Source organism: Camelus bactrianus, chromosome 8 (genome assembly GCF_048773025.1).
Source record: "Camelus bactrianus isolate YW-2024 breed Bactrian camel chromosome 8, ASM4877302v1, whole genome shotgun sequence".
NCBI lineage: Eukaryota > Metazoa > Chordata > Mammalia > Artiodactyla > Camelidae > Camelus > Camelus bactrianus.
The window spans coordinates 66,838,301-66,982,479 of record NC_133546.1 but is presented as its reverse complement, the minus strand read 5'-3'; the positions used below and the strand labels follow the sequence as shown (position 1 = coordinate 66,982,479).

The following is a 144,179-nucleotide window of genomic DNA, read 5'->3' as shown; positions in this document are numbered from 1 at the left end:
GAAATGAATTGAAGAGCTTAGAACTGAGTGTGTATGCATAAGAGGATTGTCACAAAATTTGGTTTTCTCAGTGTAGGGGATTATATATAATTTTTACTCTCTTCTTTAATATCAGATTGAATTTTTAGAAGTAAACATACATCATTACTAAAATCAGAAAAAAGTGAGAAAGCTATGTTTTGTGGAAAAAGGGTATTTCATATTAAGAGAGCTGGGTAGAGTATTGATTTACATACATTTTCTTTTTATCATTTCATTTCCATCTTTGTCCTGGCAGCAAGTCTTTTTTAAAAATGTAATTTTCCTTTTAAAATGGTCCCCCCAAACATTATGTGTATGAGAAAACATTTTTCTCCAACAATTTGCAATGAGTTTAATTATGTTTGTTAAACATTAGCAGTTCAATTAACATTCACTTCTCGTGAAACTTCTCTGCTTAGTTGAAGCAATGGTCCTGTTGACAGGCTTGAATTGTATTTTTAACCTCAATGATTACACTTGTTTTATTGTATTATGCCCTTGAAACAATGATAAGTTATGCCATTCTCATCTGAGAAGAGGAAATATGCCAGTTCTTTTTGATCTGATCCGTCCAAGAGCGACTATGAACCAATTCTCGCAGAAGTCTGAGCATCCCAGCAGTGGGTGCAGGGAAAGGTAGAGGGTGTCCCCAGACTCGCTTCAGAATTTGGTCATCTCGTCTCACCAGTTGTTTTCACTTGGACTCTCACCACCCAGGAAATGCCACCAGGGCCACCATGCAGAGTGAGCTATTTTTAGCCCTGGGCCTGCCTGCGGAAACTGGAGAACTTGAACACTCACTGACAAGGAAGTTGGAGAGAGCAAAGGCTTAAGAGAGAAAGATGAGATGCTTTATCTTTTCCTCCTGTGATTTTATTTGGCAGCCAGTCATCCACTTAGCAAGGTCTAGGAGGTAACAAAGAGACAAAGCGCTGAATAGTGAGAGATGGGCGGGAGAAGGGACGATAGCGGCTATCGGCTATCGGGAGGAGTGCGGACAGGGTATTTTATGTGGAGAGGAGGAAAAGCTATGGAGCTGAGTTACTTAAGCCCAGGGGGAAAGTTACAGGCACAGAGGCTGTTTTTCGAGAAGTCAGTCAAAGTCTGAAGGGAAAAATCTTTAAAAGTTTTGAAAGAGTGGCTAAAAAAATCAGGTACGATTCATGATAACTTTCCAGCCATGTGAATTTATGAAAATTAGTTAAACCTCTTTTGAGGACTCAGGTTTTTGTATTTCTAAAATGTGGATATTAAATACCTACCTCATAGGGTTATGAGGCTTAAGTGGGGTAAATGTATGTAAAACACTCAGCATGGTGCCTGGAATATAGGAAGCACTATGAAAACTGTCATTATTACTTTGCTTTAATTTCCATGTTCTGAGTAAAATTGCTCTAGGTTCATAAAGAAGCCAAAAAAAAAAAAATCCCATATGGCAAAGGGGACATTCTAGCTCTTGTTCCTCATACACATGCACACATGCACAGGGGAACAAATTACAGATATATTCCTGGGAGCATAATCTATCTATAATGAGGCAATGCTCAAGACAGCTATTATACTATATTACTTGGACTCTGTCCACCACTGTTTTGTTGGTTTTTTCAGCAAAGAGGGAAAACCTCCTGAACGATCACGAACATGGGTTAGGTGGAGAATGAGCCTAAGGGTAAACCAAAGTAAATCAATGTGTCTCCCTTACACTCTGTGCTAACTAAATGTAATAGATCCCGGGGCAAAATTAAACAAAAGATAGGTAAACGCATCAATATTAACTCAACCAAGGAACAAGAAAAAGCAATGTGGTGCATATAGCTTCAAGTTAATATTTAGCAAAGATTATTAATTAAACTTTAAAACAAGAAAATATAAAATTAATATTATATTTGTATGTTCTAAGCAAAAGTAAAATAACTTACAGAAAAAAATATTCCTGCACTGGCCAGGACTTTAGACCATGACTTCTAAGATCCTTCCAACTCTCAGGAAAAGATAATATTATTCCTTTGCATTAAAAATACACAATGAAAGTTGTCTCTTTTATCTTACCTTTCCTTCAACCTGATTTTCTTCAATTTTCCAGTGAGAAGCAATTGACACTCAAAGTCCTGGCATATAGTATTTCCCAATCTGCATATATACATCAGCTCTACTGTTCAAGATTACTTAAGTTAATTTGGTTTTTAGAGAATTTTGTAAGATTTTATAACTTGTATTTACAAATTGTCAGCAGCTTTCATTTACACGTCTTTCTTATTTTTAATTCTACAAATTCTCCATATATACACATATACACACACATAACACAAAATCCTTCTCAATGCAATCTAGAAAGAAAGAAATCTGTGAATTTTTGTCTCCCCTATCTTTTCTCTCTCTTTGCAACAATATTTCATTGACTGGATCCCAAATCTAAAATTAACAGAAATAAGCTATAATTCTTTTCCCATGTGACTCGTTTGACAGAAGACTCTAAGCAACCTAAAATTCCCCACCATTTTTAGATGTCTCAAATTGGGAGATAGACGGATGAAAAAAATACATGTATAATCACAGACAGAAGGAGTGTAAAGGTGTGTGTTGCAGAGTAAGTCCCCAGGAAGTAGATTCTGAGGTAGAGATTTGTGTGCAGAAAATTTACTGGGGACTGCTCTTGGGATGGACATTAATGGGGGTAGAGAAGGAGAGGACTAAGGTGGGCTGTAATGTAGACACAAGACTCAGTCAATTCCTAGGATTAGGTTAGGAGAAGGGGTCACCCTTTATCATAGATATGAGATGTCTAAGGGAAGAGGTTTGAACCCAGACAAGGAGGCTCTCTACAGCTGAGGGCAATTCCCAGAGAAAGCTGAAAACTGATAGCTGTCAGTAGGCAAAATTCCTAGCTCCTGGGAGAATAAAACCTTTAGTCATGGAGGGGAATTGAACACAGTGCAGCGCAAGATCCAGAAGTCATGGAGAAAACGTGTCACTTTGGGGCAGGTGCTGCCTATGAATGTGAGGTGGAATGACAGTGGAGATGACATTTGATTGGTTCCCTCCCCCAAGTGCACATTCCTTTACCCCAGACTTCTCTGCCATTGTCTTGGCAGAGGGATGAAAGAGCAGAACACAGAGAACAAAGGGATCAATTCTTTGCTTTTGAGTTTCAAAAACTCTGGCCTCGGCGAAGATGACATATTTGGAAGAAAGCAGAAAGTGTTAGAGGAGAAGTTTTCTCAACCCCTCCCAGACTAGATAAAGTTTCCCTGGACTTTGGTGGGGAAAGTAAAGAGACTTAGAAGCCCACAGATAACGGGTAGAGCTTGGGGAACTGAGAGCACAGGAGTGAAGAAGAAAACAGTCCAATTTCACTTAAGAGTATAGATGCAAAATTATCAAAAAAACTGGCAAATGAAGTCCAGTAGTGTGTCAGTTGTGAACTAGAATAGTTTATTGTCCAGCATTACTCTGATACCAAAACCAGATAAAGACATTACAAAAAAATTATCGGCCAATATCGCTGATGAATATAGATGCAAAAATCTTCAACAAAATACTAGCAAACTGAATTCAACACTACATTTAAAGGATCATAAACCATGAACAAGTGGTAGTTATCTCAGGGATGCAGGATGATTCAACACCCACAAATCAATCAATGTAATGTGCCATATTAATAAAATGAAAGATAAAAATCATATGATCATCACAATAGATGCAGAAAAAGCATTTGACAAAATTCAGCATCAATTTATGATAAAAACTTTCAACAAAGTGGGTATAGAGGGAACATAATATCATAAAGACTATATATGATACACCCACAGGTAATATATTACTCAACAAAGAAAAGCTGAATGCTTTTCCTCTAAGATTGGAAATAAGACAAAGCTGTCCAGTTTTGCCACTTTTATTCAATATAGTATTGGAAGTCCTAGTCCAAGCAATCAGACACGAAAAATAAATAAAAGGCATTCAAATTGTAAAGGAAGAATTAAACTGTCAATATTTGCAGATGCCATGATACTATATATATAAAGTCCTAAAGACTCCATCAAAATACTATTTTAGAACTAATAAATAAATTCAGTAAAGATGCATGATACAGAATTGATATATAGAAAGCTATTGAATTTCTATACAATAATAACAAACTGTCAGAAAGAGAAATTAAGAAACAATTCCCTTTACAATTGCATCCAAAAGAATAAAATACTAGGAATAAATTTAACCAAGGAGATGAAAGACTTGTATGAGGAAAACCATAACACACTGATGAAAGAAACTGAAGATAACACAAAACAGAAAGATACTCCATGTATCTTCTCATGGACTGGAAGAATTTATATTGTTGAAGTGCACATAGTACCCAAAGCATCTACAGATTTAATGCAATCTGTGTCAAAATACCAAGTAGCATTTTTCACAGAATAAGAGAAAATAATCCCCAAATTTGTATAGAACAACAAAAGACCCTGAATAGCCAAAGCAATCTTAAGAAAGAAAGAAGTTGGAGGTATTATGCCCCCTGATTTCAAACTATACTACATAATTATTGCAATCAAAACTGTTTGGTACTGGTACAAAGTCAGACACAAATATCAATGAGAAAGAATAGAGAGCCCAGAAATAAATCCACACTTTTATGGTCAATTAATTTTTGATAAAGGAGCCAAGAATACACAATGGGGTAAAAAGAGCCTCTTCAATAAATGGTGTTGGGAAAACTTGTCAGCCACGTGCAAAAGAATTAAACTGAACCACTTTCTTATGCCATATACAGAAATAAACTCAAAATGTATTGAAGACTTAAAGGTAAAGCCTTGTAACCATAAAAATTATGGAAGAAAACATAAACAATAACCTTTTTGGTGTCATTCTTAGCAAAGTTTGGGGGGTCTATCTCCTCACATAAGGGCAACAAAAACAAAAATAAACAAATAAGACTACTTCAAACTAAAAAGCTTTTGAGAAGCAAAGGAAATCATCAACAAAATGAAAAGGCAACCATCTGAGAAAAAAATAATTACAAATGGTGGATCTGATAAAGGGTTAATAATCTAAAATATATAAAGAACTCATACATCTCAATATCAAAAAACAAACAAGCTGATTAAAAAACGGGGAGAGGATCTGATAGATATTTTTCCAAGGAAGACTTACAGATGGGCAACAGACATATGAAAAGATGTTCAACATCTTTAATCATCTGGGAAATGCAAATCGAAATAACAAGATATCACCACATACCTATCTGATGGCTGTTATCCAAAAGATAAGAAATAACAAAGGTTGGACAGAATGTGGAAAAAGGGAACCCTTGTGCACTGCTGGTGGGAATGTAACTTGTTACAGCTTCTATGGAAACACTATAAAGGTTCCTCAAAAAATTGCAAATAGAATTACCATACAATCCAGCCATTCCATTTCTGGGTATCTATCCAAAGAAAATAAAAATACCTATTCAAAAACATATATGCACCCTCATGTTTATTGCAGCATTATTCACAATCACCAAGATGTGGAAGCAACCTAAGTATCCACTGAGTTTACTGATAGATGAATGGATAGATAAGATGTGGTATGTACATACAATGGAATGTTACTCAGCCACAAAAAGGATGAATCTTGCCATTTGCAACAATATGCATGACTCTAGATGGTTTTACCCTAAGTAAAATTAGTCAGAGAAAGACAAATACTGTATATCTTCACTTGCATATGGAGTCTAAAAAAACAAAACAAATGAACAAACAAAACAAAACAGAAAAACTCATAGATACAAAGAACAAACTGGTGATCACCAGAGTTGTGAAGGATGGTGGAGATGGGCCAAATGTGTGAAGGGAATTACGGGGTACAAATTTCCAGTTATAAAATACCTAAGTAGGTAATGTACAGAAGAGGGAATATAGTTGTATGGTGACTGTTTTTGGACTATCGTGGTGATCAGTTCATAACGCATATCAATGCCAAATCACCACGTTGTAATATAATGCACCTGAAACAAATATAATATTGTATGTTAACTACACTGTAATTAAAAAAAGAAATAAAAGAAAAAAAGAAAAATTACTGAAAAACCAGAAAAAGAAAAAATCTTGAGTTAAAAAATAAAAATCTCCTTTTTCTCGCCTTCCTGACCATTGCTCTTTCCTCCCCTAAAACATTCTTCTCCCAGGGTAACCATGAATTCATAGTTTGGTATATATTTTTTCCAAACCGTAAAATGTACTTAACATTTAAAAGTAAAGATCTCTATCTCACCAATAACAGAAAAGTAATTTCTTGGTTTTTTTTTAAAGTTCTTTCTCAGCTAAAAACTGGCACAAAAAAGCAGCACCAAACAGGTAACTAAATGGAACACACAGACACACACATATTTCTAGTAGTTTCTACAAATCACAAAGCAGAGAATTTATGGAAATGAAGACTGTCTTCTTAAAGATTTCGTCAACTCACAAAAGACCATTTTACTAAGTGTTATCAGCTAATGTTTGCTAAACAACAATACACACATAACCTCAATGTCAATTCTTGCTGAAGACCAGTGTCTCAGCCTGTTCTACAGGTCAGGGTGCGAAAGGCGATGGAAAACAACCTTAAATCAGGGAAGACAGATGGTACCAGCCTCATGTCTCTAATCTTTCTGCTTAGTTGTAAATATTATCTAAGTAGTTCCTGCACTGAGGAAGAAATAAAAACTAGTGTTGCCTCATACGCATTTTTATAACCATTTTTTAAATTGAACTATAGTTAATCTACAATGTTGTGTTAGTTTCAGGTGTACAGCAAAGTGTTTCCATTTATATATATATATTCTGTTTCAGATTCTTTTCCATTATATTATTACAAGATATGAAACATAGTTCCCTGTGCTATGCAGTAGAAAATTGTTATTTATCTATTTCATATTTATTAATGTGTATAAATTAATTGCAAATATCTAATTTATTCCTTCCTCCCTCCCACTTTGCTTTCCCCTTTTGTAACCATAAGATTGCTTTCTATGTCTGAGTCTATTTCTGTTTTGTAAGTAAGTTCATTTGTCTCATTTTTTTAGATTCCACATATAAGTGATTATTATGTGTTATTTGTCTTTGCCTGACCTACTTCACTTAGTATGATAATCTCTAGGTCCATCCATGTTGCTTCAAATGGCATTATTTCATTCTTTTTTTATGGGAATATATGTGTACCACATCTTCTTTATCCATTCATCTGCTGATGGATGTTTGAGGTGCTTCCATGACTTGGCTATTGTAAATGGTGCTGCTATGAACATAGGGGGTGCATAGATATTTTCAAATTAGAATTTTCTCCAGATATATGCCCAGGAGTGGGATTGCAAGATCATATGGTAAGCCTATTTTTAGTTTTTTAAGGAATCTCCATACTCTTTTCCATAGTGGCTGCACCAATTTACATTCCCACCAACAGTGTAGGGGGGTCCTTTGTCTTCTTGGCAAATTTTTAGGTAATTTTTTGCTATCATTATAAATACTACCTCAGAATTATTTTCAGTGCTTGACATAACATTCTGCCTGCAAAATATACATTCACCCAAGAAAGAGTTAAATAGATTATACCTTTTAAAACTTCACAATCAAAAGGAGAGATGGTAAAAATTCCTGAGTGTTATTTATTGAAGACCTTTGTGTCACACTCTTCCAAAAAATAATTATTTTTCAGAGAGAACACAGATGATTATTCTTGTAGGTTAATTCTTGGAGACTTTTCATAAATGCTTTTTCATATGAACACCTTTTATGAACTTTCTAGTTTAAGTTATTAAGTGGAATTAAAAATTAAAGAACAGTTATAGTCCACAGCAGTAATTAACATAGGATTTACACAGAACTTTGCATGTACCTATGTGTTCATAAAGTGCAATGGACTTGTAGCTCAATGTAATAAATGTGAGTAAAGTTACAATTATATGTTATTTTCTCTAACTTATATGAATTTCATATGTTTCATTGTTTTACTATTATCTACATAAATAAAGCAGTTTGTTTAAAATAGTAAATTGTAAGAGAAATATATGTCAGTTAACAAAGAATCTAAATTTAAAATGTATTCTAGAGAGAAGCCTGTAATAGCACATAATACACTTTTATAAAAGAGTATGACAACTTTAAACATGCAAGGAAAGTTTTCATTTAAGTACTTAAAATTCAAGACCATCTTAAGACAGATTTCCATGGTAAAATCATAGTTGGCCTGTTTTCCCTCTGTATATATAGTAGCACAGAGTCTGTTTTCTCTTGTGCTGCTACATACATAGTAGATCACACACACACGCGTGCCCACGCACACACACACACACCTTTTCCACATTTATTTCTTTCTCTTCTCATTTGTGTACTAACCAACTTACAGTCCAAACACCAGTAGAGTTTGACTGCAAGCTCCAAATAAGTTGGAAGGACACAGGTTAGCTCACAGAATCAACTGCGGTAAGCAGCTGGACCCTAGAGCAGTTCCAGGGATCTAGGGAGGAGGAATCCGTAGACATTGTCCTTAGAAAGCTCATTAGAATGAATCTGCGCTCGCCGTTTTCTGTCTCAGTGTCACTACTCAGGGTTCAGGTTCCTGGGGAGAGAATCTGATCTGTCCAACCAGTTCACAAGGCCACACCTCGACTGGGGCGATCTGGACATCTTCCCTGAAATTACCACAAAGAAACCTGGCAGTTGGGAAGACACAGATCTCCAAAGGAAGGCTCAGGTGTGGTTATCAAAAAGGGGGCCAGATTCTGGGCAGGCAAAAGCAATACATGTTTTTAGATTCTAAAATGTAGGTTACCGTGACAGTTATTTGTAATTGTTCTATATGGTTTTGATCATTAATGTTAAAACAGTCATATAGGAGGATATTGTAAACAGCAAGGATTTTTATTAAGAACGATGAATAAGAAAAACAAGGACATTTCTTATTCATCCAATTTCCCTCTTCCATTCACTTGTTACTCCTAAGCTTTCAATGGGACATGAAAGCCATATATGGAAAATCTCTTTGTACTTGAATCTGTATAGAGTACAAGCCAGGAGACTGTATTTCCAGATGTTTCTCTAAAATGCTAGATCTTGGCTCACTGAACCTTTTCTCAGGTTTAATGTCTTCATTTATAAAACAAAAATATTAGGGTACAAAAGTTCTGGTGACCATATTATTCTGTGGTTGGATGGCAGCAGGCAGAGCTCTCTTTCCCAGGGTAGGACCACTCTACAGAGCAGCCATGGGCCTGTGCTTACAGTTCCTGGAGGTTGACAAGTGGTGGGGGACTATCCAGCCCCTGCCGAGGAGTTCTGATAAGTCCATTCATTCAGTCACTCACTCAATCAGTCAATCATCTGCCAACCATTAGGCGATTCAGGCGAGAGCCACTACTCTCAAGAAGCTCAGATTCTGGTTCAAGTAATTCCTAAGTCAGAAACAAGATCTAGTGAATTTGAAGAAACCCAAAGGAAAAAGGGAAGGAGTCATATACAGATCAACCCAACCTACAGTGCTCACTGTAGTGACTGGTGTTCCTAAGGGCTTATGGGAGCAAGAAGGAGGGCCCCTCCCCACTACAGGAGAGGGTCGGGGGCCAGGGATGGTTCTGAGGGGACTTACACAAGAAATAGGAGTTTGATTCATTCATTCATTCAACCTTTACTGAGCACCTTTGTGAAGACACTGGGTTAGGCACTGGAAATGGCCATAGTGATGAAAGACAGACAGTCTAGGAGATGGAGTGGGGGTGGCGGGAGGAGAGGAAAGAAAAGTTTTAGACAGAAAAGTAAAAAAACCACATACTGCAGTTATCACTGCAGAAAAACAGAAGAATACTAGAAGGGCAGTTGACACTTAGTGATTGCTCTTTGCTAGGTACACTTTTTTGGGGGGTTGGTAGTTAGATTTCCTTATTTATTTAATGGAGATACTGGGGATCAAACTAGGACCTCATGCGCGCTGAGCATGTGCTCTACCACTGAGCTATCCCCTCTCCCCTGCTAGGTACACTTGTAATTGCTTTTCATGTACCAATTTATTTTTGAGACAGGTACGGTTATTAGTCCTGTTTCACAGTTGAGAAAATGATAGAATTTAAGCAATCTGTCCAGGGTAATGTTGTAAGAATGCAGCAGGTTTGGAATTTGAACCTGGAGAAGTTGGGCTTTAAGGTCTGGGGTCTGAGCATTGAATCCCCATGCTATACCACCTCTCTGCACGAATGTGATAGCTGAGCAGTCATCCAGTACAAATGTAGGAGGGTTGGTCTGTTTTAGACCAATTCTAAATACTGAGATACTGAGGCAATTTAAAAGAATAAATTAATACTGATAGCTATAATATTCTTCTTAAAATTACACTATATTATTTCCTTTATATTGCTTTTTTATTTTTTTACCCTAGGGCTAAATCTCTCCCATATCCAGACTTTATGACAGAATCTTTGGCCAGAAATTAACACTCGACTAGAACTGGGGGAAAAAAATATTTGATCTATTTGGATTTTCTTGGGTTCAAAAGAGGAAACTTCTTTCGAAAATTGAAAAGTGTGATTATTTTGTTGGTATGAAAAATATTGATTCTGGCTCATACTAATTCCTAATTAAAAAAACAAGATCTTGTGAATTTGAAGAAAACCTGGGGGAAAATATATCAACATACAATTGTAGGTCAATTGGTCCCATTTCCCTTCTCCTCAGATTTAAGTTATAATATTATCATTAAGAGTTATAAAATTTCTTGTTCGATTACAGGGTCTTTTGTTAGTACCACTAGTTTTTATAACTATGAATTTATATAAATACATTATCTGGAGACATGTAGTCTGGTGATTAATTTTGTTTTGGTTTTTGTTGGTTTTTAATTGGTAACTGAAAGAATTTAGGGACTAAAATCATCAAAAATTAAACAGCACGACATATACAATATCACAATAGAGCCACACAACACAAAGAAGTTTGAGGGCTCATGTAAGAGGTAACTCTTTGTTCACTATACAGAATTACGTTCCATCAAATGATGAAAATCTTCACTCTAAAGCCTGAGCTTTTCTCTCTGAATTCTTTTTAGACTCTCACGACCTGCAGATATCTTTCCTTTTCGGAACTTCGAAGATCTTCACTCTCTCTTCAACCTTTTTGGCCCCTATCATACCCTGCCCGGATGATAAATGACGTTGTGTATGTACACAGTGTTATTACCTTGCTGGAATATAAAGTCTTCCAAGATAGAGACAGTCGTTCACATTTCTTGGTATCCTCTAGAACAATCTAGCACATGGTAGGCCCTCAGTAAATATGTATTAATGAGATATTTGATCAACCAGATGCCACACTGGATAAGTCGGGCTAAAAAATTTCATTCAACAACATTATTTAAACTGTCTGCCAGTCTACATTAAATTAAATGGGTGATTTCAAACTTCTATTTCACGTTAGCTGTCGACACACATACCTGATTAAATGCATCAGGAAAGTCAGATTTAAATCAAACGTTGTTTTAACTGTAGAAACAGTGTTGACACATGAGCTGTGCCTTTTATTTCCTTCGTGTATTTTTTCCTAGCATTCAGCCTACTTCCAGGAAAAGCCCAATGAGTGCTGTGTGAGTTTCAAATGTTTATCTATATGACTACAGCCCTGAAAATGTTCTATTTTATTATTTCCACAATGTCATCTGATAGATTTCTACATCTCCTTTTCATATTCTATTTTTCATAAATAATTTGAAGCCAGAAAAAAAATCAGTTATCCCCAGTTAATGTAAGAAAGTAAAACCAAAATGTCTTTTTTTGGAAAGTAAGCCACATTCTCAATAAGTCACTAAACTCCACCCCTTCTCTTTCTCTGGGGACTTTCTCCTGGTTTACAGAGAGTTGTATGAACATGGCTGGTGGATCTAGAAGGGTAACTTTTGCCAACTGTACAAAGCTTAACAATTTCAAAGTCTCTCTGGCATCCAGATTTAAAAATTGAAACTCCAACTAGTATTTCCATACCTCCTTCATAGCATTTCCATTTAACACCTGCCTAAACTCACCTTTCACAAGTGACAAACACACTGGCCTTCATATAGAATTTTCACCCTCTGGGACTTTGCCAAACGATGAATATGTATGGCAAACAGGAACTCTGCATGCATGATGTCTGGTAAACAGATTTCAAATGCTTAGTTTATGTCACAATTCCCTTGGAAGTTCTGTAACATTCTGATAAAACAGAAACTCATACATGGCAAGACAATTGTCTCCTTAAGGCATTTACATAAGGCAGCTCTCTGTCTAGCTCCAACTATTCCATTTGCATTGAATAAAAAATCCATAGTAAACACAGAGCATGTTGTGCAGGGTTTTAGTAAAGGCCTGACCTTGTAGATCCTGGGCTCACAGTCAAGCAGCACCAGCCTTGGGCAAAGGCAGCGGTTGTGGTCAGCAGGGCTCACGGCTTGGGGCCCCGAGCTTCAGCCCACCTGGTTCTGTTGAGAGAACAATGATTAGCATTTTAAAATCAAAGGCATTTCCAGTTGGCAGCTTGCTGGGCTCAAGCCACAAGTTACTACACAGCTATAAGTAAGGTTTCAGTCACACAATTCAAGGTGGTTCCATGCTAGTATTTTCCCAATTTATTGATGACGAAAGAATCAAAATTGTAGCGCTCATGTATGCCTGGATGAAGGTACACAGTAAAGAAATAACCTCACATACACCTTAAACTTACACAAGGTGATATGTCAATTATATCTCAATAAAAAAAAATGAAGTATTAAGACATTGAAGGAAAAGAAATGACCTCACAAATTAATTGAATTCTACAAGAAATGATTAAAACTTGATTCATGGTTTTAAAAATACTATACCCAGGCTCCAATAATATTAAGAAGAAATTAGGGAAATTAAAGCATTTTAATTGTAAGATTAACAAGAGCAACATGTAAGTTAAAGAAAACGTGCGTTTATAATTTTGTTACAAAACGAGCCATACAAAAAAGCTTCCCAACATGTTAAATCAGTAAACTTATTTCTTTCTTAATTACTAAGTACTTATTTAATATTAAGAATGATATTCCTAATTCATACTTCAAATATACTTTGAAAATTTGTGTTAATGGTTTGCAATATAAAAAAAAAAAACCCACAAAACTATTTGACACAGCTCTATTGAGGCAAAGAAAAGGATACGGTCACTATTTTTCAATAGGAACCTCGAATTGTGTTAATCACTTTCAAATTTGCATCTGTAGCCCAGATCTCATTAGAACCCCAGACCCAAACAGTCATTGCTTCTCCACGGCTCCATTTGGATTTCTCATCGGAATTTCAAACTCAGCAAGCACCACCTGAACTCCGTGTGCCTTCGCCCCGGGCACCGGCTCTCTTGTGTCTCCGGGTAAACGGCACCAGCAGCTGCTTAAGCCAGGAAGCTGGACTGGTTCTGAGCTCTTCTTCATCTGTCCTGCTGTCCGCTCAGTCCCCAGGCCCTGTCACTTGCACTTGCCGAATAGCTCTTGCCTCCATCCTCTTCGCCCTGCTCCCTCTGCCGCCTCATCCCCCACCGCCTCTTTCCCCTCAGACATGCGCGGTTCCCCGGTGTGCAATCCTTCTCTTCCAGGCCTCTGCCCATGCTGTTCCTTCGGCCTGGGGTACCATCCCCCACTAGCTCACCTAACTACTGTCCGCTCCTTCAGGTCTCAACTTAAATAGTACTGTTAACAGGAAGCCTTTCTGGCACTCCACACTCACTTCTATATTCTCCAGTCCAGACTCCCATGCTGCAGGTCCTTCGTGAATTTGTATTGAGATGTCTGATCAACTAGGCACCACACCGGCTGGTTCAGACTCAGATGTGCCCTTCCCCCTATTCTTATTTTGTCCTCCCTTCCCTCCCCCTTTATTGTGTGTTTGTTTTAAAGGTCCATTGCCTTGTCTGTGTTCCTCTGGATAGTTAGCAAGGACGCCTTTATTACCAAGGAAACTATTACCTACCAGGTGTCATAAATATGAATAAATTAACCCACTCATATTATGGTACCTGGTCCTTCAGAATTCCTGAAGTTTTTTTTTGTTGTTGTTCCTTTGTTTTTTGTTTTTGCCAGATTCTTGCAAAGTTTCTTTCTTCAATTTGAAACTTTGAGAAAGATTTCTCATGAATTAATGATTCCAATCTCACTTAGCTTACAATTTAACCGTTGCATATTTCTCTGTCCTGACAAGATTATTTTTTTCTAAATGGGGCCACTGAACCCAGGACTTCCTGCATGCTAAGCATGCAGCTCTACCACTAAAGCTGTTTCCCTCTTAATTTTAATTCTAGGCTCTCTCCATGTGACTAATAGCCACATTCAGTGCGTCCTTTCAGTGAACCTGCTTTTAGATATCCAGACTTTTGCTGAATATTTAATTAAGAACAACAATGGGTAGGGCTAGGCCAGGGGTCATTCCTGGAGAATGTACCTCCATCTCTTCTTGCGTAGGGAGGTTGTGCTCAGACCTGGTCCTCTGCTGCCACTTGGCTTCCCTTGAACAACTTCTCAGCTTAATCTGCTGCTCTTGACTCTTGATTTCTTCTACCTGACGCCTTGTGATAGGACCGAGATGCTTCTTGTCTGTGCCCGGGGCCTCCTGGCCCAGAGCTGAGCTGTGCTGGCTGCTTGTCTGGTCCCAGTCCCGGCGTGCTCTGGGCGGGCCCACAGCTGCCCTCCTCATCACCCGGAGTAAATGCCCTCACTCTTCAAAGTCACTTCCCACCCACTGTCCATTTGAACTCAGCAGCCGGCCAAGGGTAGGCATCCAAATCCTTTTCTATTTGTAGTGTGGTTGCAAATTCAATAGCTTTCCCCCTCCTGACTGATTTACTCTATCACACCTACTGGATAGTGAGTGTGTTTTATATCTACAGATTCACTCTGAGTTTTTGGTGGTTTACTCAGTTTTGTTGGGGAAAAATGCTAATTTACTTAAGATTTTTCTCTTCCTCTCACTCAGCTCCAAGACACAGTCATGATGTCCTGTAAGAGGAGCGAGGGTGTGTAGAGCAGTGATGCAAAGGGGCTTTGGATTCAGGTGGTGACGTCCATGGACTGTCACTGGTTTCTGCAGTTGAGTGCCTGGTCTGGTCTCTGGACTTGTGACTGCAGGTTGCTGATGGTCCCATTTGGCGTGTGAATCACTGTGTGGATACTCACCTGTGGACCATTTGCCTCTTTGCCTCATCCTTGTATCTTGTCAATCTACTGGATCTTTCTGGATACTTGCCTTCCCCACAGTACACACAGGCACTTCTAGATTCCCCTGCTCAACACACACAGGCCAGGGGAGCCGGGAGATCAGATCATTTGGTCTAGATAATTTCTCGCCACCAAGTGTTGTGGTGGGGCCACTTACCCCATCTCCTCCAAGGGTTCTGCAGAGGGAGCAAAGCAAAAGCCCTCTGCTTTCAGAATTCTCAAGCATTTTTTTTAACCCAGTATTTTTTTTAATCCAGCATTTTTAAGGCACCACACTTCTGGTAGGGCTTCTGCCTGCAAAGGGATGGTGGGGAATGGGTCTTCATTCCTATCTGTCTGTCTCCTCTTGCTGCAGATCTTCCCTGGGACGAATGAAATTGCTCAACCTCTCCTTCCTCTTCTCTGTGATCTTGCCACGCTACAAGTCTTCTCTCAGATCTTATCCTGAATTCTGTCTCTCCCTAGTATTTGGTAACTTCCACGGACACAGTCAACAGGGAGCTAAAACAATTTAGAAAATTGCAGAGTCTTTTGACAAAGCCTGGATTTTAGGATTATTTTCTTGCTGCAAACTCAAAACCCCTGCTTTGGATATTAAAGGCTGAATTTTGAAACCCTCTCTATTTTTGCATTCCAGCTATAACATAATCCTAACGCCTTGGGCAGAATGAGCAAAGGTCACATACTAAGAAATGCAAAACAGAAAAACTCATTAATGTATATAAAAACATTCCCATTACAGTATTGATTTGGAGAAAGCATGTTAACTACAGCAAAATTCCACTAATTTGGACTGAACAGTAAAGTCAGTCTGAATTAGCAAAATGTTTACGTTATTGACTAGTACTAAAGAAAAGTAATACAAAAGTATGTAGAAAGAAAAGAAAATATTATTAAAGCTAAGAGGAGAACGACTGTTATTGAAAATTTGGGTGGGCTGGGTTCTACACATTTTGTGTATATATATGTCAATCTATATAATACATATATGTAGCTACACATACATGTTACACATACATGTAGATGTAGATGTTAAGTACTTTACATATGTGAACCAGTTTATCTTAACAACCAATTTTACAAAGGAGAAAACAACATAGAGGGATTGATTTGCTCACTGTAGAATAGTTGGTAAGTTGTCTTGCTAGGTAAGCCTGACTTTGGAATCCCAATAGATAACTTTTATAAACCTATCCTTGGTGAGGAGAGTAGAGCTCAAGCAGTAGAGCACATGCTTGGCATGCAGCACGTCCTGGGTTCAATCCCCAGTACCTCCATTAAAAAACTAATTAAATAAAGAAATCTAATTACCTCCCCTCCAAAAAAAAGAAAAAAGAAAAAACTTAAAAAATAAATTATATGAAGAAATCTTTAACCAGTAAATGAAAAAAATATAATTAGTACATTTGGTATAGGAATGACACTCCTTAAAAATCTTTTCTTTTGTTCCTCTTATATTAGATACAAAAACTTCTGTTGTTTATTTTCTTAAAAATGTTTAACCAGTAAATGAAAAAAATGTAATTAGTATATTTGATATAGAAATGATATTCCTTGAAATTGTTTTCTTTTATTCCTCTTATATTAGATACAAAAATTTCCATTGTTTATTTTCTCAAGAAACATTTGATAAATTTTACAGTGAAAATTTTAGCTACTGATTTACCTAGCTATGCAGAAAGTTCACCTTAGAAAGGTTTGCCTTCATGAATTTTTACTGGATGATTTCCACAGGACTAAATATAATCTTTCCTTGTGATATTTGCTCTTTTATCTACTTTCTCTAGGTACTTTGTAATTATAAGATGTCAAAATATTTAGTCAATTCACTAAAAATTTTTTAAAAACCATCAAAGGTCACAGACACTTAGCATCACTTAACTAAATAGCCACTTGAACTGATTGAATTGGCACAATGTAGAAAATTTCAAGTTTTCAGATTCAGGGTTTAATAGTAAAATATATAGAAACAAAATTGTGCAAGTTACTTGCTTAAAATAAGACTTAATATTCAATATAGGCAAACACTTTAGGAAAAAAATGAGTTTTGAAAATTGGAACTATAAAACATCAAAAGTTTATTATAACAAACTACAACAAAAATAATTCAAGGTTTCCAAAACAGACAAAAGAGCAGTAAAAGAATGATTTAAAAAATATTTTAAATCCACAAACAATAAATGCTGGACAGGGTGTGATGAAAAGGGAACCCTCTGCCACTGTTGGTAGAAATGCAGTTTGGTGCAGCCGTTACGAAAAACAGTAAGGAGATTCCTTAAAAAAAAAACAAACCTAAAAATAGATTAGCGTATGATCCAGCAATCCCATTCCTGGGCATATATTCAGAGGGAGCTCTAATTTGAAAAGACACCTGCACCCCAATGTTCATAGCAGCACTATTTACAATAGCCAAGACATGGAAACAACCTAAATGTCCATCGACTAATGACTGGATAAAGAAGTTGTGGTATATGTATATGTATGTGTGTGTGTGTGTGTATATATATGTATATGTATACATACACATACATATAGGAATACTACTCATTTGTAAAAAAGAATAAAATAATGCCATTTGCAGCAACATCGATGGACCTGTAGATTATCATAGTAAGTGAAGTAAGCCAGAGAAAGAAAAATACCATATGGTATCACTTATATGTGGAATCTAAAAAAAAGATGCAAATGAACTTATTTGCAAAACAAAAACAGACTCACAGACATAGAGAACAAATTTATGGTTACTGGGGGTAAACGAGGTAGAAAGGGATAAATTGGGAATTCAAGATTTGCAGATACTATCTACTATATAAAATAGATAAACAACAAGTTTTTCTGTGTAGCACAGGGAACTATATTCAGTATCTTGTAGTAACCTATATTGAAAAAGAATATGAAAAGGAATATATGCATATATATGTATGACTGAAACATTATGCTGTACATCAGAAATTGATGCAACATTGTAAACTGACTATACTTCAATAAAAAAAGAAAAACACATATTTTATTAAACTTGGTGCCCAGATCTTTTATTTTCCAATAGAAGATACCAGGACTTCCTGAAGAAATAGCTGAATCTAGTATGGGGGCAGGAAATATACATAATAAGCCTGGGATATCTTGTATCCCAGAAAGCAAGGAAGTACTTAAGAGACAGACAGACACACACACACACACACACACACACAGCACACAGAGTGATGGGTGTCTGACCAAGAGACATAGGAGCCAAAGCTGTAACGATTTGAGCAACAAAATAAGTAACAGACTGCTGGATTATAACCCAAAGTATAAAATAAATAACCGTGAGTCCATACTGATACAAATACATGATTGAATAAACAAATAGAAAAACCTCCAATATAGAAGAATGTTAACTAATTTATGTAGCTATTCTACCTACAGGAGAACCACTGTGAATAGGGGCTTCGAATAGGGCCTTTCTTCCAAAGGGTACTGCAGGGAAAGGGGGGGAAAGCGTAACTTTATAATGAATGGAGAAACCTGACCAACACTATCCCAGTGAGGTGATCTAGGTTAACGTCAACAGTGATAAATCATGTGTAGACCATGCCCCTTTGATGAAAATGGCACATCTGTGGTCTTCCTCACCAAAGCCCTTAAACTCCAGTTTAACCATGAGAAAGACATCAGAAAATCCCAGCTGAGGGACATTCTACAGAATACCTCCATGATACTCAACACTGTGAAGCCATCAAATCCAAGGAAAGCCTGATAAACTGTCACAGCTAAAAGGAGTCTAACGAGTTATGACAACCAAATGCAGTAAAGTATCCTAACTGGGATCTTGGAACAGAAAAAGAATGTTAGGGAAGAACTAAGGACATTGGACTAAAGTATGGATATTAGATCACCATAGTATCAATATTTGTTTATTAATTATAACATATATACCATAGTAATTGCAGATGTTAATCATAGGAGAAACAGGGGTGAACTTTCTTTCTGTACTGTCTTCACATTTTTCCGTAAGGCAAACTATTCTAAAATAAAATGTCTATTTTAAAAAAGATGTTACGTGTGGCTATCATATTTTCAACTACTGATATTCAGGAAACACAATAAGACTAAAAAACATATTAAACTATACCACAGGATGCACTCAGTAAAAGCCAGGCGGTAGAAAAGACCACAGGACAAATGACCCAGTTTCTTCAACAAATAAATTGTAAGGGGGAATAAAGAGACAGGGTTGAAGATTAAAATAGAATTAAGAGGCTTTTCAACAAATCACAATGTGTGGGCTTCATTTGAATACTAAATGAAACAAACTGCAAAAAAATTATAATATAAAATAGTTGGAAATTTGAACACACACTGAATGTTTTTGATCATGTTAAAGATTTGCTGTTAAGTTTATTTTGGGGTATAGTAATGCTATTGTGGTGTTTGTTTGATTTTTTTCCCCCAAAATCCTTATCTTTTAGAGATACATATTGAAAAATGTTTAAGGATTAAATTATATGATCTCTGATGTCTGCTCCAAAATGATATGGATTAGGGGAGGGTTGAGTTGGGGTACGGATGAAACAAGACTGACCATGAATAGTTAACTGTTGAAACTGGGTTAGGTATATGGGGCTTTCTTACACCATTCCATATGCTTATGCACATGTTTAAAATTTTCCGTAATAAGAAGTTAAATGAAATAAAACCTACAATGTGAACACAACTGTCTAATAAGCCTTACTGCATAGTACTCTATTTCTAAATAGTAAAGTGTTTTCCACCTACACATCACCAATTCTTAAAATAGCAGCTTGAAGATAGAAAGTGACATTTAAGCTGTGTCTACAGGAAGCCAAAAACCCACTGGTTGATTTGATTAATTCAGACAGTAAGCTAGTCAGTTTAGAAGACGGAAAAAAAAATAAAACCGCTCATTTTGCCAGGTTTACTGACTAGTACCTTGTATAGAGCTGTGCACATAATAAGTGATTAATATTTGCTTGTCAATAAATCAGTGAATTTAACATTTGTTCTGGCACCTTTATGGATACATGATTTGGCTGTCAGCAAATACAAGGGAACTCAGAAATAAAGGTAAAAGGCTAGCTTGAGGCAAAACTAAGGAGAAGGCAAAGCTTATTTTCCAAATATTCATGTGTAATGGAAGTCACTGTAAACACACACAGCCTAGTTGATGACAAGAACCAGATCCTGTGGGGAGGGTAGAGCTCAGTGGTAGAGTGTGTGCTTAGCATGCACAAGGTCCTGAGTTCAATCCCCTGTACCTCCACTAAAATAAATAAATAAAAATCCCTAATTACCTCCCTCCCCCCACCAAAAATCCCCACAAAAAATTTAAAGAGAACCAGATCAGGAAGCCATCATTAGATTAAATTTTTGTAAAATTCTTCCAGGAGTCATAACAATATGTATTTGTGCCGAATTGGTCTTTCAATGATTTATATACTATTTTATAGATTTTAAGCCTAATGTAAGGACCCTGATGTGTAGGACCCTGTAAAATTCACAAAGCACCTTCATATTGCAGTATATCATGTTACCTCATTTTGTGAATCAGACAAAAATAGGTAACATTATCTCTGTTTTTCAGGGTGACAACAGGCTCTGGGAAGCCTCCTCACACTGTCGGTGCCAGAACCAGAGGGATGGGGACTGGAACCCAGGTGCTCTGGCCCCAGGTCCAGTGCTCTTTGTTCCACTGAGCTGTGTCTCAAGGGGAAATGCATCACACAGCCTTGTTGCTTCTACTCCCAGTGTAGTGGGAAGAAAGTTGGCATGAATAAATATCTCTAATTTAGGAACATGAATAACTGTCTCTTTGGCCAATCTCTAGTATTTAAATTGTATCAGTAAGTGGGTGCTTCTTTTTAATGACTGTATATTATAAATAGTCAATATTCTGGGCAAAGCAATGCTCCATTAATATTACATTCTGTTTGTTCAGTGATGCAGAGCTGAAATGCAGAAATTAAGCTCTGTAAGGATGCTGAACACTCTTCTTGGCATTATTAAATCCTTTGATGTTGAAAAAAATATGTATTAATGTCTATTAAAATTTTATATAATAACTTCATAATGTCCATGAATACAAAGCTCATCATTCTGGTCCATTATTTGGCAAATGGCTTTATTCTTTCACAGCGTCTTCCTGAGGAGGATTTCAGTTCCTCCTCAGCAGAGTTAGTCCACTTATTTAACGCATCTTCACTGCTGCTGGAATCCGTTTCCCAGTCTATTTTATGTGTGAAGAAAACCACTTATAAGAGCTTATGTGCGACTGTTTCTTACCTCCAGTCAATGACCATTTTCATTCAAACTATTTTAAACAATGCTTTAGAATCAGTCCCTCCCTTGCCTTTGTATATAGTCTATCGTTATTTCTTTCTAACTCTCTCAAATGACTCACTTTTGTCTTTTTGTGTTTAATTAGTTTCCTCTCTGGTTTCTTCCTGCATATCCCCTTTGGAGCTAGACAGATACTTGTTTTGCATAGCAGTCTGTCCAGCAGAAAGCAGAAATATAGACATGCATCACAGCCAGGTTTAAGTGGATATAATCAGAATTGCAGTTTAACAGTTCAAACATTTCAAGGATCACAGAGGAACTTCACATTATATACTCTGTGTCAGCAATACAAATAAACCAAATTGTCCAACACTGTACCAGTAGAAAATGAACATACTTCCCAAATTGCTTCCCTGATCCACTGCAAACAGCTCCAGCATGCTGGAGAACATGACCCACGGGGTTGCCAAAGTGTATTTTCCCACTTTAACTCACACAGAATTAATCAAACATAGAGGATCTGAAATGTCACTTCACAAACAAACCCAGGAAACTGGAAGAGATAAACTAGAAGAGACTTCTGAGTTGGAAAAAAATGCCTGGTGGGCCTTGGCTGAGGGGCAGTGTTCAGAGCTGGCAGAGTCCAGAAAGCTGGGTGCTGAGGTTTGGGGGATCTGATCTTCCTGGAGCATCACACCAGGTAATGAAGGGCACCGTCTGCACTTGTCATCATGTGACTAACTCCCTTCCCTGCTTCACCAAGGGTATTCATTTTTTTATTGCTGCAGGAATAAATTGCCACACATTTAGTGGCTTAGAGCAACACAAATGTTATCGTATAGTTCTGTAGGTTGAAAGTCCAGTGAGAATCTCCCTGGACTAAAATCAATGTGTCAGCAGAGCTGTGTTTGCTTTTGGAGGTCAGCCCGGCAGGTCGAGACTCCCTTACACGTCTCATGGACCCTTTGTCATCAGATCCCTTTCTGAGTTGGAAAAGGGTCCCTGCTTCTAAGGATTCATCCCATTAGATGGAGTCTATCTGGATATTCCAGGATAATTTCCTCCTTTCCTGGTCTGTATCGTTAACCATAGCTGCAGAGTACCTAACATACTCACAGGTTCTGAGAATTAGGACTTGGGTTTTGGGGGGTGGACATTATCTTGTGTACCACACCAAGTGAAGAGTAGGATGATGAAGACTTGGGGTGTAGTCTTTCTGCTCTCCACCTTGCAACTTATCTTTAAATCTTAACCTCCTGGCTGAATTTGGGACTACCACCATACACTCCAATATATTTCAAACTTACTGTCTTCTTTCTGTTTAGTTTTAACTCACCTGGCTTGATAACCATCTATAATTTCCCTCATTATTCTCAACAATATCTGGGAGTGTAGAAAATTTATAAGAAATAAATTACTTTTGGTGTTGAAAAAATACATTAATTCTTAGGAAAAAGTCTTGCATCTACAATCACCTATCTTTTTGGGGTTATTATAGGTCATAATATGTTTAACAATGGCAGCCAGTTTGGATTCTTTGAATAAATAAAAATGTCTCTTCAGATGAAGACCTCCAGGGAATTCCCACCTCCATTTAAGTCTGTGACCCACGTGGCCTCAGCAGGAAGACAGAGATTATCTTTAAAAAAAAAAATTATACTGTAGTTGATTTACTATGTTAGTTTCAGATGCACAGCAAAGTGATTCAGCTATACACATACATACATATTTTTTTTCTTTTCAGATTCTTTTCCATAAGTTATTATAAGAAACTGAATATAGTTCCCTGTGCTGTATAGTAGGTCCTTGTTCATCTATTTTATATACAGTAACATGTAAGACAGAGATTATTTCATTGTGTTCTTGAATTCAAATTAACAAATGATCATTTGCCAATTCAAAGTGACAGTATTTTAATTTTAAAAATCTGTGCTGATACAAGTTTTGGAGTGGAGGATATATGCTTTTTGCTACAATTTTATTGATGAATGGAATTAGAGTTTTTATAATATGCAAGCTGAAGGCAAAATCGAATTTACCTCGAAAATAATTAAGTTTAACCTTCAAAGGCTCCAATTTAGAAATAGTAGTATTTGATCACATTTTCCTAAAAAGGAGCACAAAGTCTGCATATGTTTAAGCCCCATAAAAATTTGAGTCCACCACTGACTGGAGGAGGTTTCTACTGGAATTACATAAGTGTTTAATAATCATAATGTTTTCTTTAAAATATATATAGTTGGTCATATTATTTTGCTGTTTTCTACACCTCAGGTGTGATAGACTATGTTATTTGTTCACAATTTTTCATTCCTCTCCACTTTAACCACACTTCCTTGTAGTGTAACATACTTCCTCACCCTCCTGACTTTGGACTTGCTTTGGCCAGTAGAAGGTGAGCGGAGGAGAAGTGTGCTGTGTCTCAGCAGAAAACTACAGTGCCCTAGTGTGGGTTGGCTCTGCCTCTCAACTTCTGCCCTCCACTAAGATTACTGCATGCCCCGGACAGAGACTGCTGCTTCTATCTGGGTCCCAGAATGAGGAGACATACAGAGCACAGCCACGTTCAGCACAAGTCCAGTTGACCTACAGCCCTCGTGTAATGTGAGCAAGAAATGTATGTCTGTAGTTGCAGTGATTTGGCCATTATTTGTTACTGTAGCAAAGCCAGAATGATTGTCATTCTGCTTACTTTCCATTTCATTTCATTTCATTTCATTTCATTTCATTTCATTTCATTTCATTTCATATCTATCTATCATCTATGTATCTATGTATCTATGTATCTATGTATCTATCTATCTATCTATCTATCCATCTATCTATCTATCTATCCATCTGTCCCTCCATCCATCCACAATAGTATTTTCCTGTAGGTATATTATACTCTTTGGTTGCTTTTAACTAGCATACTTATTGATGGTTGCCAAGGACTGAGTCATTAAACGCATACCTTGTCTTCCCTAGAGACAGTTCTTTGTAAATCTTTTTTCTTTTCCTTTTAAAAAAGTATATTCGCAGGTTTGCACAAGGAAGGAAGCTTGCGTCACTGGGGGCTTCAGATCCCAAGCTGATGCTTCGTGCTCACCACTTTCTGAAAATGCAAAATCCATCTCTGTCTGTTTTCTTGAAGTTATTTTATAAAATACGTGGAGTTTGTTTTCTAATTATTTTTAATTATGCCCCAATAGAATTAGTGCAAATTTCCCCTACTTGCTTATCTGCAAACCCATTATTGTGAAGTGAGGCTATGTCCCTTGATGGACACTATTTACATTTTAAAGCGTCTAAACACAAATCTCTTCTGCAGATCTTCTCCAATGTGGCCAAATTAATGTCATTTCAATTTTTGCATTTCCACTAAATTTCCCTAATCAGTGATAACAGATGTTATTTGTGTATGTGAGCTCATTAAATATGTTATTTCCTTAAACATACATGCTTCTCAAGAAATCGATCCCTTCCTTAAAAGGTGCTCTGATTCTAAACTATCAACTTTTTGAATATGTGAGCTGTTTCACTCCTGAGACATCGAAACATGTATCTGTTGAAAAACTCATCCTTGATAGAAGGACAAGCAATCATTGAAAACAGCATGATATTCTTGTTATTTTACAATTGCTTTGATGGACCTGGTTGAATGTGCATCCCGGACCTGTTTCAAACCACTCCTAAATCTAAATTGTAAAAAAAAGTTGTATTTAAAGAAGAATTTTTTTTAGAAGTAACCAGTTGCAGTTATGTAAAATCTTAATGCTATTTAAAACATCCTAAATTTAAGCAAAGCAAAAGAGTAAAACAAAAAGTTAATATTCCGTAAAGTAGATTTAAAAAATTATCCAGGAGGTAAAGAATGCCAGAATATCTGTATGACTTTTTTTTGTAAGATCAAATGTATTTTTACTCTAAAATAAAAATGTCCATAATAGGGGAAGAAGGATTTCAAGGGAGGTTAGACCATAAATTACAGTAGGTACTCAACAAATGTGGAAAGAATAAATTAGACTGAGCTGAAGAAATGTGTCTTTTTTCGGGGAAAAGAAAATGGAAAAAGGCATTTTTGGAACATTGCATGAATATCTAAATTTAGGTGAGTTTGATACCTACTTGGAATTGATTGTGATAGAATACATTTAACTGCTTGACTACGTATTTTCTCATATTAGGTGGAATGCTCTTTTAGCAAAGAGAACTTTTTCTTCTTTTAGGCCAAGCCCAGTGGAGTGTACAAGGTCACCTGTGAAGACTATTGTCTGAGGTTGCCTTTGCATTAGTGAGGACAGTGCTGTATAACCAACCAGTCATGGGCAGAGCTTATCAACACGGCATCCAGGCCTTAGGAGCTTCAGGGTGAATCTTAGCTCTGGAACATGCCAGGGCACTTTGGTCAAGTAATTATTCTTTTAAAATTTCAATTTATCCATTTATAAACAAGAGATAATGATGTCCCCATCACAAGATTGGTGGAAAAAATTTTTTAATATTTTTTAATTGATATTTGATTTACAATGTTGTGTTAGTTTCTGGTGTACAGAAAGTGATTCAGTTTTGTGTATATATATATATATATATACACACATATATATATATTCTTTTCCATTATAGTTTATTACAGGATATTGAATAGAATTCCCTGTGCTATACAGTAGGACCTTGTTATCTATTTTATATATAGTAGTTTGTATCTGAATAATCCCAAACTCTTAATTTATCCCTCCCCTACCACCTTTCCCCCTTGGTAATCGTAAGTTTGTTTTCTATGTCTGTGAGTCTCTTTCTGTTTCGTAAAAAAGTTCATTTGTATCCTTTTGCAGATTCCACATATAAGTGATATCACATGGTATTTGTCTTTCTCTATCTGACTTACTTCACTTAGTATGCTCATATCTAGGTCCATCTGTGTTGCTGCAAATGGCATTATTTCATTCTTTTTATGGCTGAGTAGTATTCCATTGTATATATACCAAATCTTCTTTATCCAATCATCTGTTGATGAACATTTAGGGTGTTTCCATGTCTTGGCTATTGTAAATAGTGCTGCTATGAACATTGGAGTGCATGTATCTTTTCGAATTAGAGTTTTCTCTGGACATATGCCCAGGAGTGGGATTGCTAGATTATATGGTAAGTCTATTTTTAGTTTTTTAAGGAACCTCTATACTGTTTTCCTTAGTGGCTGCACCAATTTACAATCCTACTGCTTAACACAATTCTAGAAGTAAAGTGTAGTGGCCTGAATGGTGCCATCCATGGCAAGATATCCATGTTCTGATCCCCAGTCTGTACATGTTACCCTATTCAGAGAAAGAATCTTTGATATTTAGTTAAGAATCTTGAGATGAGGAGATCATCCTGGTTTGGCCAGGAGGGCCCTAAATCCAATGACAAGTGTCCTTATAAAAGAGAGAGATGGCAGAAGAGGAGAAAGCCATTGGAGGCAGAGATAGGAGGAAAGTAGCCACAAGGGGAAGAATGCTGACAGCTACCAGAAGCTGGAAGAGGCAGGGGATGCATTCTCTCTCGGAACTTGTGGAAGGAATGCAGCCCCTCCAAAAGCTGGCACCTTGATTTCAGACATCTGGACTCCAGAACTGTGAGAGAATACATTTCTGTTGCTCTAAGCCACCCAGTCTGTGACAGTTTGTTAAAACAACCATAGCGAATACATGAAGTTTGTGGTACCTAATAGGTTTTTAATAAATATAAAATTTCTCCTTTTATTCTCAACTAATCATCACTGAAATGTACATTTTTAAAAGCTTACAACATTCAGCAGTCTACATTTAGGGACTTTGAAATTATTCACTCACTGAATGTCCACATTTCTATGGTCCTTAATGGTTAAAGGAACAGAATATGGGGTGACCCTTGATATGTCAACACAAAACCAGCCCAGTGTGTGTCAGTGGCAGAGATATTGACATTAGAGGCTGAAAAATTATTTTAAGAGAATAGTCTCAAGCCATGTAATGTCCCCAGCATCTCTTGCCCTTGCCTACTAAATGCCACTTGTACATTCCCAATCACTGGGACAACTCCAAACACTCCTCTTTCCAATTGTCCCCCAGCTGCTATACTAGATGAGACCACAGCTCTGCACTTTTAGTCCATCCAGTCTATCTCAAGCCCTTCAGACTCTTTCTATGTCTCCTCAGAAAAATCGCCCTCAGCCTTGCCCTCCATCCCCAAGATCTTTGTCTAAAACCAGTTTCATGGTTGCTTCCTACATGGTACGTCCTAGAGTATGTTACTCTACCCCAGCCTGGCCGCCTGGAACCCACCCTTCAGTTCTGACTGTCTGGCACCCCAGTGAGGAGGGGCAGGATTTGGAAAAACATTTAAAAGTCAACAAAAGAGTTCAACATTATTTAAAAATATAATTCATATATTCTTGTATTTTAAGCTACATAAATGGCGTATTTCATGCTATCTAAAAATGTGATATGTCATGTAACTTCTCAAATGACAGATGCAATGTATCCCAAATGTTATATCTTTAATTAATATTTTTAAAGTTATACTTTTACAAATTAGAAAAATGTGTCAAAAGCCTTAACAGTCATAATTTTTAACTCACTGTTGCCACTTCTAGGAATCTATCATAAGGAAAAATATTAAATATTACCAAAGAATCATGCATAAAAATATGCATTGTAATATTGTTCCTCATAAGATAAATTTAAAATAATCTAAATATCCAACAAAAGAAGAATGAGGAGGACTGTTCATGCCAATTACAGCAGATCTAGATGATGGACTCAGATGCAATTACAAATGTTACAAAATATTTCTACTATTTCCTGTGCAGAATAACTGAATAGATATTTTTCCAAAGAAGATATACAAATGACCAACAGGTACATGAAAAGGGAAAATAACTGGTCATCAGGGAAATGCAAATCAAAACCACAGTAAGATATCACCTCACATTGGTTAGAATGGTTATTATAAAAAGATAAGAGATAACAAGTTCTAGTGAGGAGGTGGAGAAAAGGGAACACTCTACACTTGCTGGTGGGAATGCAAATTGGTGCAGCTATGGAAAAGAGTATAAAGTTTCCCCCAAACTTAAAAATAGAACTACCATGTGATTTAGCATTTCACTTCTAGGTATATATCTGAAGGAAAAGAAATAACTAACTTGAAAAGATACTTGCCATTGTAAAATGACTATAACTCAATAAAGAAATGTAAAAAACTAGATACTTGCATCTACATGTTCATTGCAGTATTATTTACAGCAGCCATGACACAGAAACAAATTATATGTCCTTTGACAGATATATGGGTAAAGAAAATGTGGCATATATAAACAATGGAGCATATTAAAAAGCTATAGTAATAAAAACAGTGTGGTACTAGCATAAAGACAAACATATAGATCAGTGGAATAGAGAGCCCAAAAATAAACACTCATTTATATGGTCAAATAACCTTTGACAAGGATGCCTAGACCATTCAATGGGACAAAAACCTTCTCTTCAACAAATGGTGCTGGGAAAACTGGATATTCACATGCAAATAATGAAGTCAAAGTGTTGTCTTACACCATACGTGAAAATTAACTCAAAATGGATTAGAGACCTAATCATAAGACCCCAAACTCTAAAACTTGAAGAAAACATTGGAGAAAAGCTTCACAACAGTGGGTTTAGCAATGATTTTTTGGGTATGACACCAAAAGCACAGGCAACAAAAGCAAAAATAAAACATAAGACCCCAAACTCTAAAACTTGAAGAAAACATTGGAGAAAAGCTTCACAACAGTGGGTTTAGCAATGATTTTTTGGGTATGACACCAAAAGCACAGGCAACAAAAGCAAAAATAGACAAATGAGACTACATCAAACTTTAAAATTTCTGTGAATCAGAGGATATAACAGAGTGAAAAATCAATCTATGAAATGAGACAAATTATTTGCAAGTCAGAGATCTAATAGAGATTTAACATCCAGAATATATTCAGAACTACTATATCTCAACAACAAGAAAATAACCCAGTCAAAAGTAGGCAAAGGACTGGAACAGTCATTTTTTTCTAAAAATGATACATAAACAACCAAACAAGCATATGGAAGTGCTCAACATAACTAATTGTTAGAGAAATGCAAATCAAACCACAGCGAGATATTACCTCATTTTGATTGGGATGACTACTATGAAAAATACCAAAAAACAAAAAAATGAAATAAAAAATAATAAAATAATATGTTGGTGAGAATGTGGAGAAATCACAATACTTGTCCACTGCTGGTGGAATTGTAAAATGGTGCTATCATGAGGGAAAACAATATAGTAGTTCTCCAAAATTTAAAAAAAAGAAATACCATGGGACCCAGCAATCCCACTTCTGGCTACATATCCAAAAGAGTTGAAAGCTGAGTCTCAGAGATATTTGCACATCCATGTTCATAGTCACTTTATTCACAATAGCCAAGAAGTGGAAGCAACCCAATGTCTATCAACAATGAATGGACAAACAAAATGTGAAATATGCATGTAATGAACATTATTCAGCTTTAAAAAGGAAGTAAATTCTGCAATATGCTACAACATGGATGGACCTTGAGGATGTTATGTTAAATGAAATAAGCCAGTCACAAAGAGACAAATACTGTATAATTCCACTTACATGAGGGATCTGTGGTAGTCAAATTCATAGAAGCAGAAAGTAGAATGGTGATTACCAGGGAGCAAAGAGAGGGGGGAATTGGTGTTATTACTCAATGGGTCTAGAGTTTCAGTTTTGCAAGATCACAATGTGAATTTACTTAATATTACTGAACTGTACACTTAAAATGATTATGATGGAAAAACTATTTTGGAAAGGTTTTTGAGTGTTTTATAGAAGTATGTACGATAAAACAAGATTAAATATAGAAATAAGAGAACATGGAAAATAGGACAGAAGAAATCTGAATAGAAAAGCATAAAATTAAGCTTGGAGTGAGTTTTATCCACAACATGAATGTTGTAAGGCTTCGTGCTTTTGATGCTATGCTTTTTAGCAGTTACTGTCTATAAGGTGACTAGTTACATGATTCCTATAATCAGCAAAATGAATTGACAGTATGATGTCAACTGGGTAAAAATCTATTATATAACTTTAGAAAGAAATATGCCAAAATGTTAATGAAGGTTATCACTAGGTAATTGTTACATTTTCTTCTTTCTACTTTTATCTATTTTCTAAAATTTTTACAGTTGACTTTCGACTTACAATTAGGAGAATGCTGTTGTGCATCTTGATGACTTTGGTAGACATTTGTAAATGCCTCAAAGGGGAAAAGGAAAAAGTGTCATACGTGCAGATCTAGTACCAGGTAAAACTGACAGCAGAGAGAAAAGGGAAGTTGTCAAGGAGGAGGGTTGGCCTCCGTGTTTGAAGGGTCACAGACCTTACTCTCTGTGTAGAAGAGATGTGTGGAGCCCTGGGTTCTTTATGGGGACGGAGCACTAGGAGAAACAGCTTCTCCTGGACTACAGTCTTGTCTCACAGCCTCCTGCCATGAGTAAGGAACAGGGTGCAGGAGAAGACCCAGTGCAAGGTGGCAGACAGGGCTATGGTTCTAGCAATTTCTCCCTAAGGGAAGACATACAGTTATTGTTTGCTTTGGTTGTTCTTTCTCCAGAACCCAATTTACTCTCCAGCTGTAAGATTCCATTAATTCAGACAAATTTCGGGTAAATTCAAATGGAAAATTATAGAGTTCAATTCGTGATTCTGAAAAATGTTAACAGCTTTATTGAGATATAATTTATTTACCATAAAATTCACCCATTAAGTGCACAATTAAATGATTTTTAGTATATACATACAAAGTGGTGTAACAATCACCATAATCTTTTATCACTCCAAAAAGAAATCTCATATCTATTAACAGACACTCCCTATTATCCTCCATCCCAGCCCCAAGTAACCTTTAATCTACCTTGAAAGATTTGTGTCTGATGCACATTTCGTACAAACAGAATCATATAGTATATGGTCTTTTGTGACTGGCTTCTTTCACTAAGCATTTTTTTTTACATCATTCACATTGTAGTATGTATCAGTATTTCATTCTTTTTGTGGCTGAATAATATTCCATTGTCTAGCTATTCCACATTTTATTTATTTATGAACATTTGGGTTAATGGACATTTAGGTTATTTCCATTTTGGGGCTGGATTCTTAAACTGATAGTAATTTTTCCTACATGGAGCTTATTTCTTAAAAGTTGTTCTTTGTGGAAGTCTTACTGGGTAATTACCCATTTATATTAAAGACATTAAATGACTGTTATTCAGAGTTTCCAAATAGCATGATGAGATAATCAATTATCAATCAATCATCCTCTGAGATAATCAGTTATTGTTCTGAGCTGATGTAATCTCAGTCAAAAGACTGAAATTTGACATTTTAGATAGCTTATCCAGCTTTAAGTTCAATTTCCCATTTCTGTAAGATTTTCTGATATAATGAAAATAATGCACAGATTCCCATCATTACCTCTAAGGCCATCAAGGGCCCTGAAGATAGGACACGAGGTTGGGAATCCCTCTTTCAAATTACAGAAGAGTATAACAGGCACTTAGCTTTATTGTTTTCAATTACATAAAGTAACAAGGACTAATTTCCAAAGCACTGGCATAAAATGTCCCCAGGGGATTTGGTTTAATGAACAGCTAAACGTGATCCACAATGAACATATTTGCACTTGTATATAAATGGTGCTTTTAAAGGGCTTTAGAGTTTTCTTCTTAGTGAGGTGAAATCTGATTTAGCCTATTCATATGTTTTTGGTGCACAGGAGGGGATCCTGACCAGTGCAGTCTGTCCCAGTGATCATCAGTGCTCCCCAGAACAGTGAGCATGAGTCCTCTTTTCCTGCTGTCCTTCCACACTGCTTCCTTCCACCCCAGACAGAGGAGGACTGATCCCAGTGATCTGATTTCAGCACATGGAAGGGGCTACTTTTCCCAGGGGTGGGACTATCAAAGGAGTTTAAAGGTTTAGCAACTACAAGTAAAGTCCCTTTTCTTTGACTTATTTAGCTCTTTTTTTCCCCCCTTCTCCAACACTGTCCAGCTTCACTGCTCTGGATGGAGAAGCAGAAGCAAAGCAAATGAAATGGCAACTCCTGAATGAATTTTTGAAAATAAAAGTCTGATGTTGATGAAAAGAGGGAAAGTAAAATATCATGAAACTTAGCTCTTCAAAGAATAACACCCTATTTCATACTCCCCTAAAATCCAACTTGGTGTGCCTCTGTCCACAGTCTAAGTCTACTTGATCTGGCTTTGCCTTTGTTAAGAAGATCTGTAACAGAAGATGTAGGTGAACTGTATTAGTCAGCTTAACTGTTGTAACAAACAGTCTCAGACCTCAGTGGTTTAATTTGATAAAAATGTATTGCTTGCTCCCATCACAGTCCAAAGTGGTTGGTAGTCATTCAAGAGGAGCTCAGGCTCCTTCTATCTTGTGACACCACCATTGTCAACACAGAGCCTGGTCATTACAGAAGGTGTGGCCAGGCCTACAAGTCCTACATATTACTACCTCCAAATTTCCATCAGCCAGAACTCACATGGCCCCAGTGTAACTACAAAGGGGTGCAAGAGGAAAGAAAGTAAGATGGGCTTGGTAAAGACTTGGCAATGTCTCTGTCACAGCACATCTTGGCTAGCAAATGGATGAAAGACATTTTCTATTGTTCTCTGGAGGTCTGATTCCATTGTCTCTGGAAGAGGATCCTCATCACATTTAAGTAGTACATTTTGAGATTTGGATTTGAATTTAGTCATTAATGAATATTCATCTGGGGTTGGATCCCTTGATACTCTTGGTTCTGCAGGCTGAAACATCATTTCAATAGCATCTAATAATACCCAAATCAATAGTTAGAAATTCTTACAAGCAAAATTCAAGAGTTTTTCTGCATACACCTGTTTAAGTGGATTTCATTTCATCTTGTAAAGGTAGAAATAATTCAATACTTTACAAGAGCACTGAATCTTCCCTGATTTACCTTATTGAGATTTTTAGGTCATTTTAAAAAGTAAAATATAGTTGACCTACAATATTATGTTAATTTCAGGTGTACAACATTGCAATTCCACATTTAAATACATTATGAAATGATCACCATGAAAAGTCTAGGAATCATCTGTCCCCATACACATTTATTACAATATTTTTTATGATATTTTTATGATGTATAATATTTCATGACATATACCTTGTAATGGGAAGTTTGTACCTCTTACTTCACTTCACCTAGTCCATCCACCTTAACCCCCTTGGCAACTACCAGTTTGTTCTTTGTATCTATGAGTTCATTTTCAGTTTCTTTTGCTTGTTTGTTTATTTTTTAGATTGGACATCTAAGTCAGATGATATGGTTTTTGTATTTCTCTGTCTGACTTGTTTCACTTAGCATAATACTGTATAGATCCATCCAGGTTGTCACAAATGGAAAGATTTCATTCTTTTATGGCTGAATAATATTTCATTGTATGTGTGTGTGTGTATGTATGTATCACATCTTCTTTACCCATTCATCTATTGATGGACACTTAGGTTGCTTCTGTATCTTGGTTGTAAATAAAACTGCAGTGAACATAGAGATGCATGTATCTTCTCAAATTAGTGTTTTTGTTTTCTTTGGGTAAATACCAAGAAGTGAAACTGCTGAACTGTATGGTAGTTCTTCATCAATTTTTTGAGGAAGCTCCATACTGTTTCCATAGTGGCTGTAACAATTTACATTCCCGCCAACAGTGCACAAGGGTTCCCTTTCCTCCACAGCCCCACAAACACTTGTTACGTCTTGTCTTTTTGATAATAGCCATTCTGACAGGTGTAGGTGACAGCTCACTGTGGTTTTGATTTCCATTTCCCAGATGATCAGTGATGTTGAGCATCTTTTCATGTGCTGGTAGGCCATCTGTATGCCTTCCTTGGAAAAATGTCTATTCAGGTCCTTTGCCTGCTCTAGCAGTATGGCACCCAGCAGCAAATAAAATGGAGTTTAGTCATACACAGTTAATTTGCCACATTCCCTTTTACACGCTAATTCAGGAAAAGCTATTTGGCCCTCTACTGACCCCATTACATTAATTATTGCTATTTCACCTGGTCCTGAAAGGGTACAATCCTAAATTACTCTTTAGCTTCTGGACTCTGTAAGGACACTGTTGATGGAAATACAAATGCCTCAGGAACAGAGGTATTTTATTAAAACCCTCTCTTTTAAAATCAATTTATTTAATTTTGGATTCCTGCTAAAGATAACTGGCTTTTCTAAAACAAATGCTAGTATCAAAGAAGAAAATCTGAAATAAAAAAAGTTAGTATTTGGTTCCTCTGAAGGTTCCTTCAATATTTCAAAAAGCCTAATTTAATATTCATTATTTCATCCTGAAGTTCATTCAGTAGACATTTTAAAAAATAAATTACCTTTTTAATGCATGCTTCGCATCAAAGCTCCAAGAGTTGTTTCCTTTTGCCGTTCCTCTTTATAAGCCCATATTTTGAATCCAAAGTGGCCGTTAACTTGCCATATTTGAGGGATTTTTGCAATTCAATGTCATTAATGAAAGTTGGGTGGCTTTCTTGGGGAACACTTATCAGTGATGATGACAATGATGATGGTGCCTTTTTTTTTTTTTTGGACAGAAGAAGAGTTTATTCAACTAGCTTTTTCTGGAAATTATAATCATTCATTTTCACATTGACAATCTTGCAGAACTTGACACGCTGACAACCTTGCTTCCTTTCTCATCAAAGAAGAGTTGTGGGATGCCACGTAGGAGAGAGGAAGAATGCACTTTAGAACCAGGTAGACTCTGATGAGAGTCTTTCTACAATTTGTATTAACAACTTTGGGCAAGAGCTACTCTTAAATTCCTGTTTCATTATCTGTGGAATAAGAGCAAGTTTCTCCTTAGATTTATCATAAAGATTAAAAGTCACAATGTATATAAAATGCTTAGCACAGTGCCTGGCACTACAAATCTACCTGCTGCTCCTTGTGACCACATACAAGATGCTTTCGTTTCCTCACTAAAACTTCTTTCCAGAATATTAGGACATATTTGTGTCAAGGCCTAGTACATGTGTGGAGTTATTATTATTATCCATTGCAAATAGTCAACTCTTTTTGAACCAGAGTATTTGGCTAATGTAGCACTCCTAAAATATGACAGATAACAAAGGATTACTGTCTTTTTCATACGTCCCTCAGTAGTTCTCAAAAATAAGAGATTAAAAAAGAACAAAACAAAGCTTAAATAAAAATGGCTATGGGCCCAAATGCCATAGAATTAGTTCATGAATTGCACTGTTGTATTAAAAAAAAAAAAGACTTTTTTTTTTTCCTGTTGAGCACCTGTTTATTTTAATCACCAAACCATGGGAGATTATATCTGAAAACTTTGTTTCTGAGCCCAGAATCTAAATTTACTCCACTGATGGTTTTTATGATATTTCTAGGCAGGAAATATAAATTCTTCATAAAAGTATTAAATATTCTTACAGTTGTTACTGGGAACGTTTTATGTTTACAAATGTGATTTGAATTAACAGTGTCTAGGGCTTTAAAAAGCCTAAGGCGCAGGGCCATTGGTGGGAATTGTGCCACTGAAATTCTCTGCAACGATCACTTGTAGGTCCTCAGGATTGTGTTTTCCTCTTTGTCTGCAAAGACGCTGGGAGTTGTCCAGAGCCGAGTGTTGAGAATTGTGAGCGTTCCATGCTTTTTGGTGATCAAAGCCAGGGCCCCTGTTCGGGTCCAAACAGCTGACTGTGTCTTGGATGTTGAGGAGGTCGTTTCCTTCCAAATAGTCAGTGCCCCTTGTCCCATTAGGGTGCGACCCACCCAACCCCAGGGAATACAGAGCCTAATCCCTCAGAACTGCCCTTGGTCTGTTTTGTTTTTGTTTTGTGACCAGGCTCATCAATGCTAAAACAGTAATTCAAGTGTGATTGTCAAAGTCCTGCTCGCTGGTGTCAGTGCTGAGCTGTATGACACTGGCTCTTCTCAATTTCTACTCTGGGTATGACCTAGAAATACTCCTCAAGGCTAGAGTATTTGACACAAGGGATAACAACATAGAAATTAGGACTAGTTAATGAGTGAAATCTTCTTTTGTGGAAAAAAATATATTGTCTTTTATTGCTTTTTGACATGCCCCAATGTTTAAAAAACTGTGGAGGTGTACATGCCATAAAGTACACTCATTTTAAGCATGTGATTCAATGATACTTTGGGCAAATAAACTGAGTTTAGCAACCATTGCTAAAATCCAGTTTTAGAACATTCTGGATTGTTCATTGTTAGTATATAGAAACAATTTTTTTTCCTGCTGTGGAACATTCGATCTTTAAAAAAAAAATTTTTTTTTATTGAAGTGTAGTGATTTACAGTGTTAGTTTCAGGTGTACAGCAAAGTGATTCAGTTATACAAATATGTACATATATTTTTTCTTTTCAGATTCTTTTTCATTATATATTATTACAAGAAATTGAATATAGTTCCCTGCACTAAGCAGTAGGTCCTTGTTGTTTATCTATTTTATATATAGTAGTATATGTCTGTTAATCCCCAACCCCTAATTTATCCCTCCTTGTCCTTTCCCCTTTGGTAACTATAGTTTGTTTTCTATGTCTGTGAGTCTGTTTTTGGTTTGTATCTTTTTTTTTTTAGATTCCATGTAACTGATATCATATGGTATTTGTCTTTCTCGGTCTGACTTACTTCACTCAATATGATAATCTCTAGGTCCATCCATGTTGCTACAAATGGCATTATTTCATTCTTTCTTATGGCTGAGTAATGTTCCATTGAAGATACAATTGATTTTTGTATATTGATCTTGTATCCTATGATCTTGTTGAGTTTTTTTTTTCCTCATTAGTTCTAACAGTTTTTTTGTGTGTATGGTTTCCTTAGGATTTTCTATGTAGGGATCCTTCTTGTTGTCTGTGAATAAAGACAGTTTTACTTCTCCCTCAATTCTTAATTCAACCACAGATATCAAATCTGGTCTCTTCATGGGAAGGAGATGCTGGGAGGAGGTATGGGTCTTGGCCCATAAAAGCCTTCAGAGGATGTGTGGCAAGTGATAAAACCAAGAATTTGTTCTTTGGTTTCAGGAATAGGTTACCTCTTCACAGTTTTTTTTTTTTTTTTATAACTGTGGTTATTTACCAAAGTTAATGAGGATGTCTTCCTTCTTAGGTTGTAAAAGAAAGGAAATGCAAGACTTGACCATTTCCCATCTCGATTAATGTAGACATCTCCTGTTGGCCTTACTTATAAAGCACTTCCATTCACCAAAAATCATTTTTCATCTTTGTTCTTATAAGAACATACCTTGACTGGCCTCCTCTTTTAACTCTACTCCCCTGTCAGTATCTTCATTATCTTGTGACTCTAGTTTGTCTTGCATGTGTATCTTTCAGTCTGATTTGGCTAATCTTTTACATTTTCAGGTGCAAAGCAAGTCATCTCTGATAGCTATCCTCTCTGAATGGAGAGAGGAGCACTCATGCATTCATATACATACCCAACTGGAGGCTTGGAAGCCAGGCAATGTGGTCTGTTCTAGTCGTCTGTGCACCTGGACCCTTAGCACAGGTGCCAGCACAGAGATGCCACAATTTCCACTTTCCAGCTGATGACCTGCTGGGGTCCGGGGACAGCAAGTGGAACTAGAGGCTGCCTAGGGCTTTGATGAACTCACAATCTGACTTTGGATGGTGTGAGAAGGACAATTAGTGAGTCATCATGATGAGTGCCAAGATGGAGGCACCAACAAAGTGCTGGGGAAACTCAGAGAAGAGACCTGCCTGGGGAGGATCAGCAAAGGTTTCAGGAAGAAGGTGCTGTTGGAACAGGGACTTAATGGAGTTTTTGCCAGAAGGAAATCTAAGCAGAGAAGTCCCATGACACTTCAGCTATCAAAGAAAGGTTGAAAACAACAGTCTAATAAGAGCAAACATTCTGGGCTTTAGTCCCGTCTCTGCTGTTTTACAGTCACGTGATCTTGGGCATGTCACTTATCTGTAAGCCAATAGATAACACTTATGATTACAAATTATTTTAATAGTATATAATGTATATAATTAAAATGATTGTGATCTATAAAATCAAGCCCTAGAGGTAGAAAAGCACATTATTTAGGATGATGGAAGCAAATACCCTAGGAAATACCTGAGAGTATATGCCTTTGGGGAGAGGGCTTGTTTGGAAGCTTATAGCAGGGAACTCTTAAGACCACTTGACTTTTAAAACATTTGGTTAAAAAAGATAAAGTAAATGAAAATTAAAGTTGGAGTGGAGAAACACAGAGAAGGAAGTTTATCTGTGATCTCAAACCTTCCATTCCATCATACCCCAAAACAAGAGCACAGGGCCTACCCCTTGGGGCCTGACCTCACACCCAGTCCCGCTCTGACTTCAAAGGGGAGGTTACCAAGGTTCTAGAGTGGGATTTCTTAATGTGGGCTGTACTATGCTCTCAGAGGGTGTTCTGGTCTTTTGTGGAGTTATTATTAGTTGTCTCAATGACCACAGCGGGGAGGTGGTGAGGGGGTTCTGGAGGGGATGACTGGCATTTCTTGAGCAGGAACCAGGGATGTCAGACATTCTGGAATGTGTGAACAGTCCTGTACAACGTGACATTGTTCTGTGTCTCTCACAACTTTTATGTGTTCCCTGGATGCTCATGTGGATTAAAAAAAATCCTGTTTATAAGTTTCTAAGCCAAGAACCCAACTCTGTTTTAACATATACACACCTAGTATTCTGAATACTTTTTGCACAGTTTCAAACATTGTGCTTCGTTTGGAACTTTAATAAGTGTTGTGCACCATTTCAGGAAATCGCATCACCAACAGCAACTACATTGTAGTGTTTGAGTTTCCAATACAAACGCAGCTGTTGCATCACAGCGGTCCCATGCTTACATATAAACATATTTATCTCCTAAAGTCTCAAGTGTAAAGGAAGTATGTTGATAACTCACTGAATAGGTCTTATGTTTCTTAGATCTGAACTTATTTTATGCATCTATCTACTCTATATATCTTCTGAAGTCACACCCAAATATTTACATATGGAAATACATAGTTTACTATAATTATTTTAAATTAAGTTCTTCATTTTATGGTTAGAGCAGTCTACTGAGGTTTCTTTAAATTGAGGTATAATTGACATGTGATATTAGCTTCAGGTGTACCACATAATGATTCTATATTGTATCTTTTGTGACCTGATCACCACGATAAGTCTAGTTAATATCCATCACCATACCTAGATACAGACATTTTTTTTCTTGTGATGAGGACTTTTAAGATCTACTCTTCTAGCAACTTTCAAATATGCAATACCTTATTAACTATAGTCACAATGCTGTACACTACACATTCCTATGAGTTACTTTTTTTTTAATAACTGCTGTAGGCTGTACTTTTTGACCCCGTCACCCATTTACCATCCCCCCACCTCCCTGCAACCACCAATCTGTTCTGTTCTCTGTATCTATGAACTTGGATTTTGCTGTTGTTGTTGCTTGTTTGTTTTGTTGTTTTAGATTCCACATATAAATGAAACCCTGTGGTATCTGTCTTTCTCTGTCTGACTTATTTCACTCAGCATAATACTCTCTAAGTCCATCCAAGTTGTCACAAATGGCAAGATTTTGTTCTTTTTTTTTATAGCTCAGTAGAATTCCATTCCTATACACCACATCTTCTTTATCCATTCATCCATTGATGGACACTTGTGTTGTTTCCACATCTTAACTATTGTAAATAATTCTGCAATGAACATGGGGTACATGTATCTTTTCAAGATAGTGATTTTGTTTCCTTCGGATAAATACCCAGAAATGGAACTGCAGGATCACATGGTCATTCAATTTTTAATTTTTTGAGGAACCTCCAGACTGTTTACCCTAGTGGCTACACCAATTTACATTCCCACCAACAGTGTTAAGTTTTGAAAAGCCTGTAGGTATGTCATGTTATCTATGAGCTTTAGTTCAGGACAGTCATGGTGATGTTAACTAATATTTGCTACACAAAGTGTCTGGATCTGATAAGCTGAATACAACTATTGTAAGACAGCCTGAAGGGCTGAAGGGTCTTCTTTATATTAGACCTGGGTCCCTCCTGTTGCAGTTTAATGCCATTTTCCATTTTCAATCATTTTTCCTCTCCCTTTGGAGATGGCAAAGAGCTACTGAAAACAACCTTAAATTTTTCTTTCTTTTTTTATGTCCCGAAGTGTAAATGATGTAATATCTTACGCTCACTAGGTTTGGCACTCCAAAGCCTTTTCTGGGTATAAATATCACTTTGCAGGGCTCGAAGTTCCAAACCCCCCTTCCTGTGGGATCAGCCAAAAGTTGGTAGCAGCTTTTCTGCAGTCTTTTCGCTGCAGCCTTTCTGGAGTATCCTCAACTGGCTGGCTGCAAGAGGGGTCCTGCTTCGTGATCTGGGGGGCCTCTTGCATCCCCACCCCCGGGGCCGAGGCCTGCTCTCTGCATTCTGGCCTTCTCACTGCTAATTCACCAAGCTAATGAGGCGAGTTAAGGGTCCACAAAGGCAGAAATCTGTTGGAGTTTCGTCTCATTCATTTCTTTCGGGAAAATTTGCATGGACGCTCCTGTCAGCTTTTGGAACGGGAACAGTCTCTCCCAGGCTTGGCATGAGAAACCGTGGAAGGCGCCAACCTTCCAGGCCAAAGATTCTAGTCACAAAGAGTCCCAATTCAGCTCTTTCCCTTGAGGCGAACTTCAAAGTATGGAGGAATCAAAAACTCATATAGTACTGTATAGCACAGGGAACTGTATTCAATATCTTGTAGTAACTTATGGTGAAAAAGAATATGAAAATGAATATATGTATGTTCATGAATGACTGAAGCTTTATGCTGTACACCAGAAACTGACACAACATTGTAAACTGACTATACTTCAATAAAATATTTATATATGTATACAAAAAAAAAGCAAAACTCTCAAGAAGTCAACAAATAATAAAATTTCAAGTCAAGAAAAAAATACTCATATAATGAAAACAAACCAAGGAATAACAAATTTAGTGAAGACTTGCTGGAAACACATTTCTCCCATTGGACCTCAATTTTCTCTACCTCCACAACTGCCTCATGGTACTTAATTACTTATAAGGAAGACAAAGGCAGTTTTTCTGATGGTCACTCACTACATCCCACTTGTGCCTGCAACATTTCTTCTACTTGTGTTAAAGACCTTCATCAAATGACGTTATATAGCTTACTATGTGCTGGCACTGTTGTAAGCACTTTAAAAATATTCACTCATTTAATCCTTGTAACAGCCCCTCTGAGATGGGCACTTTTACTTTATTATTCTTATTTTATGGATAAGACAACATGTAAACACTATTTCCTATTTTCCTTTGGTGATGGGTTTTTTTTTTCCCTTTTTACTTGTTTTTTTCTTCTTCTTCTTTTTTTTTTGTTTCTTTTATTGCTACATAAGGTTTTGGGACTGGGCCTAATTACATTTTGGAACCCAAAATTTTTTTTAATCATTGAAAAAAAAAATCTGGAAAATGACTCTGGTAGAGATCAGAGCAAAGCATTATGTCAAAATACAATGTTTGGAATGTTTGGAGCTGAGTTTTTTTTTTTTTTTTTTTTTCTTTTAGGTGAAATATAAGCCACTTAAGGAATTTCACAGAAGAGCCCAAACTAAAACCTCTTAGAGATTCGTTTGGCCATTAGGCTCAAGTTAGCAGAATAAAGCAGCGCCAGAGGTTTAATCTCTTGGATTTCTCTTGTTTTTATGTGCTCCGGGCATTGCCCAATTCCCCCCCACCCCCAATAGTGAATTGCTTACGTCCAGGCTTTTTTTGGGGGTGCGAGGGAAGAATAGCACCCTCACAAATGTGTAACAGCACCTTCACAACGTGTGTAAGGGCGTTGCTCACACATGGTTGCACATATTCAAAGAGCAACTGCCCAACTTCATGACTACTGCAGAGGGTCATTCACACTTTCCGCTTGCATCTATATAGTACCATCCCTCTGCAAGATTTGATTAAAATTGAATGCACATTCAGCTAGTTGGCTTACAAAATTACCAAAGTGCTTGTGAAGGCTTGACATCGGTGGCCTGTTAAAATGAAACCTTTCTTATTGGAACATTTTGAATTTTGCAAAAGAAGCGTATTCAGGAACGTCACTTGTGAGAGAGAACTTCTTCCCTCACAGAATATCTTTTGGGCAGTGAAATTTTTGCCACTCTTATTTTTGAATTCTGAAGCACATGCCATTTCGATTTGGATTATTGTCAACTATCAATTAGTGGAGGGGGGGGCTGCTCTCTCTTTAAAAGCATTTTTTTTCCATGCCACTGACATTTTATTGCAAGCCCCCTATTAACTGGAATGGTTAGAGAATGTGGAGGTCTTGTTTCTTGGACAAGGGAAAAGTTTATGAGAAAGCCCATTCTGTTAGAACTCTTGGACTTCTTTATAAAATTAATTAGTCCACTTAATGACCTTAGAAAACAAAAAGTGTAGTATTAAACATCCCTGAATCTTTCTTTTAGGGGTTGGTGTCTTGCTACACCTCAGGGTCTGCATTCTGAAGGCTCATTATTATTGCACAGAACTGCAGTTAGAGAATGGCAGAGACAGGACCCAGCCTGGACCTACCTACTCCAGAATTCTTTTCACTTACATCCGGGAGATAAGCTTTTTCCTTATCAGCAAATGCACAAGCTCTGGAGCAGAGTGGCAAGGGTTAAATTCTGATTCCACCAGTTACTCATCATATAGCCTTGGGCAAGTTAGTTATCTGTTCCCAAGTTTTTTTAAGTTGTAACAATAGGTAAATAGTAGGTTCTAGCACAATTCATTAACACTTACATTATGAATATTAAATATACATATAGAAATATGGAGAATGCCCGTGCCCTAGCTAGGCAAACTGCAAAGTCTAAGGGTACAGTCCCCAAGACTGTCCGCACTTCTGACACCAACCTCACTTTCGAACAAATGCAGGTGCAGGGGGTTCTCAAAGTCACCCCCAGGTTTGATAATGTAATAGATGTGGAAGGACTCAGAGAACTCAGTGCAGGCAATTATACTCATGGTTACAGTTTATTATAGAGAAAGGATACAAATTAGAACCAGCTAAAGGAAGAGACAAAGGGAAGGGTCTAGGAGCCTTCCAAAGGCAAAGCTTTACATGGTCCTCAGAAAGTGTTAACTCCCATATTGATGTCTGACAATACACAGGGAATATTGCCAGCTTGGGGTGTTCACTAGAGCTGTGGCGAGCAGAGTTTTTATTGGGGATTCATTGTATAGGCATGATTGGTTGATTGATTACCCAGGTGGTTGGGCAGTCTCCCCAGTTCCCAATTTGGACTGAAACCACAAGGCCCAAGGGGACTACCCTGAGTAATAAAGGTATCAAAAGAGACTTGGGTCTCAGAACAAAACTGTATCAGATACCCACAAAGGTCAGTCCATCTCTGAGGCCTCCTTCCATCCATCCTCCACTCTCCTCAAATTCTGTTTTAACTTTCAAGTTACTCAAATTCCAAGGTCATTTGTGTGACAGATTGGAGTCTTTTAGTCCAAAAATACGTCAGTGGTACATGCACCCCAATGTTCATAGCAGCATGATTTGCAATTGCCAAGACGTGGAAGACAATCTAAATGTCTACTGACAGATGACTGAATAAAGGAGATGTGATATTATATATATATATATATATATATATATACACACACACACACAATGGAATTCTACTCAGCCATAAAAAGAATGAAAAAATGCCCTTTTGCAACAACAACATGGATGGAAATGGAGATTCATACTAAGTGAAGTAAGCCAGAAAGAGAAAGACAAATACCATATGATGTCACTTATATGTGGAATCTAAAAAAATGACACAAGTGAACTTATTTACAAAACAGAAGCAGACTCACAGACATAGAGAACAAACTTATAGTCACCAGTCAGGGGAAGGGGGTAGGAAGGGATAAACTTGGAGCTCGAGATTTGCAGATACTGACTGGTATATATAAACTAGATAAACAGCAACGTCCTACTGTATAGCATGGGAAACCAATTCAATATCTTGTAATAGTTTATAATGAAAAAGAATGCATACATGTGTATAACTGAATCACTTTACTGTACACCAGAAATTAACACAACATTGTATATCAACTATATTTCAATCAAAGAAATGAAAAATAAAAAAAAACAACAAACAAAAAGACATCAGTGGGAGAACCACAGGAAGTACTCAGGACCAGTTATTTCCTGGAAGTACAACTAAACCTTTATGTCAAGCCCAAATAGTCATTTTTTCACAGGCACTCTATAGCAACCAGGTGAATGATATTTTTAAAATGCTATTCAATAAATTAACTTATTTAGTTTTATGTGTGCTTGTTTGTGGCTAAAATCTGTTCTCAAAATGAAATCCATTAGAGTAATTATATGAAGGTTTTACTGTGGGAAAGGTTAGGATTTAGTAATGGCTCTTATAAACACATATTTATTTGTGTTACTAATGTTGGCTTCCCCACCAGAGTCTGAACTCCATAAGAGCAGGACACTGACCTTCTCACCACTGTATCCCCAGTGCCTTGCAAAATGCCCAGCATTTAGATATTCAGTATTTTTCTGATGAATAGACGAATGTGGAAGACAGACTTTGGTGCAATCCTGGTGTTCTTTGCCGGGCAAACATCCTATTACAGAGCAGGATCAATTCACAGAAGATATATTATCAAATTTGCACAAGGAGGAAAGACCGAGGAAGGGTATCGGTTGAATCATGTGAAATTGCTGATTTTGAAGGTTCAAAGAGAAAGTAAGATAGGCATTTCATATAGTTCAACCTAATGGGATTGTTTCGAAAAGTTTCTGCTCCTATTTCTCAGCCATCTGAATTTATGAGGCAAATTTAAGTACATTACATTTTTAAAAGAGATCTAGGTCCTATCTATAAAGATGGGTGAGAGAAACCAAGGTGTTTCCCAGGGGATCTAACAGGTCTTCAGATGTTTGAAGACCGTTGGAGGAAGAATCAGTTAGTTCACTCAGTATGTCCCTGACCCTAGTAGACCCAGCATCGAAAGTTGGAAGCTACAAGAACATGGTTCTTAGCTCGACAATAAGAAAGTACTTTTTTAAGGGGAGGGTAGAGCTCAGTGGCAAAGAGCAGGCACAAGGTCCTGGGTTCAGTCTCCAGTACTTCCATTAAAGAAATAATAGTAAATAAAAGATAAACCTAATTACCTCCCCACCTCCACCCTAGAAAAGAAAAGAATTAAAGAAAAAAGTACTTTCTAACTCTCAGAGCTGTTTGAGTGATAACTTCTTCATGACCAGAGACTGGAGGTATTCAGTACGTCTGAGGAAACTCTTTGCCTGTCCTGTTGTCAAGGGGAATCTAAACCACCTCAGAGGGAAACTGCGTGACCTTGGATTCTTCCCATCTTCATGGTTGAGGACTTGGCTCCGAGGAACTCAATGAGACCCATCAACATAGTTCAGGCGTATTTATCTCTAAGTGAATATTCCATGTTCAATTGCTAGGTAATTTGTGATCTAGAAAGAAAGGTATTACAGATCATGGTGTAATTTTTCTAGAAAAGTGAAGTTGGGTCTAAATTAAAAATAAATATGTGAATACATAGGTCGACCTAGTACTGTCCCAAGAATAGTACCACAACCAGCAGAAAAATGTTCTTAAAAGTATGGGAAAGATGGTTTCATTTTTGCATTCATTCCAAGGAATACTAGCCTGAATTGTGGTTTGTATGTTTGGATGACACTGTCCAATGAGCTTAATTTGGACACAAATATAGCAATGGTATAACCCCAAGCTTGGCTCTTGCCGGTCTGCAGAAGACTACATTCAGTTCAACAGATACTTATTGTGCCTCTACTAGGTGTCACAAAGGTGAATGAGACAATGCTCACTGCCATCAAGGGACTAACATTTCACCGGCTCCACAGTTTAAGTCATAATATTTCCTGAACACTTCTTTGCACCGCTTAACACTTAGAACACCCTATAGAGTGAGGACTATTTTTATTCCCATTTACAGATGGGAACTCTAAGACACAGAGTATTTTTTCATCTACAAAAGGCAGCCTTTGATGAACCACCGCACCTCCAGCAGGGTGGGGTAGGGACTGGCATTCCACGTTGTTGAAATGTGGAAATATGCTTTTCAGAATATGAAGCTCTGTTTAACTCAAATTGCCAGTATTAGGGAAATGCAGGATTTTTTTCTGACCAGCTTTGGTTTCGTCTTGTGCATGTTGAGAATGCTGTAAATGGTCATGTTTCTATTTTTGCTAGTCACTAGGAAACTCAGAACTATTTCTATTTATTGTATGGTATTTATTTTTCTATATTAATCTTGTCTTATTTCCTTGCCCTATTTTCTTTTTGTTCCTATTTCCACATCTCCTTAATGTCTGTCTTGTGAAATTGTATTTCTGAAAATCTTCTCAGCTTTATTTTCAGAATGAGGTGAGGGAGAAACAAATGATGGCTCCAGAGCAATAAAAAATGTCAAAGAAAAAAAATAATCTGAGTAATCTGTCCATGGTCATATAGCCAGTAAGAAACAAAGACAGGATTTGAACCCAGGCAGTCTGGTTTCAGATTTCATGAGCTTAACCATTACATTATATTGCCTTTGAAGTGAAGCATGAGTCTTCCTTTTGCACTGTTCAGAGGAGACTCACTGACCCATGGCTGACTGCCTATGACAAACATACATGATATACATTAAATACATATATATACACACATAGGAGAACACCTGCAAGGTCCACTTGTATTCATCCAATCTCAATTCAGTTGGCATTTATGGAAAACCTACTGCATGTGGGCATGGCGTGATTTCACAGTGACTCTCATTCAGCCCTAATAGCTTTGTCAAACAGATGTTATCTCTATTTTAAGGATGAGGAACCGAGAGGCAGAAGTTAAATGACCTGTCTGGGTTCACACAATTAGTGAGAAACAGTGCTGAGATTTAAACCCAGACCTCCTGATTCCAAGTCCAGTGCTTTCAATAGCCTCGTAAACGTCATTTTTTTAAAAGTGTACAAGTCAGTGGTTTTTAGTAGAGTCACGAGGTTGTGCAACCATTGCCATTAATTCCAGAACCTTTTCATTATCCCCCCAAAAGAAATTTTCCATTATCAGTCATTGCCCACTCTCCCCTCCCCCAAACTTCTGGGAATCATGAATCTACTTTCTGCCATTTGTCAATTTTGGATACTTCACACGCAGGTAATAATATAATAAGTGGTTTTTGTGACTGCCTTCTCTTGCACGATGTTTTCAAGGGTCATCCTTGTGGTAGTCTCAGTAGCTCACTCTTTTTTATGGTGGAATAATATTCCACTGTGATATACTACATTTTGTTCATCCACTCAACAGTGAATGGACATGTGGTTGTTTCCACTTTGGGGAAAATAAAAGATATTGCTATAAACATTCATGCACAATTTTTGAGTGAATATATGTTTTAAATTCTCTTGGGTGTATACCTTGGAGTAGAACCGCTGGGTCATTTGGTAACTCTATGTTTAAATTTTTGAAGAGCTTCCAAATTGTTTTTCAAAGACACTGCGCCATTTTACATTCCCACCAGCAATAAATGAAGGCTTCGACTTCTCCACATCCTCTCCAACACTTATTTTCCATTTTTTTAAATAGTCATTCTAGTGAGTATAAAGTGTTATCTCCTTATGGGTTTGAATTTTTTAAAATTGAAGTATAGTCAGTTACAGTGTGTCAATTTCTGGTGTATAGCACAATATCCCAGTCATGCATATACATACATATATTTGTTTTTATATTCTTAACTTGTATTACCCTAATGACCAATGATGTTGAGCATCCCTTCATTTGTATATTGGCTATTGATACATGTCTTTGGAGAAATGTCTATTCAAATCCTTTGCTAATTTAAAATTGTTTATTGTTTATTGTTGGATGGTGAGTAACTTATATATTCTGGATACTATACCCTTATCAGGTATACGATTTGCAAATATTTTCTCCTATTTGTGGACTGTCCCTGGACTTTCTTGAAGTTTTAAATTTTGATGTCTAATTTATCTGTTTTTTCATTTGGTTGCTTGTGATTTTTCTGTCATACCTCAGAAACCACTGCCTAACTCTAGGTCATGAAGTTTACATGTAAATATAATTTTAAAACTGGACTTTCACTTTCTCTTCTCCCCCAAGGGAGAGATGTATAATCACAGGTTCCCTTTGCAGTTTTAAAAGAGCCGGACCCTCCATCTGGCACTGGGGAAAAAGGCTTATTTGTACTAGGGGATGGGAACATTATATTAAAAATTAAAGAATTCACTTATTCTCTCCCAAATTAATTTATGAAAAGTGCTTGTTACAGAGCATTAAATTAACTGTGGCTAATTATTATTATCTTACTCATTATAATTATTGCAGGATATTTTATACTAATGTTCTGAATAAAGTAATAGAAAACAATAATGAAAGTTTAAAACTCATGATTAAGAGAAAAGCATTCAAAGAAGAGACATGTTAGCATAGGTGACAGCTAAAAGTTGAGGTGACCTCCCTAAGCCTGCTGGAACCAGCAACCTCAGGGACAGCACCTGTACATCTAGCCAAGAGTAAAGTCTCCTAAAATTTCGGGACAGGAAAAAAAAAAACAAAAAACCCTTCATTTCACAACCTTGTTTCAAACTCCTTGATTATGTAAACGTACATTCAAGATTTTATGAAACAGTTCACCTGGACCAACGTACCTTGACTTTGAGTTCACACTGTCTTTTCGCAGAACCTGAAAATGGGATTTTCAGAGCTACTTGCTTCTCAAGGCTGGCTCTTACTCCACCACAAGCCGTGGGCCAGCCTCCGGGGAGAACTTCAGGATGACCACTGAGGACTGTAGATGTAGCGCATTGCTCAACTTCAGGGAGGTGCCATTTGACTCAGTCACTGTAGATTCATAGGGTTATTATGACTTTCCAGCAGATTAGCAGACAAGCATTTTGGAGAACATGTATTTTTCCAACGTGCATACCTCCACCAAATGGGTAAGCAATGGGGCAGTGGATGAGATTCCCAAACCTTCTATGTATTTACAGGCAGTGTCTCCATCAGGTCTTCAAGTTCTTGGGAATCAATCTGGGGCTCCTGGCTCATTTTGGTTGCTGTCTGCTCAATACTACCCCCTTGCTTTGTAAACAGGGCAGTGATAATACCCATAAACTTTAAGAGGCATGTACCAATGACCTACAGAACCCCTGATCTCTGTGTGTTTGAATTAAAAGTAATGGCATCAATGGTCATCCTAAATAACAGCGATGCAAAACACCCTGATTCCGCAATAGAAAAATAGAAAAAAAAATCACAATTCGCAGAAGAAATTCAAGTGACATGAAACATGAAAAGCTCAATTTTACTAGTAATCAATTTAAAATCAAAACAGTAAGGCATTCTTTTTCATTTATGAGACTGAAATAAGAATGCTGAGGAGGACAGGAAGAGATGGCATTTATAAGCTGTTGATGGAAGGGAATGGGCACCACCTTTTCGGCAATCGTCAAAACATCAAATGTACGTTCCCTTTGATTCACACATTCCACTTGTAGGAAATTATTTAATTGAGTAGAAAGACATAAGTAGGCAAAGCTTTGTGTGTAAGAATGTTTACTGCAGAAACATTGGCAGCGTTGCAGTGTGAGAAATAATCTTTATCTCCAACTATAATTTACTGGTTGAATTAAATTCAAAATACAATGTACAGTATGATTCCGTCCTTTAAAAATTGTAAGTTCATGTGTACGTGTGTGCATCTCTATGCACGCATACACGCCTACATACGTAGTAACACAGAGAAAATGGTGGGCAGTGATTACCTCTGGGAGACAGGAATGGGGGAAAGGGGAACTTTGACTTTTCACCTTATATCTCATTGTAATTTTTGATTTAAAAAAAAAATCACCTGTAGCACTTTTTTAATTTTTAAAAAAGTAATCCCATGAAGTTTATACTCCACTTCTGGATTGGAAGTGAGCCAGCAATGTACTTCAACTGTGTCCTAACTGCACGTTGAAAATATTTTTGTAAAGTGTTCACAGGATACCAGCTATTTTTCTTTGGGGTAAAAGGGGTTTTTGGCGTATGTAACACTCATGAGTTAAGGAACATTTCATAATAAGAAGCCAAAGAAACTATAAACAAGATTATTCTATATATAATATGGTTGATATCTGCAGGAGACTAATGACAAACTTGGCACAATGACACAGGTCTAAATTTTGAGCCCCAAAATACACGCTGGAGGAGGGAGCTTGTTTTTCTTGAGAACCACGACAGAAAAGCATAGAAGTCCTAAGGAATCACAGCCTTTTTGCAGTTTCCTGAGTTTCCTGAGCAGCGCAATCACAATTCTCCACCTTACAAGAGTCAAGTCTTCATCCAAGAGGATGCCTGAGATTTCAGCTTTTCGGGGGTGTTCACACAGCTACTAAATTTCTCAAGAATGCAAACAAATTACATTTATAAAACAGTTCCTCTGCTCCTAGGACTGCTATGTCCTTCCAGAAACAGAAAGACACTGCTATGGTCTGAATGTTTTTGTCTTCCCAAAGTTCCTATGTTGAAATCCTAACCCTCAAAGACGATGGTATTAGGAGGGGGGGCCTCTGGGAAGAGCTTAAGTCACGAGGCTGGAGCTCATGAATGGCATTAGTGCTCTTGTAAAATTGCTTTTGAAGGACAAGATGACAGTTTATTAAAATCTTGATGTATCTTAGTGGGGAGGGTATAGCTCAGTGGTAGAGCCCATGCATATATGGTCATGGGTTCCCAGTACCTCCATTAAATAAAATAAAATAAAACAAAATAAATAAACAAACAAACCAAATTACCCCCCCCAAAAATGAAAACAAAACAAAACAAAAATCATGATGCATCTTTATAAAAGTAATATGTCATGGATATTAGTTGACATGGTTGAAATGAAGACATCTTCACAGATAAATATCAGTTATCCCTCCCTAAAAGGTCATAAAATTATGTACATCTGTACATAATATTTACTAAATAATTAGCCTCTGTTTTGCAAACCATAGAAATCACAACTCTCAGATTATTGTATCAGAAGAACACGAATGCTTCTGAGTTCTTGTCATCTATACTCGGATCTAGGATGATACCGTGCATTGTGAAAGGCCTTACTTAGACTAGTTGTGAACTTAATATCTGTTCATTAATAAAACTGAATGGTTTTTAACATGTTAAAAAGAAAACCCCCAAAACCACGAGGACACAGTGAGAATTCTATGACCAGAAGAGGGCCCTCACCCGACCCTGAGGGCACTCGGATCTCATACTTCCAGCCTCCAGTACTGTGAGAAATAAAATTTCTGTTTTTATAAGCCCCCCAGTCTGCGGTATTTTGCTACAGCAGCCCAAACAAACTAAGCCAGATACTTTTCAAAAGACCAAATTCAAGTCCCAATTTTTCTCTGTCCCGTGGGCCTGAAGTAAGTCACATACTCCTTTTCTTAGCCAGAAACTAGCTCTAATAACACTTATGCCAGCTCCTTTCTTAGGCTGACACCAGGCTGAAATGTGGTCACGAGGGTAAAGAGCTTTCAAACCTGTGAAGTCCTCAGCGAATGAGAAAGTCTTTTAATATAAATGTAACTTAGTGCCATCTTGAAAGTGGGAACATTTTCAGGGATGTCTTAGTTTATGGCTTTTCACGAGTTCTGGTTTAGCAGAATGCTGTCCTACGTATAAGGTCTTAAAAAACAGTGTTTATAAAGTTTTATTATATGGTAATTATCACTGGCCACTTCTAGTGTAAAGTATATTAGATGTAATTCTTCTACACTGGCACTCCTAGATGGCTTTATTAAAATCACATTTTTAAAGACCAGAAAATCAAGAAACAATCCTATTTGAAGAAAGACCATCATGGGACAGACTGTAGAAATTCCTCACGTCTTCTGCAACAATAAAATGAAACACTGCCTAAATTTAGCAAAGACACTACCAACAGGCAGGTATTTTGCAGGCAAGAAAACCTTTTATTTGAAACCACAAATAGTCAGCAGGTGGCCACAACTATCCATGTTTCATTAAAATCACATAAAACCTAGGTACAAAAGCACCACTGATTATTGCTCTAGAAAAACTGCATGAAAAAATTCAAATACGCACAGTAAAAACACCACAGTATGCACAGGACTGAGTATTTAAAGCAAGTGCATGGAAGGCCGAATCAAGTTTACAGACAGCTTCCAATATTAAATTGATATTTATTTTACTCAAGGATGATGGAAATTTCCAAAAAGCATGGCTATGAGAAGATGTCCATCCTTATATATTTTGGTATGGCAACTAGTAGAGTCCTAAAAAAATTAGCATTTACAAAATTCTTGGTAAAAATAGTTTTTAAAAGTTGTCCCAAGAGGTACATAAAATCAACCCCAATTCTCATGACAATTCATTCTCCCTCGTTAGCTACAGATTCAGTTTTCTGTGCCTGCGAAAAAGGGAAAACAAAAAAGATAAAGTTAGTATTAAAACCACCATAAGCCAAAGAAAAGTCCGTCCCACCAACACGCACACTTTTGAGCACCTGGGTTTTAAAAGCAGCTCTGCTACAAAACCTACTTCAACTCTGGGTGGGTGTAAAACACACAAGGCAGGAATATACAACACAAACACTGCTGCGTTTGTTGCTTTCCGCTTTGCAAACTTGCAAACGACCACAGAAGCTGTACCTGCAAAGCTCCTGCAGCTCATCGTGAAAAGAACACCACGCTACTATCTGACTCTACTCACTGCAAACATGCGGAATTTTCTACCGTACCCTTCACTCTCACTGTTTCAATCTGCCCCTTTACTGACAGTGTGCTGGGTGGGGTACCTCTGGAGGCTGAGACATTAACAGTGGAGCGAGAGATGTGTATCTGCAATAACATTACAGGCAATAAAAAGAGACATCATGAACGTGTGCTCGCCGGCTGAAGGACCGAGCAATTTCTTTCGAGACACCGATTCAATCCGTGGGAGGTATGTATGGAAAGTACCTCTTCAGCTTTAGTTTCACCATTTTCAGATGGTGCAGTACCTTCCTTTCCAGCTTCTGGCTTTTCCTCCTTCTTCCCTTTGGCACCTTTGTTGATCTTTGTGCCAGGTTCTCTCTAACAGAGGATCAGAGCACAAGGAAACAGAGCATGTAAGACATGGTGTGCTGTTAGCTGCAATCAGCCAGCCTCTGTCCAAACATGAGGGGAGCATCACCAGGGCCATCACGGTGGCTTTTAGGGGGAAAGGGAGACCCGGTTTTGCTGAGCTTTGAGTGAGTTACGCTGAGGCGCCATGCCAAGGTAACAGGCAGCTTAGAAAATCCACCAGACTTTGCTGTCGGGGAAAACCTGATTCCCCTTGTGCCCGGGTTCAGTGAGCCTCCTGTCTCCCTGGAGTGGGATGAAGTTCTGCTGTGGGGAGAGCAGCAGCGGGGTGGGGGTGGGGGATGTGGTGAAGCCACGGTGGAACCCAGCCAGAGAAACACTGCCTGTGGGAACCCAGGGCTTATGGACCAAGAAAGCTGAAACAGCCCTGGAAAAGGAAGGCTCAGAGGAAGACACAGTCCTGATTTTAAGACCGAGTTGCAGGAATGAGTTCCACTTCAGCATCACAATACACATCGGTTCAGACAATTCACAGCAAGGGACCATGCTCTAAAGGGCAGAGCACAGGAAAGCCATTTGGGGGTGAATTTTTTTGCTAATTCTGGGTGGCAGGTTCCTCATCTGAAAAACGGGTAGGTAGGGGGACCCGCCTCAGTAGGGCTAACGTGACAGTTTATATAAGAAAAGCAATCAGAACAGGATCTGGCATAGGATAAGGGCCGTATAACTGTTTGCTGGCATCAACTATTTGCTGGTATTAATCATTACACGATTACTATCAGTCATCAGTCTGGCCTCCAAAGACCAGTTATGTGAAGTCAGGAGCCTCTCCCAAGTCCTCCGTCTGCTGGCAGCACTGTCGCCCCGGCCGGGGTTCACCCCTTCTGAGCACTAGGTGAACTGTGTGTCCACGAGGCGGCCGCCAAACCCTGCCTTGGACATGAGGCTTCTGATTTCCTTCACTCTATGGACCAAATGGAAAACACACTCCCAGTAAAGCATAAAACTGTGCTCTATACCTTTTGAGAAAGACTGGAGCCATGCTAGTTTCCTAGTCGGTACACTGTGCCTGAATCATTCAGTGTGACCTTTCCTCGGATGACTCCGGGATATAGAATCATAATTTATTCTCTGTTGAAAAAGCCAAAGTTGGGGAGGGAGCACCCCTTACCTTCGCAGATGTTTTTCTTGGTTTGGGTTCAGGTTTGGGTGGAGCGGGTTTCTGCAAAGATAAATTACATTATACACAGGCTGAAAAAGACAACAGTCCACCCCGAAAGGAACACAACAAGGCTGCCAAAGACAACAGTCCATTTTGACTACGCTCCTGTTCATTTAAAAGATACTTTGTCCTATTTTCAGCATCAGGTAGCAGCATAAAGATCTCCGCATTTCATAACTATTTTCATCCCGGGTTCTCAAGCTAACGGCAGGTGAGACTGGAAAGCCAGCTCATTATTCCCGGGTCCAGAACAGCTCTCCAGGAACCAGTTTCAGATTCTCTCTCCGATGTCTCTGTACCTCCTTTTATCAGAGCACAGCAGCAAGAGGAATGACTCAGGCCCTCGGCCACAGGACCCGATGAATTGGGTCACACTGGCCTTCCCCACAGTCGAGAAATCCGAGCACCATCAGAGGCTGAGCCCATCCGGGAGTGAAGACTGCTGTCTGGGAAGTATTTCAAAATCAGTTCTGAATCCTTCTACCTGTGATGCAGGTTTCCATTTCTTGTGGCCAAGTGTCTTCCTACTTTCCTCCTCCGAGGCCGGCTGAAGGCGAGAACAGTCTCCTGCCCACCTAGACCCTGGGCTCACTGGTCCCTAAAGCTTGTGATTAAGAACACAATTACAGGGGGGACGGTATAGCTCAACTGGTAGAGCGCTTGTTTAGCATGCACTGAAGCTCTGGGTTCAATACCCAGTACCTCCACTAAAAAAATAAACAAATATAATTACCTCCCCTACCAAAAGAACACAATTGTAACGACACAATGTCCCCCGTCAGCTCCCAAAGTTTCAGATTTTCTCACAGACCTTCTTAGCCAAAGAGCCCACCAGGCAAGTATTTTTCTCTCGCCTCGTGTGGTTCTCTGCATTCCCAGGAACAGTGCCCACCTGCCCAGGGGCTTCAGGCCTGGCTGCTCCCCAAGATGGGAATGTAGAGATGCGGTTTTCCATAGCTACTTTAGGGCAAATATTGTGCTCATTGAGCTAGGAAAAAAATTTAATGTGCACCTCTCCTGGCACTAGGGAGAAAGGTTTTAAAATAGAAAACACTGGCCAGAGTCCCCCGCTGCGGAGAAAAACACAGACTCCTCCCCAGTGCCTCTAGGTATCTCAGGATCGTAACTGAACCTGAGCCTTTCCATCAAGGGCATAAACTGAAACTCTGGGCAGTTCATTTCCAGAAGATCGGCTGTCAGACATGACCCCTCAAATAAAAAAAGAAAATTGAGCTTGAAAAGTTGGGACTGTTTTTTTTTTTTTCATCTTCTTCCCACCCTATGTTTGTAGTCTGCTCCCCAAATCTATCAGCTTGCATGGCTCCTCAAGTTTCAGGATTTAAAAAAAAAAATTATTTCAGGTTTTAGTATATTGGATCTACATGCCCTTGCTTTCTCAACTTACAGCAAGTCACTGCCTTTCACATTACTGTCTGTAAGACAGATCTTTCCCCCAAACTCAGCCTGGGTGCTTTGATAGGACAGGAAATGGTGAGATTTTGGAGTCTGTAATCCTGAGGGCTTCTGAGGAGGCTCTGCGTCTGCACTACGGGAAATGATGTCAGTGGAAGGTGCTATATTATTGGTCCCTGGTGCTTGGAAAGGTCTTGTTTTAAAATTTGGTTTTTGACTTACAAGGTCTATCCCCTTAATAGAATGGAATACCATGGCTTTCAAGATGATCTACAGTGACATCTAAAAAAAGTGTTAAAACATCACTTCTGAACCATGGTGAAAAACTACTATTAGACAAGCACACCACCTTTGAGGGGTTTTGGCAGAATGTGGATTAACTGCGTGCACACACAACCACACCTCCTGGGTTGTAATCTTCCTGGTGACTCTGACTTTGCTTCCTTAGGTTGGGACTCACAGGAAACACTGGCTCACCCAACCCAAACCTGGCTATACTTCGGAACCTGGGAGTGTTCCCAGTACCCATTTCTGTTTAGAGTCCCTCCAATGCCAGCCACAGGTGTGGGCTGAGGAGGAAATCCATACTTCCCTGAAGGCTAGAGCGGCTTGCAACTCCTGCGCTATCTAGTATGGAGAGACGTGCCTTCAGTCAGGAGGTCAGGGCCTTTCCCCCAACATCTCAGTGGGCAGCGCAAGTAAATTAACTGAAGTTCTCCACCAGAGAGCCAGGCTGACCTGTCTTGGCAGGGTGAGGACTGGGACGTCAGCAGGGCGGCAGGGAGGAGCAAAGGAGCCCAGCCAGGAGCACAGTGTGGTGAGAAGGGCTGGGGCGCATTCACAGCCAAGGCTTGGCCACACCTGCCCATCCCAGTTTAACGATCTTAACCCTCGTCTCTTCCCTCGTCTCTTCCCTCTTGCCCAGGGAGACCCCAAGTGGCAAAGTAGAAATCATTACTTTTTCAAAGCTTCTCTAGTTCTGAAGTGAGGCTTGAGCGTGTGGATTCAACTTTCAGAACTTTCTGACTCAGGTATGAGTCGTGGAGGGAGAATTCTCATTTCCTTTAGCACATCAGGTGTAGAATGGGAGGCCAGGCCTTTGCCTAACATCCTTCTTTTGTGGCAGAGATCCAACAATATCAAACAACTTCCTAGGCTCTGTGTTCTTGCTAACGGGGCTGGCCACTCTTTTTCTCAGACGCATTCGATCAAGTGAATTGCTTGGCAGTGTTGGTCAAACTTGCGGGAAATGATGACCTGGGTAATTTCCAAAGAAGAAATAAAAAAACCCAAGGGAAATACCACCTTTGTCTTCCTTTTGCTGCTTTGCTCTGGACAGAGAGGATGTGTATTCCTAAGAACTAAAAGCAACGGGTTTCAAATACTCACCGCTGACAACCTGGCAGACCGTCTGGTGGGCTACAAAGGAAATGGAAAAAAATTGTTTTTGGTGATTTACACACAACCAAGTTGATTTTTAAAAACCAATTCTTAACTGTTCCAGGAGGTGTAGAATAAACACTCATTGCATATGAAAAAGAACCCCCAAATTAATTCATACTATCTTACTTTGCTGAAAGAACAGAATCCGAGTCCCGTTACCCTCTCGAGGTGAGCACAGTGAAACATACCCCCCAGTGCCCTGGGCACCGGAATACTTGAGACGAAGCGTCTCTCTAAAGAGGTGGAGGCGCCCTGTTCAAAGAAATGGCCTCTCGCAGTGAAGGGGGTAATGGACAAGGCCAGTAGCAAGGAAGATGCATTTGGGCTCCGACCCAAACCCAAATCTACTTTTGTGATAAAACTGGCAGTAGAGGCACTGAGGTGCTATTCAAGAACCAAATTCCAGTCCAACTCTCATTCCTTACAAATGAAACGAAAGCTTATCAATTAATACAAAAAGAGACTTAGATAATTGTGCAGGAACTGGAACAGCAGGAGTCCGCGTCTTGTCACTATGCTAGAAAGAGAATGACTACAAATCTCAGGCAGTGAACAAGAAAGACTCCCTCTGACCTGTAATGAAATAAACACATTTATTTATCCACTCAGTGCATATGTTTAAATATTTAAACAGAGCTAAAAAGCTCACTAATCTTCTCTTTTAATTTGGAAGTAGACAAATTTAGAGAAACCGTGTAGAGATTGCTATTTTTCAAGGAAATCTTTTTTCCTTCAAGGATGGTGTAAGTTAACAGCAAAGGAGGCTGCAAAGAAAACTTCGAATAGCAGAACTGTTCCAGGCATTTCAAGGGGACAAAAAAAAGCACACAGAATTGATATTTTACTTCTTGCTGCAAAAGATGGCTCCCCGAGGGATTTCACTTTCTAAAAGTACAATTGCCTTCTTGAAAAGCGTTCCAGCGGTAAATATTCCAAACTTTCTGTTTTTATTCACTGCTCTCTCTAGCAGAAGAGTGTACTGCTTCACATAGAGTAGATAATGCGAGAATACTAGCTGAACTCCAGCTTCTCCTCAATTTGCTGCCCTATGCACTTTGCCTCGTTACAATAGCTTAAATGTTTCAATCTTTTAAGGCGGTCAGCAAAAAATAGTCAGCAGGCATCCGGGCCGCGACTGCAAGGAATCACAGAATTCTCAGGACAGTTCATGTCAGTGGGTCAAGGCCAAAGTGGAAGAAAGAGTTCTTGCCATCTCCACATCTAAGAACCTTCTTGCTGAAAATCGCTGGAGGAAGCCAAAGTTATCTTTCTTTAAACTACAGAAGGAAATGAAGGGCCAGAGCCTTCATGAATAATTTGAACCCTGGGGTCTTGTGGAAAGCTCAGAGCTGGACTTAAGGCCGGCGAGCGGACTGTGCTGAGACCAGGAGATGGTGTGGGAGCAGTGGCGGCTGTGCGCCAGTCATCACACAGGGTAAGAGGGTGGACAGCTGGACACGCGAGGCCCGGGTCCTTGGTCAGAGGCTCCAGGGGACATCACACGGCGTCTGCTGGATGCTCACGGGTGCCTTCCCTCTGGGAGCTAGACTCCAAATCCCGCGATGCTTTTCCCAGGATGGTTAATTGCATGGACTGGGTGTCACCGAAGAAATGGCAACATTATAAGAGAAAACAGGCAGCGCAGGGGTACTTGTGCTTCTTCAAGGTGCTTCCCGAGGGTGGGGGAGCAAAGGAGCATCCTCCAACTGCACGGAACCTCTTCTCTCGCATTTCTGTAGCTTCAGTGCCAGCAGGGGCCCCCCATCAACACGGGGGTGGGTGGAGTGTGTAAGCACCAGACTTACAGCAAGTGTACAAGTGAGGCCTCAGGCCACTCCTCCATTACTCTCCAGTTTGGGGCCTGAAAAGGGCCGATATATGTCCATCATCACTCATTATTGCCCCACTATCCACCAACTACTTACTTGTCCTGAGTAAGATCTCACCAAAGCGAAGCCAAATCCTGTGAAAAATTTCCCCACTCCCTCCCTTCCTCTCTAGGTGAACAGGAGAAGAGGCTGAACAGGCAGAGTGAGGTCAGAGGCCCCCGTGAGTTTCCAGGGAGACAGTCCAACCAAAGCACTGCTTTGCAGGACCTGGAAGCTCTTCCCACCCAAAAGACTCACTACCTTTTAAGAATTCAGGTCCAGACCAAGAGTTTCAAAATAAAAAGCTGACGAAATGAATGCAAAAACAGAGTCTGCCTCTCAACGTGGTCTAAACTGACCAGCCTCTGAAAAGCACACCTTTTACTGTAAAATCATTTTATGACTTCCTGCCTAAAATTGATCAGCCCCTCTTTCTGCCCTATTAAAAAAAGACTTTTCTTATATGCTCCTTTTCAGTAACCACCCTAAGAGATTTTCTTTTTCAGTTCAGACAGTGGTGGCCCAGACGAACCTTCATTCACAGTCAGTGGTCCTGGTTATGCACCGAATGTGTTCACTTTCCTGGAAAGTTCCATCAGCTTTCATTAAGCCTTGAGATCTCGAAATGACTGGACTATATTTATTGGATAGAAAATAGACTGGACTGCTCTTTTTTTTTTTTTCCTTTTTCCAACACTAGAGTTTAAAGTTTTCATTTGACACCCAGGCCATTGGACAGAATTACTATGAAAAAAAAGATAATTAAGAATTTCTCTTGATTTGTTGACTGTGAATCCCCAGGAAAAGTGGCCAAAAGAGTAGAATGTCAGGTCACTAAGAGTTCCAGAAACAATGTGAGGGTTTGTTACTGTGGTACACACGTGCTAGGCACAATGGAATTATTCAGTTAGCATTTATTAATTAACTGATGATTCCCTTGGTTGGAGAAAATCACGGTGAAGGCCTTTCTGAAAGACATGGAGTCTTTTATTTTAATGTCTTGGTTGCAAAAGCAACACGGAAGTCTAATCTGGCTATGACAAAATTCCCTGGAAGAGCTGGATACAAATAGAATCACTGGACCCCACTGAATACTGCTTGAAACATACGGGCTATTCCACTGGAATCTGGAAGTGCATTTATTTTTATGAGATTTCTTAATGCTCCTGAGCTTCACCATGTACTTCCAAGCAAAGCCCCAAAGTCAAGCTGCCTTTAACGTTCAAAAACAAATGAAGAGCTGAGTAGAAACTCCCTTCTTTGTAAAACTGGGATGTGGGGAGAGATGCAGCTCAGAGCCTAGACTGGGGAATGGAGAAGATGGAGAAAAGGCATGGGTGACTGGATTTTGGGGATGACCCCAAAAGGGGCATGAGGACAGGGGATTTTGAATCAGAAGACTCAGATGCCTTTCCTGGTTCTGCAGTTTATAAGCTGTGACACCTGGGCAGAGTCATATATCTCTCTGAGAACCTTGTTTCCTTTTGTAAAAATGGGGATAATAACACCTGCCTATCTGTGGACCAAAACAGCGCTCCTCTGATATCAACTAGCTTCTCTCCTTGCTTTAGCAAATATCCAATCATGTTACTGTCTCTCTCCCTCCACCAAAATGGAAGCTCCACGAAGGCAGAGATTTTTGCTTCTTCTGTTCATTGTGGAATCTGCAGAGCCTGATGCATTAAGGTGCCTGTGTATTCATTTATTGCTTTGGTTGGCGCGTCTCTCTGGAAATTGTGAAGGGCTCTCTACCTTCATTCCAGGGTTATTTTAAAGAGCAGATAAAATAATGGATGTGAAAGGGCTTTGTAGACGGTATCTATTCACTGTAGCCCAGGCTGTGCATCCTTAACGACATCACTAGAAAATTCAGTCAATTCAGTGGGGGAAAAATCAATCAATAGACTGTCAGACAGTTCTCACCCCAAAGCACCACTCACTAAGTGACCTTTTCACTTTCAACACTCGTGTTGATGTCCTGAAGACAAATCACAAGTTTTAATCTAGTCTTTGGCTTAAATGACAGGACAAGAGTCTTTTCTAGGGAAGATGTTTGTTAGCAATAACATAATACATATAATCATAAAATATTAAAAATATTGTAAATACATAAATAATACAAATCTTGGGGTGAAAATAATATGCATAAGACAGCTGTATAAGCAAAAAATCTTTTACATATATTCTAACCAGTTTGATCACTTTTAGTGTGGAAGGAAGGGAAAGGCTGTATTTGCTCTCCAAGATCTGCTGTGTGGAATGGTTTTGAGGTTTCCTGACTGACAGATCAATTTAAGCAGCAGTTCCTGAGGAGAAACTCAAATGCATTGTGTCCCCATATCTAAAAACATGAAAGTGTATTACACCTAGCCAACTGTCCTATAAATTGTATTTTGTCATTTTCAAGAAAATTCATGCATTTGAATTTTGGTAAGGTGATAGATTTTTTGGTTGGACCTAGCCTTTATTTAGCGACTTGACTTTGGATCACCAACTTCACCTCCCAGACTCTGTGAGACACTGAATACTGGGTCAATGGATGGTGGGGACCTGGCTATAGGTAGTCCTGTTTGTCTTGCTTTTCAATTATTCCTTTATATGAATTCCGTTAGAGAGTTTCCATTCGGCAGAATGAACTTCCTTGTACAACTCTTGCGTAGGGGTTTTGCTATTGTGACAACCTCTGGATTGTTAACACGATACGAATTCCTCAATCACAGAATCTGTAACTTAATATTGTTTCTGTCTCTCTCATGACCCCTTTTAGTTTATGAGGTCAAGGATTAAGCATTGCAGTTTTTTCCACACACTGTAAAGCTCTGTGCAAAAGTGAATAGCTGTCATCACAGTTACCATCTCATTTGCTACTTTTTTTTGGCTCATCTCTTTATAGAAGTTCATGAAGGCCAAACGCAAGCATCTCTTCCAGGTTCCTAGCTTTTTGAAGATTTCTGTAATTAAATAGAGAGTTTCTCTGAATTATTGCCTAACTAATTATCTCAAGCCCTAAGAATTTTCCTGATTTAAAAAAACCCCACAATTTTAATATTTTGACATTTTATGTATCCTTCCCTAGTTTTTGTCTTTAGAGATGACTCCTTTTAGGCAAATATTCAGAACCAGAAGAGTAATTTATAATTCACTCACTGGAGCAGAGAATGTATTGAATCAACAGTCTTTCGTCTCCTTGCTGTGAAAGGTGGACTTTGTTCTCCTTGATTAATTTACCTATTATCTCGCTCTTTGCCCAGAAGGAATTCTCAGCATTGTCTTTAACAGACAGCAGCTCCAACCGGTAGAAACATAAACAACATACTAAGTGGAAAATGCCTCATCAGTGCCCCTAACTGAAATCCACCCAGGCTGAGCCAGGCTACACAGCCACATTTTTATCTCTGGTTTATGTACTCTCAACAATCTTGTTGAGAATAGTATTCATTCCAGTGCAGACAATCATAACAATATTAAGAATTCCAGTTAATAATTAAATACAGGATGTCAAAGATACACTTACCTCCTGTTTAGTTACTTTGGATCCATCCTTGCCCTCTGTATTCTCTGGAGACTAGAAAGAAAATATTTTGGTGAATTGTATTTAAACTGGAAGACACATATTAAAGGTCCACATAAGCCAAGATAGTCTGCAGGGAAAAGTAAGTCTGTAAGAGGATATGTTTTTACACACACACAAACACACACATACTGCATTTATCTGCACAACTGCCCTAATTTTAAACCAGGAGCATTGCAAGAACTGACATGAGCCCCCATTCTCAATGTATTTTCCCTCAAAGCAGTTTTCGTTGACCTCTGATGACTCCACCACCAGGGAAAGAACAGGGACCCAGCAGTCAGCGGAAGGGGCGCCTGGGATCCAACCCACGTTCCAGTCACTGTGTTTCTCTAAGATGAGAGCAGGATGCTGGGAAAGCCCATGCCAAGCACAAAAGCCCGTTTTCACCCCAGACTCACTGAGCTTTGATTTCCAGCGTATTTCTCGACACAAATTTATCATGAGTCCTGTTTTCCTACTATCAGTTCAGTCTCTCTCCCACACTCCCAGCCTTGGCAGGACAGCCAAGCGCCCTGTCACTGCAGTTCATTTCTTTCCTGATTTTGATCCATCCTACTCTCCTGACAGCACAAACCTGATTCCTTTCCAGGCTGCACGCAATGGGGAAAATATACTTAGATTTATGAGACACATCACTCACCCCAGTGTATTTTTATTGGCTAAAGACAATAAACAAGATTAAAACAGTTAAACTGATTAGAAAGTTAAAACTATTTAACACAAGATAGGAAGAGAGTTCCCAGGATGAAAAAATGCAAATAGCGAATTGACACTTGGCGCAAAGTCTGGCGTAGGAAAATAAAATGGCTATGTGGTAATGGCTCATCTGATAAAATGAGAAAAACATTTAAAAGATCTGAAAACCCACTGTTTGGTGGGGCTGGTGACATGGCAAGTTAATATAACATTTTCAAAGAACAACCTGGCAATATGAAAAAGACACATAGTGCTAATCCTATAATGACCCAATAATTCCAGTTTTGCAACCAAGACTCAAAGAAAGACATTTTGTAAAAATATGGCTTCATTTGTACTGTTTCTAACATGAAATAACTGGAAACAACTCATATGATCATTAAATACCAGAGAAATGTTGAAGTAAACGATGTCACTATTAATGCAATGGGATTAAAAATAGGCTACGTGACTACATGGAAAGTCCATCTAAAATAATGCTACATTTCAACACTTAGATTATAAAGTACTATGTAAAACACAGGTCAGCAGTATATCAAGTCTTTAAGAAAGACAAAAGCTTTTCTTCAAAGCACAGGACGTAGGAAACCTTCTCTTCTCCTGTAGGGCTGCCTGTTACCCAGTCTCCAAGTTCATCTCTCTTTACAACCTCCCCCCCATCCATGGAGGTCTCTCCTGTTTTCCTAATCAACCAGCTCTTTCCCCCTCGTCCATGGACGCTTCTCTATCATGAAGGGAAACAGAGCTTCCCTTTCCTGTCCCCACTCTTTCGCACAGGAATGTCTGGTTCACGGATCTTGTGCTGAGTCAGCCAGCGCAGTTGAAGACAGAAAAATCTTATAAAGTCTGAGCATATGAAGACAGTCTCTAGGTGAGCTATTTGGCCTTGCTCATGTCCGCGGCTACAAACTCAACCCTTCTGGCCACAGACCAGACCCGTTGATGTCTAAGCTAAGGTGCTGGGCTCCCATTCATACCTGTCAGGCCACTGGGCAGATTCCATCTGGGGTACCCTCTACCTGGAACTGATAGGCTTTTAAAGACGCAGCATATAGCTATTACTGATGCTAAATGACATTAAAATTTTTTTTAAAAAACTGATGTTAATGACATTATTTTCAATATTCTTCTATGCAGTGGACTAGACAACAATATGACTAAGAAATCACTCTCTAAACACTGACCTAGTGTTTGTATTGGATGCAAATGATTGAGAAAGAGAAACTTGGAAAGACTCCACATTTAAAAAAAAAAAAAGTAGGTATAATGGAAAATGTTAATTCCTTTGGATGAATGAACGTCAGACTCGAGATGTGAAGAGATTCAACTCCAACAAAGCTGGTTTCTCTGGAAACCTCTCCACAAGGGCATTTTATGAACAAGGACATCACAGACTGACAGTCAGGGACCACCCAAGTATTTATACAACAGAATACTACTTAGCCATAAAAAATAATAAAATAATGCCATTTGCAGCAACATGGATGGACCTGGAGATTGTCACACTAAATGAAGTAAGCTAGAAAGAGAAAGAAAAATACCATATGATATCACTTACATGTGGAATCTACAAAAAAAAAAAAAAAAAGACACAAATGAACTTATTTACAAAATAGAAACAGACTCACAGAGATAGAAAACAAATTTATGGTTATCAGAGAGGAAAGGGGGTGGGAAGGGATAAATTGGGAGTTTGGGATTTGCAGATACTAACTACTATATATAAAATAGATAAAAAACAAGTTTATTCTGTATAGCACAGGGAACTATATTCAATATCTTGTAGTAACCTACAATGAAAAATAATATGAAGAGAAATATATATGTATATGTGACTGAGCCATTATGCTGTACACTATAAACTGACACACACAGTGAAGTATAAACTATACTTCAATTAAAAAATAAAATCAAATTTAAAAAGTCATTAGAAAAAATCCAAATACATTAATAATCATAATATACCTAAACAAATTATACTTATATATTATAATATCAAATAACAGAAGGAACAGAAAAATACATGTATATGATTCCACTTTTACAAATTTTAAAACATGCACAGATCGGTATTAGGGATTTATATATGACATACACATCATAAATGTATAAAATCATGAACTCAAAGGCTACATGCAAATTCACAACAGTAGCTATCTCCAGGGAGGCTGGGAAAGGAACCAAGGGGGTGTTTTGAATTTGAATTTTATTTGTAAAAGCTGTAACACTTTATTTTTTGAAAGATCTTAAGCAAATATGATAAAAAATGTTCAAATGTGTGAATTCTGGGTAAGTAAGTATGTTATATCATTCCCTGGAGTTTTCTGTATTTAAATCCCCCCCAAATATTACCATTATTAAGGAGGGGGGTACTAGACACAGAGCCCTGATAAGCAGCAAGCACCACATTTGCTCCCAACACAAGTTCCACAATGATTAGTGTCTGCTGCGTGTCATAAATGGCTTGTAAGTCTGGTTCATACACCGCCCCTTCCTTTTCTGTTCCAGAGAGGTGGCTCACAATTGCCTCGTTGGTGCTGATGTGAAGGCACTGGAGTTGGGCAAGACAGGAGCACCACAGAAGCCAAGAGCACCACAATCACTAATTCAGGACTGTCCCTCCCGAGCGAGTGTGGGAGGAGAGGTGTGCAGAGAAAGCGAGGATTCCTTCTGCAGTGGACCAACTGCCCTGTCTCCATTCTTCCTTTACACAAGGATGCCTGGGTCCTGCATCTGAGGACACTAAAATGCACTGAAGGGGACACCACTGTCTTTCCTTAAGACTAAAACAGGACCAGCTGTCTTCATCAGGGACCAAGAAAAGACATTTTGGAATGTTTATTCTCTGGACCATCCACAGGAATCAACAGGAAAACTTAACCAACTGCTGAGTTTCTCCCTCAATAAAACCCTAAAGAGTGGCTCTTCTGGGGGTCATGAGCCCAGTTCTCCCTCCCCAAACCCAGGAAGCTATCGGAGATGAGAAAACCCGATGCCCTTCAACAGTCACTTGGGAGCAGCTCCTGATGACCTTAGCCTCTGGATTAGAAAGAGGAAAATACTGAGAATGGGGCAGCAGGCTGGAAAGCGTAGGGCTAGTACCCCTGGTGTCATGTTTCTCAGCCACAAGAGGAGGAGGAGGTGGGTTCGGGTCTCTCAGCAAGGAGTGCTAGACCTTCTATTAAAGTCCCAATAAGTTTTTACTGGTATATGTAAGCTCTTAGAGCTTTACTTCTAAGATTTAAAGTGACAAGGGCTACTGCTTTACAACTTAAGTGAATTACTAGAGAGCCTAGAGTATGTCTGAAATTCATGTAACCATTTGCTAGCAGTCATAGAACAAATGCAGTCTCAACTTCTGGATTATCCATGCTGATGCAGGAAAAGCTGGGAATAGATGGAACACTGCAAATAAACCAGTGTTTATTTTGACTTTGAGGTGATTTTTCTCTAATTTGCTGGCTAGTATTTAAAAATTATTATTATTTTTCTTTAAAATTTCTATTAAAATTCATTTCTGGAGAAGAAAAAAAGCACTCCAATAGTGAGCTGGTTAGCAGTGGAAAATCATCCCAGGACAAAAAAATCCAAATAACCCATCCAGAGAAAGACTAGAATGTGTTTTTCTAACTAACTCTTCACTCTTCTGCTAAAATTTACACATAATTCAACTACTTGATTAATGCAACATTAATTTCCCTCCACAAATGGGGGCATTGACCATGAAATTCTTAGGAAGTTTTCCAAATAACAGGTACTTCCCTCAAATTCAAGTATGTGACACATGAAAACAGACGCTGAAAATTTTATTCAAAGCCACAAGGACCATTATTTAACATCAGCATGACTGTTTTTCATTCATCCCATAGGTGTATGATTGGGACCCTCCCATACTCCTTTGCTTTTTAAAATGATCCTTAAAAATCTAATATTTATGATTGAGAGATCACATGCGGAGGATTAAGAATCAAACCGACGTTAAACTTCTTTGCTACTTCCTCCCTTGCTTGGAGACACTAATTTCACCAACTTCTGTAAACCCAAATTGCTTATTTATTAAGGTCACGAGGCTGGTATGTCTTCCCAAAATAAAATTTTGTTGTTTAAGATTAAAGTACCCGAGTAAGAACTCTGCTTGAAAAGCCTTTGGATGAACTGAAATAAACAGCAACTCTCTTTTCTGAGGGTACTTTCATGGAGAATATCTCACATCGTATTCAGTTATGAAAGAGAACTCAAAGCAAGGAAAAAGCCGTGCTCAGGTATGTCCTGTGGCATTTCCTTTGTATACGTAACCATAATTTTATAATGGAAGTATATCATTAATATGAAAGAATTTTAAATATTTCACACATCTCTTTGGTCTGAGTTGCCTCTTTGGTGAGAGGTAACCTCTTCCCACATGTGTGGATGGATGGGACCTGGGATCATGGAGGAAATTCCTGGCTGGGATCTGACACCTGATTCCAGTCCAGCTCAAACCTCCTGTCCCTGAGCCTCAGTTTCTTCATGAGAAAAACTAAGAGGATGGACCTGAAGATCTCCCTCGCCTGACTTACTCAGATGCTCGGATACTTACTAATCACACCGTGTATGTGATAGGAGTGCCAGGTACTGGGGTCTTGGAGAAGGACAAGAGACCCAGAGGAACATTCATCACCTTAGTAAACATGGATACTCTACTGCACTAATGTGCAAGGCGATGATCTAAATGAGTCCATCCTCAGCACAATCCTGTGATGTTGGTAAACAGCATCATGTCCACTTTACAAGTGAGGAATGGAAGCCAGAGAGGTTAAGTAACTTGCCCGAGATGACTCAGCTGGTAATCTTGTTGGGAAGTGGAAGAGCTGGGATTCAGACTGAGGTAGGCTGGCTCAGAGTGCATCTTCTCATCCCCCGCACCACTCGAAGTGCTTTCAACTAGCTTTCTGAATTTCAAACCTGGGTGCAGATCTGGGATGCTAGCAGAGCAAAGGGCTTCCAGTGTGGGAAATATGTTAATCTGCAGACCTAGCCAAGCAGCACATGATATGCAATGAAGTGTTTCCTAGTTCCCCTCATTTGTGAGCCTCTTGGGATGATAGGAAACAATTTTCCATTAAAAATACTACATGTTAATGGAAAAGAATCTGAAGAAATATATATATACAGATATATAAAAACTTCTAGTAAATGATATATATAAATATATATCAGAGATTTTATATATATATATATATGACTGAATAGCTTTGCTGAATATATGAAACTAACAATGTAAGTCAACTATACTTCAGTAAAAGATAAAATTAAAAAAAAATACATGTGGAGGTGCACATAAATCCACTACTCTGGGTTTTTAAATGGTTACGTAAACAAACACAAGTCCTTTTATCTCACTATTAAAAGTAAAGACAAAACATCAAATCATTTCTATCATTTTTATGGCACTTTACATTTCTCTATATACTTTCACACTGTTGCTGTATTTGATCCTCTCAACAGCACTGAGATACCCAGGGCCAGTCTTAATGTTCCCATTTTACAGATGAAGAATAGAGGTTCAAAGAGGTCAAGTGACTTTCCTCAAAGTAAAGAGTGGTGGAGACAACACTAGACCCCAGTCTCCCAACTTTTACACCAGGACTTTCCCAGGGATGTTATCCAGATGGTTATTTTATTTATTTGCCTATCTGCCCAGACAGGAGTTAACTTCCAGTAAATGGTTAACAGTTATGATGTTCCTTACATTTTTGCAAAACGAATCAGCTGGCTCTGATGTGATGGACATGTAACAACCCAAGAGGGAATAGTAACAAAACCTCTCAGGGTCAGCTTTGTACTTATCTTTGTATGGGGTCAAAGTAGTAAAGATATAATTTAAAAATAATATCCCTTTGTACCTTTTACAAACTTTTGTAATTAAACATCAATTCATTGGTAATCCAGAACTCTGAAATAAAAATCTATCCAGTCCCAGCTATGAGGCTTTTAGTCTTATCTGATGAGTTCCAAAAACAAAAGCACCTCAGTTTTTAAATCCAATGCCTATGCAATGGTGGCTGAGTACCTTATAACCTCTCAGTATATTGTATAATATGCAGATGTGTTTACACATTCATGGTCACAAGGGAACATCCCTATTATTTAAAATATAACAAATTAACGAAGATAACATACCTTGGAAATAGTCAATCCAGCATTTCATGGTGGAATCTGAGAAAATGTGAAGTTTCAGACTCTCAGTACTCAAAGATATCAATGCTTGGGTGAGGAAACTTCACATATAGACCATGCACGTAACCAGACAGTCCAGCAGGGGCTGAAATACCCAGAAGGCTTAGCCATGATGTCCCTCTTTTCAAAGCCAGAAGCCTGGATCCTGAGGGCGGCATGAGGGCGGCTGGTTGGGTAACTTTCTATGACTGGCACCCAGAAGCAATGGTCTCAGCATATGTCTTAATACACACAACATTTTCAACAGACGAACACTCACATATTTAGCTAACTCTTGAATCTTCTTTGTTTCATTCATCAGGCACCTTTATTTAAATACAAATACAAGAGGTTATTAGAAATAATCATGTATGGGAAGTACTGTGGTGTCAAGGTTAGGAGAAAAATGCTTGAATAAGAGGGCTGAGTTGGAGTTCTTGGTTCTATCTCTTCCCAGCTGTGTGACCCAGAGGAAATTCCTTCATCTCCCTAAGTCCCAGGCTTCTGGAGGTGGACGGACTCAGCTCCCGGAGCCAGACACGGGGACTGCACTCCCAACTGGGCCTCTCCGTGCCACAATGTCGGTGCAAAGAGCCCACACCTTACTGGGTGCTTGGAGGCTCCAGTTCATTAATGCAAAGTGCTTGGAACACTGCCTGAGTCATAGAAAGCCACCGAAATGTTATTTATTGTGGCTGTCAGTATCATGCTCTGTGAGATGAGGACAGCCTCACAGAACTGCTACGAGAATAAAATGAAATAATATGAAATTACACCAAAATACTTCCCACACAGGTTTCTCTCTAATAACTTCACAGATTTTTATTTCAATGATGGTGTCTAATGACTATAAAGCACAAAGCCCAGGTGGGGTACATCCAGGCTTTCAATAAATGGTAGCCATTTACATATTAATGGTAACAAATATTTTTATACGTTGTGACTTATATGTTTCTCTTATAATACATTTTGGAACCAATCTGGAGATTTAAAAGTGTCTCTCTTTCCCTACTTCTGAAGAGGCATATCATTTGCTTTATAGGACTGAACATGCATTTGCTTTGGGCATATCTAAATGGCCTTGTTGCTGGACATGCCCACAGGATGTAAGTAGACTGGACAATAAATACCTTAATCAGGAACCAATACATGATTTGACTCAACTCTTCTAAGAAGGCAGTGAAATGTACAATAAATAAGCAGCCAGTGGGAAAAATAATTCAACATTTTGATTTGGTTTGTTATCTTCAACACTGATTTTTAAATTACTCAGGAGACTAACATCAGACTTCAACATATCAGGTACAGTGAAAGCAGACAGCTTCAGTGGTGTTTCTCTCAGTCACCATTTCCAAACTGCACCCTGCAGGAAAGTGGAATATATTTAACTTTGGTTGTAAACAAAGGCACTGTTTTTAGGAGAAAAATATAGGAAAAGAGAATCCCTTGATAACTGATTTGCCAAGGGAGTTTGAATGTTAGATAGTGATATTTTTAAGCATAATTTTTTTCCGTGAGAAAAATCAACCATGTAAGAATGCTCCGGATTAAAGGTTATGTTTACAAAAACAACATTGTTATTTGGTTGTTGAACATCTACTCCTATAATTGCAGTAAATTAGACATACAAGGTGTGATCTGCTTGGTCCTTATCCACTGTGTGTGCTGTCTGTCCCATAAAGTGGAAGCTTGGCTTATTATGAATCTATTATTTCACTGCAGCTTTCTTAATAATTAAAAGTATCAGCATCGCAGTAATGGACATCCGTTGACAGTTTCACACATGCCAGGCCCTGCGCTAAGAACTTTGTATTCACTATCTCACTTAATTTCTCCAACCACCCAATGAGGTAGAACATATTTTTATCTAGATTTTTCAGTTAAGGAAACTGAGTCTCAAAGAATCAGGAACTTAGAAGCTTAGGGAGCAGTTAAGTAACCTGCCCTAAATCATAACGCCAGTAAACAGTAAAACCAGATCATGTATGACCACCTCCCCAGCAAGGATATGAGATAACTCAAATTACTACTTTCTTCCCTTGAAAACAATTCACTCATGCACTTGTTCAACAAATAGTTACAGTACTTGTGCTAGGTGCTATGCGGGATTAACAAAAGATCATCAAAGACTTCATGGTCAAGTGGGATTAGAAGGATTACCAAATTGATTCAAAATTGGGTAATCAATCGAGTAATATGTGTCAATTTAGGAACATGGGACCAGACAAGCACCTTGTAAACACAAGAGGACGGTTAAAAGAAAAGCAGCGGGACCAAGAAGTCACTGAATCTTTACTAATGAGGGAGGGCAGCTACCGTACACAATCTAACCCCAACTGCTGTAACAGGCTTCCTTCTATTCCAAAGAAAGCAAGACTTCACAGAGTATCTTTTTTAAATTGAAAAAAAAATTTTTTTATTGAAGTATAGTCAGTTTACAATGTTGTGTCAATTTCTGGTGTGCAGCCAGATTATCTTTACTAGCAAACTAGCAACTATCCTCTCAAGACTAAAATAAAAAAAGTTATAACCCCCCAACCATTTTCAACCAAATAACTTTTGTCAGTGTTTTTCCTTTGGACATGCAGTCTGGCCAAACTTTTGAATGCTCAGAGCTCACAGTTTTTCTTGTGGCTCATTATCACTTTTTGCCATGGATTTCTGAATATGGCCATATATGCATGACCTACCCCATCAGACTGAAAGATCCTTAACTATAAGGGCAGTTACTCACTCACTTCACAAAGAGTTGGAAAAAAAAAAATTCACTTCCTTTCCCAAGGTGATGGTGCTCTACATAAAGGTGATGCTTGATAAATGTTTATCTAATGTGAAGTGAGTGAATGAAGAAGTAAAACGTACAACCCTGCCATCTTGGAGCCTTTACTCAAATACAGGTTTTATATCAATATTAACTCAATTAAACTCAGCAAGTAGTTATGGATGACATACCACATGTCAGGCCCTTTCACATTCACACTGGGTAACTCAATTTGGCTAAGAAGGCAAATCTCTCTGAACTGACTTATAAATTAAACTCAATCCCTATCAAAATCATGGCAGGCATGTTATGAAAATTTACAAGCTGATTTTAAAATTTACATGGAAGTGCATAGGTTGGACTAGCTAAAACAATTTTGAAAAAGAAGAACAAAGTGGGGGAACTGATGTTACCAGTACCAAATCTTACTATAAAACCACACTAATCAAGATAAATGTGGAACTGACATATGGAGAAACATACTGACAATGGAACACAACTTTGAGCACAGAAATCAAACCTTTACATTTATGATGAATTGATTTTGATAAAGGTGCCTAGGCAATTCTGGGGGAAAAGGATGGTCTTTTCAGCAGTTGGTGTTGGGACAAGTAGATATCTACATGCACCCAAAAAAAAAAAAAAAAAAAAAAGAAAAATTGAAACCCTTATCTCAAACTATACACAAATTGAACTCAAAATGGATCAGAGACCGTATAGATGAGCTAAAACTGTAAAACTTCTAGGAGAAAATGTCTGTGACCTTAGATTAGGCAAAGATTTATTAGATATGACACTAAATGGATTTCATCGAAATTTAAAAACTTCTATTCTTCAAAAGACAACTAGACAAATTTTTAAGAAGCCAAGATTTGGAAGAAAGGATCTACAAATTGTGTATCTGATAAAGGACTTGTATCCAGAATATATAAAGAACTCTTACAACTTAATAATAAAACAAACAATTCGATTTAAAAATGGGCAAAATATCTGAACAGACATTGCACATAAGATATCCATTATGCAAGTAAACACATGAAAAGATACTCAGTGTCATTAGTTATTACGGAAATGTAAATTAAGTTAATCAGAAGGGTATAAGCAAAAAAACCTGACAATGCCAGCTATGAGCACTGAAGTGGAGAAACAGAAACCCTCATGCACCGTTGGATGGTACAATTACTTTGGAAAGCAGTCTGGAAGTTTCTTAAAACATTAAAGCTAGACTTCCATACCACCTGCTAGTTCTGCCCTTAGGAAACTTCCCAAGAGAAATGAAAATATGTCAAGGTAAAGACTTATATACAAATATTCATGACAGCATTATTTATAATAACCCCAAACCAAAACAATCCAAATGTCCATCAACTTATGAAAGGATAAACAAAAAGTCAAATATCCATACAATGGGCTATCATTGGGCAATAATAAAGAATGAGGTACTGATACATGCTACAACATGGACAGACCTCAAAAACATTATACTGAATGAAAGAAACCAGACACAACAGACTATATACATTGTTTGATTCCTTTTACATAAAATTGCCAGAAGAAAAGCAAATCTATAGAGACAGTAGATTAGTGGTTGCCCGGGACTAGGGTGAAGTAGGGATTGGATACAAAACAATGAGAGAGACCTTTTTGGATTGATGGAAATGGTTTAAAACTGGATGGCAGTAATCTTACACAACTATGAATTCATTAAAAGTCGTTGATTTGTGTGCTTTGAATAGATGAATGGATTTTACGGTAAGTACGTCATACCTCAAATCACACCCCTTTCCACACTGAGAGCTGCTGAAGTGTCAGTGACACTTCGCACTGGGCAGTGATACTTACAATTTTTTTTTTAAACAGACTGGTTTCAAAAATTCACATCTCATTATTTTTAATAACATACATTTCATTGATTTCTAGTAAAACTAAACATTTTCATCTACTGGGTCTGTTATTTTCTTAAAAGGACATACATCTTTCCCATAAGGACATGTGAGACTATTTATCTTTTTAAAACAGCAACTTTTTTTCCCGTGATACGTGGTACAAAAATTTTCCCCAGTTTTTTGTAAGTTTTAATATTTTGTTAACAAGTTTTTTTTTTTCCTTTGCCATATTGGCATATTCATTTTCATGTAGTCAAATTTATCTGCACTTTCATTTACAAAGTCTGACTCTGGTGTTATAAGATGTGATATTCTTTTGAAAGATTAATCAGAAACCTTGGGTATTGTTAGTTAAGCATCCCGTGGGTCAAAGCCAGCACTTCTGGGCCTTTTCATTTTATGAAAGGAGGTAAAACGTCACTTCAAACCTCAAAGCTAGAGGCAGACAGACTTCTCTTCCTTAAACCTTCATTTTAAGCGTAAAGAGGCACTAGTGTTTACATCCCAGATCCCTGGAAAACTGCCTCATTAGGGAATTTCTGATGTGATACACTAGGCATTTCCAATAGTTCTCATGACGAGGGACTGGAAAAATGAAAAGAAAAATGGCAAAATGTGTTTGCTGTGGCTCACCATGCCAGAACCGTGGCTCAGGCCTCGTTGGCTGAGGCATGTCTGCAGAACATCCCAGATCACCATGTAACAACGTGACCACTGCAGGCATTCGTGGAGGTCTGACCAGAGCAGTCTAGAACTCAGTCACTCTCTGCCCCACTACCATCTGAGTCCGTGAACTTTATCATTTTCCCTGATGCTTCCCTCACTATTAATGGGTGGTGACCCATTACCCATTAGGTAATAAACACAGGAAACTCAAATTTACTTAAATCTCACCAACTCAACTGCTGAGTAATATACTGCTTCAAAAACACTACCGCAGTTATAAAAACGATTTGGTGTAGTGTCGCTGATTATCACACAAGAAGATGTGGACAAAACTCACAAAGACATGATTAAGAAATATCCAAAGAAGATTTTACATCAATGTGGATACTGTGGGCTTTAAGTTGCATCCCTGAGGCCTGGTCATGTTCAAGTACAATCAGAAGAGGCATTCAAATGCCTGAAAACAGAAAATGACTCTTTTTCTCTTTGTGTATTTGAGTTCCACCCACACTTTCAAGATTGGCCCCAATTTAATCTTTCCTGATCTATCCTACAGCTTGTTTAGAATCTATACTGTATATTCTGGGACATACATACAGGCATAGTATTTTTTCAAACACTAAACACATCTCTTTATTACAGAAAAATTTAAACACAACACTAAAGTATACATAATAATCCCCTATTATTCAGCTTAAACAATAACCAACATTTTGCCAATCTTGCTAATTCTTCTTCCCGCTCCTCTTTTGCTGGAGTATGAGAAAGTAAATGCCAGGAACTGTATTATTTTTACCAGGAAATAGTTCAGTGTGCATCTCTAACAAGAAATGGCACTTTAGAGAACATAGCACAATGCCATTATCTGTGAAAGGTAATGAAATCAGCAATAATTTCTGAATATCCTCTAGTGCTGATTATATTCATATATATACATACTTCATACTCAGTTCATATTTGGGTTTCCCAAATTGCCTCAAAAATGCCTTTTTATCTATGGCTCCATACAGGCTTAATATTATTCAACTGTTTTCTGCCTGCTAGTCTTAGCCCTCACTGAATTAAACAGAAGCTCCCTGAGAGGAAACCTGGTATTCCTATGGCATGAAAGCAGTACTAGGACTCCAGATCATTTTATTGACTTCATGAGTGCTGTGTCTTACTCTGCAGTACCAAGAGCAGTTCTATTTTTGTAGGGACTTACCTGCTAAAAGGAAACAAAACAAAACAAAACCAAAAAACAAAACCAAAGCAATGCTCCATTGACTGAAGACAACTGAAGACCTCTCTTGTGCTGGGATTGGGCATCCTTGATCCAGGGATTGGAGGAGACCAGGGTGTGGCCCTGCCCTTTCTCTGGGCCTTGTCCTAGGGGCCTGCCTCCTGGTGCCTCCTGGGGGCTTGTGGGATCAGCAAATAGGTGATCCCTAAGGCATCTCAGCTCTGCAATGCCCAGAGTGTGCATGCATGTGTTCACATGTAAAGAAACCACCTTCCCCTCAGAGGGAAGGGGCCTGGGGTGCTGGCTTTGCCCTGGATGGGGGGCAGGGGGAGGTAACCCCTTCCTGGGGCTGTAGAGCAGGTTCCCTCCCTGGTGCTGCTACTTGCAGATCTTAGAGGAAATAAAAAGGGAAGTGAGAGAAAAAACAAAAACAAAAACAAACAGTGCCTCAAGTGTGTTCATTAAATAACGTTTCTTGATTTCTGGGAAAAGTTGAAAAAAGGAGCCAAGATGGTACAAAAGTATTGTGAAGGGGCACTTTGAAAACTTACAATGTAGAACAGGCAGTCCTCTAGTCAAGAAAAATATTATAGAATAGCATGTAAATGCCTTGGCAGATACCCAAGCTTCACAGATCTCAAAGAGCAGCACACAGATTGTCTCCAGTTCTTTTCTTTGCATCTAGGCAAGATTTACCTAGTGACTATGGCTCCCTACCTAAGTCCCAGTGAACTCCAGGGTTCCATGAGGCGGTTCCAAGGTTTGACCGGTAGATGGGATGGCCATGGTAGCCATGTTTAATTTGTGGCTGCTCCTGGCCAGGCATGAGCCCAGGTCTCTGGGCCACAGGTATAAATGAAAAACCTTTCTGTTTTAAGGAGAGGCTTCCCAACTCTGAAGGACACTCTGATGTCCTGATGGATGACACCCAGGTGCCTGTACGCAGGTCTGCCCCTAGTCCAGGATGCCTAGCTAGCTTCCTCATGGGGGCTCCCTGCCTTCCAGGAAAATAAAACAATAATCAGAAGTTCCTCTATTGCTCTTCTTGTCTTCTCTTCTGTTTCCTTAAGAGAGGTGGGCAGTAAGGAAAAGTAAGAGTGATGATTTCGCCAACTCTGACCCTTGAACGAGGCTTCCAGCACATCAGGATCCATTATAATAATCGTACTTACTTATAATAAACTTACTATCTGTCTAAATTTGTTAATAATTCCCAGCAAAGGAGATAGCACCAACTCACTCTGTAACCCATTTGATGACTCTACTAGGATTCCCAATTCATTAAACCTCAGTTAAAATGCTAAAAATGGTGGCATCATTCTAATATCATCATGCTAATACAATGGGGCTGGAAAAGCAATACTTTCATAAAAATCAAGTTTAAATAATGAATCTAAAATATTAGTGCTCTTAACACCCTATCCATCTTCTTAGGCTGGGAGTCTCTTTGGATTTCAAAGTCCTCTTGACCCACCGACCACTAAAAGAAGAGAATGAGTAAATAATGTTTGAAAGTAAGGCCTCTGGACCTATAGCATCTAATTAAATCTTTGATACTAGCTATTGGTTGGTGAGACCATTGGATAATTCGTGTCTCCAAGCCTGAGTCAATGGCAATAACACCTGTCAAGGTGTTCTGAGGATTGAGACGTTGAGTCAAACTCTGCCCACAATATTACACATATAGTATGTGCACAATAAACTCTAAATTTTTTTAAAAAAAATTTTATTACTATGTTTTTAAAAAATAGAGGAGACAAGTTTCCACCAAATTCTTAGTAAAGACAGATAAAAAGGGAAAAGCTATCTTTTTAAAGCTTCAAAATATTTTTAAAAATATAATGCATTCACTGATACACACCATACCACCATCTTTAACAAATAAAGCTGAATATTATTTGCAATTTTGCTTCACATTTAATATCCTCACTGGTGAACACTGTTGGAAACACGAGGGCAGGCCGTGGGGAGGGTGCAAAGCATTTTCTTAGAAACAGCTGCCACACCGCGGTTTCCTTCAGGTGGAGGAAAGCCTTCCCTCCCCTTCCTGGGACAATAAGTCGCAGCCGGACTCCGAGGGAAACATGCGTCCGGCGCGAGTTACTTCGTGTCCGGGGCCTGCGCGCAAGGGGACATAATAGTGCGCAAGGGGACATAATAGTGCGCAAGGGGACATAACAGTCAGCAAGGAGCTCAAGATGAGACTAAAATGACCCCAGTTCCCTCTACGCACCGAGGGGCGGGGGTAAGCGGACCCCGCCTGCGGGACAGAGTGAGGGTTTGGGTCGCCGGTAGGACCCGGAGGCCCCCGCCCTTTGCAGCCACAGAGCGCGCGCCCCCGGCGACGTCCCGTCCTGCGTGCAGCCAACTCCGCCGCTCGCGCCGCCAACTGCGGGCAGGTCTCTGCCGCTCTGGGCCCCGCCTGCGCCGTCCCCAGCCCTGAGTGACACCGGAGTTGGTACATACGGGTCTGCAGCGCAGGCGAGCAGCAGGGTGAGCGCTATTTTAAACATGGCTTTCCCTCTCCCGTAGCCTCAGAGCCATCGCGGCGTACCCAGCGTGGGCATGGCCCACATGGGAATGGCCCCGACATCTGCCCGACTTACTGGACTGATTTTCCACCTCACTAAACGGGGACTTGTTTTCTCCTCCTCTGGTTGCTTTTCCTCCACACTAACCACAACCTGGCAGTTTGCATAGGAAACTCCCCTCTTGGAAGGGGGAATGAAAAGCGATTTTGCTTCTCGTTGTAGGAAGAGGAGACCATTCCGGCTAGAATGAGTTCAAAAGAAAGTAACATTCAGAGATCGATGAGCACGGCAGGAGGGACGCGGGGAGGGAGCAATGTCTGCAACAGGCATCTGAAAACAAGCGCAAAGAGATTCGCAATCCCCGAGTTTCTAATGAGTGCATTCCGCGCAATCCGTTGCAATGACAAGATTTAATGTTAGCACAATTTGAAGGCCTTGGAAATCTGTTTTGGTAAGACTTACCTTTCTCTTCGGCATAATGACTATGTTCGTGCAGCTAAAAAGTAAAGCAACCGGCTGGAACTGCTGGCACCGCCGCTGGATGCTGCCGCCGCCGCAGCTGCTCACGCGCAGGGCACGGCGTAGCCCGGCCTCCCGGACCTGAACCTTGGCGGCTCCCTCCCGGGGCCCTCTACTCGCTCTCCTCCCCGCTCCTCCAATGAGAAGCTCCGGCAGCCGGCCGCGAGGCCCCATTGGCTGCGGCAGCGTTCTAAATTCCACGCGGGCACGCCTACCTCCGCGCGCACGGTACGCTCTGTTGTAGTTTCCACTTCACCGAAAAATCTGCCTGGCGACTGAGCATGCCCAGTTCAACTAGTAACCCCCAAGCCACACGAGCCTGGAATTTTCATTGTTTTGCTGCTCCCTATTCGGATTGTACCAATAAGAAGTGTGGACCTTCATAAGGAGGAAAAAGAGTAAGGACGGACACATAAACTTTATAAGGTAAATGTAAACACAGCAGGCACTTTATATGTTTCCTATAAAGGCTTGTAATGAATGCTGTATGTTAAGAGCTGTAAGAGTGGAAAGGTACTCTTACCTGGAAGAGTCTGGCAATCTCTGAGGGTCTCAGTTTCACCTTCTGGATGTCCAGTGACAATAATCCCTAAAATTGCTTAGGAATAATTTCCTAAAATCTGATTACAAATCACTCACTAATTCAGCCAACTTCAAACTAGGCTTGAAGAGTATGCTTGTTAGGGAAATTAGAAAAAGACTGAACAATGTCAGAGCAGATTATTTTATGTTTGAAACATATTTAAAAGACATAATTTAAATGTGCATAATTTAATGTTTCTCAAAGTTCTGCAAGGCATTAAACGGGCAAAGCAAGCACTTCCGAATTTATTTTATGAAGTCATTCTTACCGTGATACCAAAACCAGTGAAAGACCTCAAAAGAAAAGAGACCAATATATCCCTCATAAATGTAGACACAAAAATCTTGAACAAAAATTTAGTAAGTCAAATAACTATAAATGAAGTATAACCTTTAAAAATTGTGAATCACTGTGTTGTACACCCGGAACTTATATAATATTGTACACCAACTATACCTCTATAAAAAAGTTTTTTTAGTTAATCAAATTCAACAACATTTAAAAGGATTAGACATCACAACCAGTGAAGTTTATTCTGGGAACACAAAATTGGCTTAACATCTGAAAACCAATGTAATTCACTATATTAATAGAATAAAGAAAAAAACAGTATCATTTCAACAGATACGGGGAAAACACTATGAATGGTTAAGCAAATTGTGATAACTGCATACAATAGAATACTACTCAGCTTAATAAAAAGGATCAAAATAGGGGGGAATTATTCCTAAGTGCTCAGTGGTAGAGTGCATGCCTAGCCTGCATGAGGTCTTCGGTTCATGCCCCAGTACCTCCATTAAATAAATAGATGGATAAACCTAATTACCCACCCCCAGAAAATTAAAAAAAAAAAAAAATCAAATATTCCTACATGGATGAATGTCAAAAATGAAATGCTGTGTGAAAGAAGTCAGATACAAAAGACGGTAATGAATGATTCCATTCATATGAGATTATTTTAAAAAAAGCAAAATTAGGCATGGTTATTTTCATAATCGTATTAGAAGGCAAAAGTTCACATTATAGGAAAACATAACGAAACCTTACACTACAAATATGGCCAAATCCTCTTTGGTCACGCAGAGGCTGCAAATGTGTGTTAAACAACGTCATCAGGTAATTAATTTTAATGCTTGACATTTTTCTTTATTAATTTGCAGAATAATGAATTGGTCTCCTAGAAAACTCAGAAGTGATCACTGGCTTTCTTTTTTTGTAATATCTTTAGGAACTCATGAATTTTTATATATGTGGCTTGTGTCAATTTATTGCCATTATTACTACTTTTTTTTGATACTCATATTGCACCAATATGAGAGACCCTTTTCAAATTAGTGCCTAAGTACTTCTGACATGATCCCAATTGTCTTTGACAGATTCCTTGTTTTCAGGAATTCAGTGGATCACAATCCACTCAGAAGAACTGGGATAAAACCAGTTCTTTGCTTTAGAACTGATTACAAACTTTGAGGTTTATCATTTTACCATGATAATTAATTTATAATGAAGCTGTTTGGGAAGAGAGTTAATTTGCAAAGTGCTTGATTTTTTTTTTAAAGTTAATGAAGACATTTTAAAATAAGATATGTGTGAGAAGGATGATGGGTAGCACTTGGAATCTGGGTTGAATTGTTTTTCTTTGTGGAGATAAAAAAGTGTCACAACAAAGGTGGGGCTAGGGTGATTTTTTTTTTCCCTCTGTGATGAAAAGTGACTCATGAAGTTGGCTTCTTTAGTTGCTATTTTTCAAGTCTAACCACCCAATGAACGACAGCAAACCAAATTGTGACTTTTTAATGCATGCAATTAAATGACAGCAATGGAAATGAACCTTGCGAGTTGGAAAGAAGGTTGATTGTGGGGACCTTGGGTCATTTGTGTCTCCTAGTTCATTTACAAGTGATGAAAATAACGGCTTTAGTTGTAAAATAAATAACAGCATCGGTTCTTTTTACTTGGAAGTGGATTGTCCCTGCCTGAGCAGGATGCTGGGGCATGGAGGGTTCACTCTGTGCCTTGACTAGCCTTCAAGTTCTGGGAAAGTGAGCAGAGAGGAGCCCTGGAGGTCAAAGGAGCAGCCCAGGATGATTTTGTGGGTGGCTAGAATCCCAAGTCAGGAGGTGAAGACACCCGATTAGAAATAAGCATGTCACACACATGGCAGTGAGGAGGCCAACCTAGTGAGAAGAAAAGACTCTTTTGTTTATGGGTAGATTCCCCCGAGCGTTTCTCTTGCTTTGCGATATCAGCCACTAAGACGGTAAAGTCTTCACTATAGGATGTGGATGCTGTCTTAGCCAAGGTAGACAATGGGTAAATGAAGAGAGTTGCTGCCTAAGGAAGAAAGAAGGAAAAATTAGAGAACAAACCTCTTTTCCAATTCTCCAATTCTAACTCCTCTCCCTTTCTTCTCTACTCAAAACAGCTGGAATCTTACACCCACCCCAGCATTTTTCAAACCGCAAGACAAAGTCATTTATTCTATCACGATTCTCACTAGGGAAGGGCGGAAAGGGAGAATGGAAAAGAAAAAAGGGCAGAGCATAGAAAATATCAGAGTGCATTTCCAATGGTAAAGGTAAGTAGTGTTTTAAAAGTGTTTCCATACATTCCCACATACCACACATATATGGCGGGAGTGTGTGTGTGTGTTTTCTAGGTTGTGACTTGAAAGGTATTTTTAGGACAAGTTCTGGTGAAAACACCTTAAAACTACTGCACAGCCCTAATGAATCTTGTGGATCTCTGGGGGCTCCAGCAACTTCTTCCTCTGGAAGAAAGGTGCTTAATCTTCAAATCTGGAAAGGAAGATTTGAAAGGAAGGGATCACTTGCAAATCACTTCCTTCTTGGTCTGTCGCTCCTTTCCTCTTTCAGGCTGGCGCAGGCAGGCTTTTGCTGTAAGTAATGACTAATTGTGGAGAAATCAGAACCAGAATCTATCTCTTGTTGCTTCTGATAGTTCTGTAATTCTGGGATAAATTACTGTCCTCCAGGAAGTAGGCCAAAGAATTCCAAAAGTGAGTGAACAAGAGGTGGCAGAAGAATATTCTATTTTTTTTTGTACTTTTATCAGTCAAATCTCTAATTAAATAGGCTGCTAACTTTTGAAGAGACCACATTTCATTTTTACAAAGTAGCTAGGACAGTCCAAGAGCTGCTGATACCAAATCCCAGGAGCTGCCTGATAATAATGCAGATTCCCAGGCCCCAGCCCCAACTTACTGAATCAAAATCTTTTATCGATGGGCTTGGGACTCTGCGTTTCAAACTAGCTTCTCATGTGATTTTTATACTAGAATTTGAGAATTCTAGTTTAGGCCTGAATGCTGGTAGATTCTAATGATTTCTGTGAAAGCCTCTTGACTTATTAATTTTTTTTTTAGATGGAGGTACTAGGGATTGAACCCAGGAGCTCATGCATGCTAAGCATGTGCTCTACCACTGAGCTATACCCTCCTGCTCTCCTGACTTCTTAACACACTTCCTCCCAAGGCAGGTGCATCATTCTGTGGGTGAAACCTGCCTCCAGAGACCTCAGTTTGTGCTAGTGCGCCATCTCTCCCCAGCTCCAGTGTTGCCAGGCACTGCCTACCTCTTCTCTAGTTGCAAGGAGCCTGAAAGGAGTTTAAAAACTTCCCACCTCAACATCCTTAGAAAAGCCCCAGCTCTCAGCTTCGCAGGCAGCGCTGTAGGCAGGTCCTCAGCCCCTGGCAAGATGAAATTCCCCGGCCCCACATCCTCAGAGGGACCCCAACCTGTGCCAAACCCCGCCAACCACACCCTTTCAAGGCTGTGTTATTTTAGTGATTGTACCAGCATCCCTCGGAACTGCATTAGCAAGCAGGACCTGGGCTTTCTGTGATCTTCCAACAGGAACCCACTTTTTGTTTTCCCCAGCCTTCAGTCGGATTTCATCTGTGCAGATTCTTTACCCCTAGTGTGTTTTACACAGTTTCCCCACTCCCAGTCCTTTTCACATTCAATCCCTGTGTTATTTACCTCTCCTGCTTCCTGTTGCTGCTGCTTAAACTCACAGGAGTGTAATTAATTTGCTCTTTGTAGCCCCCAAATGACTATTTGAGCATAAATTAGCCATGCTCAGTCGCTGGAACCGGGGATTGGGCTCCCTTCGTTCAGCCATCCCTTTCTGCCAGATGGTCCGTACGTCCGGTGCCAAGAGCCAACCAGGTTCAAGGAGGTGAATGTTAAGGGAGGGGAATCCCCAAGGTTCAAGGCAAGGCCACAGCAAAGTAAGGACACATCCCATCCCCTGAGGGGAAAAGCCCCAGGCTGTAAGTTGACCAGCTGGGGGTTGTTGCTGGGCTTCCAGGCGGAGTTGTGTACGTTCTTGTTGACAACAGCCATGGCGATGCACTCTCTAACAGGGCCACCCTGCCTTCTCCGCTGGGATCTTAGCACCCATCTCTGATGTCCTCTTCATTTCTTTTGAATCTCAGAATCCTTAGGAGCTCGTAATAAACATCCAATAGGCCCATCTCTGTCACTATTCACAGGGGTCCTGCCTTTCAGGGCAGATCAACCAGTTCCTTTTCTCAATGTCAGGGGGGAAAAATTTCAAGGTTTATGGAAATGAGAATCAAATGAATCATTCTGGAAAACATCAGATAGCAATTGGAGGTGATTTTCAGGTTAGTTTAGCTAATAGCTGTTTCAATTCTCAAGCACCAGCTAAGAGTTAATAGAGGCAATAAATGACTTTTTGCCAGGTCAGAATGAATTCTAGCCACAAGACAATGAATTTTCACCCAACAGTTGGAAACCAGGCTGAAAATGTGCCTTAATCTTTAAGGCTACTTTTAAGCGTGGAGGATTTTTGTTGTTTTTTAAGCGTGAGATTGTGTTTTTCCCACAGAAAATCTCCCTCATTCCCCCTTTCTCATTCCTACTCCTGCTTCTGCTCTCCAGAATCTTTAGCAAATGGTTTCTTTTTGTTAGTTTCTTGCTTTCTGAATAATTCGATTTACTTCTTTATAGGTCACAGTTTTTTGTTTTAACAATTTTAAAAATCAGTTCTTATCAAAAGGCCCTGAATTTGCTGTCTTAAGGCCTGAATTCAAATCCCAAGTCACTGAGCTATGACATTACCTAACCTCTTTGAATTCTGGTTTCCTAGTTGTAAAATGAAGACAGTAGTGTTTATCCGAGGCAGAGCCTGCTAGGGACCTACCCAATGTTCTTGCTAGCTTTCTTCCTTCCTAACAGAATTCTGATTTTGGCAATAGCCCTGGCCAAAACAAAACACTTTAGTCCTCCGGTCCCCGCCCCCCAGAGAGAGGCTGCTACCTGACACTGTTTTGGAAATAAGATGTGTGCAGGTCAGGAGGTTGTTATGTAAACACCACCAATAATGTGGTGGACCCAGCCCCACAGCTGCCTCTGGCCTCCTTCTTCCTCCCCTTTCCATTCTGGAATTTGCTAGAAGTGTCTGAAAGTAGAACAGCTGTCTTATGTCCGTGAGGATGAGGGCCACACATTTAGGATAAAAGAGCAAAAAGACAAGCATGAGGGTCCCTGCACAGGCCCTGGATTGCATCCCTCCAGATTCCTTATTGTGTATGGAAAATACACACCACGCTCGTTCAAGCCTCTGTGTTTGGGCATCTGTGACAACGTGGCTTAATACAGTCCCTCACGGATACACCACCTGAGAGAACTGGTGTGGAAATTGAAGATGATAAACTGGGAACCCACATATCTCTGAAGCACAGGACTTAACGTTTTGTTTGAAGAAAGTATATTATCTTCCCCCACAGATGATAAAAGAGAGCACAGGAAGATGTTAACTTTTCCTGAGTCCCTAAGGGCCTGATTATGGACATCTGGTGTCAATCTCTTAAAATTACTTTAAGATAGATGGGGGTGAACATTGTAAGCAAGCTTTCCTGTCACTGTGGAATGTGCTGCCTACACTGTGGTCCACTGCCGTGTGTTAAGCAATGGATGCTCTGGTCTGTTGCTCACCTTCATCTTTGCTGTAGTGTGCCTCCCTGTGCTGTAGATACTGGAGTCTGAGAACCACATCCCAGAGCCCGCTGCAGCCTGGGTCTCCTACCTCATGGCTCTGTCACTCTCACTGTGCGCCTTTTCTGCATGCTCCAAGGTGCCTGATCCAGCCTCAGTTTGGGGTTGGCTATGTTTGACGTTTTTGATGATATATTTCTCCTGGATGCTTGGTAGGCATCCCATTTATTTACTTTCAGTTAATTTCATTGGCAATTAACAACAGCCAGATGTTGCCTAGATATAATTATTAAGCCTTAAGATTATTCTTTAAGCCTTAAGATTATTAATTAATGAGTAAATGGAAACATAATGGCGTTGGGCTGTGACTGTCAGCTTCCCAAAGACCCCGATGGGTTTTGCTTTAATTGTCTGCCCCATGAAAACTGGATAGTGTGCAACCTAATTTACAAAGTTCTGCAAAATCGAGGTACTGGAGTCAGTGACCTTCACCATGGTCAGGTGTCACACAAATACATCACTTTGGCTGTAAGGGAGACCAGATGCCAGGACAGTTCTTTAATCTCAGGACCAACCTTACAATACTAGATACGGTAAAACAAGCTTTTTGGCTTCTCTCAATGATGGCAGAACATTGGCCTTGAACATTCTGATTGATTTCAGAAGCACGTTTTGTATTGTGGACCCTGAGCAAATTGAGAGTTTCAGTGGTCTCTGTTTCCCAAAAGACAGAGGAAAGGAGATTAGAGAGCTTTCCTTATGCCTTTGGACTTGAAGGGAAGCTTTGACCAATGATCAGTGGTTTCCAAAAAAGTATTTTGAAGCTTTAGGATGAGTGAGGTTGTAAGTAAATCAAATCTTATTTACATAGCAAAATGATTTTTTTTTTCTGTTCAGATTTTTTTTTTAAACTCAGATTTTGGCTAAGTCAGTTTTCTTTACTTGGTGTGCAAGAACCCCTCACTTCAGGGAAATGATGATTTATCAGAACAGACAACTTTAGAAAGATACCTGCTCTTCTATTGTAAGTGACATAAAGTCTTCTACCAAGAATAATAGTTATCTTCAAAAAGATTACAGCTTACTTGTTTGTACTTTTATTTTCACCTATTAAAATTATAAGCCTTGTCTATTTTCTTTGGAGACAAAAGAAAAAAAAATGATTTGAAGAGCTTTTGCCCCACAATCTGAGAATCAGCCTTATCCTCAGGATTTTGACCCATTTCTAAATATTTTATTTTGGCTACTTCCCTGTCCTGAGACCCCCTTCAGAGTAACCTGCTTGGTGTGTCACTGTCTTTGAAAGACTGGAGAAGTCATGCTCATCTTGGACACTGAGACGCCTCTCCTTCCTTCAAGATTTAAATCAAACATAAAATCCCTGGATAATACTGAATTTTTCCCCTTTTATCAAAAAGACAAAATTAAAATAAATGGCATAAATTGCTCCAATTAGGATGTAGAAAGTTATGACAAAGAGTCAGTTCCATCTTTAAATAGAAAAAAATTAGATAAACTAAAAAGTAATTTAAAAAAGACAGTTGTTGAGTGCAAAGAAGTCTAAAGGGACTAAATTCTAAAGAGGGGACAAATTCTAAATATATATTTATATTATATTATATGTAATACTATATATTATATAAGCACACATAATAATATATATTGTATATATAATAACAATAGCAATGGAATTCACATTGGCAGGAACATCATCGTGGCAGTGATTCAGTAAAAAGTGCTGAGGAAGAAGTTAGCCTGTGGTTTAAGCCTGAAGACTTGGGTGAGTACAGATGCTTTTGACTGGACCTCTGGATCAGAGGGGGACAGGGCATCAGTCCCCTTTGGCATCACTTGATGTGTCCCTGGACACAGCTCCTCATTCCACTGACTTGGGAGAAGTAGGGTGGATCTTTCTTTCTAAAGCATGTTTACCAACAAAGCCTTTGGAAACTGGGGTGGGGGGGTATTTTATTATGTAGAGTTGAGCTTTGGAGGACCACACACCATTATAATATTAAGATTTTTTTTTTTAACATTCCTCAAGGAACATTTTTTGTCCTGTTTGATGCAGTAGTGTCCCACTGAGAAGGCATAATGTAAATGAATTTAAACCACTGATAGAAAATATTTATAAAGTGAATACTTGCAAGAAAGACGTATGTTCCCTTGGATTGTATAATTAAAATTTTTTTGACTTCTTCCATGTAATCTTACATGTACAAGGGATACTGCCCACTTCTAAAATGTTTTTCCCTAATTTGATTACAGAAGTCAGTGATCTCAAAACTCATTTAATAAAAATTCATTTTGGAGCACGCTTTTCCTGGGGACTTCGTGGGTTATCTTGTGCAGTGGTGTCAAACCTGAAATCTTTAAAGAATTACAAAAGTAGCTGTGGCATGTCATGAGCTATTTTCAGTATTTCAAAATGCCTAGATGTAACCTATAATGGAAAAGAACGTGAAAAAGAATATATGTGTGTATATGGATGATGGATGACTGAAACATCATGCTGTACACCAGGAATTGACACATTATAGACTAACTATACTTCAATAAAGAAATAAAAATTTAAAAATTTAAAAAACTTAAAAAAGATGCCTACATGACATCATACTCTTGCTGGGCTTTTTTCCCCCAATGTGCTCAGTTTTCTAGATCTTTGTTCCATAAACATAGGACATGAAATTGTTGGTTACTTACCTGATGAAATAGACATCATCTTCTAGCCCAGTCACCCACCTTACCCTCTGCTTCCCACCTCTTCACTCATTTGTTCCACCACTGTTTCTGATCCCTCTTAAAGGTTTGTCAGAATTTTTAACAAAACAAAAAAGTGAAACGATTGCTCACTGAGTGACTTTTTCTAGACAGAATATTTTGAAGCACAAGGTCTGTGGTTAAAAATTATTAACAGACGAGCTTAGTAGTGAAAATGTTTCAACTACTTGCCTGGTTTAACGTTCTGCAGGGGTCTACAGAGGTCAAATGCATTTTCCAAAGTCATGCAGCCAGTTCATGTTGGAGGCAAGACTGAGCCTCGAATTTCTGAAAAATCTATCATGCTTTTCACTATGTTAGTGCTGTCCTCAGAGTGGACAGCATGGCATGTTTATGCTGTAACGTAAGTGGCGTGAAGGCTGTTTTCGGTGGATGGAGGTTGGTGGCTGCCTTCACATTCTAAGGCTTGTGAGAGTGACTTCTGCATGCCTGCCTGTGCGCCAGCGCACTTGTCGTCAGCCCAGACACAGCAGAAGGCTGGGAGGCTGCGTACTCACTGCTGCAGCATTTCTCACAGATCCCTTTCAGCAAGCTCGTGTTGTCCGTGACCGCTGAGTTGGGCTGCGATCATTGTGGTTCGCGATGATGTCCTCAAGGCACTGCCGCTCCCCAGGATGTGATCTGGAGCATCTAAGAGTTATTATATTTGGAACAGTTGGAGCATTTATCGCATATGACAGCATTTGAAGGTGACAATATGGCAACTCTCAATCAAACACAATTTTTTTCATTGGACTTGAAAATAAGATTTCTGGGATACAATTGAATGGAAGACTCAAGGTCTAGAGGCATAATGCTTGTTTTTACACTTTATATTTGTTATAAAAGTTTTACTTTTGCCTCATCAAGCCTTTGCTGACTCTTATGGTATGGTTTTCATTGTTTTTTGTTTTGTTTTTTACTTCTTGGAACTATTGTCTTTTGGATTCTTTGAAATAATTAATTTGTCAATGATATATTCATCGAATATGTTCATTGAGCACTTAGTATGTACCAGATTGATGCTATATACTGTAGAGACATTGGTGAAAAACAGACATAAAGCTTAGGGACTGAACTCATGGCACAAATAAACAGAAAATTACAACTGTGGTGAGAGCCATTGAAGGGGAGGTATGGTGATGTCACAGTTTATTAAAGGCAGATTTGGTAAAATTGGGGATAACAGAAAAGGGTTCCTTGAGGAAGGAATGAGTAAACAAAAGTCTGAAGAAATAGCCTTTAAATAAGCAAAGAAGGCAGAGCAAAGGCTTCCAGGCAGAACGGCATACACAAAGTCCCTGTGGCAAGAGGGGTGGTTCAGTGAAATGAAGGCCAGTATTGCTGAAGTGCAGACAGGGTTGGAGGTTGTTATGTGATATGATGTGAGTTAGGACCAGGTCATGAATGATTTGTAGGCAGTGGTAGGCATTTTGGCTTTATTCTGAGGGCTGTTGAAGGCATTGAAGGAGGTAGGGTGATCAAGGTTTAAGTTTTGGAAAATCATCCTGACAGCACTGTGAGGAACAGATCAGAGAGGCAAGAAGGAGGTTCATCAGACAACCCTCTGGGGGCTACATTCCCAGACTCCCAGTGGATACCTGAAATCTCACAAAGTACCAAGCCCTATATATGCTAAGCTTTTTCCTGTACATACATACCTATGATAATGTTTAATTTATAAATTAGGCACAGTATGAGATTATCAATAACTAATAACAAAATATAATAATTATAATAACATACCGCAATAGAGGTTATGTGCATATGGTCTGTCTCTTTCTCTCAAAATTTATCATTGTACAGATTTAGTGTCTTTTCCTTCCTAACTAAGCACGTACCATGCACTGTGGCTATACCTTTTGCAGTCTGAGGCATCACAGGAAAACTAGCACAAATTTCCTTTTCTTTCTTCACAATTTTTGGGGTAGAAGACTCGTTCTTACAGTAGACCTTGGCAACTTCAGCATAGGATTTTTTTCTCTTTCCTTAACAAGTTGTGAACTTTCACCTTTTCACTTAAAGGAAGCACTTTACAGCTTCTCTTTGGCATGTCTGAGTTGCCAGCATCATTACTCTTGCGCTTTGGGGCGATTGTTCTGCAAAATAAGGGTTACTTGAACACAAGCGCTGCAAGCCCAGGGACAGTCAATAACCGAGAGGATGACTAAGTGATTAATGGGAGGGATACGCTGGGATGATTCACAGCCCGACAGGACAGAGCAGGATGGCATTTGATTTCATCCCGCTACTCAGAATGACACACAGTTTAAAACTTATGAGTTGTTTATTCCAGGAATTTTCCATTTAAAAATTTCAGACTGCAGATAACTCAGAACATGGAAAGTGAAACTCTGGGTAATAAGGGTGCACTACGGTACTGAGATCTGTTAGGAGACTGTTTTAGGAATACAAACGTTAATTAATGACTGTTTAGACCATGAACTCTCAACAGAGGTGATGTCTTCCCCAACAGGACAAAATTGGTTCACTGGGGGCAAGAAACAAAGACAAAAACAAAAAATAAACTTAATTATTGCAATGGTCTGTAACCCTCCAAAGCTCAATCCTAACAGATAAAATCTTGTTCCTTAGTATTTAATTTCTCTTCTTGGGTTTTGGTGTTGTTTTGAGGTATTACATGAGCAGCATTGGCACTGAATTCATGGAAGATACACAAAACGTGTGCCAGATCAGTGCTCTGTAACTGTGGGAAATGGACAGCTGTGACTGGGGACGCCTTCTTGTGTTACTATTCGATCTTGAATTCATATTGAGAGAAGTGGCCTGAGCATGGCTATGGGCTAATTGTTGGCCACCTTGTAGATTTGTCTATGTTTGATCTTCATGCTTTTGTGTGTGAGTTGGGCTTAAGAATTAAATAAAAATAGTTTATACTTTGTTATTTAATTTGACAAAGGTTCATTGACTTATCATTCATTTTGTCAAATGCTGAAAAGAAAAAATGTTAGCAAGATCTGTGTGGATATCTAGCAGCTAATATGAATTAAAATTTATTTTCTCATATCAAGCAAAGTCGGAAGTTAAGTTCACTAAAAATAATTTTTAAGAAATCAATTCAATTTTTCAGTACTTTTATTTTTGCTAAAAATACTTGATTCCATGGCTATTATGTACTTATATAAATTGCTCACATGTTTGTATGCATAAGCTTGATACATTACAATTTATATAAACGTATAAATTACATGAAAAGTTACTCAGCACACAGTTTTAAAGTTAAGCTAAATGTTGATAGCTTTCTAATTTACCTTTTAATTTGAAATTTTACTTAACCATTCTTAACTCTGTATTGAGTTAAAAGGGTAAGATTTATAATTACTCTTTTTATATATATATCACAGCTCTACAGTGTATCTGTGGTATTTACATTTCATGGGGGGAACAATTAGGAAAAAATATCTAAAAAGTCTTCTTGGGGCATGATGATGAGAAAAAGGCTAATGAAAGTGGTTTAGATTATTAGAGTGTTCGAAGTGGAAATGCAGAAATATAGAAAATTGGGGAGGGGGTGTAAATCACTAGGATTCAATGATAAACAACAGGAGGAGAGAGGAGAAGGTTTTAAAAATGACTTCTAGGTCTGGCTTATACAACATCGTAGATGATTCAGCTAGCCACTGAGATTAGGAAGCACTGGGATAGCACCAGGAATGTGTCATCTGCTTCTTTATTTTGTGGAGTCTGTTAGTGTGTGTGTGTGTGTGTGTGTGTCTGCACATTTAATGAAAAAGTCTTGGACCTTATGACTTCTAAGTACTTATGGTAGAGAGAATAATGGTCTTCTCCAAATTTCCACATTCAAATCCCTGGAACCTGTGAATAAATTATGTTAACACAGCAAAGATGAGATACAGTTACAGATGGAACTAAGGTTGTTAATTAGTAAAACCTTAAGATATTAATAGTAATCCCCAGGGAAGCCACTAAGAAAATAACACAGAAATATACAGTAAGAGATAAATACTGCAAGGGAATTAAAATACTGCACTAGAAAATATCTACTTAACACAAAAGAAGGCAATAGTGGAGGAATTGAGGAACACAAAAACATAGAAAGCAAATAGCAAAATAGCAGAATAGAATAGAACTCACTCTCTATAGAGTAACAGATGTCTATAGACAATAAATTTTATCTTATCAATAACATTATTACCAACCTTATAAAAATAAAAAGGCTTATAATGAAATACTATAGATAATGATATGCCACAAATTAGATTCCTTAGATGGAAAAGACAAATTCTTATGAAGCCACAAATTATCAACACTGATTTAAGAAAAAACCAGGAAGTATGTATTGCTTTATAACAAGTAAGGAGATTGAATTGGTGATCAAAAACCTTCCATCAGTGAAAAGCCCAGGACTAGATGGCTTCACTGGTGAATTCCACCAGGCATTTCAAGAAGAACTAGCACCAGTTCTTCACAAACTCTTCCAAAAAATAGAAGAGAAAGGAACACTTTCTAACTCATTCTGTGAGGCCACTATTACCCTGATACCAAAGCCAAATAAAAACATCCTAAGAAAGCTACAGATCAATATCCCATTACGAATCTTCAGTGCTAGTAAATACTAGTAAATCAAGCCAACAACATATAAAGAGAATTATACATCATGACGAAGTGGGGTCTATTCCAGGAATCCAAGATTGTTTCAACACACAAAAATGAATCAATTAAGTATATCATAGAATTAAGAAAAACTCCACATAATCATTTCAATAGAAATTTAAAAAAGCATTTGACCAAATCCACTACCTTTTTGTGATAAGAATACTAAACAAAGTAGGAGCAGAAATCAATTTCCTCAGACTAATTAAGGGCATCTATGAAAAAGCCATGGCTAATACTGTACTTAAAGGCAAAAGATTAAAAGCTTTTTCCCTAATATCTGGAACAAGCAAAGGATGTCAGCTCTCACCATTTGTATTCAAAGGGGTCGGGGGGAACACTAGACACCCAAATTGAAGAGGAAGAAGCAAAACTCTCTCTATTTGCTGATGACATTATCTTATATAGAGAAAATCCTAAAGAATTCACAAAACAAAGCTATTATGACTAATAAGTTCAGCAAATTTGCAGGATACAAGACTAATATACAAAAGTGAGTTGTGTTTTATACATTAGAATGAACAATACAAAAATGAAATTAAGAAGACCATTTCACTTACAATAGCACAAACAAGTGTAAAATAGGTAGGAATAAATTTTACCAAAGAAGCACAAGACTTGTGTACTGAAAACTACAAGACATTGCTGAAAGAAATTAAAGAATGCCTACATAAATGGAAAGACATTTTATGTTCTTTAATTGGAAGACTTAATATTAAGATGGCAATACCATCCAAATTAATTTACAGATATGTACAATCCCTATCAAAACTCCAAATGCCTTTTTTTTTTTTTTTACAGCATTGGACAAGGTAATCCCAAAATTCATGTGGAATTGCAAGGAATCCAAAATAGTCAAAACAATCTTGAAAAAGAAGAACAAAGCTAGAGGCCTCACACTTTCTGATTTTAAACTCTGCTTCAAAGACACAGTAATCAAAGGAGTGTGGTCCTTGAGTAGGCATAAATGTACAGATCAGTGGAACAGAATTGAGAGTCTAGAAATTAACTCATACATCTATGGACAATTGATTTTTGACAAGGGTGCCAAGATCATTCAATGGGAAAGAAATAGTCTTTTCAACAGATAGTGCCGGGACAACTTGATATCCACATGCAAAGGGATGAATTTGGACCCCTTCCTCACCTGATACACAAAAATTAACTCAAAATGGATTGAAGACCTAAATGTAAGAACTAAAACTATAAGACTTTTTGAATAAAACATAGGTGTAAATCTTCATACCTTTTGAGTAAACAATAACTTCTTAGATGTGACACCAAAAGCACAAGCAACCAAAGGAAAAATAGATATATTGGACTTCACCAAAATTAAAAACTTTTGTACATCAAAGCACACTGTCAAAAAGTAAGAAAACACCCCACAGTATGACAGAAAACATTTTCATATCTAGTACCCAGGTTATAAAAAGAAATTTTACAACTCAATAATAAAAAGATACAAAACTCAATTAAAAAGAGGCAAAAGATTTCGGTAGGCATTTCTCCATAGAAGATATATGAATGGCCAATAAACATATGAAAAGATACTCAACATCATTAGTCATTAGGAAAGTGCAAATCAAAACCACTAGGAGATGACAGTTCATAGCCGGTAGGATGGCTGTAGATTTAAAAAAAGAAAGAAAGAAAAGGAAAAAGAGAAAGAAAATAACAAGTATTAACGAGGATTTGGAGAAATTGGCATCCTCACACACTGCTGGTGGGAGTGTAACACAGCTCACCCACTTTGGAAAATGGTTTGGCAATTCCAGAAATGGTTAAGTAGAGTGTTACATAGCAACATTGAAAACATACGTTCATAACAAAAACCTGTACAGGAATGATCATAACAGCACTATTCAGAATAGCCAAAAGGTCAGAACAACCCAGATATCCATCAACTGATGAATGAGTGAAAAAAATGTGTAAAATATCCATGCAATGGAACATTTGCAGCCATAAGAAGGAGAAAGTACTGATACATGCTACCACATGGATGCGCTATGTGGAAGAACCCAGACCACGTATTGTATGTTTCCACTTCTGTGAAGTGTCCATAATAGGCGAATCCATAGAGACACAAGGTAGATTAGTGGTTGCCAGGGGCTGGGGGAGGGAGGAGTGAGAAGTGACTGCTAAGAAGTAGAGGATGTCTTTTTAGGGTGAAGGAGAAGTTCTGAAATTAGTGGTGATATTTATACAGCTTTGTAAATACGCTAACACTGAATTTTATACTTTAACATAGTGATTTTTTTAATTGAAGTACAGTTACAATGTGTCAATTTCTGGTGTACAGCATAATGTCCCAGTCATGCATATACATACATGTATTTGTTTTCATATTCTTTTTCATTAAATGTTATTAGAAGATATTGAATTTTTTGGTATGTGAATTATGTCTCAATTTTTAAGAAGTGAAGAGGGAGGCAGAAGAGAGTCAGAGAAAGAGATGCAATGTTGCTGGCTTTGAAGTTGAAGAAGGGACCATGACCCAAGGAATGTGGGTGGCCTTGAGGACCTGGAAGAAGCAGGGGAACATTTCTCTCTAGAGCTTCCAGAAGGGAAATCAGCTCTAACTTTACTTTGATTTTAACCCATAGAGACCCATGTCAAACTTCAAACCTTCAGATCTGTAGGATAATAAATTTAAGTTGTCTTAAACCACTAAGTTTGTGGTACTTTATTACAGCAGCAATAGAAAACAGATATAGTGCCTTTGAAACATCCAAGTGGAAATGTCCAGTATGCAGTTCAATGTGTGAGTCTAGGATTCTATTTACAATGGCCAAGACATGGAAACAACCCAAATGTCCATCGACAGATGACTGGATAAAGATGTGGTATATTTATACAATGCAATACTACCCAGCCATAAAAAAGAATAAAATAATGCCATTTGCAGCAACATGGATGGACCAGGAGATTGTCATTCTAAGTGAAGTAAGCCAGAAAGAGAAAGAAAAATACCATATGATGTCACTTATATGTAGGATCAAAAAAAGGGCACAAACAAACTTATCTACAAAACAGAAATAGACTCACAGACATGGAGAACAAACTTATGGTTACCAGGGGTTAAAGGGGGTGGGAAAGGATAAATTGGGAATTCACAATTGCACCTCTCGGGGAGTGGTGGAAATGTTAGCTATCTTGATTGTGGTGGTGGTTTCATGGGTGTATACATCTATCAAAATTCATCAGATTGTACATCTGAAATATGTGCTGTTTACTGTATAGGAACCATACCGCAATAAAGGTGTTAAAAAAAAAACAGAAAAAAGATAATTTCCAGGCTCTAATCTGACTAATTTATATATGCATGTTAGAGAATTAGTGCATTTAATACCTACAGGTCTTTGATGTTAGTTATTATTATTTACATTTTTATCTAAGGAAATCACGGCAGTGAGAGGTTTAATAACTTCTCTGAGGTATAGAAGCATTAGTCGGCAGAGCTGTGCTAGGGTCGCTTCTCACAAACAGATCTGTGAATTAGTATCACGTAAGTGACTGTTGGAGCTCTCTGAAAACACCTAGTGGATTTATTGACATGGAGCACATTGGTCACATTTGCAAAAGAGCTCTCTTGGAGGACGAATGGAGTGGAAGCCAGGCTGGGTTGATGAGTGTGAGTTGAGGGAGTAGTGACTGCAAGTGTAGACAATTCTTACAAAATGTGCCCATGCAGCTGGGAGAGAAGGATGGCACGGTCTCAGTTGGGGAGATGACTGTAGAGAGAAGCAATTTTTACATGGAAATCTTGCAGATGTTTAAAAACATCTTCTGTTTTTATTCTGATGGGAAATTCTGATGGAGGGAGTGAGAAAAAGGTGAAAAAAGAAGTAGGAAAGAATAGGCATCTCTATTTCAGAATTCTGAACAGGAAGGGAGGGGGAGGACCTGTCACACCAGGGAAGGACTGATCCTACATAGAAGGGATAGTTCTTTTATTATATCAGAATGAAGTGAAAGGGATGGGGGTGGGTTAATACATTTGGCATCAGGAGGATGAGGAAGTTGCTGAGACCTTCTGTGGTTTCTTCTTTCTTATGAGGTGTGCTTCAAAGCCCCACTCTGAGAGTGGGGGAGGTGCCAGGAATGTAGGTGACGTCAGTGCCAGAGGCGGTGCAGCCATCATATTGAATCAGAAGTTTGAAGAGAGTGGAGAAGGCTTGAATGCTCACTTTGGAGAATGGGAGAATAAACTGACTGGAAGGATAGTGGGAGTATTTTGTCAGTTTCATAGGGCCTGTTTAAGGATTTATAAGGTTTGCTACTATGATCTTAAGTTGTTCATGAATTATTTCATGTGTCTTGAACTCTTCCTTACCCTCAACTGTATTGTAAAATTCTTCTGATTTCTTCTCAATGTCTAGGACAGTGTTGAGAAAGCACTTAAGAAATCTTTTCTAATTTAAAAACATGCATGCATCCCAATGTTCACAGCAGCACTATTTACAATAGCCAAGACATGGAAGCAAACTAGATGTCCATCAATAGATGAATGGATAAAGAAGATATGGTATATATTTATATATATAAAATACTACTCAGCCATAAAAAAGAATGAAATAATGCCATTTGCAGCAACATGGATGGAACTAGAGATCGTCATACTATGTGAAGTAAGCCAAAAAAAGAAAGACAAATGTCATATGATATCACTTACATGTGGAATCTAAAAAATGATACAAATGAACTTATTTACAAAACAGAAATAAATTCACATACATAGAAAACAAACTTATGGTTACCAAAAGGGAAGAGGGGAGGGGATAAATTAGGAGTTTGGGATTAGCAGATACAAACTACTATATATAAAATAGGTAAACAACAAGGCCCTACAGTACAGCACAGGGAACTATATTCAATAGTTTGTAATAACCTACAATGAAAAGAATATGAAAAAGAATTTATATATATGTATAACTGAATCACTATGCTGTACACCAGAAACTAACAATATTGTAAATCAACTGTACCTCGATTAAAAAAAGAAATATTTTCGGATTGATTAACCAGAGCATTCAATCAATCAGGATGTCTCAGTTCCCAACGTTTCTGGCTGAAGGAAGTTTATTAAAACATGTTTGTAAAAGAAGACTAATTTATATGTCTCTCCCGAGTCCTGATTTTAGCAGAAGTCTTCCATTTAAAAAAAGACAGTTACAGAGTATCTGTTTTAAAGTTTAAAAGGAAAACAATAACAAAGACCTTATCCCACAGAAGCTAAAAAAATAAAAATAAAAAGGAGACGCCTTAACCCCCTCATTGTTATTTTGAGGGTAATAAACCTCCTCATTTTTTAAGTTTATAGATCCGTTACCGATGGAATAAACATTCAAACTGGGGCGTCGAACAGTGAGAAAGCGACATCCTTTCCGAGGAAGCAGACGGTGAAATAAGACACAAGGGATGACTCTGGGCAGAGATAAGGAGACTCCTGCCAAATTCCTCCCCTGCCTGTTACAGTCCACAAATATGTGTGTGGTTGCAGCTGAACTTCTTTGAGACCCTGTTCCATTCCAGAGGCTGATAAAAATGTGACCGTTTAGCTACAAGTGGAAATCTCTGGTAGTAGAAGCATAGCAGCCAGGAAAGAGTCCCAGGGAAATCACCCGGCAACAATCAGAACGTTGAAAACAAAGCAAGCCAGTAACCAAAACATAACCCAGACACACTAAGGAAAGAAGAAATAGGCAGGGTGGAGATGCTCTGTGTCAGGTTCAAGTCAGCACACATACCTAGTGGCTGCCTACTGTGTGCCAATGCTTTGCCAGAATTATTGCCAGAATTACCCAATTCTAAGTTGAAAGAGAAACAGTCCCTGTCTTCTATAAAAGTATGATAATATATTTTTAAACCTCCAGATGTATAGTGTGATGAATGCTAGTGTAAGGCATGAGCAAAGAACCACGGGAGCACAGAGGGTTGGGGAGTTCAAGGGTATGCTTAGTTTGAGATGTTCTGGGGACGCTCAAGTGGATCTACTCACTTGACAGTTGGATTTACAGGTGAGAGGCTGCAGCCGACAGCTTGAATGATGATAAAGGTATAGGAATGTGTGGTAGAGGAAGTCATGGGTTTAGAGAAAGCCATGGAGAAACTCATGAAAATGAGTGAAGAGCTCTGCGGAGCATTGACACCTACACGGGAACCAGAAAAGAGTAGATGGAAGGAGGTAGAAGTAAACCAGGAAAGAGAAGCCACAGGAAGAGGGGAAAGAGAAAACATCAAGAAATGTCCAATGCTGCACAGCACTCAAAGTCTACTTTGGATTAGAACCAAGGGGGTCGTTGGTGACGTTCATCAAATCAGCTTAGAGCAGTGCCAGGAGGAAGCCAAGTTACCATTGTTGAGATGTCAGTCAGGTGGAGAAAGGAGGGAGAGCAAATATAAGTATTTGCATGGTATTGTAAGGAAAACTGTAGCAACCTTTGCATTTGCATGGCACCTCTTGCTAGCAGCTAGTTGAGTAATCATTCTAGGCTCTATTTCAATACTTTCCCCTCATTAACAATATCTAGGATCAGACCCTGGGAAGCCTGTAGAGAGGTGAAGTGAGCTGACACTTTCCAGCAGTTATCAGGTGCAAAGTCCTTTATTTACATGATTTTATTAAATTCCGACAAAAGATCTTTTAATAAAATTATCATTTTTAGCTTAAGTTTTGAAGTAATGACGAAAGTGAGGTGGAAGTTAAGTAGCAATTTTACTCACTTCAACTGTTACCACTTTGATTTTATAGCCTCAGGAAGACCTTTCATTTCTCTTGCTTATGGTCTTCCAGGTTTTGGAAAGTGTTGGGCCATTGGCTGTCTGTGATTTACCTGAATACTGCTTTTAGGGTCCATCCCTCCTTCTCTTGCAAGCTGTATCGCAGCATCATCACCCACATCAGAGCAACCACCTGTCTGGGCTCAGTTCTCATCACTTTGCTGATCCCTCTTCTGCCCATCCCAGGGGATCCTCAGACCAGCATTTCTTTCAACCTCTATTTTTTCCCTTTTGGTCATAAACTGAAAAGCTAATGTTGCATCTAGAAGCTGTGTCCAATCCTATGATGATTTTCTTTTTTCTTTTTTTTTCTAATTGAAGTATAGTCAGTTATAATGTGTCAATTTCTGATGTACAGCGTAATGTCTCTATCATGCATATATATATATATACATTTATTTGTTTTCATATTCTTTTTCATTAAAAGTTATTACAAGATATTGAAGATGGTTCCCTGTGCAATACAGAAGAAATTTGTCTTTTATCTATTTTTGTATATAGTGGTTAACATTTGCAAATCCCAAACTCCCAAATTTATCCCTTCCCACCCCCTTTCACTTAGAATGACAATCACCAGGTCCATCCATGATGCTGCAAATGGCATTACTTTATTCTTTTATGATGATTTTCTACCAACTGGAAAAATGTACTCTGGGCAACTAGTTGAAATCATTCACCTGCTGTTTGTATCAGGTTGGACTGTGTGAAACTGCCATTTTGGGAAATCAGAAAAACTAAATGCCAGAAATTCTACATTTTTGGTGATCGCTTGTGCTTTGTGGAGGAGGAGATGGGAGTATTGACTCTTGGTGCTTTAATTTAATGTTTATGCAGTTTTTGTGTATTTTAGTTCTATTTTAAAATTTGTATTATTTACATATTAGTAAGGTCAGTCTACTGTTGGAGATATACTAATTTTAATAGACCAGGACTTCAAAATGATATAGATTAACTGAGGAGCCTGTTTAGATTAACTATTATGTGGAAGCAATTTTATAGCCCCTTCAAAACATAAAGGAATGAGATTTGAACTTGAGGACCCTCCAGTTTGAGGTTCCTTCGTTCTGCTCCAGAATCGTATGAAGGAGGTGGTAGCATTCTGTTAGTGTTTGGTGAACTGTTTAAATCTGATAGCTCGATTTTAGAGTGTAACACAGGGTAGGCTATCTGATCTAATCTGATCTATCTGATCACTTAGAGGGGAGATATCCAAGAAGCTGAGTTTTATGGCACAGTTTTGAAAATAAGAAACTACCAAGAATTGGTCTTTACAGCCTGCATGTGAACAGCCTGAGGCACTTTAATCAGGCCTGTGTGTTGCTGAATAATGTACCTTATACAAATTTAGATTGGGGGCTAAACGTTAACCTGTTTTCAATTTCTCAAGCAACATGTGAACAAAACTCATATTTACTTTAAATATCAAGTTGTGTGTTCACGTTGACAAAAAATATTATGATTAAATCGCATAGACTAAATGCCTGCTTTTTATTTGCTCTGAGTTCATTTAAATACATTCTTATTTCCTAGAGGCTCAGACTCTTAGATCAGATAGCCTACCCTGTGTTACACTCTAAAATCAAGCTATCAGATTTTAACAGTTCACCAAACACTAACAGAATGCTACCACCTCCTTCATACGATTCTGGAGCAGAACGAAGGAACCTCAAACTGGAGGGTCCTCAAGTTCAAATCCCATTCCTTTATGTTTTGAGAGGCTATAAAATTGCTTCCATATAATAGTTAATGTAAATATTACTTTTACTTTAAAAAATACAACTTTAATGTCAATCCATTTGTCCTAACTGTAATCTCTGGTTCCAGTATAAATATATCTAATCCACTTTCAAATGACAATCTTTTTGGTTTTTAAGGAAAACTATGATATCCCTTCTAAAGTCAGCTTCATTCTGTGATTTTGATGTGCAGTTACTTTGGGGGAACAAACAGTATCCTTCTATTCTCAAGTTTTCAGCCATAAGCACCACCTTGCCATGTGATAGTGATATTTGTGTACAAAAAACATCCAAAGTTCAATTTGTGATGTTTGAAAATAGATGTATGTCTAATATCAAACGATCATACATGAATAATTTGTATAATTATTGATGCCTATACTCACTAATATCTTTATTTGGGAAAAATGGCATTGAATCTAGAAGGAAAGAATTGAAAAGACTGGAAAAAAAAAAAATAAAAGCTGTCCCCAAATCTAAAGTAAAAGTATTTAAGAAATGTTTTCTTATCAAGACATGCAGAGAACAAAATAAATTGAGTTGGAAAGAGAACTGTATAATTGTCTGTGAAAGTGGTCATTTGTTAAAAGTAAGAAAAATCTCCATCAGAAGAAGGAAATGATTGCATATGGGCTAATAATTTTGTAGGAAAATGTGCAAGTATTTCAAGGACAGGACTGTGAAAGTGTGTGTATCCAGATTTAGTCTAGAAAGGCTGAGGGGTTCTAAACTATCAGAGGATATGATCTCCTCATGATTTGGAAAGGGGAGTTTTGTACTGAAATTTAAAATCCTTAGTAAATCACCATATTGGGGAAGGGGGAGGCCTTGGTGATGGGCACTGTTAGTTAAAGCGTGTCATGGAGGAAACACAACAAGGTGGAAGAGAAGAGATTCCAAAGGCACAAAGGGAGAAACAGGGAGAGCAAGCCCTGGCTTTCACGCCTGTGACCTTGTCATGGAGTGGTCTGGTCACAGAGCGTTAGACCTGGAAGTGGCCTTGGAAACCTCTGTTTCGACTGCCTCATTTTCAGATGACAAAATTGAGCCTCAGAGAAAAGCTATATGGTGGCAAGAGTGGGATCTGAATTGGGAAGCCTTGTTCCCAGTCTTGAGGGAAAAAATTACATTATTTATCATCACCTAGTATGTTCTCATTAATTATTGCTAAGGTATTATTATAATAAAAGTGATGCTGTGGGTACACATAAATGCATAAAAATGAGCAGCAGCTGCAACATTACTATCTTTCCTGAGCATTTGAAAAGGAAACTCTGGTATCCACCCAAGATGAATGATGAAAGGACCAAATTCTAGATCAAATCTCTAAATTGGCTTGAATCCTCATCCAGGTTCTGGCCTTTAACTTTCTTGGCTGGAAGTTCCTTCTTACTCTCAGTCTCTAGCCTGTTACCTTCATATTTCTGAAAAGCCATTGAATTACTGCAAGAATGTGAGACTCAATATCTACATCAAGGATGTCCGTAAGCTGAATAAATAATATTAATTAATAGTTATTGCACTTTTTCCTGCACCATGTCCATTGCATACATTAGCTCATTTAATTCTCCCCAAAATGCTATGAGGTAGGTTTAATGATCACCCCCATTTTACAGGTGAGGAAACTCAGCCTCAGAGAAGGTCAGTAAAATGCTCAAGATCACAAAGCTAACAGGTGGATAAACTGAGTATTCAAACCCAGGTCATTTAATCTCAAAGTTTATGTGTGGCCTTAACCATGACACAAGTATGTCTCTCTTATATATGTGTAATTACTTTTTTTAAACAAATATTTATATGTGTTTTGTTTTAAAAGTTATAGTTTTTAAAGTATTATGTAATGTATAGTAGATTTTTGTTATTTTGTCTTCTCATTAGTTTTCTACGTTGAAACTACCTCAACCGCATCCCAGTGGGCTCTGGAAAACGTGCAGATTAGATGGCAGAGCCAATCTGTAAAGAAGTAGGTCTAAAATAATGTGCCCGTTTCCTGGAGATGGGTAAGTACTGTCCCTGTTTTCACGAAGTGGAAGAAGGGGAATTATACATCATAAGGACCGGTGACTTGATGTTGGACTGTTTTTAGGTGTATAAACTAGTCATTAATAGACAAGGCCTTCAGAACTGTCTCTTCTTGGTCATACACATGGTGCATCCACTGCCACATTGGTCTTGGTTTGCCGACCTTGGACGTAAAGGCACCAGAAGTGTCACCTGAATCTTCTCTGGTTGCTCCTACTCTTTATGGAGGATATTGTCATCCAGATCAGTGGCCAGAGCCTGGATGTAATTTCCAGCCTTCATGTCATTCTGTCTGTTCCAGAACCAGCCTGAGATCTTGTGTTGGCTTGGATTCTGCATGATGGTGATCACAAATCCACCTCATCCCCAGGGATCCCTCTTTGTGAGTCAGCGTCTCTTTTCCTCAAAACCACGTGAACATACATACCGTTGCCCCACACCCTTCCTGGCAGTGATGGCAAAGGCTGTTTCCTGCAGCCCAATCACGCTGGTATTGAGCACTCACAAACGCGCTGGGACTTCTCGGGAATCACCGGACACCTGGTGATGGTCTCCAGGCTTCCTGTGGCAGAAAGGTGTTAGAGTTTGAGAGTTCGTTTGGAAGCCTTGAGGTAAGGAGCAGACAAACTATGATCTATAGACCAAATCTGGCCCGTTGCTTATTTTTGTAAATAAAGTTTATTGCAATGAAGCCATCCCTATTTGCTTATGACTGCTTTTGTGCTATGACAGCATTTTGGAGAAGTTGCAGCAGAAACCATCTGACCTGTAAAAGCCTATTTTTTTTCATTTAAGTATAGTCAGTTTACAATGTTATGTCTATTTCTGGTGGACAGCATTATGTTTCGGTCATATATATATATTCATATTCTTTTTCACTATAGGTTACTACAAGATACTGAATTTAGTACCCTATGCTGTATAGAAGAAACTGGTTGTGTATCTATTTTTTTTATAAGCCTATTTTCACTAAGTGTAAAATTTATCATATTTACTATGCTGATCCCTCTTCTAGGTGAAGAAGCATGGGGAGCTAGAGTTTGCTAAGAACAGTTATGTCCAATGAAACTATATATAGATAGGTAGATATAGATATTGTTATTGATACAGATATAGACATAGATATATGTCAGGTTTACTAGATGTATAGACCAGGGAAATGTCACTCACACCGAGCACTCAGTCTTCCCTAAAACTTCAACCACCATTTCTAGAGTATTTGCCATATGCCAATCACTAGGGATGTGAAGATGGGTAATTGTCTGCCGGAGGAGACATACGGAAAGCTACAATTTCAAGTGAAGTAGTACTTGCTATGAGAGGAGCAGGTCCAGAATGGTGACCTTTGGGGTGCGGGGAGTTTGCCAGCCTGAAGAAGACAAGGTGGAAGTTGAGTACTGAAGAATGAGCAGGAATTAGGTCCTTGATGAAGCAAGGTATTCCGAGCAGAGAGAGCTGCTTCAGCAGTGGTACAAGGCACGGGGTAGCATGTTTTATGGGAGAAGAAAGCTCGTTGTGATAGTGTTATAAAGTGCAGAGTGGGAGATGGCAGAAGATGCAGAATGAGGCCAGGTTCTGAAAAGTAATGTTTTGCCAAGTGGACGAGCTTTGACTTTATTATAGAAGCAAAGAAAGACTACTGACGTGTTTTAATCGCTGGAGTAAAACTGTCAGATTTGAAATTAGATGAGCCCCTTTGGCAATGAAGTGAGTCAAAATGGGAACCCAGGAGGCTGGCTTAGGGGTCACTGAGAGAATCCAATCAAGAAGAGATTAGCAACCGGACTAGGATAGTGATGGGATGGGTTGGAAGGAGGAACAGATTTGTGAAATACAGGGTGTAAGATGGACATAATTAAGTGGCATTTGATTTAGTGAAGGAAGAGCATAATAAGTCAAGAATAGCTGGTAGATTTCCAGTGTGGTAGCCAGATAAATCTCGGTAGCCGACATGGGGAATCAGAAGGAGGATCAGGGTTGGGCATGTGAGAGATGATGAGTTCAGTTCTGAACACGCTGATATGAGGAACCTGAAAGCTATCTATTTGGCGATTTCCAGCAAGCAGTTATACATATGATCCTAAAACTTAGGGGGCAGATGGGGCCAGTCAGCCATCAGTGTACACATAGTGGCTTAAAATATAGTAGAAGAGCATGTGGATTGAAAAAGCATGGCACTGAGTGGAACTGTCGAGAAATCCAACATTTCTGAGTGACGAAGAGTAACCAATATAGGGGACTAAGGTGGAACTGTTCAAAGTCTTTAGAAATGGGGCTCATTTTCCATAAATTACTTATGAAAATGGATAAATATGGTCTGTATAAAAGAAAAATCAGGCAAATTGCAATTATACTGAAATGCAGCTATTAATGCCCAGTGTCAGCCTGGATAGAGGACCCTGGCAGAGAGAAGTAAGCCCCTTCATTGGAGTCAGCATTTCAATGTCTTAGACAAAAGACACCTCCTTAAATGTTTAGACTGTTTTAAGCTTAGAGGAATAGAAAATATATTCAGTAAAAGAACTGGGATGTGAGAAAACCTTGACTGACTAGAGCCACAAGCTCTATCTAATAAAATAAAATTTAGGAAGGATTAAAGGGTCAGTAGCCAAGTACAGGATGGGAAAATGTGACTTAGCAGTTGATCGTAGAAGGGAAAAACTTCTAGGGACTAGTTGATAATTAACTTAGTTTGAGTCAACAGCAGGAAGTGGCAGCCAAGAAAAGGTAAGATGATTCTGACTGACTGAATTAAAGCATAGTGTCTAGAACAGTGGGTCTCAAACTTTAATACACCTGAGAATCAGCTGGGGAAATCTTTACAACTCCTTCTGCTCAAGCCACACGCCGTAGATTCGAAGTCTCCATCTGGTGGCCACGGGCAACATCTTTCTTTGGTCCTGGGAAACAGGGAGCATGGCAGGGGCCAGAGGGATGGGCCGAAGGTAGAGGGTAGCTAAAATGTGAAATATTGTCTATATTTTAAAAATCAAGAAATCTCATGTGAGCTTAACTTTCAGGTTCTCTTAAAAACTGATAAAATTCAGCAAGTCTGAGCCCACCATACTTCATACATGGTCACTTGGGACTGAGTAACTGCTGCCCTCTTTAGAGCAGGCCTGTACTCTTCATCCAGCCCTCAGTTTATTTATTTACCTTTATCAGACAAGTTTCCACAGATGCTTGAGTTGGTCTGTACATACAACAGATTACTATTCAGGATAAAAACGAATAAAAAAGGAACTATTGATCCATCCATCAACATTGGTGAATCTCAGAATAATTATGCTGATTGAAAAACCCAGACAAAGAAAAGGGCACAGACTGTATAATTCCATTTACATGAAATTCTAAAAAGTACAAACCAGCCTATGCTGATAAACAGCAGATAAGTGGTTGTTTCAGAATGGAGAAAGGGGTCCCCAGTGTTCTCCTTACTTGCTGCAAGTAATCCCTGCTTCTCCTGCGGGGGGAAGAAGAAAGACTAGAGAGAGGGGTAGAAGGAGGGATTACAAAGGAAGCACAAGAGGAAATGTTGGGGGTGATGGATATGTTCATTATCTTGAATGTGGTGATGGTTTCACATGAGTATCAAACATCAAATTGTATACTTCAAATATGTACCATTGACTGTGTATCGATTATGCCTCAATAAAACTGTTTAAAAAAAGGAAAAAAGGAACAAACCAATATGCCTCCTTTTGATCTCTGTGTCCAGGTTTCATATACTCATGCTTTAGGGGCTGCTGAGATTGGTTAACTTAACTGATCAGTGTATGGAAAACCATGATCATTGAGCCTCCCTCATAGAAATATCTTCAGGGGCTGAAGACAGCCTCCCAGCCATGCTTGCTGTCTTACTCAAGACTGAACCCAGTGCAGCCAAGGCTTCTCCATCCGCCCTCCCAGCAATGTCACAGAGCACATTCTGGAGCAGAAACCACTTGTCATTCAACTTTGTCATCACAAAAGTATCTTACCCAGAGCCTGGTAAGTGTCAGGTGTGTATTTGCATATTAAAATGAATTGAGTGGAATCAAGAGTGCATCTACTCATAGGTATACTTTGGCCCAGGATTTTATAAGAAGCTCGTTAACTCAGGTAACTTTTGTTTTTGGATCTAAGGTACACAGTCCCATAGCAGATAATTTATCTACTCAAATTGCTGACCATTTTGCAAGTCCCTGACAAATGATACTGGAGTATTTGGCAACTGAGCATGACTATCTAGAATCTTGGTCTATAGCCAATGGCTCATCTTTCTATAACTGCAAACTCCTCACTCTCTAGGTTATGAACCTACAGTCAGGTTGGCTGTCTGGGTCTTTTGCATCCATCCTTGTAACCCTGCCTTCTGCCTTTACTTGGGTCTAACGTAATGGTTTTTGACTCTACCAGTAACTCCCCTCAAAACAGACAAAACACGACTAAAGGCAGAACAGGCTAAAATTACCTTCACAATTGTTCGCAATGCTGGCTGCACATCAGGGTCCTCTGGAGAGATTCTTTTTTAAGAGATAGAGATACCCTTAACTGACAAATCTGAAGAGTCCTTCTACCCCACCCTCTCCAACTCCCTTTTAAAAAAATTTAATTGAGGTATATAGTTGATGTACAATATTATATAAGTTTCAGGTGTACAACATAGTGATTCACAGCTTTTAAAATAACACTCCTTTTATAGTATGAGAACACTTACATGTGGAATCTAAAAAATAAAACAAACTAGGGAATATAACAAAAAAAGAAACAGACTCACAGATACAGAGAACAAACTAGTGGTGACCAGTGGGGAGGGGTCAGGGGGAGAGGCAAGGCAGAGGATGAAGAGGTACAAACTACTATGTGTAAAATAAATAAACTGCATGGATATACTGTACAGCATGGGGAATACAGTCATCTGGAGAGATTTTCAAAGCATGACAGGCCCCACCTCAGATAAATTAAATGAGAATCTCTAGGGGGTGACTGACCCCTGGGAATGAGGTCTTTCCTTTTTTTTAAGCTCCTCAGAGAATTCTAATGTGCAGCTAGTTGAGAACCACTGCTAGGTTGAGGGCATTATCTTTTTGCATGGAAAGTCAGAACTTTCTTACCATGTCTGGAAAAAACCTGACCACCTTTGTTCTAGCCCCTACAACTACAGTTTCCTGAAAGGCCAAGTTCTCTCGTTGGTTAGGCATAGGTCATGGTAGTTATGGGAAGATTTATCCTGTAATTAAGAATAAAATGAAATTTAATTGCTGTAGAAAATTACATTGTACCATATAGTAAATTACACTTTTCATGATGAAATGATGAGAAAAGAATTTGGCATTGGCCAGAATAATGTAATGTTTAATTTTTTAATGACATAATGAAAAGATAGTTAGCTAAAGAGGTAATAATTTGGCTAATTGCAGTGATTAAGTGATTGCTTCCATACAGTAAATTACTTTCCACCGTAGTCAGTGATCTAAAATATTTTCTAAACATCTAGCGGTTTTTTAAACGGCCTATATTTAGGTTGATGGTCTCCCTATGACCAATTTGTCAGCTGCACCAAGGAAGCGATCAGGAGACCAGTCGTCCAAGGCTGCAGGGGTCTGTCAGGATCTCTGGGTCTTAGCTACGCGTAACTCCAGTGGGAGTGGGGAAGGAGACCCTGCGGGTGATAAGGTGCATCACTCGTGCGTTAGATACTGACTTTGTTCTTGAAAACCTCTGAGTCTCAGCTTCTTTCTCAGTGAGGAGGGAGTACTAAAACCTGCCTTGCCTATGCGTAGTCATAAAGCTCTTAGCGTAATACCTGATATATAGTTAATATTCACAAAATGAGACTAATTATTATTTTTTAAATTATATTCTTTGCACGAGATCATTCTTATACTTCTCCTGACTTTATTTGGCTGCCCATCAAGAGGACCTGTGGAGACCTTGGGGTACTGCAGAGTTGACCAGGTCACTGGATTCTGGGTGACAGTTCCTGGTGCTGCAAGATGGAACGGCAGGTGAGGTTGATGCGACGTTTATGGGTCTGGGTCCCTCCTCCACGGAGGAAGGCTTAGGAATTGAGACAAGCCAGTGTCTGCAGGAAGAGGTTATCCTCGCTGTCAGCACTGAGGGAGGGCCACCACTCCATAAAGCTAGCCTCCCAGAGCCCAACCTGGAAAGTGAAGCCAGCAAATACAACGGTGGAAATCAAACCTATTTAACAAAACTTCCCATGGAGATTTGAAGTCTATTTTCTGCTGTCTGTTAGGGAAAAAATGTTTTTCTTTTTTATATTTTGCGAGGTTTTTACCGCCTAACTTTCCCTTTCTCTGACATGATACATACAAATTGAAATCAAGCCAGGGTTCTGCATCCAAGTGAAGAAGATGGGGGTAACATCATTAAATCACAGATTTACATCTGGAAAGGCTCATATAGATTTGTGCTTTTTAAGATGAATTCTCAGTCTCCTGAGTGAAGTGACCCAGGGGCTATTTGGAATCAAATGGATAAGGCTCCACATCCCAACGGCTGTTTCCCCACTGCAAATTAAGCGGTTCCACTCTGATCTGTATTGCATGTTGGGGTTTTAAATAGAATTCCACTTGCAAATAAGGATCCTAGGACTAAAAACAAGTGGAAAGCTAGAGAATTAGTAACTCTCCCATTTGATAAATGGATCTTAGAATGGGAAACGTGTGAGAAGTTACACATTAAAAAAAAAAAAATCACAGGGAGGCAGGTATAGCTCAGTGATAGAGAGCCTGCTTAGCATGCATGAGGTTCCTGGGTTCAATCCCCAGTACCTCCATTAAAAAAAAAAAAAAGCTTTCCTTACCTCCTGATTATCTTAAATAAATATTGGCCATAAAATAAAATATGTATAAAAAATCATAGAATGAGGACTGGCAATTTGTTCTTCCGATTTTCAGTCCACGGACACGGTCCCCTACATTATGTTGCCCTGTAAAAGCTAGGAAAAGGCAGGTAGGAAAACATGACACACTTTTCAGGCTACAGCTGTGAGCACGTTACAAAAGAAATCTTCCAGCACAGTGAAAGGAAAACATCGTAACGGTGGGGCTTTCATCCTGAAAAAACCATATAAAAAAAGAGAGATGGAAGGGCATGTTTTCATGTTCCTTCTCTTGGATTCAGAGGTTTCTCTTGTATCGCCAATTAAGCAACATGACTTGGGATAAGGCACTTTAGAAACTGAACAGTTTTGGGTCATAACTAGAAATGGGGGAGGGGCCCTGTAACACATTAAATTCATGACAGACCCTCAGGATCATGTTTCGGAGAAGCTCACGTGGGTCTATTTCTTGCTGCCGAGACTTAGGACTGCTTGTTGAAGGCAGCGCCCCGTGTGGTCCTCGGCTGTAGCACTAACAGGCAATCACCATCAGCCAAAAGGATGCACCTTACTCAGAAGTATTGAATGGAACCTTGTGGTTCCCAATCAGTCATAACTCCATGTGCTCCCTTTTCCTTTATCTGGTTGTGACTCTGGACTTTGTATTCTACCCAGGTAGTCTCACTTCAAAGTGTGACATGATTCCTATCTAGGAATCTTGATTCAGGCTCATCTATTAGTCCGGGGAATGTCTCTCCTGTTTCAGCACCTCCACCGTAGTCTGCAGCCCACCCACAATCCCACCTTCAGTTAGCACACAATTAAGTCAAACAGAGGGCTTGTTTCTCCCCATCCCCAGTTCCAGGCGTACTTCTGTCGGTAAATTCCTCCTATCTTCAAATTCTAGTGCTGCTGAGGAGGAGAAATCCTCAGTATTTACAGGGTACAGGAGAGCAGTGCGTTCAACAAAAAGAACATAGGCAAGACATCCACACAAGTGGGAAAAAAGATAGTCAATTTGGGCAAAGAAATGCAGCTCAACCATTGGTGAGTTTTGAGCAGTCAGGACTGGTAAAGGGACCCGCATTCCCTGGTTCACTGTGGTTTTGCAGGGACAGCCACAGAATCTCTCCCAGGGCAGGACTGCAGGGGGAAGCCAGAACGCGTAGTAATTATCCTGTTATTGTCAAATGGTATTTGAGAAACTTGCAGATCGCTGTGGCTAAACCTCCATCTAGATTCTTCTCCCTTAATTCAGTGCCACTTAATGTGATTCTAATTGGCAATGTGAGCCTTCCTTTTTTTTTTTTAAGGAATAAAATAAAAACAAAAGGCAATCATATTGTCAGCAAGAGGTATTCAATATAATGTACTTTGGGTTGTTTTCACGTTATAACTTAACTAAATTGGCCTTGGTTATCAGACCAATTGAATAGAGACATACACTGTGATTTAACAAAGGGATGAAAACATAAAATTTATGCACACACATCTAACTACCTCTCTGTAGTTAAATGTAATTGCTGTTTTCCAGCAGAAGAATTTGCAGAAAATGAAAATGAAAAGAAATAAAGGCTTGGGAAAGTAGCACCAAATGGATAGAAAATATGAGATTAATTATCTCCATGCCAAAAAAAAAAATCTGTTTCTTATAAAGAACTGGAGAGCTTTCAACTTCAGAACTTCAGAATTATTTACTTTTATTTTTTTCCAGAAATGTTCGCACTGTCAGTGGAAGAATAACATGTAAAGAAGAATCTTTTATCACATGAGCTTTGTAATATAGAGCTGGGAGAGGGTCCAAAGAACTCCTCTGGTCCAGTCCTCTGTGTCCAATCGGAAGACCACTCCAACTGCCTGAGATAAGTGGTTCCCGTCTACTTTGACTAGCTCTTTCTTTTCTGTAAAAAACAGCCAAACAAAACTAGGAAGATCTGCTTTTCTTCTTGATTCTTAAAATTTCTTCAAAGAAAAATTTGTCCGAAATGTTACATATTTCAGACTCAGTTTTAAGTCTGTTTTACTCTATTTCATGTAATGTCTAAGAAAAGGATCAGGTAATCAGCAGTGCACTAACATTTTCCCAACAGGTATTAATTTAGCCTTATGTATATGAAAAAAAAAAAAGAATGGCCTATTTAAGGGGGGACCAGTTAGAAAAGGAAAACTGTAAAAGAATTTCTTTTAGATGGTACTCATTCAGACACCATCCAGAGGAAAAAGAATGTTGGTCCCAGACCTAAAGTATTCAGATCAAATTGGGCACATCTATTTTGAGATCAATGTATCAGGGTGTCTTAGCTTGCAGACATTAAACTTGATGTTCAATTGGCCCCTGATTCAATACTTAGCAACAAACTTCTGTTAATATTTGGATGTCCATGAGGCTCTGCCTACAAAGAGAAAATAACATTGCCTTGGACAGACCATAAAACGCTTGTAGTCAGAGTCAGCCAGAACCTCTTATGGGAGAGAGCAGCTCGAAGAATTCTTTCGGTTTAAGATTGGCGGTGGCTTGTGGCTCAGGAGAAAGGTGAAGCCAACGCCGCTCCCTAACCACAGGTGGTGGTCCTAAGGGTCCACACATGGGCCAGACACGTGCAAACTAACAGCAGGGAGCCAGGTACTAAATCCCCCAGCCATTCAGTCTCTTCCAGAGAGCATGCCTCTGAGGTGACCCCAGAGTGGCTGGCGAATCCTATGGCTGGCAAGCTGCTTTTTCAGCAACCTCGGAGGCCAGACGTGCTTTTCCATCTTAGCAGCCCTCCCAGTGATTGAGATTCTACGTCTAGAAAGCAACCAGATGCAATCTGCCAAGGTAAGGGTCCGGATTAATTTCTGAAGTGTGTTGATTATCTGTGAGATACCTGGATTCTCTACCTTTTTTCCTTATTTCAGATTTTACACTTTTTAAAAAAATCTCTTATTAACGGCAGGGCATGGGGATGTTTGTTGGAGGACGGTTTACTATTTGCCGTTAATAAAGGAGGACTGGCTGGGAATTTCCGTGTGGGTCTGATTCAATTCCCAGACAAACAGGTGATGATTTACCTCTACTCCTGTAGTTCTCCTTCTAAGATGTGTGCTTTCTGTTTGCACATATGGCCACACTTTGAAGATTTTTTTCTAGCTTTTACTTATTTTTATTTATATCTTGGCTGAGTTAATTACCTTCAGGGAATATTTGTGGTGTGTTCAAAGGAGAGTGAGAGAATGGCTCTGGAGATGGACATGTTTAATTAAACTAAAAATTCTCCAACACATGCCTGTGGAAACTGGTAGCTCAGAATGCTTGTACCTGAAACAAATCTGGGACACATTTAAATCTATACCGACTCAGAGCCTGTATGTTAATAGTTATTTCTTTTCTGTGTACTGGGGTTGATGTGGATGGGGTTGGGGATGGGGAAGTAAAGGGAAAGCCAAGAAAGAAAAAAAAGACTCTACACAAAAATCAGAATGATATATTCACATGTCTGCAACATGTAAAACTAAAGATGTGTCAGAAACGGCTGATGAATTAACAAGTTTTTCCAGTGCTGCTTCAGCATCTAATGGTTATTCTTCATACATTTATAAAGGTTTGTTGATGCAAAGAATTATAATGATAGATTTCTTGATCTCACACTTGTAATCAGGAATAAATTCTGCACGTTCATAGTGTATCCTTTGAAACGCTAGGCACTTGTGTCTAATGGATGCTGTGTGTGCTGCTCTGATGCCACCATCAGCGGGAGGTACTTACTCCCCCAGCTGTCCTGAGCTTTGGAGATGCTGGTGGCTCACAGCTGAGTTTCTCAGGGAGCAGCCTGCCTCCCATGATTGGTTCAGCCTCTCTGTAAATGAGGCTGAAGCCCCCTTGGTAACTGAATTGCACCTCAACCTCTTTCTTCCAGTCCCAGTCCTGGCCTCTCCCTTTCTTAAAGGCATTGTTCCTGAGAGCGCACCCCCCAAAACCTTTGGCTTGCATACTTCCACCGCAGAGTTCTCCAGGGAACCTGACCTAAGACAGAAGCAAGTTGCATTTTATTTGCTCATATTTTAGTTAAAATTTTGATATCTGCAATTTTAAGTGCGATGAGTTCAGCATTAAAAAGTATTTATCATCCAGCTTTGGAATTAAAATTAATCTGGCTTCAGAAAATGAATTAGAATTTTTTTTTTCTTTTTCCATGGCCTGGAAATATTTAAGCCGCATTGGAGTCGTCTGGTCTTTAAAGATTAAACCCATCTGGTTTTTGTGACTTTTTCCACGATGGATTCTTCGTCACCAGCCCGACATCTCCTACGGTGATTGGCAATTTAAGTAATTTGTATTCTGTGAGGAAATCATTCACTTCTTCTGTTTTCCAATGTGTTGCCATAGAATTGCGAGCAGTAATCTCTTACAATTTTTTTCAGTCATGCCCATATCAGTGGTTTGTGTCATCTTTAATCCTGCATATTTTTCCAAGATTCCATCTCATGTGTGTGCTTGCCATGTACACTCTCTTCTTCCGTCAGATTCACAACGAATTTATCTGCTTTCTGGGTCATAATTTTTGTTTTTAACTTTTGAATTTATTTATCCTTTCTGCTTTATTTTGGTTGGTTTTTGTTTTCTAGCTTATTCATTTAAAATTTATTTAATCCTTCTTAGTTTCTTTGTCTCCTGGTCCATTCTTGTTGGCCTCTGGAATGATCATCCTCTTCTTCATGTGCTGAATTGTCACCTAGGGAAATTACGGCTTGCTTTAGCTCTGGAAAGTGTTCATGGGTGCACGTGTGTAAGCGCTGCATTTGACTCTTGTGAACATCTTTCCCTCCTCTTTCTCTCACGGTAGTTCTGTTTCACCAGGAATATGTATTTGTCCCGACTGCCCTTCCTCTTTCTGGCTGCTGGGTCCTGAGCGGGTTTTTACATCACTGGCTTTTTCTGGGCTGGTTGATGAGACACCCCACATCACGGCAGTGTGGTGTGTGGTGGATGGTGGAAATCCCATGTGGGCTAGCAGTGCAGTGGCTGGAAGGTTGCTAGTCTCCAGGTCAGCTACCAGGAAAAGGCTCCGGGCTCCAAATCTTTTCTTACCTCTAGCCTTGGGAGTGGGAGGACCTAACCCACATGCATTCTGTACTTTCTTGGCTTATTTAGGGGCATATAATGGCCTTTTCTCTATGGTAAGCAGATCCCTGGGTGGACAAGATTTTTCCAAAATTTCTGCTCTGATTCTAGTCCAGGGCGCAGTCTGATGCAAGTTGCAGACTGTTGCCCTGCCCCAGGGGAAAGCTACATGTTGGTTGTCTCCCCCCATGCCCTCAGGGCCCGAGGCCATGCTAACACCAGCTCTGTATTGGTCTGAGCCACTGCTCAAATTAGACGTGATCTGGATTTGGGAGTAGAGGAGTGGCAGCGGTTAATCATTTCCTAGAATCCTCCCTTAGTGTCAAAGACATGAACTGTAGCAGGGTAAAACAGAGAAGTGTTTCACTGCTCATCCCTCCTTTTTTTTTTTTTTTAAACCCAGTAATTTAGTGATTTTATCTACGTTTGTATGAACCCCTCTATGATACATGCTAATGACATTTTTGTTTCTTGAACTATCAGTGGCCTCAGAGAAAACTGGTCTGCTAGCCCACCATTTCCAACCATAACGTTTAATTTCACTACTTTAAATGAAATTCATCATTTTGGTGAGTTGGCCTGTAGCACTTAATTGGCTTACATAAAAAAAACTTTAAATCTCTCATCATTATGTTTAATTACCTAGGATGATAGGTTTGCACACAGTTCATTTTGGACGTTTCTCCAAGACGTTAAATTGCTTAAAAATAGACATGGCATACACTATAAAGATAGCCACATCTGTAGATACAGATCTCCATCTGGTAAACCTAATATATATATCTGGTAAACATATATATATATATGTATATAGCTAAATTTAGCCCAAAACAACAACAAAGATACTCAGTTTAAATTAAATTTCAGATAATCAATAAAGAAAAATTTTAGTGTTAAGTATGTCCCGTGCAATATTCATTTAAATATCATTTAAAATATTTATACTAAAATTTTACTCATTGTTTACCTAAAATTTAAATTGCTGTAGAAGTCCTTTATTTTTTCTGGCAACCTCAAAATATTATACATGCAAATATAGATTGTGTGTGAGAGGGAGAGAGACAGAGATGAAGGTTAGTAATTAGCCTTGAGAATTTTCCAGGCTAAAATCACCGGGGCCATGCTTTTTGGCAGAGACTAAACGACGCTAGCGGTGAACTGCATGAAGGTGTGAATCTCTCTTGCTCACTGTTGTATCTTGACAATTTCTCATATATGGTGCTTGACACAAGCTGTTTTCCGTGAATGTTTTCTAAATGAACGGACTAGTTCTTTCTAAATCCCAGAGCCCAGGTGGTAACGGAACTATAAGCGATAATATACATTTTCTACTAAAATGTGAAAATTTAAACTTAACCAAAGTACCTATCCATCATTTTTATCTGTTTGTTTATTGATACTTTATCACGAGGAGAATTTGCTAAGAGTTTCGAAACTACTGTCCTATGAGATGGAACTCATTTGTCTTTTGGCGTAGACCATTATTTTTGGAGGAAACTCTGAGATGGGCGTGTCCTGATTAGGCTCTTTACCTCGCAGAAGGTAAATCATACGATCTGCATTCTAGGTGTTTGCATTTAACTCTCAGCTGTTTAAGGATCATCACAAGTACTGTTTTAAGAAATAATATTTGTTGAGGAATTGCCCAGGGATGAGGAGTCTACTCATTCTTTTAGGTGTTAGAAATTCTTTTTGGAACAAGTTAAGATGATGGTTACCCTTGGACTTCATTTTTTTTTAACTCTTGAATTTGGCCTTTTCTGAATTATACTTTCGTATTATGTTTATAGGCCAGCATTGAAGAACAAAGAGGACAATTAATATCTCAGATTTTTTTAATTAAAAATGGATTTTTGTTTTATTTCTGGTATATACAAAGGGACTAGCAATTCATGTATTGAAAACTCATTTGAAGCTATATATCGTAGAGGCAGTCTGGTTCCGTGAGTTTTGACTAAGAGAGTATGTGACACTCTCACAATGAGCAAGATACAGGACAGTTTCACGCCTCCAAAAGAGTTCTTCCTGTTGTCCCTTTGTAGTCAGACCCTCCCCACAACTCCCCCCCAGGCAACCACTGACCTTATTTCTGTCACTATGAATTCATTTGCATTTTGTAGAGTTTTATGCAAATGGATTCATCATACGTGCTCTTTTTGTCTGGCTGTTTCAACTCAGCATAATTATTTTGAAACTCATCAAAGTTGTTGCACATATCAATAGCTCATTCTTTTCATTGCTTTGTACTTTTCATTGTATGGATATACTACCATTTGTTTAGGTACTCATCTGTTGATGGACATTTGAGTTGTTTGCAGTTTGGGGTTATTATGAATAAAGCTTGCAAAAAAAATAAATAAAGCTTGCTATGAACACTTAAGTACAAGTCTTTAGATGGACATAAGCTTTTATTTCCTTTGGAAAAAATATCTTTATTTAAGTGTGGAATGACTGGGTCATAAGGTAGGTGTATGCTTAACTCCTTAAGAAATTGACCATTTCCAAAGTGGTTGCACCATTTCGCATTCCTACTAGCAGTCACTCCACATCCTAACACTAGGCATGGTCAGTCTTTTCAGTTCTATCCACGCTGATCAGTTTGTGATGATATCACATTATGTATCTAATTTGCATTTCCCTAATGTCTAGTGGTGTTGAGCAATTTTTCACAGGCGAATTTACCATCTCTGGCTGGGAGACTGAGGAATGAGCTCCCTGGTGTCCAGTATTTATTTGGTAAATCTGAATCTGGGATACCCTTTTTTTGTTACTGTTTTCAAAACACTGAATTACCGTCACCTTGACATAGAGGTTTCAATAAAGCTTTGAAAAGGTTTTAAACAAATGCATCTTCGCGTTTTCTTTGGTGATCTGTCTATTCAAATCTTTTTTTAACCTCCCCCCTGCCTTTTAAATGGGGTTGTTACTGGGTTTTGAGGATTCTTCATACATTTGGGATATAAATGCTTTACCAGATACATAATTTGCAAATGTTTTCTTTCAGTCCATCTTATCTCTTCATTCTTATAACAGTATCTTTTGAGGAGCAGAAAAATCTTAATTTTGATGAAGTTGAAGGTGGTTTGTTCTTTTATGAATTGTGTGCTTTTGATCAGGTAGGTCTATAATCCATTTTGAATTAATTTTTTATATGATGTGAGGTATTGATCAAAGTTCATTTTCCTACATGTATTTAAGCACCACTTATTGAAAGACTATCCTTTTTCCACCCAATTGCCTTTACACTTTTGTCAAAAATCAGTTGTCCATATGTGTGTGGGTCTATTTCTGGGTTGTCTGTTCAGTTCCAGTGATGTATGTGTCTATTTTGATACCATGCTGCCTTGATTACTGTGGCTTGATAATGACACTTGACATCAGGTAGTGGTTTTCCTCCAGCTTTGCTCTTCTTTTTCATTTTGTCTTGGCTATTCCAGGTCCATTGCATTTCCATATGAATTTTAATATCAGCTAGTCCATTTCTACAAAGACAGCTGAGATTTTGATCAGAACTGCACTGATTCTACAGATCAGTTTGCAACGTGAGTGTTAATTGTTGATGATGACCATTGCAGTTGTGCCTGCCTGATGGATGCTCAGTGATTCTATTAAAATATGAGGATGGCTGCTATCACTAAGTGCTTAAATGCATCCATGTATCTGATCCTAATCAAGAAATGTAACCATACTGTCTTGCCTTTTCAGTCAAAATAGTACACCAATGAATATTAAAAAAAATAAACCTAAGATTATTAGCCTACCTCCACATAGCTGTATTAGAAATTTGTATTTTGAATTCATCTGGAGGAAGATTGACACTTGCTGAACATAGGGGAATAGTAATTCCCAAGTGAGAACAATACTGGACAATAGACAGAGTTGGGAGAGGGAAACATTGAAAAAAGAATGGCAAGAAATTTAATGTAAGTATGAACATGAGATCTAATCTAGGGAGGACTTCTCAAGAGGTTGAGGACATTGACAGTGAAACAAGAATGGAAAGACAGGCAAAGTCAGGGTGTAAGAGACAAGAGGTGTGTCCACCTCAGAAGGGAGAAACTCAGTTTGGTGGTACCTTATGTAAGTTTCAAAGGATGTGCATGAGATGCATATTTGTTTCATGGTATTGGTTTCTTCCTCTTTCCCTGAAAATAATTTAGCTAGGCACGTGGCCCCCTAGCTAATGACTATGTTCCATAGAATCCCTTACACCTAGGTGTGCCTATCTGAGCATGCCTCTTAATGAGATGAATGAAAATGATGAATGCTACTTTTGGATCATATCCTTCAAGGGAAGGGGAAGTTTTCCTTCTTCCCTCTCCCTCCTCTGCCTGGATTATAGAAGTGATGGCAAGCCATCTTATACTACAGGAATGAGAGCATCACTCAAGGGCAGTGGGAAAGGATTAAAAGAGTCCGGGACCTGACCACCTGGACCACAATACCAGCTGTAGATGCATTCCTAGACTATTATATGAGGAGAAATACATTTCTGATGTGTTTGAGCCAGTGTTAATTTGGGTATATATTACAGCTGGTGCCAAGCTAATACAAGGAAAGATAACTGCTCCCTGGGAGGTTGGTAAAAAGGTTTTGCTTAAAGTTCTGCATTTTTAAGCTTGAAAAATTTGTACTATGAGCCAATATTCCCTCATAGAATCTCAAAAGTTATAAAAATATCATAAGTTTAGTGCATAACTCTGAGAGTCAAATAACATTGATAATATTTTAATTTTAATAATTAATTTTAATAATTAAGATTTTTCTCATTTTGTAGAAAGAGGAGATATGTCTTTAAAAAAATGCAGTGAAATTGACAAAAGTATAGTGTTTTTTTTTAATCACAAAGACTTGGCTTGGAATTAACTACCACTGAGTAATTGTTTAACATCAAGTTGCCCTACTTCTCTTGACTTTGCTTTCTGAATCTGTAAAATATCTACCTCCTGCCTTCATTATGAGGTTCAAATCAGATAATATTTTAAGTTCCAAGTCATAGGTGCAACTTTAATGCATCCACTGTGTGGCAAAGTAGAATTAACTACTCGAACAATTTACTATGCATTGGTCATACTGTGTTGAGCTACCATTTAACAGAGGACACACACAGCCTGTCCTGTCGGCAGACTAGGGTGTGATCTGGCTAATATATTTACCCAAATAAAGATCGTCTTGGTGCCAACCATGGAATGAGCAGTGTCTTTGAATCCTAAATTTTCTGCTTCACTCCCTGAATTAGTGGTCCCATACTCAAATGTTTCAGGGATCCGGCAGGGAGCTCAAATGCAGTCACCTTGGCAAAGTCCATAGGCGTAGACTGAGCAACAGAGGAGGCAGCTGCCACTCAGTCCCGCTGATTTGGAATACAGCTTCCTGTTGCTAGTTCTACATTTTCACGGGAATTGCGAGTCTAATCTTTTTTTAATGTGGTATCTCGGTTTTTTTTTTGTTTGTTTTTAAAAAAACAAAAAACAAAAAAAACTGTTTGCGTTGAATAAAGCACGCCTGTGGCTGCCAGTTAGCTGCCTCAGCTCTCCATGCTGCCCACTTTGATGGAGACACCCTCTTTGCTGCAGCAGATGCCTCTTGAGAAATTCGTTGACTGCAGCCACGCTTAACATCAGCATATTCACTTAGGCGTGCAACTCTGGGTGCTTGGAACTGGTGCTGGCTCCAAATAAGACGCTAAGATGTTCATTTAAAAGTGCAATTGTAATACACTAAACACAGGGAAAACCCTTGAGGGTGACACTGCTCTAACGGGTACCTAGAGCGAATTCTAGAGGGGGGTTTTCCACTCACTCTGGGGAGGAAGATGATGTAATAAATATTTTTATGTCTATTCGGTGTGTAAAGCCAAATACACAAATGTTAAGTGCCTTTAAAAAAAAAAAACCAAAATCAGCAATTCAGTTATTTTTCTTTAATAGAACAGCCGGGAGTGAGCTTGTTGAGATGTATCTGCTTTGCTGTAGCTTGCTCTGCTGGCAATGTCTAAATGAATTAAATGAGTCAGAGTCAAAGAAATCTCGCAGGCGGCTTTAATCTCCTGTCACAAAGAATAGCTGGCTAAGTCGAACATCAGTAAGTTTTTTTTCTTGGCTCATCTTAGAAGCTTGTGTTCTTAGCTACATATCTGTGGCCTTACATTTTAATCTTAAAATTACACTCCTAATATATTCTTAAGATTGGGCATTTGGGTAGTGATTTGCTGGTCCTTAAAAAAATCACCCATGTAAAAATGCTCTCTCTCCTCTGAAACTTGTAAGAGGCAATTTCTTTATTACTCAATCCAATACCAGAACCTAGCACAGTTTTTCTGTTTTGGTAAGACCAGAAAGTTCCCAAATTTCCTTTGTGTGATTTAATTTCTGGTACACATAATAGAAACGTATCTATAATATGTCACAACGTGAATCTCTGTTGAGGTCACATGGCGGTGGGGGTGGGATGCAGTTCTCTTATGCGTCATGTGAAACTCTCTAAAGAATCCTATGGCTGGGAAATGTAAGTCAGGGGGCAATCCAGAAGTGATGTCAGCCTTTTGTCTGCTGGGAAGGCCTGGGAGCTTTTGGACATTTGTGCTGCTACCGTGCCAGCCAGTTCCTCTTTTAGAACTGACTGGTAGATTACAGCTCCGCTGGGCAGGAAGTGGAGCTCGTTGCTGTTGATAAAAAGACACTTTTCTACCAGAACGGGTCTTTCCAAAAGTTAAAAAAAAAAAAAAAAAATGTGGTCAACGAGTGGCAGGTGTTTAGTATGTTGAAGGCTATCACTTGAAGGAATAACCATGGCTGACCCCAGAGACTGAGGACCGAAAGTGCTAGAGGGAAAAGCTAAAATACCCAGTCTCACTGTAAGGATACCTTCGTTCTTAGAGCATAGCAAGTTGGGCATCGTGGGCTTTGACGCTGGTGGCTGATTAATTACACACAGAAGACACCACTGCACATTGAGCAACAGCCCTGTTTCCTGGGAAGTTTCAGAGCCCCACAAACAGGGACCATCTACTGACTCCTCATATGACTCATAAAGGTGCCTGTAACAGCCTTCCAGGGTTGGGTTTTTTTTTGGTCAAGTTTTTTCTCTCTTCCCGAGTCCTCCACTCCCACCCTGGGTATTTTTTTTCTAGATTGACCCATGTTCCTCAGCATCAGAGTTGTAGATTTCCATATTTGGTTAAGCATGCTCTCTTTCCCCTGCAAATAGGGATCTCTGGTATTTCCACACTGGAATTTGATGGAACAAATCTGATCCTTGACCTACTTGTGTTTGGGTTTTTTTGACCACGAAAATTATAGAGAAAACCAATGAACCTACCAACCACCTTGAGGAAATTAAACACTATAGATTGTAGCTCCTAGAAATTCCTCCTCTATTCCATTTTCCTCTTTCCCTCCCCAGAGACAACTACTGTTCTGGTTTTTTAATACAATTTTAGGTACATCCCCCCAAACCTATATAGTATTTTATATATTTCTATTCTGTATCAAAATAGTATCATACTTATGTTTCCTCCTGAAAGACTTTTACATCTATGATACTATAATTACTTCTGCCTCAGAGATAGAGGAAACTTTCCTGTAGACCTAAAAAACTTTGTGAGAACTTTCTTTCTTTTTTTTTTTTAACATCCCAAATCATTTTTACTAAATATAGAGAAAGTAATGAGATGCTTGGATGCTCAGGATAAATTTAGTCTATATAGCTCAGCACTACTTAGTTCAACCACTTTGTCATCTCCACTTCATCTATCATTTAATATTCTCTATGTTTTATAGTTTACATTTCTTTTTTTCCATAAATTATTCAATTTAAAATTTTTTTTAAAAAGTTCACCCATTTAACCCAAACATCACTTCTTGACATATATGTTCAAGTAGAAATGTCCAGGAATATTTGATGCAACACTATTGTAATAGCAAAACTAACACTTCAGGTTAAATATAGTTCAAACTATGTAGCAATTAAAAGGAATGAGGTAGATATATATTTACTGATCATAGGTAAATAGGTAAAACTCTAAGATATATTGTTTCTAAAAAAGCAATTGCAAGACAAAATTAACATTATGATGCCATTTATGTTTTAAAATTGAACGTGTCTGTGATCTCATGTAGCTTTACTAATACAGAGAAAAAGTTTTACAAGCAGACATTGAAAGTTGGTAACTGCGATTATCTCTAGGATTGTAGCAGGAGGTCACGGAGGACTTAGTACTACCAGTATGTTGAATTTTTACAACAAGAAATTCATGTTAACTGATTAAATAAAATGTAAATACAATTTAAAGTAGATTTTAAAAGTTCAGTGTAACATTTGCAGGGCAGACTAATAATAGGTAAGAGATTAAAATTATCCTAGCAAATGATTGGTTTCAGTGACCTCAAATAAACAAACTAGGGGATTGAACTCAGTGTCTATCTAAACACCCACCTCAGAGCCCTTAAATTTACAGCATGTGTGTAAGTAGAGTCATATCAGCACTGGCAAGCAAGGAAAGTCACCATCAGGAGACCTGAAATTGCCAGGCACACCCAGAAGAAAGAAATCAAAGGGTTTGGGTGGATTAGAATTGAGGAAACCCAACATATGTGTATGAGGAAAACATTAAGAAGATAAGACCATTCCACTGAAACTCCAAAAATAGAGTGTACAGGTACCAAGAACTGGACAAGGCACTCAGGCAATAAAGAGAGTAATAATTATTATTATTAATAATTTAATTAGAACAGCAGCCCCAGCAATTGAATCAGAAAAGCAGATTAATCTGAGGCTAAAGTCCTCCAAGTACATTCCAAAGGGAGTGATACACCAGGCAGGAGAGAGTTCCTGGGAGGCTGCAGGCATCAGAGCAAACTGCAGCCACACTGAAGGAATCACGCAACCCTTTCCAGGAGGGAGAAACACTAAATACAGCCACTGCTAGGGAAAAGCCCTTTGTATTTTCAACACCTGGGAACTCCCACTTGCTGGCTGCTCCACGGCCAGGCACCCTAAAAGGATGCTTCCCAGTGGACAGGCTACTACTCCTAGTTAAAAGCCCTGCAATCTATTCTGCCATCCAGAGAGAGAAAACCTGTACCAGCTCTTCTGCAAAGACATAGTGGACCACAAAAGATCATCAGGTGTTTGAGGAAAAGCAGCAGAAAGAAAGAGGAGACCAATGGGAAAAAAACAAACAAGTGAATACACAACCTGACCCCAGGAGAAGCAGAGAAAATGGAATGACCCAGAACTTCAAAACAAAATTCTAATGATCGTCTCATGGGGGACAGTGCAAAGAAAAGGCCATAAGATTTTGTGAGGAAACGGAGCAAATAGAGAACCTGGAAGAATTTTAGAAGTTAAAAATGTAATTGCTTTGAGGATGTGCTCCAGCCCAATTAGGGGCAAACAGAGCAAGAGGGAGACAGAGGGGCCAGGAAACAAGCCCAGGAGAGCAGTGAAAGGAGACCCTGGGAAACAGCTACTCCACCAGCCTAACGAGCCATCAGTCAGCACACGGTGGAGAAGGAGGATGGATGGGCAGGAGTTCTTATTGGAGAGAATAGGTGGCATGAGAAAAGGATGGAAAAGGTGTGATGTGATAGAGATGATGGGGAAAAAAAGAAAGGTTAATATGAAAGCCATCACCTGAATATCAAAAGGAAAATCAGGTCCAATTTTAAGCCATCAGTGTGAGAAAAGAAAATCCATTGGTCCTTGGTTTTAGGATCATTGTTGTGATTGATTTAGGGGTCACGGCATTGAAAGGAAAGAGGATACCATCACCAGGCTTGGCTGGGCATCAGGCAACATTTATGTGAACATAAAGAGGGGAGGGTGTAACTCAGAGGTAGTGTGCGTGCTTACCGTGCACAAGGTCCTGGGTTCAATCCCCAGTCCCTCCATTAAAAAAAAAAATGCATATGCCTTTGTGGGTTTTCACCTTCGAGAGTCAACCTGTGGATGAAACATGGAAGGCTTGGTTAAGTTTTAGGACAGAATATAAATGTAATTGTCATCATTAAGTAAAAGAAAAAGAAGTTAAAGTGTACCTAATTAAAGTTGGGAGATGGTGGGTTGGGGCAGGAAGTGGAAGCAAGGAGAAGTGTTAACATTCTGTCTCACAAAGTGTGGAATCAGGAAATACTGTCAAACTTGATTGGGTTAAAATGACCATTCCAGCTGAAGATAATGTTACAGATAGAAAATTTAGGGAAGAAATGAAAGAAAATAGCAATATATACAAGGATTATATCATTGAACTGAATCTCCAGCTTTCATATCAGCCAGACAGGGACTAGAGGTGTAAACATATTCGGCATCGTGGAGTTAATGACCAGCAAGTTAAAAAGAAAGAATTCAAAGAGGAGAGAGGACCTGTGGGTGGGGAGGGGATAAGACTGGAGAGTGTTGCTTTTCCTGTACTATTGGATTTGGTATCGTGCCCACGCCCTGCTTTTGTTAACGGAAAGAAAACACTCCAAGAGGTGGAGTAACAAAGAGATAAAATGTGAGAAAAAGATTGAGCAACATGAAAGGCTAATATAGGCCTGATAGCATATTCAGAAGGAGACAAGAAAGGAAATTAAAAGGACGGCTACTCACTAGATGGCTTTAAAATAGTTCTTGGAGCTTATAAAATGCTAGAGCAGGGGTACAAAACCAAAGCCCTGATTTAAAAAAAAAAATGGTTTTATTAGTACATAGCTATGTCCATTTATGTATTGTCTATGGCTGTTTTTACACCATAACAAAGTTGAGTGGTTGTAAGAGAGACTGCATCATCCACAAATGTTCATGTTAACTGGCCCTTTCCAGGAAATGTTCTGCACTAGAGAAACATAAATGAGATTTTAAAAATCCATCTGCCTAATAAAAGGCAGGAAAAACCAAACTAGAACAGTAACAACAACAACAAAGGAAGAATGCCATATAGAAAATAAGGTTGTAGGAATAAGCCCAAATGTATTGATAATAAATACATACGGGTTACACTGGAGTTAAATTCCTCTCTGCTTAGATTGGGAAAAAAATATATCCTCTGACACTGTTTCTAAAAAGTTCACTTGGAATAATGTGCTGTGGAAACATGGAAAAATGATGAAATGGACAAAAATATACTAGCAAAATGTGACTTCTGAAAAACAATGTGGAGGATTCTGGGGAAATGGCGGAGGGGCATACTCCAGCAATCTGTCTCCCAACCTAGTCACTGGGGACTTACACTGGTGCAGTCTATTGGATGTAACTGTTTTGGAACTCTGGAGTCAATTGAAAGTGTCAAAGATTTTATTTAACTCATTAATTCATGAGAGAAAATGTAAACTGTGACAACTAGTTCAAAGGAAACTCCAAAAAGAAAACAAATTACATAGTCATACTAAGTACTGACAAATGGATGCAAACTGGCAAACTTGGTCAGTATCCATAGGGCAACAGTCGATTGCATTCCTTTGGACACTATTTCCAGAAATAAGGCATTTGTATTACTATCAGTTTTCTACAACTTACTGAATGTAAAATAGCTCAAAGACCCTAAGAGGCTGAAATTACCCTGAAAAGTGCTCTAGATGGGACGTCCAGTATATTTTTGTTTCCCTACGCTAATGGATACCACTCCTCCCCACCCCTGCCTGCCAAGGGTATATTGGAATATGAACATTCCAGAGTATAAGTCTAGCATGGCTGAAATGATCTACATTGTAAAGGCAAGAGGCACTTGAAGCTGGGGACAGGAATGGGGCTTTAGTAGGCGGACTCATAGCCCCCCAAAGATGTCAATGTCCTGATCTCCAGAACCTGTAGACTATGATACATGATGCAGCAAAAGAGAATTAAGATGGCAGAAGGAATTAAGCTTGTTAATTAGATGAGCTTAAAATAGGGGGATACTTTGAATTATCCGGGTGGGTCCAGGGGTCCTTACACGTGGAAGAGGGAGCCAGAAGAGGAACTCCACCCACTGTTTCTGGCTTTAAAAGTGGAAAGGGTCCAAGAGCCAAGGAACATGGGTGGCTGGAAAAGGCAAAAAAATGGATTTTCCTCTAGAGAATCCTCCAGAAAGGACTGCAGCCCTGCTAGCTCCTTGATTTTAGCCCAAGGAAACCCAGTTCAGACTTTCTAAACAACGGAACTGTAAGATAATAAATCTGTGCTGTTTTAAGTCTCCAAGTCTCCTTCCTTGTGCTTTTATTGACTTCAGAGGGTCTTTGTGATTACATTGGACCCACACATGCATATTCAGGAGAATTTCCTCATCTCAAAATTCTTAATTTGATCATGTCTGCAAAGTCCTTGGCCACGTAAGGTAACACATTCACAGGTTCTGGAGATGCGGAAATCTTTGTGGGACCATTGTTCTTGCCTATCACAGAACTTCTGACTCTCTCTCAACCTTTTTTTCTTCTATTTTTAAGCCCTTACATTTACATAACTTTTTTTTTCAATCAGAGGATTACTTGCTGCCCTAAGATGGGGGTAGTTGTCTCTTTTTTTAATTAAAAATTTTTATACAATTTTTAAAGGTTACTTTCCATTTACAGTCATTACAAAATATTGGCTCTATCCCCCATCTGGTGCAACACATCCTTGAGCCTATTTCTACCTCCCACTCCCTCACCCCTATCTTGCCCCTCTCCCCACCTCCCCACTGGAACCACTCGTTCGTTCTTTGCATCTGTGAACCTGCTTCTTTTTTGTATGTGCCATCTTGAGAGAATTCCTTAGTGAATTTCAGTTCACTAATTTGATCTTTGATTAGGTTTATTCTGTGACATAGTTAATCAGCTGTAAATCTCAATAACCGTGTTTTTAATTTCCAGGGACTCTCTAGTTTGTGTGTAGTTTGTGTGAGCACAACCCCTTGTATTTCTCTGCAAATACAAATTATACTTATTTTTATATTTTATTTATTTTGTACATTACCTCTTTCCTTGGGAGTTAATCCTTCTCTTAGTTGGAGTTTATGCTTTCTCTGCTGTGGGTTTTTCTTATATATTCGGTGACTCATTTTCAGATTGTACTTTTAGATGAATGTTTAGATAACATGGCACTTAGGTTTGGGGTGGGTTTTTCCCCTCCAAGTGAGACTTTTCATTTCTACTGTTAGAATTCTGCTTTCAGGAGTGCTGGTGGTTGTAAGAAGGGTGGTCAAGAGACTTCAGGCTGGGGTCAGATCCTGGCTCTGCCGTGTACACCTGTGTGACTTTGGAAAATTTACCTAACTGCTCTGTGCCTCAGCTTTCCTATTTCTAATATTGTGAAAAGAGTGGTGCCTACCTCAGAGAGTTGTTATGAGGATTAAATGTCAGTACATATAAAGCTCTTAAAACAGGTCTTGACGTATAGTGAGATTTCAATACATGTTAACTGTTGTTTTATGGTAATACTCAGTTTGTGAACATGTGTACTTATGGTTTTATTTATTTACTTTTAATTGAAGTATAGTTGATTTACAATGGTGTGTTGGTTTCAGGTGTTCAGCAAAGTGATTTAGTTACATATGTATATATATATATTCTTTTTGAGATTCTTTTCCATTGTAGTTTATTGTAAGATACTAAATATAGTTCCCTGTGCTATACGGTAGGTCCTTGTTGTTAATCTATGTTATATAGTTTGGATCTGCTAATCCCAAACTCCCAATTTATCCTTCCCCCTCTTCCCCTTTGGTAATTATGGTTTTATTTTTGAGCAGATGCTGGAGTCAGCTGATCCCAGTCCTTTCTTCTGCCAACCATGTATTGGCTGCTGCTTCCTTTAGATCACACTGCCTCTGAGCTTAAGATTATTCTCTAGGGAAATTCTTCCCTCACCTCTGATTTCTTCCCATTCCCACCCTCCAATTAACAGTTTGCTTGTCTCCAGAACGTAAGAGAGCTCTTCAAGAAAGTGGACTGAATCCACTTTTTAAAGCCTCTCCTTCATCTGAGATCCCATTGAAATGACAGTATATATTTTAAACATAAAATACATAGCATCTCTGAAAATCCAGGAGGACCCCACCAGCAGACCAGAGCAGCAAGGGTTTCTAGAAGCAGAGGCAAACAATGAGACATGAGACAACAGAGCCAAGGGACTGGTAGAGAGATAGAAGGGGGTCCTCCCAAAAAGGAATTTCTCTAAGAGAACTGTAGGATAACCTCCCACCAGAGACAGAAAGGATTGGCAGAATGAACAGCCTGTGGACAGTAGCCGGAGACCTGGCTCAAGACCAACCATTCAACATGTGCTCTTGGATAAAAACATAGGTACTGACTCAGAAATCTCAAGTTATTAACGTGGTGTTGGGGCAGGCGGGTGGGTATGGAAAGTCCCTGACATAACCTTATCATTGGAAATAATATCTAAAAGTATTTAATTAAGGATATTTTAAAAATCAGTGCCACACCGAGTTATGTTAACCTTGTAACATGCTTAATAGTTTGTGGAGTTAGTCTCCCCCTAACTACTCATTTTTAAAACCTTAGAGATTTTTTCTGTTTGTCTTTTCCATACCTTATTTAAGCATTGGCTTATTCGCCGAATTTTAAAAATAGGAAGTAAAGTCAATTCCAACTTGGCTTTTGAAAGATTGAGAGAAAGAAGATGAAATTGCCTCTGGAAACATTTTTTTTTAAGTCAACTATTGTAAGATTTTGGATTTCTTCCAGAAGAATCAAAAGAGTGAAAAAATCATGTCACTGAAACATGACCTCTTACATCATTTACGTTAATTGAATTAAAAGACAAGTTAACGTCTGAGACGTTTATCCTTCTGAAATAAAGATAAATCCTGAATATGCTTCAGTGACTCACATTCCTCGTAAAGTCTGAATCCAGGTGGTCACTTCTGGTTCAAGTTCAAGTTAAGATTCAATTAGGTCCATAGCAGCAACAAAAGGGCTGTGTCTGGAGTCCTCACAGCCAGAGGCTTCTGCTCTGTTTGGTAAAATCAAGGCAGTATCTGGGGATTTCAGAGGCATCTTGCAGGTCCTAGAACTGTCTAGGCTTGCCTTTGGCAGTGGGTAACCGTATTTTGTATCAGATGAAGTATCTATTAAATTTACTTATGTCCACGTGATCATTTTAAAAGAAATCCAGTGAAGAAGAATTTTAATGGTGCAAGAAGATGTGAGTGTGTGTGAGAGATACTGGGAGAGGGAATGAGATCAAGCTATTAAAAGGTTGTAGCACATATGTACTTCTAGGAAGGTATATCACGAAAGCTCCCTTTCTTTGTTCAGGAAAAAAAAAAAGACATTTTAATGGCCCATTTCATTATATTGACGTAAGATAAACACGCATCGATTTTTGTGAAGAAAATGTACAAGGAGCTGATTCTCTGCCTCAGGCTTGGAAGGCAGGGGACTGTAGCTCTGAAGGCAGAAAGCTTCTGGCTGTCTGCCCTTCAAAACTATTGTGCTGGAAGGTTCCCAAGGGAAAAGAAATTGGTAAAATTTGCACAAAGGCCAGGGAGCCTTTGGGAGGGATGGGAAGGAGACCCTGACACTTGGGCTTCAACGTCACCACGATGTCTCTGATTACCGGGCTCCTGAGTCCAAAGCCAGTTGGCAGTAAGAAGTGTGGGGACTCGGGAGACATTCTAGAAGAGAAAATGCTGGAACTGGAACTGGTGATGCGGTAACCACTGCACCCATCACACCTTGTGTGTAACAACCTAAGCATCTTAGATGAGGCCAGTCATACTTAAGGCATCTTTCCACAACTGAACTCTGCTGCTGTCACTACAGAGTTGTCAGCGAGGAGCCCAGGTCTGCCATGGGGTGGCCCAACCATGAGCTAAACAGAGAGGCAGGAGGTGGCCACTTCCTTCCCTCCCAGTGCAGAGAAGCCACCCTCAGAGCAGCAGTGAGGGTTGGGGGAGGGGGTGGGACCCTTCTAGGTGGTGTTGGATCTGAATTTATCAAATGCTGGATTCCTTCTTAACCCTCCTGTACTGTTGGTGGGAATGTAAATTTGTGCAGCCACTATGGAGAACAGTATGGGGGTTCCTTAAAAAACTAAAAATAGAGTTACCGTGTGATCTAGCAATCCCATTCTTGGGCATATATCTGGAGAAAAATGTAATTCAAAAAGACACATGCATCCCAGTGTTCACAGCAGCACTATTTATAGTAGCCAAGACAAGGAAACAACTCAGATGTCCATCTACAGATTACTGGATAAAGATGTGGTACACACACACACACACACACACTAGAATACTACTCAGCCATAAAGAATAAAATAATGCCATTTGCAGCAAAGTTAAGTGAGCCAGAAAGAGAAAGAAAAATGCCATATGATATCACTTACATGTGGAATCTTAAGAAAAGGACACAAATGAACTCATCTATAAAACAGAAACAGACTCACAGACATAGAAAACAAATTTATGGTTATTGGGGGTAAAGGGGGTGAGAAGGGATAAATTGGGAGTTTGAAATTTGCACCTCTTGGGGAGCGATGGAAACGGTAGCTATCTTGATTGTGGTGGTGGTTTTATGGGTGTGCATGTCTATCAAAACTCATCAAATTTTACATTTGAAATATGTGTTTACCATACAGGAACCATACCACAGTAAAGATATATATATAAAAAAAAGTCGGGTTCCATCTTTAAGAATAAAAGAAGATAAAATTCCAAATACAAAGTTGCTGATTACCCCTCCCAGGACCACAGAAAGGGCCTCTGTAGGTGAGGGGCTCTGAAGCTTCGGCTGGGTTAGTCTCAGGTCGGTGGGCCTCCCTCTCCTGGCGGAGACCTGCCCCGGGCAGGGGTGACTGCCTCAGGTAGTTGAAGGAGATGTTCTGTTCTTCCCTCAGGGAAGGCTGATAGAAGTACCCATCCCTGGAACTCAGGCATGAGGAGGGGAAAATAGACATTCGTGTCTGACCTGAGGAGGGTGAGAGGTGCTCAGTCATGTTATTTTGAATATTCAGAAGGTTCCTGTGCTGCGAGTGGTCAGGCAGGACACACCTATCCATCATAGCTTGCATGTCAGTGCCTCCGGATTTAACGACGTACCTAATGAATAATGGAAATCAGTTCAACTATCGTAATAGCAGTCTGTCAATTAGTATATATGGGTTTCCACAGTTTGGTTTTTTTTTAATGCTGCCCTTTTTAATATGTTAGGGCCACTCCTAGGATTTCAGCTGGTTGCCTTTGTGCTGATGATGGGCCATTTTCAACTGAGTGCATACGAGGCAGCCCCGTCTACTCTGCCCCTCTTCTCAAGGCGATTATTTCTTCCTGTGTTCCCATTTCCCAATTAACAGATCTAATAACGATTCCACTGTCCATCCAAGGCTCTGGAAAAGTTTCAGCTGTCTTCCCGACTTCACTTTCTCCTTCCTCGTTACCTTCCGTAGCCCAGGAGTTAAGCCACATTGAATTTATCTCCCAGCAACTTTTCTATTCATTGCTTCCTTGTACGCCACTGTCGTGTTAGACTCCAGAATGTTGCAGTGGCTCCAAGCTCTTCATTAGTGTCTTCCCTTCTTTGTCATGCTGCTGGAGGAGGCCTTTCTAGAGCACAAATGTGATCGTGTCTGTCTGCATAAAAACTCTTGCTGGTTCAACCCGACCTACCTTTCGGCATCATCTCCCACCCCTTCTCCTGGCCCCAGGTTCCAGCCACGAGGAACTACCTACTGCTTCCTGAACGTGCTTTTATTTTCGTGGCTCCTTATCATGTCCTCAGACTGGGGTGCACTCCCCTCCTTTGTCTCCCAAATGGATTCCTACTCATTTCAAGGCCCAAAGTAAATTTGAACTCTTGCCTGAAGACTTTCTTAATCCCCTCTAATTTCAGTGAGCCATTCCCACTTTTATGCCCCCTTAGCACTTTAAAAAATTTTCTATTTCTTCCATTTCTGTCCTTCTGCTTTCTATAATATTGTGTATCCATTGGGCCCCACCACAGGCTGTGAGCATGACTGTATCTTTTCACTGACATCCTCGTTCTAACCCGGGGTCTGACCCATGAGGGGCCTCCAGGAACACAGCCACTACTCTTGGCAGAGTTTCACTTTTACTTAATACATCTTCGTTGCCCACAGGAAAAAAAAAATGCCCGAGTTGCAAATGGAATTCCAAGGCCACTTCTTTTCTTTCTTCTTCCTCTTGCATATACTCTGTATGCAGATACCATTCACCATTTCTTAATTCATTGCCTCCCTTTCTGGTACTCAACTCTGTTCTGTTTTCATTCTTTTTCCAGAGCACTTACCTCTCATTCTAATATTGAGCTTCTAGGGAGCTTCCCAAAGTTTGTTTTCAATGAGAAAAAAAAAAAAATTGAGTTCTGGATATTAGCCTCCCTCTCATTCCATCTCGTTTTGAATGGTCTTTATGTCCAGCAAGACATCGGCAATTTGAGTCCAGTGAAAATAAGAAATGGTTTTTGACATAGCATAGAATCTGCTTACAGCTGTTAAAGAACTAAATCAGAGGTGAGCTATTTTCTGAGTTGTCAGTGATTTTTAAATTACTCATGAAAATAGAAGCGTCTCGGCGGAGAAACCGGATGACTTCGAGTGAGTGGATAATGGGTGAGAGCAGTTGTCATGGGGCAGTTATCGTGTGAGATTATAATTCAGCTGTAGTTTCCAGTGATTGAAGAATATCCATGTGGTGAAATATGGGTCGATAGCTTCAGTTCATTTTCCAACAGAGAAATGTCTGAATGTAAACGGGTCCCAAAGGGCTCTAGGAAGCTGCGTCTTCTACAGGAAAAAGTATTGAATGGGAAAAACTGACCTGGTCCTGGGTTACCAGCAGAATTATTTTCCTGAAGGCCAGTTTAACTCTTCCTTTCTCTCCTAATGTACCCATTGGATATAGAGCGTATGCAGTGCTGACCAGAACTCGAGTAAGCAATGAAAAAGGAGCACGGAAATGAAGGGCTATTCTGACCTAATTCATAAATAAGTAAACAAATATTTAAAACTGGCTTTGTTTAGATGTTGTTGTCATTATATGCAATTTTAATGGTCAAATGAATACCTTCTTAGTTTTTTGTCTTAGGAATATATTGGTTGGGTACAAATAAAGTGAAAACATTCAAAATCTTTCCCTCTCTTAATCGATTTAGAGGAAATAAAAATTCTGGGGATTGGCAACATTTTAATATAACTCATGCAATCCAAATTTTAGTTAAACCCCAAAATATTTTTGAAAGCCTATTATATGCAAAGTATTATACTGTATGGTGCTGACAAGAATGCAAAGCTGTTACAGGGCTTTTGTGAGAGAAAAAAGGAAAAATGAGAAGAATGTATGTAGGGGCAGATTGTAAACTATGTAAGAATATTTAAATGTCAGTTATATTATTATTATTAAACAGTTGTCCTATGTCCCAGAGCTCATAATCTAACGGGGTTATAGATTGCTAAAAAATTTATACTAAGAAGGCTAGAGTGAATATATAACCAAATTTTATAGGAATTATGAAGGAGAACAAAGTTAATTTATTCAGAAAAATTTGGAAGGGCTTCTTAGAGGTAACATATAGACTATTTTATAGAAATCACCATAAAAAAAGGTATGCTGATACTCTCAGTGGTTTTTTTTTTTCATTTACTTGTTTTGTATCATTTCATTAATGTGTTTTAAATGTACCCAATCAAGAGAAACAGAGAATTATTTTCTAAGTTACTTTTTGTAAGACTGCCAAGTTAATTACCTTGGCATGTTCCTTCCCAAAGGAGAAAACCAGAAGACGTGAGCGCATATTTGTGTTCACTCTGAAAGTATTTCTAGGCAGTTACACATGTACAGATATACGTATGAGTGTGTATAGTTTTGTTATATGTATATTGTGTGTGTATACATGTGTATCTTTCTCAAAGCTGACCTGTCCACCAGAGAACCATTTCAGCCAATATGAGACATTCATTCTTTTTATTAATTGACATAGAGTTAGTTGATTTACAAAGTTATATTAGTTTCAGGTGTACAGCATAGTGATTCAGTATTTTGATAGATTATATGCCATTTAAAGTTATTACAAAATAATGGCTCTATTTCTCTGTGCTGTATAATATATCTTTGTTGCTTTTTAATTTTGTACATAGTAGTTTGTATCTCTTAATCCCCTGCGCCTATCTTGCCCCTCTCCCCTTCCTCTCCTCACTGGCAGTCACTTGTTTGTTGTTTATATGTGTGATCCTGTTTCTGTTTTGTTATATACATTCACTTGTGTTATTTTTTAGATTCTGCATATAAGTGATAACACTGAGTATTTGTCTTTCTCAGAGACATTAATTCTTAAATGTTACCTGCTCCTCTGGTCTAACGAAGGTTAAGAAGATAGGAACATCTGCCTGTGATAGTAGTTGATGTTGATTAAGTGTCTCTTATTTGTAATCCTCTCCTATGTAATTCATCAGGTTGTCATTAACAGCTTATGAAGTAAGTACTATTAACACTCCCTTTTTATAAAGCTGTTGGGCTGGGATTTGAACCCGAGGTAAGTGGCTCTCGGTTCTGTGTCCTTCATCACAATGCTGTATTTCCTTTCTGCAAGCAGTGGTTATTCTTAGAGCTCTCTTCTTCCTAGTGCTTAAATCATTCTCTGGATGCTACTTAGCCACTAGGGGAGACAGTTTTCTGTCTGGTTCATTATTATATATTTCAAAGGGAAGCAGATGCATTCTGTCAAGGTGAATTTCCATAAAGTGAATCAAGTTTTTGAGCATTCTTATAAAAATCAGAGATTTTCCATAAGGAAAAATATTTCTCAATAAGTCATGAGAACATTTTGATAAGGTCCCAGGTTCATTTGGGACCAGCAAATCATTACTTAGGTACTGTCTTGAGATGGTGGTATACTTTTTCTTTGTGGTACCCTGTTGGCTCTAGAACGGCTCCTTGGTCTCCAGTTGTTCACCTCATCATTCCTGGTGGATCCTGGTTAATACACCATAAATATCCAAACGTGGCTCTGCCTGGATTACCTCCACATTTACAGTTCTCAGAATTTTCATACCCATTGCCTGGTATTTATCTGGCATTTGCATTGCCTGATTCAGCTGGACTGCTACCACATACTTCAACGACAGTTGCCACTACATTCATTTGTCTAACAGATTTTTACTGAGAACTGTGGTAGATTGAATCATTGTGCCCTATGCTAGTATTGTACATCTGCACTCTTGATGTGGGCTCTAGTGGGTGAAGCATACTGTACATCTCTGCCTCTTGACTTTGGACTTGACCATATGACTTGCTTTAACCAGTGAGATGTTAGTAGATGTGATATAAACACAGGCTTGATATGGGCTTCTGCTCCTGACTTTGTTATGAGAAAAATGTACTTTAGGTCATGTGATAAATCTCCACTTGGTCTTTGCCCCCAGTTCCTGACACAGAGCTCCTATGTCCTTGGAATTTCCTGAGTGCTAGAAGTGATAGGAATATCTTGTTGTTCATAAGAATCCCCTTTCCACCATAAGGTGACTCTTGGCTGAGAGGCCCCTAGATAGCTTTAGGGTGAGGGCTGGTTACCAGAGAGAACAAAGCAATGAATGATTAGAAAGTTAGAACTTTCAGCCCCACCCTTTGACCACCAGGGAGGAAAGAGGGGCTGGGGATTGAATTAATAACCAATGGCCAATGATTTGATCAATCATGACTACCTAATGAGACATTCATAAAACCCCCTAAATGATGGGGTACAGTGAGCTTTTGAGTTGATGGGTACACTGAGGGGCTGGAAAGATGTGACGCCTGGAGAGGGCATGGAAGCTCCATGCTGCCCTCATACCTTGCCCTGTACCCTGTGCACGTCTTCCATTTGGCTGTTCTTGAGTTGTATCCTTTATAATAAATCTAAAGTAGTAAGTAAAGTGTTTCCATGAGTTTTGTGAGCCATTCTAGCAAACTAGAAACCCTGAGGAGGGAATTGGGGGAATCCCCCATTTATTGCCAGTTGGTCAGATGTTACGAGTGACAACTGAGACTTGCCACTGAAGCCTGAGGAGGGGACAGTCTTGTGGGACTGATCCCTTAACCTGTGGAGTCTGTGCTAACTCTGAGTGGTTAGCGTCAGAATTGAATTGAATCATAGGACGCCCATTTGGACAGTTGGAGAATTGGTGGTTGATGTGGAAAAATCCTACATGTTTGGTGTCAGAAGTGTTGTGAGAAAAACAAGTTTAGTGTTAATGTCTGATCCAAGGATGAGAGCAGACACAGACCAAACCTGCAGCTTAGAGCCAAGCCCAGCCTAAATCAGGTGAAATCCAGCCAACTCACCAACGCATGAAGAAATAAACACTTGTTTTTGAAAGCCATTGAGTTTCAGTGGATTGTTTGTTACACAGCATACACTGATTCATGCAGGAACTATTTGTTTGTTTCAAGTACTGTTTCAATCAGTGAATGGCTTCTTGTAATTCTGCAGGTTTGGGGCCTCACATAGGAGTACAGTAGGAGCAGCTGTACAAGTTTAGAGAATTCAGTCACACAAAGATGAAAGGGAAAGAGAGGCCATTACCAACTAGGCAAGACCTCGAAGTCTCCCCTCAGTTTTGCAGAATCCCCAAATCTATTTTTTCAGAGCATCTAAAAATTGATGAGCATCTCAGGAATTAATGCACAATAACAGACTGTAAAGAAACTAATGCACAAGCCAGAGAAAAATTTCTTCTTCTACTGTGAGAGATATTCCTTTTTAGTGACTGCAATACATATGTCCACTTTCCTAGATACCCCTTCCTGGTACCAGAGGAGTAAAACTGTCATTAGTTACGATGAATTTGGCTGCATATAGCAGTTCACTACCACAGACAGTGGCTTTAGCAAGATAGAAATTTATGTTTCCCTCACAATAAAGAAGTCTGAGAGTACACAGTCCACAGTCTAGTATGGCCTATGAAGTCATCAGGGACCTACTTTCTTATCTCTCTGTTCCATCCTTTTCAGTATGTAGCTCCCAACTTCAAATTATTTGAAATCCCAAGATGCTAAAACTCTAGCCATTAGTTCCATATTCCAGGGAGCACAAAAGAGGGAGGAAGGAAAGCAAAAGAGAAAGGGGAACAAATCTTCACTGGATTTCACTTATATTTACTAAAATTTATGATCATAACTGGTGCAAAAGAGTCTTAAAATTCTGATCTCTAAATGCATGCATACATTGCTGTCCTGAATTAAATCAATATTTTGCTACTAAGCAGGAAGGGGAAAATGGATATTGGAGAGGGCAGGTAGCAATCTCTGCTCACTATCTGTCTCTCACTCTAGCTGTCTATTTCACATTTCAGTGCTTCTTAAATCATATGCATTGTACTAACATTGATATGTGCATTATTTTTTCCTGAAAACCCATTATTAAATCGATAGAATATCTTACTGATTTTTTTTAAAAAAATCATAATGATATCAATTTTCTTGGTGAGAATAAAAATCAGAGCACAGTGAGTTTTGTAGACTATGATAACCTCGTGAGTTACTCCTACCCCACAAAAGGGAATAACATTTTCAGGACTGAAATATTTGGGTCTGCTAGACTCAGAGTGTCTATTTCATGAGAAAGAAACTCTTCAAATTTTTGCCTTTGGGGTTTCCCTTTCCTAGAATACTCTCATCTCACCCCCTAAGCAGGCATCCACTTATGGAAACCTTTGGTTTTGGTCATCTCTGCTCTGGTCCTGCCTCTCTCTGATGACTCTGTGGCCACCTTGATTGAATTTGGCTGTTGCCAAAGATTTCCAGCAGGATGAGTTAAACCATCTCTTAGGATCAGTGACTTCTACAAAAGACTACTTTCATTCATTATGTGTTAATTTTAACTAGTTTAACTACGAAGGTTCATCTCATTTCCTCTTTCTTGGTGACTCCCGTCTCTTTCAAGTATTTCTAACTTTGGCCACATTTCTTAGCCCAAAGAGAAGTTGCATATGTAATTTGAAAAAAAAAAACTTTCCAGTAATTGTTTAATTTCTGAAAATATACAATTCACGAAGTCATAGTTTCAGGTGTGAAGGGAAAAGATAAAGATAGACATGAAACTTCTTGGTCTGTCTCATAGAATCACTTATGAATAGTGTTGTGTTTCCTATATTGTCTCTGGAAGATTTAAATGCAGAAATTTGTTGAATTTTTCTCTCATTTCTCTTACAAGTATATGCTTTATGTGCTAAATATATGCTTTCCTATATATTTGGCAAGCTTTAGATACATGGTGGTTGAAATCCTCTGAGGGGATTTAGTTGCTGAGGGGTTACTACTGATAAAAATAAAGCTGCTATATTTCATTAAAATAAGACATCATCAGTTTTAAGCAATCCTGACTTCTGCCATGTGAAAATGGGGGAAATGAGCATCTTATAATCACTGAAGTATGATAATTTAGTAGAATTTTGAATGACAATTACTAGTGTAAAATAAAAACTATAGATTGTAATGCCTATAGTTTAGAGTTTGGAATTAAAGCTCCTAGAGTCTTTCAAATCTGGAAAACAGGAAATAGGTTTATGTTTGCATATAGCTCATGTGAATCGTAGAGTTATTAGGGAAACTCACAATCTTTATGCTTATAATTATCAGATACTTTAAGAAGGTAATGGCTGAAAGTAAAAATAAGCATTCTTTTTTTAATTGTAGGATAGTCAGATACAATGTTGTATCAATTTCTGGTGTACAGCATAATGTTTGACTCATATATATGCGTGCATATATTCATTTTTATATTCTTTTTCATTATAAGTTACTATAAGATATTGAATATAGTTACCTGTGCTATATAGTATAAACTTGTTGTTTATCTATTTTATATATAGTAGTTAGTATTTGCAAATCTGGAACTCCCAATTTATTCTTTTCCACTCCCTTCCCCACCTGGTAACCATAAGTTTATTTTCTAGGCTTGTGACTCTGTTTCTGTTTTGTAAATAAGTTCATTTGTGTCTTTTTTTTTTTTTTATTTCACATATAAGTGATACGGTATGGTATTTTCTTTCTCTTTCTGGCTTGCTTCACTTAGAATGTTGATCTCCAGGTCCATCCATGGTGCAACAAATGGCATTATTTCATTCTTTTTATGGCTGAGTCATATTTAATTGTATAAATATCCAACAGCTTCTTTATCTGTTCATTTTTCAATGGACATTTAGGTTGTTTCCATGTCTTGGCTAAAATAAACATTCTTAAAGGCATTGAGTTAAGTAGCAGATATTTAGCTGCCTTTACTAAATCCTGAACCACTAAAAGAAGGAAATCAAGCTGCTATCTGTTTCAGTTCTTGAGCTTCCTTAGGTTCACCCTTTAACTTATCAAACAGAGATGGATTTAGCAGCGCATCCAGTGCTGTGTCTGCTTAGGCAAGGTGAGCCTCTCTGACTCTCAAAGGCTATCATATTTGTGTTTTAATCTCATCATTTCCCCACAAATCATGTTGTTTTCAAAATTCAGTCACCTCCCCAAATCCCGTGAACTCACTGTGAGCACATGAGAATTGTTGAAGTTTACTCTGTGCCAGGTGCTCTACCAGGAAGTGAGGATAAAATGATAAGGAATTCTCCCTGCCAACAAGTTTGCCGTCTTAGAGGGGAGATAGTTTCAATCATGCTGTAACAGCACTTCTATAGTTTATATATTTAATAATGAGTCCAAATAATGGCCCCAAAATGATATAATCAACTCTACTCTAGGTGGGGCTAGGAGAAGGAAATATGGTGACTGGGTCTTGAGAATGACAGGGAAGGAATTTAGCAGGGATGCGTGCTGAGGGGGCAACAGAGACATTTCAAGCAGAGTGAACATGGGCACATGTGTATTTGTTTTCATATTTGTCTCACCTCATAGACCTTCCAGAGTGAAGACCTTAAGCTTTGTAATACCCACCACCGAACTGAGTGTTCAGCAAGCATTTTTTTCAGTAACAATGAGTGAGCTAGTCTGGAGAATATTGAGAATTAGGTCAGCGCTTCTCAAACTTGGTAAGCATGAGAATCACTGGGTGCTTGTTCCTGGACGCCACCCTCACCACCTTTCTGCTTCAGTAGGTCTGGAGTAGGGGCCAGAAATTTGCATTTTCAATAAGCCCGACTCCCACTTTCAACCCCATCATGACTCTAGTATAGGTGGTCCACAGAGCACAGAGATGAGAGTGGGAAAGAATTTGTGGCTACTTTATGAATACTTAATCCTGGTCCTTATCAACTACCTGCAGCTCACTGAATATACCTTGAGGGGCACCCCGCTGTCAGTCATCAAAAAGCTTTTTAATCAGCCTTAATCTGTGCTGCTCAGAGCTGTAAGTTAATTTTCTGGCAAATACACTGAAAGAAAAATAAACCTGCCTCCTGAGACTTAACAGGTCTTCTTGATTTTTAAGTATTAGCATGTTTTTCAAGTGCTGTGAAGCTGAAATGTGCTAAAAAAAAAAAAATCCAGGATTAGTCATTTCTCTTAAAAAAAAAAAATTCCAGTGGCACAATACTTGCCTTGAAAAATGAACATTTCCACCGAAGGCATTTTTTCTCTATTTTGTAATCATAGATGAGAATTTATGCCAACTCTGCCTTTTTTTAGCCATCGAATGAAACATTTCTAAACCGAGTTGAAAATAATTCCAACATACCTTTAACACCCACTTGCTCTAATTTAACTCCATTTGTGTCTCCCCTAACTTACTCTTTATTTTCTTGAGCATTCCAGCTGTTAACGTTCAATCTAATTTTTGGATGTCAGCCCATGTCAAAGCAAGCCTTAATCCTTTTAATGTTAACCTATCACCAGCTCAGAACTGCTTTATAGCATCAGATATAACTGTGTTTCCAACCCTGTGGGCATGGAGTGTGATTATGCACACACGCTCCATCAACCTTTCCTGCAATACTATACCTATAAGTGGTATAGACTGGAATTCTCCATGGGGTGGGGAAGGATTGAACTCCACCCAAAGCACTTTGTTTACAGAAATAGGAAAAGGCCCTGCTCCAAGGTGGCAGCACTGCAGAATTATTGGAAATCTAAGTTGGCAATCATCTAGTCCTACTTTTTTTTTCCTAAGAGAGATTAAAATGTCATGAACAGAAGCATACAGTTAATGGCAGAAGTGTTGAAACTGAAACCAGACTGAAAACTTGAAGTTCAATACAATAGCCCAACACTGAGTTAATGGAGTTATATGTTATCTACTATCTTCTTTCTCTTGAATAAAATTCAGTTTAAAGAAAACCACCTTATTACTATTCTCAGTCTTCCCATTTAGACAATTTTTGAAGTATAAAAGGTCAACTATGTCTTGAAAGTCTGGCATAGATGGATTTTTCTCTGATGCTTTCTGGCCAGATACACCTCAGATTTAGAAAACTAACAATGAAACAGTCCATCCTTGTTGGATAAATCCTATGTGGAAGCAACTGTAGTAAAGTAGAAGTGACTTTTTAATTATTATAGTGGGACATTTAGCTTTGTTATAGCAATATACTAATGAAGAATTCTCTGTTTATGAAGAAGTTAATGATAGTAGAAAAAGACAAATGAACATAAATACAAAACAGAAACAGACTCATAGATATAGAATGCAAACTTGTGGTTGACGAGGGAGAGGGGAGTGGGAAGGGACAGACTGGGAGTTTCGAAGTTTGTAGATACTGACAAGCATATGTAGAATGGATAAACAAGATTATACTGTACAGCACAGGGAAATATATACAAGATCTTGTGGTTGCTCTCAGTGAAAAAGAATGCGGCAATGAATATATTTATGTTCATGTATAACTGAAAAATTGTGCTCTACAGTGGAAATTGACACAACATTGTAAACTGACTATAACTCAATAAAAGAATATATTAAAAAAAAATAACAGACGCCCCCAAAAAAGATTAAACACATACTTCATACATGTCTATCACAACCTAAATATATAGCAAATTTTGTTTTAAAAATAATAAATGATTAAAAAATTAATAAAAGAAGTTACCCATAGATATCATTGCCATTTCATTTTTTGATTCTTGGTACAGTATAACTAAAATTTTAGAAAGAGATTATATATTAATTAAATGAAAGAAGTGAT

General features: G+C 38.8%; 1 protein-coding gene and 1 long non-coding RNA gene across 8 annotated transcripts; one reads left to right on the top strand and one right to left on the bottom strand.

Annotated features, from left to right (window-relative positions):
* Positions 1 to 52,611: 52,611 nt before the first annotated feature.
* HMGN3 (high mobility group nucleosomal binding domain 3) lies at positions 52,612 to 79,999 on the bottom strand. Of its 3 annotated transcripts, XM_010972839.3 has the most exons (7): positions 79,688 to 79,993; positions 63,206 to 63,256; positions 57,770 to 57,799; positions 54,917 to 54,967; positions 53,641 to 53,754; positions 53,421 to 53,520; positions 52,612 to 53,090 (listed from the first exon to the last, which is right to left on the bottom strand). In XM_010972839.3, the coding sequence occupies exons 1-7, from the start codon at positions 79,916 to 79,918 to the stop codon at positions 53,077 to 53,079; spliced, it is 591 nt and encodes a 196-aa protein (XP_010971141.2). In that variant the 5' UTR covers positions 79,919 to 79,993; the 3' UTR covers positions 52,612 to 53,076. The 3 variants fall into 3 exon arrangements, with proteins under 3 accessions (XP_010971141.2, XP_010971142.2, XP_010971140.2); XM_010972840.3 differs by lacking the exon at positions 53,421 to 53,520 and having other exon boundaries at positions 79,688 to 79,978; XM_010972838.3 differs by having other exon boundaries at positions 52,990 to 53,520; positions 79,688 to 79,999.
* Positions 79,946 to 118,991, top strand: LOC123613623 (uncharacterized). 5 transcript variants are annotated; one of them, XR_012508750.1, is made up of 7 exons: positions 79,946 to 80,170; positions 88,016 to 88,091; positions 104,101 to 104,222; positions 104,546 to 108,234; positions 110,101 to 110,234; positions 112,788 to 113,891; positions 115,266 to 118,991. It is a non-coding gene; the product is annotated as an uncharacterized LOC123613623 (long non-coding RNA). The 5 variants fall into 5 exon arrangements; XR_012508748.1 differs by having other exon boundaries at positions 79,959 to 80,170; positions 104,101 to 104,855; positions 107,963 to 108,234; XR_012508749.1 differs by having other exon boundaries at positions 79,947 to 80,170; positions 104,101 to 108,234; positions 110,145 to 110,234.
* Positions 118,992 to 144,179: the final 25,188 nt, after the last annotated feature.

Coding starts and splice junctions, on each gene's coding strand:
- HMGN3 (XM_010972838.3), bottom strand. CDS start 79,918: ATGGGGCCTCGCGGCCGGCTGCCGGAGCTTCTCATTGGAGGAGCGGGG. Junction 63,257..79,687: donor TCATTATGCCGAAGAGAAAG/GTAAGTCTTACC, acceptor TTTTCTTTCTAG/TCTCCAGAGAATACAGAGGG. Junction 53,521..53,640: donor GTGAAACTAAAGCTGAAGAG/GTACTTTCCATA, acceptor ATGTTATTGCAG/ATACACATCTCTCGCTCCAC.